The sequence below is a fragment of the Callospermophilus lateralis genome, unplaced genomic scaffold (assembly GCF_048772815.1).
Source record: "Callospermophilus lateralis isolate mCalLat2 unplaced genomic scaffold, mCalLat2.hap1 Scaffold_65, whole genome shotgun sequence".
NCBI lineage: Eukaryota > Metazoa > Chordata > Mammalia > Rodentia > Sciuridae > Callospermophilus > Callospermophilus lateralis.
Window position 1 is genome coordinate 2,482,087 of NW_027514826.1, and position 144,179 is coordinate 2,626,265.

A 144,179-nucleotide genomic window follows, 5' to 3' on the forward strand; every position below is an offset into this window, starting at 1 on the left:
TACAAGAGTAATGCTTTCCAAGAGATCTTTCTGTGATGATGGAAATGTTCTACAGTTCTATATGACAACCACTAACTAGATGTGGCTATTGATCACTTGAAATGTATCTAGTTCAAAGAGTAAACTGAATTTTTAATGCTACTTAGTTGTAATGACTTTACATTTCTAAAGCCATGTGGCCAATGGTGACCATATTGGACAGGATGATTGTAGAGGCCAAAAATCATATTGAATCTATAGAGCCAATGAGTGCAAACATCATGTGGGCAGAAAATCCTCTTTTAATTACAACCAAGGCCAAACTACCTGGACATTGTTAAGGGCTAAATTTAGATTGATTTAATGGCAGGACACAACATAAGGTGTCATTGCTCAAGCGGTTTCTTCTCTTCCCTGGGAATGTCCTACCTGTCCTTCTAATCTAGGCTCAAGCCCAGACTCCTTCAGGGAGACCTGCAGCTTACCTTTCTCCCACAAAGCAATGGGAAAGGTTTATTCTGTGGAATTCCCACATTTTTATAATTATCTCCAGATGTATGAAGAGGAAGACGGTTTCTATTTGATGAGACCCTCTGCTAGGCAAGTGGATGAGAGAGGAGATTGGTTTTCTGTGAGAAACCGATGTGCAGAGAGGTGGGGATACAGTGGCTGAAGAAAAAAAAGAGGTGGTAATTAGAGGAGAAGGGTATTAAGTTATTTAACCTTCTTCTGTATCTCCCCTACAAAACCTTCAATTAAAGGGGGACTGTTCAATCTATGGTGAGACATGGGTAAACCTCAATATGTTGAGAGAAAAAAATGAATTACATGCTATCCAGTAAAAACACTTAACATACTAGGAATTGATGGGAACTTTCCCAACCAGATAAGGGACATCTAAAAGATTAAAGTGCAGAGCTAACACCACGCTCAATGATGAAAGACTGAATTCTTTCCCCCTAACATCAGGAGCAAGAAAATGATGCGTACTCTTGCCCCTTTTATTCTACATTGTACTAGAAAATTCTTGCCAGGAACATTATACAAGAATAAAAAATAAAAAGGCAATAAGTTTGTAAAGGAAGAAGTGAAACTATCTCTATTTGCAGCTTACATCATGGATGACTTACTCATGTAGGCCCTGCAACAATCCTACAACACAGATCTATTTTTACCAGCATGGTATAGATGTAAAACCTGAGGCTCAAGGACCCTCTGTGCACGTCAGCTCAGTTGGGGCTGTGTCCCTGATACTGACTTGTCCCCAGTGTTCTTCTGTGTTAAACAAGTAGACTGCTTCCTGGTGAACACAAAGCTCTAAAAAAGTGTGTGACTGTGAGGGGTGTGGCTCTCAGGTGGCACAAAGGATGCTTATATCCCAGATGATGTGAAGGCTACCCATAGTAGCAGCCTGGTACCAGGCTTACTTGGCTGAATGTGGGCTCTGCAGAAGAATCAAGTTCTTTTTGTCCCTGCTCAGAGACGGGTAGAAAAAGCCCTGGCATAAGACCAGAATACAGTAAGTACAAATTAGCTGTGTGACTTTGGATAAATCATTTCATTTTTCTGACACCCTCTTGAGAGTGGAGACCTCAGCCAAGGCTTGCTCACCCACCTTTTGGTTGGAGCATCCTATGTAAAGTGATTTAAAAAATAAGAAGAGGGGATGCAGGAAGGGATGATGTCACTTGAATTTCCAGATATGAATTGGCAGGTGTGGACAAATGGGAGACAATGACCCACACCTCCTCCTCCCTGCCCACGGCTGGGATGAGGAAGGCCAAGTGGTGAACTGAAAAGAACATTTCTGTTCCCATAGCAGAGAGAGATAAGAACTGTGAAGCCAAGAAGCAAGTGCCAGGTACAGAACTTGGAAGTTTATTTTTACCCTGTTATTTCTATACTAAACTTTTAGGCTTGGAGGTGGCTCTTTCCTGCTTTATTCCTGCTCCCCACATTGTGGTGATGTAGCCAGGAAACAGGCTTCCTCTCCTCCTCTGCTTCCTTTGCCTTTCCATGAGAGTAACAGTGGTATTATGATGGAAGACTGGAAACATTGAAAGAGAGAATTGGGGGAAGAGAACTTTTATTTGTTTGGGTGGGGGGTTGGTTTACTTCCTCCAAGGGATCAAGGATGCACAGAGGCTCTCTGAACTGTTGGGCACCTACTGTAAGATTTGTCACATGGGCTTTTTATGTTGCAAGACATGAATACCCAACTAAAACTGGTTTTTATAACAAAGAACATTGAACTGGCCAAAGCTACTAAAATATCCAGGATTTCTCAGGCTGCAGGTAAGGTTTGATCCTGGGCCTCAGTACAGTGACAAGAACTTTGAATTCTCTGTCTTTCACCCTGCCTTCTGTGTGACTGGTTTTATCCTCAGGAGTCACACTGTGCTTCTCTACACCCCCTAACACTTCTGGAATCTTCCCCTTGGTCACAAATAGCTGCAGTGATTCTAAATTTCACATCTTTTTTCTGAATGCTTCCAGGGAAAGACAGAAAGTGTGTTTTGCCAGAAGGCTGTTGGCAATATCTTCTAGGGTTTCATTGTCTCTGATTGAGTTCAGTGCCATCCCTGAGCCAGTCACTTTGATATGGGGGTAGGAGGTGAAAAACACTTCTGAGTAGGAAGAGCCAAACCATATTCCCCCAAACAGGGAAGCAATAATTTCATGGAGGAAATGTGGGGTATTGAATACAGAAGATAGAAAACAGATACCAAGCTACAAGCATGAGCCTGTCCTGTGGTTGATTCACATTTTACATTCATCCTCTCAAGTCCACAAAATCCTCCTAGAAAGGAGGCACTGTTATTTCTTACCCTGAAATAGGCTAACATTGACATCTTTCCTTTCCAAATGTCTGTTTATTTAGGGTTCTGAGTACTACGAATCCCAAGTCTGTCCCTTTCAATATTTTACTGGTCTACAGAATCTCCCCCCAGATTGACAGGTAGGTGCTGACTGAAGTGAAACATGTTTGAATATGGAAAGTTTCCTGCATTCAAAATAAAATCCACACTGCAACTGCTGGCCAACTGACCACTTTCCTCTTTGCTCATATTTAGCTACACTTGCTGCTTCTTATTCCTTAAAAGAGCCAATTGCTGTGGAGTCTCAGAACCCTCCAAGTCTCTTTCTGTCCAGAATGCTCTGGACACATTCATGACTCTGTTTAAATGGCATGTCCTGCAATAGGTCTTAGATTATCCAAGCAGGTAAAACACTTGAAATTGCCATGTGCATCAATTGTTTGAGTCTCCCTTTCCCTCCTCTAGATTATGAGCACTGTGAAGCCAGGATTGTGCTTAGCTGCAACTATGATCATGGCCTCCAAATTTGCTGCTATGTGTGGTGCATTGTAGGTTCTCATTACTTGTTGAATAAATGAGTGAAAATTCATTTTGAATAGTCTCATGAACTTTTTAGGGTGGGGCCATTTCTGATGCTTCTTTTGCTTTTAATTGGGTGCCTGTGAAAATGCTGGGCATAAAAGAGATAAAATATCCAAATTTTTCAAATGAAGTTGTGGAAGCTCTCTGCTGTAGGGATTTTCTCTAGATTGTACCATATTGGCAGGTCCTGAGTGCTTCTTTGAGGAATTCTATTAACAAAGCCATTGCTTGTGAGTATCTGAAGGCATAAAACTGCATAAGGGAACATGAGACCATCTCTCTCTAGGAAAATTTTTGAGTACAGTGGCAGGCCCACCATACACCAGTAAAAGTCAGAAAATGACATGTGAGCATGACATTGTTTAAACCTTCATTCAATGAGGCAACTGAGATGAATGCACTATTAGAGAAAAAAAAAAATATTTAACCACATCTATTGCAGACCCACAGGTCAAGGCCAAAGCCTCCATATGCCAATCACCTGGTGGAATCCCCAACCTCTATGTGGACACAAACTCTCCCTGAGACTTTATTGCTTGTGATCATCCTCAGGACAATTGGGTGAGGGTATGGGTGTCCCAGTGCTGCTCATAAAAACTCAAAAATATGCCACTACCTACAGCCGTCAGTCATCTCTATGCTCAATAGACAACACATCATCTGATGGGTATGGTCCTTCTCTGTCCCCACATCCAGGCCCACTCATCTCTCTGATCTTTCAGGGCACCTTAACATTTTCTGTACACAACTCTTCACTATTAGTGATAATATCTTTATTTGGGCAATTATTTGATTTATATTTATCTTCCTCTCTGGACTCCAGACTTCTTAAGGGCAGTGACAGCTCTTTTTAGCTGTTATTGGTGCTCCAGCCTGGCACCTAACACAAATGGCATTGCAAATACTTTCAGCTCAGGATCAGAGGCTGAATTTTTTCATACCTGACACCTAGTCACCACCTGGCCCTGGAGTACTCTCTGGCATAGCACCAAGAGATGATGTACTTTGAATGTGGAAAATATTAAAATTTGCATTGTTACTCAGTTAATGTTGAATTAAATATCAGTTTACTGTAAGATTCAACTATGTCTCTCTTTGTTGCTCCCTACAACAAAGGTACATGTGAGACAGACAGGACCAGCCTCTAATCACTGAGGGGCTGAGTGAGAGGGATGGCCCAGTCCCCACCCCAAGATTGGGAAGAAACTACACTGAGCCAGGAGTTGTATCAGCTGTGTAGGCACAGCAGATCTCACTATTATTGTGTCAGGGACAAGGTTATATAATGATAGAAGGAGGGAATAAGAAGACCAGTAGCAAGAACCAATAGGGGGAGTTATGTTACTATCACTAAGGGCCTAGGCAGAATTCAGGTTAAACCATTAGGCAGGGCTAAGGTCAAAAGTCTGTGCGTGGGCTTTCTGCCCACGTGCACCAATCCATCCAGGTCATGTATACGGAAATGCACTAGAAGAGCCCATGAGGCAACCTCAGCCAACACCCAATAATGGTCATGGTCCCAAAGGAGGTAAAATGTTCCAACATCTCTTTAAGGTGTGATTACATCAGAACTTTCCTCATGTTCTATGGTGAAACATGTTCCTAAATAATAGGTTGATCTAGCTAAAGATAAAAATATTCAAAATGGAAATTTGAAAATTCTGTTGATGGAATAGGTTGCTAGTAGATAATACAGTAGATAATTCCTTAGCATCACCTCAATTAATCAATTTTTTTATTTATTATTGACATTTTTCCTACAGAGAGGATGTGTGCCTAATCATTTCTGAATGATTCACAGATAAACAGAAATATGGGTAACTGAAACCAAAATTTTGGTCTTAAGTAGATCAGAGACCAGGCTCATTAACATATTTTTCATAGATATGTTGCTGAAGTATATAAATAGATTCAATTAAACTCTGCTTTTTTTGAATTATCATAAATTTTGTCTCTTTAATATAATTGTAATCACAGTTTATTTTTTGAATAGTGGTTATTGTTTGATTGCTGATCCAAACTTGCAGATAGTCTGACGCAGAAGAAAAGAATCCTTTAATATTATAGTAATGGAAATCTGTGACTTTTTATGAAACATGGGAAAATAATCATTGATTATGTTGAAAGTGAAGTTTTGAGATGAAACAAAATTTCTAACTTTGCCAATTGTATCTGGAAACTTGTCTCAGAAATTTTGAAGAATAAAATTTATTTATTTAAGCAAGAAGAAATAGAACTCCCACCATGTGAAAAGGGGAATGATACTAGAAAAATTCATTTTGGTGTGTCATCTTAGAAGTTTACAGATTGTTTGGGGCTGAATATTAAGCATGATATATTTAAAATAGTCTTTGGAAAAGGCATCCTAACTATCATATGGATTCACTTTCATTCTTTCTGGGATCACCCCAGGAACAAAAGACTTTGTTGGAGGTGTACTCCCAAATGGGTTTCAAGAGTTTTTACATTTGAAACAGGCCTTAATGGTGTTCATTAACATATCTTCCAGTTAGCCTAGAGGTGTGGTACAATGAAGCCCATTATCCTCATGAGGGTCATCTTACTGTCTATTCTATTTTATACTTATTCACTGTGAACAGAGATAAACATTAAAAACAGATATGTGAACTAAATGCTAGAAAACTAGGAGTTTATTCTCAGACCTATGAAAACTTAAGCTGAAGTTCTGGATTTTAAATTTTTGTTTTGGATTTAAGATAAAGCTTCCCTTTCTTTTAAAAAGCTCTGGAGACATGAGGAGCATGAGTTAAAAGCCATCATCAACAATTTAGTAAGGAACTAAAAAAAATCAAAGGGACCCTTTCTGTAAATAAAAATACAAAAAAGGGCTGGGGATGTAAATCAGTGGACATATACTTCTTGGTTGCATTTCTGGTACCAAAAAAGAAAACAAAACACAAATCAAAACAAAACAAAAACTCATGAGAAACAAGTCCTAAAATCCACAGTCTCTCTCATGCATGAATACAACAAATGGAGTTGGGGTTCTCTCCTGATAATTATCCCAGTCTTCACCACCGGGATAATAATCTGAGATCATGCTAGATTTGTGGCACATGGATGCCAACAAAGGGCTTCAGAAAGAAGCTGAAAACTCCATACAATGATAGAACAAAATTATCTGGTTATCAACTTCTTATCTAAGCTTCAGACTAGATTAGTCAGAGGGGGGAGGCTGAGCTGCCAAAGAGAGTCCCTCTGGCCCCAGACACTGGTGAGAACCATGGGGAATCCCTAGCCACAATTTCCAGTTTCTGACATTGCCATTTTCACCAGCTTCAAACAACATTTATACCAAGTCTCAGGATAACAAACAAATTTACCCTTTCATGGTTTTTAGTGTTCTCAGCTTTTGAGCTGTGATTTTTTAAGCTTTTGTGTACCAAAGAAACCTGGGCTCCTGATCCAGGACAGAAAGCCTACAAAAAGATTGAAAAAATGCTGGGCTCCAGACACCAAGTGAACAGAAGATTGTGGGATCCCACCCCCTCATAACTGGCTGTGTGAGGATTGGACAGTTTTCATCTAAGAGACTGGTTGGAAAAGGCTTCAGGCACTTCCCCATTTTCATTGTTGAAAGATTAAGGATCAGATTTGGGGATACAGCTTAGTTAGTAGAGTGCTTGTTTTGGTTATATAAGGCCACGGATACAATTTCCTGCACCACATACACACACACACACAAAAAAAAAGAGTATGTGAAGGACTGTGGGGACTGAGGTTGTGGTTAAGTGGTAAAGTGCTTTCATAGTATGTGTGAGATACTGGGTTGAACACCAAGCACCACATTAAAAAAAACACAAAGAAACAAACTAATAATGATATTGTATCCATCTGCAGCAACAAATAAAAATTCAAGAAATAAAAGGACTGTGTAATAGACTTGTGCACCCTCATTACAAAATCCCATAAACACTATAACACTATATATATATATCTTCAGAGAGGGTATAAATTTTTCCTGTGGTGCCTTTTCAAATAACTTATATTACAGGTGTGCTTCACAAACCTGGAATCCCCCTTCCCTTCTTCTTATTATTATTTTGAGTGGCTGTGAATTGCATTAAGTGTCTTGGTATGGAGTTACTTTGAGGCAGAATTTCCTCCCAATAGTAGGACCTAACCCAGACAGAAGTGCATTTACACTCATCACTGTATTTAAAGTTAAATCAATTTGTGAATAAATATGTATAGATTTTTATTTATGAAAATGATTTCACAGTTACTTTAAATTTATATTTAACTTTTCTGTCCTCTGATATTATGGAAAATAGCTTGAGGTTTAAACTCATTAGCAATTTCCTGAGGCTTCAATGTCCCCATATCTCTCAACCCTAAAAAGAGACTCACAAGTATAATTTTAAAGTTTTTACTATTCACATTAAAAATGAAAAACAAAAGTCAGGCACAGTTACATACACCTGTAATCCAAGTGGCTCAGGAGGTGGAGTGTGAAAAACTATGAGTTCAATGTTACCTTCAGAAAAAAGTAAGTCAATAAGAAACTCAGAAAGACCCTGTCCTTAAGTGAAAAAGAAGGAGGAGATGGAGGAAAGGAGGATAAGAAGAAGAAGAAAAATAAGGGCTTAAACAAATTCTAACTAAAAACAATATATTCAAAATATTATCATGACTTGACATTATAAATTTATTAATACATACATGTACTTTTGGAAATCCATCTTAATATTCACTATTTACCTGAAGTCTCAGGCATATCTCAGTTTACTGCTTTAAACTTTCATGTTTAAGAGCTATGAATTCATTGACATCAGCAAGATGAAAGGCCTGAACCACTCATTTTTATGTCCTAGGTGATGGAATACACTTCCTGGACAAATTCTCAACAGGGCCAAATAACAGGAGAGACAGTGCACATTGAGATCGCTGGCAGCTCCAACCCAGAACTGTAAAAATGTGGGCCTTGTTCTTCACTGGAATCTAAGAACAGATTCATTCCCATTTCAGGTATCACATGGTAAACATAAAGAATTGGTGTCCCAGGAAGTGGATGGTGCCATGTCCTCAGATTTTTCAGTAGCCCAGATTCTACCTTATAAATATATATAAAGAGAAACTTATTTGCAATTTTACCTTGACACTAAGGGCAGGATTGAGATATTTGGTTTTTTTAATTGTACTAATATTCATACCAAATTTATTAGGTACTGGGAGAATATTTGCATGATTAGAGGCATATATATCTATAAATATTTTTCTATAGTTCAATAAAGTTTATTAAGAGAGTCAACAAAATTTTAAGGAAGAAAAAACAAATCACTATCTATAAAATGACTGTTGTGTTGCATACAACCTCTGCACATCATGTGATTGAATCCTGGCATCCAGCCTATAATGAGTAAACTAATTAATTATCTGTCACTAGTTAACTCACTCAAAAACTTATTAGCTTATATTTGGGGTGGAGCGAGCCCTGTCCAGTAATAAAGGTTTTCTATTGGAATTCTGCTGACCTTGTGTAGACTATTTTATTATTGAGGGATTTACTCAGGTGGTGGGAAATAACAGAATAAAATCGATGTCATCATAGCCTGATGATAAAATATCTTTAGGTATATTCAAATATATCTGAATCTCTATGCAAGTGGAGGCCCCCAAAGGTGGCAAAGACTGAGAATAAGGTAGAGGTGCAGGGTGCTGCAAAGAAGAAAAGTAAGGACTCCACACCTCATCTTCATTCATCCAAGGAAAAGGGATTACAGGAAGCTGGAAATTTCAAGGCCTCCCATGTTTAATTAGGGCAAAGAGAAGCAGGGTGCATTTTAGTAAATTAGTAAGAGTCCTAATAGATTTATTTATTGTCAAGTCTATGGAGTATTTTGCAAAATGAGAAAATCTGAAATCAGCTTTTTTGGACTCAAAATGAATGCCTTTTTTTCTTTAAAGAGAGACAGTTGAATCTCTCTGTCTCTCTCTCTCTCTCTCTCTCTCCCTCTCTCTCTTTTAATACACAAATCTTTCTATATATAATTTCTTTTTGTCTTATGTAATAATAGCCAACACTTATTGATTTTTTTTACTATATGGCAAAGACCAGGCCAGTTGTTTTATGTGCACCATTTTTTTAATAATTAAATGGACTACTCTGAAAAAAAAAATTGCAAGTTATTTTGTTAATTGTAAGACTGTGCTCTCCTTCCAGCCTAAAATGTTAACTTTATGAGCTATTTAAAGGTTACCCAACAATATTAGCCCCAAACTCTCCACATGTTAATCAGGTGAATGGATAAATAAACTGGGTATATTCACCCACACAAATAAAAAAGAATTGTTGCTATTTTTATCAATTTGGATACATGACATTGCATTATATTGAGCTAAAGAAGACACCAAAAATGACATCTTATGTTGGACTGAATTTAAATTCAGTCCAACAAAAGATCAACCTATGGCATTAGCAGTCAGAATAGTAGTTAACCTTGGGACAAGGACTATAACCATACAGTGAGGTTTTTTGTTTCTTGACTTGGATACTAATGACCTAAATGTGATAACTTTGTGTTGTATGTAGATTTTTCTGGCTATATGTAATAATTCAAGAACAAATTTGAAGAAATAAAATAAGGAGTACCCACCCTCACAAAGAAGAAGAAGAAGAAGAAGAAGAAGAAGAAGAAGAAGAAGAAGAAGAAGAAGAAGAAGAAGAAGAAGAACAAGAACAAGAAGAACAAGAAGAACAAGAAGAACAAGAACAAGAAGAAGAAATAATCTACTGAAATGATATACCACAAGTGCTGCTACCTGTGGGGAGAAAATTCATTATGTATCATTTAATGTGACTAGAAAGAGAACCACCTAAAAAGCTAACCATTCATCTTCAATTCATGTCTTAAAATCATCTTCTAAAAATCATTCTTCTCTCACATATAACTATGGCTATCAATTAATATAAGGTGTTGTTTTAAATAATTTTTTTAAAAAAACAGGAAAACATCTGAAAATACCTGGAATACTAAGGGTCTAAAAATCATCCTAACTATCACCACATTAATGTGAGGATCTCAGTAATGACCCAATCTCTACCAAGTTTCCTGATGTAGAGATTGAACTCTACTGGTAAGGCCACAGGTGGGGAAAGCCATTCAAGAAAATGCAATAAAACTCAAAGGAATGTCCATAAAAGTGCTGCCTTATCCTTAGGTCTATAGTGGGTTCATCTGGGAATTTGTTTAGAAGATTCTTATCTTGATAAGGTAATAAAAAAATGGTCAGATCAATTAATGCTTTGCCATTCTCAGTATTCTGTAGTCCCTCTTTGATCAATATGATATACTGCATGATAGCTCAAGAAGATTCATATAAAAAGTGAATGTGTAAAAACTTGCATCAGAAATAATTATACACTAAATTACATAAGATAATGAGAAATACAGATAGCTCATTTTTACTCAAAACTTTATAATAACTTCAGCTGTTACTGCTATAGAGTCCCTTTGGTCCCACAGCATAGGAAGGAGACATTGGCAGCTTTCCCAAATGCTGTGTGACTAATTAAATATTTGTATTTATTTCATCATTAACTCTTAGACAAAATATGTTCCTAATATTTGAAACAGAAACTGCCTTTTGGTACAAGTAGGGGACAGAAATAAGCCCCCAGTCTCGGTACATTATTTAACCTCAAAATAGTGATTCAATACAACACTGAGGTGGACTAGGTTTCCAAGGCAAATATCAACCAGAAGACATATTCCATGCTTATAGGCAGGTCAATTCCAATCTTTAGTCCTTTTTCCTCAACTAAAATGATCTCAATCTTTAATTCCCAAATCTAAATTTAAAGTTCTCCCTACCTCAGTCTTGTTTAAATATGTATCCTTCTAAGTTTAAATTTTTCTTGCAATACAATGCCCAGTGTTCTACTTCCTCCTTCATCTCAAATTTTCTCTTTAACTTGATTTTACTTATTTTTATAGACTCCCCCCAAGTCTCTACCCCAGGATAAGTTACAGTTTAAAAAGACTACCCCCTTCATTGAAGGTTAACTACAGAGGCCCACAATAAAATTTTCCTAGCTTAGGTTTAGGAAGAATATATTTCAATTAAAATTTCATTATCATAAATTCCTTCCCTAATTCTCCTATTCCTCCTTCTGTTTTAAACACAATCACAATGTAGCAAACACTCAAAATGTGTAATACAAAACTTTCTAAAAATATAACTGTAAGTATGCCACAAATACAATTTAAAATTCCAATGTTAGGGATAGAGATTAAAAAGTAAACTAAAGTTTTCTTAAAAGTTGGGTTTGTTGTTTGTTTTCAGGAGTAAGAAGACCATAGTGGATTGAGCGCCTTCATAAAAGAATCAATTGCTTCACCCGAAACTACAAACTGTATTGCAGCAGAATTCCATTGAAGATTAAAACTTTTTTTTCTCTAAAAGAAAAAAAGTTGAAATTGCACAAATGAAAAAGAAAGTCTCTATACCTTGCCTATAAAAATACAAAACATTCAATAACTAATTTTCCCACTTGAGAAAGAGGCTTCATGTTCCAAACTAGAGCATTATGAAGTATGTATTAATGAATAATAGAAAAAAATCATCTCCACTTGCTACCTTTTAAAGACTTAAAACCATGGTAAAATGGTTTTAGAGAATGCCCATGAATTTGTTTATCAATTCAGAATACAACATAAGGGATAATTTGTGAGTGCCATCTGGGATCCAGATGGCCTCATCAACAAAAATAAAACTTGTTGAGATCATTCAAATTTAAAATTCACATACACTTTTACATTTGAATTGAATTAATCTTTTCTTGGTACTGGCTTTTATGTAATAAAATAATTGTTAGCAGGTTTTATATTAAAAAAAAAAACAACCAAAAAACCACATCTCTAGAAATTAAAATGTGCAATATTCAAGTTGAAAACCACAAAAAGAATTCCTTTATCAAAAATGTTAGTTGTGAGACAGGATTCATTGGCATTAAACTCTAAAACCGATAGCTCAATCAAAAACAATTCTGTTTAAAACTCTCATTCCAAGTATCTGCCACAAAAGTGTACATAGTCTATTATGTCATAAGTTCTGAAATCTAAAAGCTTCATAAACATAGTTAAAGGTGGAAAACAGGATCCAGAATCTAGAAAAAGCTCTAATTCAGCCCCAATTCAGTTAGCCCAGTCTAATAATAGTTTTTAAGAAACTTGTAGCTAAAAACTGTTACCTGGCACACTGGCATTTGTTTCCAAAAGCAATGTCTGTATCATAGCTCATGTTGTTTTCAGGCATTTTCCTGTAGAACCATTGTTATCTTAGAATTTGAAAGTTTAAATTATATACTTACCCCTGATGCCCACCTAAAGGAGGGATTGGATGCAGAGAAAGATTTCCTTTCCCCTAAAATGTTTTAAGCACTGCAAGAATTTCTGCTTACTGTGTCTTATCAATGTCAAATCTCAGGGATTCTTACAAGCAATTCAAAGAGGCATATGGCAGGGTGAGTTAGTTCATATTACAGCCAGTCTGCTTTCTGAAGAAGATATCCTGCAGATAACCTGATATGAATATCCCCTCAGGGATCTTTTACATCTAATAATCCTACAAAAAGTTCATTTTAATATGAAATATGAATCCAATGTTTACAAATATTTACAAACATACTCAAAAGGCATTCAAATGTCAATTGTCTCATATTGTGAATATTTTCTTTTAAACCTTAACCTTTTATTTCCCAAAACTAAACCCCAAAAAATGATAAATGCTACAATTTTTATACTACACAGGACAAAAGCAAAGGCATCTGTTTTCCTGCCCATTTTCTGGTCTCTCTCCCACTCTCCATCCTGCAGACCATTAGTAAGTCTTGGTTGTTAAAATTTATTTCTAAAGTAGTCTTATAATGCTCTATCTGCTGAAAAACTTCTTATCCTTTAACATTGCTTGGCTTAAATTTAGGCACTGCTCATAGGAAGGAAACCCCAAAGCCTTTTTAATGACAGAAGCATTACGGAAAATATTCCCCACAATGTTCTTATGCTTTGAAATATCAACTCCCTCAAATCACAGAAAAAAAAATGACTTACATTCGTGGAAAATGAAGCCACTAGCAGCCTTTTCTGACAGCATTTTCTAATCTCCAAACTACACCCTGTGGCAACTGGGTGTATTTCATACAAAAACTACATTTAAATAAATGTTTATAAAACAAATAAACAAATATTGCTGGGTCCTTGAGGATAAGGGAAGGAATCACACATGGAAAATACAGCAAGAAATTATTTTCCTCTACATTTAGAAGTGCTAGAGCACAGAATTGAAGTCAAAAGCAACCTGAGAATTGTAAATTTATCTTCCCTCCTGTGGGTAATGCACAGCTCCTGAATGCTGGCAAAACCAATTCTTGCCAAAATAAAATAAAAACAAAAATTAAAAGGGAGTCAATGACCTAATATTTCTGTACAGTCCCAAAATTTTGCAAGCTTTCATTTCAACTTTAAAATATACTAGTTTTGACCATTTTCCATCTCTTCATATCTTTTAAAAAATGCCCCTCTGTTAGGCTGTGCCATCCCAGGACTTGAGGTGTTGTTTTCATCATTTTGGTCTCCTACGGGTGGCCCCAGGTGTCCCTACCTGACAGTGCCTGGCTGGCCACCCAGGAGGATAAATGGGGGTCTTCTCTGCTGTCGCCTGGACTATGGGCCACAAACTCCTCTGGAGACCCACATTCTGCAGGCCGCACCCCAACTCACATGTCCCCTGAGATCCCTTCAGACGCCCAGGAGCTTCATACTGGAGTCAGGTTTCCCCAATGAGGCACTTTCAGGGTCATGGAGCAGACGCTGCTCTTTCTGGAAGCCAGGCTGCCTGGCCTCCAGGGCACACAGCAGGTGGTGCTGCACAGCCCCAGGGAAGCTGGCTCAGAGCCTGGTCCCTTCACAGTGACGGAGAGCAACAGGTAAGAGCCCTAGAATAGAGTGCCAGAGACACCACCAAGCCCTGGAATCTGCAGAGCCCAGCGATTCTGGAGACAAGGCCCAGCACAAGGAGCCTGGAGTGCAGCCCGCAGTCGCCACGGCCTCCCGCCCTCCCGCAGAGGTCGCCCAGGAGCTCTGGCCTCCCCTGCTGCCAGGCTCTGCTGCCCTGAGGCCTGTCCTCCTGCCCCGGCATGGGCAAGCTCCAACTCCCGAGTCGGCTGGCTCGCCTGGTGCCCGACTCCTAGACCCTAGAGAACTAGAAGAAGAAGAAAGACTGAGAGGGGGACACTGCCTTTGCCAGGACTGGTGACCTCCAGAAACCCTCCGGAAACCCATCCAGTCTGGCTAACAGGGGACCCAGCTGGCACTGGGGCCACAGTTTCCAGGGAGGGGGTGGACTAGGAGGCCGGAGGAACTGGGTTCCTTTTCTTCTCTCTAGAAAGTCCTGAGCGCCAGGAGTCAGACCCTCCTCATCTCTGGACTTCTTCCTGCCGGAGCCCCCTCCTTCCTTGAGTCTCTCTTAATGATAAGTCTTCTCTGAATTATGTGACTTTTTCACCACTGAAACTTGGGGAACAAGACAGAACACTTGGCCTCTTTTTCAAAAATAAATTTAAGTTGTGGATGAACACAATACATTTACTTATTTATCTAATATGATGCTGAGGATGGAAACCAGGACCTCACACATGCTAGGAAAGTGCTCTACCACTGAGCCTCAATCCCAGCCCCACTTAGAATAAGCAGGCTGGGGTGAGCAGTCATGACACTGTTTTTATTTATTTATTCACCTTGAAAAGCACAGAGTGTTTACCTACTATTAAGAATGAATACCTGGGTAGTGGCTTTGCAGGTTTTGTAGAAAGGCAGGTGAGTGCCCAATGCCTGGGATCCATGTGACTTACCTGAAAACCCGACATGACAAAGGTTGATCTTTCTTTGTGCAAGGCTGACATCATGAGGCCACTGCAGATATTTCTGACCAGTCAACTACTGAGCCCTAGTGCCCAGCTGGGTTTTACCCATTTCTGAGCTGACTCCACTCTTCTGAAATTGCCGCAGTCTCTGGCTGGGCACAAATCACGAGTCCCCACACAGCTTGTAGATTCAAACAGCAATTCTTTATTCCCGAACTCACACCGGCCGTCTACAAACACGTTCTGGGGGAATCCACGTTCTCTGCCCAAATCCACTTCTCCCAAATCCACTACTCTGCCCAAATCCACTCTGCATGGGCTTCTGTCTCCCAAAATATACTGTCTAACCCTAAGAACCCAAGAGGAACTCTTCAGCAGGATACGCCCTATTCTAAAGGGGGAACACCCTAATCTCCTATTATGCTAAACTGCCCTATTCTAAAGGGGGAACACCCTAATCTCCTATTATGCTAAACCGCCCTATTCTAAAGGGGGAACACCCTAAACACGAATCCTGCCCTGGTCCTTGAGCAAGGTCACCTTTCAGAAGTCGTTCCACTAGACAGCATGGGAGTAAGCTGGCAAGGAATTTGTCATACCTACTTGGCTGATGGCTCCCAGCATGAAATGATTGCTGTTTTTTGCCTCCAGCCAGAAAGTCATCTAAAGATATTGTTTAATTTCAGATGAAGGAAAATTATGTTCTAATGCTTCCAGCCAGGTCCAAGTCTTCTCCAGGGCACCTGCTAGGCCTGCTGTGAGCCTCCATCAAAATGGTCAGGAATTCATTGACAAATTTCAAAGGGGCTGAAATGTCATCACTGTTTGTATAATTTTGGATTGATTAACATTAGCATAAATGACACAAACATGACAAAGCTGGAAGGTATGAAGCAAACCGCTCATTGGCAATCTTTTCTGTATTCAGTATTCAACAGTAGAGTCAAGCAGTGGTTTACCTAGCATGGCTTATTTTGGGGGAAGAAAACGGCTTAAGTAAGGATCTGGGTTACATAAGCTTCTTTCACCATATCAATTTTCTTTCAGAAGCTTACAATATTCTTATCATGGGCTCTCATATCATCTACATCTCCAAATACAATATGTCAAATCTTTCTTTTCTGAAATCTAGATTCGATTTTTTTGATGTTTCATAGTCCTGCCAGTAATTATATTTCTAAACTTGGTCTCCTTTTTCCTCTATGTGCTTTCTATAAAAAAAATATAATAAAATAAACAAAGAAAAAAGAAAAAAAAATCTGCATTCCTATATAGCCCACATTTCTTCCTATTTTGAAAACATAGGACTTGGTGGTACTTTACATCTATCTAGATCAGCCTTTTCTCTAATTAATAAATCTTGATTAAACTTCCAACATATTCAATGTCAACCTATATTTTGTATGTAAAGGGGTGTTGAGATAAATTCTAGCTGTTGTTTGTCCTTGATGTAAACTGTGAAGGGAAGGAAAGTAAGTCCAAGCACATTACTCTAAATCTTTTGTCATTTAAAATTATCGACCTCAGCCAGAGCAAAGGAACATACACATAACTACTTGCACCTGCTTGTTTTCAGACCCCCCCCAACCTAATGGAGCAGCTGACCCCAAAACAATAAGCCCAGGAAATACTCTATTCACACTCCTGTTCCATGTAATGACTCAGCTGGGATCAATGCAGAGAAGTAGCCAAATATCAAAAATGCCAGTTTAGTACAAGATATTATCAGCATATTTTCTCAACTACTATTGCTGGCAGTATTGAATTGTGGGTGTAATAGTGTAGAATAAACTAAGTGAGATTTTAGACCTTACAGAGCCCTGGCCCAACTCTACTGACCACAGTAATAAATCCACAACTACCAATTGCTCCTAAAAGAAATTTGTTTGTGCACTGTTTCAACTTTAACAAATTTTGTTCGAGTTACTATGTTCTGAAATTTCAAGTTTTAGATGCAAAGGTGACTGCATGTGCATGTATCTGTAAACTGAAAACAAATAAATTTGCATTCTTTTTCTAGGACTTTTATGGACTAAGGTTTCCAACAGTCATTCACAAAAGAGGTTAGAAAAAAAAATTCCTGTTTATACCCAAGAAATCTTTACACAACACTCTTACACTGACTACTTCACATAAACTTGCCTCAGGGATTTAATTCATAAATCAAATTAATTTCCTGCAGCCTGTACAGTACTGTTGAAATGGCTATTATAATAATCTAAAATTGTCATGTGTCGTGACATATGCCTGAAATCCTAGAAGTTAAGGAAAATGAGGGAGGAGAGTTATTAGTTTGAAAACAGCCTCATTAACTTAAGAAGGCTCCAAGCAACTTAGTGAGACCCTGTCTCAAAATATAACATAGAAGGCACTGTGGATGTGGCTCAGTGGAAAGCACCCCTGGGTTCAATATTCAGCACCAAACCAAAAATTTTTTAAAAAATTAAAAAAAAAAAGGATTCCAGGGTACAAAAATATGTAAAAATGTTGGCAACAACATAAATTTAATAAATATATTTTGATAAAAGTGTTAAGTTTCTTTAGAAGTCCAAAATAAAAATGCTACATAAACCACTAGTAATAATTTGGGGTACTAGCACAAGGTTATACATTCCTGTACTCCCAGTGCTTACAAGGATGAGACATGAGGATCTCAAGTTAGACATCAGACTTAAAAACTTGGCAAGGTCCTAAGCATATCAGTAAACCATGTCTCAAAAATAAATAAATAAATAAATAAATAAATAAATAAATAAATAAATAAATAAATAAATAAATAAATAAAAGAGGTGGAGACTGGGTATGTAGCACATTGGTAAAGTGCTCATGGCTTAATTCCTGGGTTCAATTCTCAGTACCACAAATAAGTAAATAAATAAAATAAAAGAGAGAAAGAGATAGATTGAACTTGCATGTAATTTAAATTCTAAATAAATAAAAAAATTATGTGTGTATATGTAAAGAAATTGAAATCCTTTTGCCCTTCTATTTTTATTGTATCTTTATTCACAGTATCTAATAAAAGGAAACAAATGAAGTGTCTTTTAGATAAAAGGTATTATCAGAAAATGTCTCCCAGCTGCAGATTATTCAACTAGTCCCTTTAGAAACTACACACTTAAAATTAAAACTGGTCCCTAGAAGGCAAGACTCAGATACTGGTGTGTTCTAAGTATTCCAAGAGATTTGGTATCTGTGGGCACCTTTTGTCAGACTGTTCTAAAACTGAGAATGAGGTACATATGGGAGGTCAGTATGAAACCACAACACACAATAAATTCTTCAATGGGTAATCTTAACTCAGACAATTTGATAGATGAAACCAGTGTTAGAGATAAGCCTAGATTCTCTGTTTCATTGATTTCTGGGTTATGGATTCAATCCAAACAAACATTAGAAAAGACTTAAGGCTACTTGTTAAAATCTATTTAAAATAGGTATTAAAAATATATCAAGGTCTGGGTGTGTTTGTGCAGGCCTGTAATCTCATTTGCTGGAGAAGCTGAGTCAGAAGGTTCAAAAGTTTAAATCCAGCTTTAGCAAAAGTGAGGTACTAAATGACTCAGTGAAACCTCATCACTAAAAGAAGTAAAAAATAACCCTGAGACTGAGACTCAGTAGTTGAGTGTTCCTGAGTTCAATCTTCAGTATCCGCAATATAAAAATATGTACCTGGGGGCTGGGGCTACACCTCAGTGGTAGCTTACTTCTCTGGCACTGAGTTCAATTCTCAGCACTACATATAAGTAAATAAAATAAAGGTCTATCAACAAATAAAAAATAGTTTATTTTAACATAATGTACCTATTTGTTGACATAGTATTTGACTTAATTTGCTGTGTACTTTAGTTTTTGAGATTGAAGTTCGCCATGCATGGTGGTGCATGCCTGTAATCTCAGCTGCTTCAGAGGCTGAGATAGGAGGATCCTGAGTTTTAAGTCAATCTCAGCAATGCTGAGGCACTAAGCAACTCAGTGAAAACCTTTCTATAAGTAAAAATAAAAAATAAGGGTAGGGATGTGGCTCAGTGGTAGAGTGCCCCTGACTTCAATCCCTGGTTTTGCCCCCCAGAATATGAGGCTGGGAATATAGCTCAGCTGGTAGAGTGCTTGCATTCTAAGCATTGGACCCTGGGTATAATTCCCAGTACCACAAAAAACAAAAGCAAAAAACAAAAAAAAAAAAAAGAAAAGAAAGAGATTGATCTTTTATGTAGTTTAAATTCAAGTTAGTCCTACTTTTATTTTTCTTTCACACCAGAGAAAGGTGTTTACTGAAATGTTTGGAATGTTTCTATGGGTCAGGGCCATTTTAATGAAATTGTCTTAAATATGAAAAAAAAATCAATTGAGGAACCATTACAGTTTTGAAAAATCTTTTATTGGGACACATAAACTACACTACCTCATTTAGGGGAGATTAATTCTTTTTAATGTCACCTAATTTTATTCTGCTTTTTTAATACGTGAAAAGCTCAGATTGTTGTTATAGATGGTGCCTGAAGCATTTCTCTTCCAGGAGCTCATGTCCATGACACACTGAATGATGTGGACTTTAAATGGGAAACCTCCAAATCCCCAAAGTGGTGTGAACTCTCAGCCAATAAAGAAATAACAGCTCATTCCCCTTGCTCCTCCTCATTCCTCCTTAAGCCCATAAATATCAACACCCTCTTCTTCTCCCCCTCCCCTTTCCCCTCCCTCTCACTTCCCCCTCCTCCCTTTCCCCTTCCCTCTTTCCCCTTTCCCCCTTCTCTTCTGTGACAGGCCTCTACAGTCCTGCTAATAAAATCTCGGCTTTTTGAGGTTATGGAGGTTTTCCACCATTCCTACACAGATGATAAATCAAATCTTTAAAAAATGCCCTCTGGTTCTTGAAGAAAAATGAAATGAAATATGGGAAAATAATCATTGATAATGTTGAAAGTTGAGTTTTGAGATGAAACAAAGTTTCTCACTTTGCCAATTGTATCTGGGTACTTATCTCACAAATTTTGAAGAATATAATCTATTTATTTAAGCAAGTAGAAATAGAACTCCCACCATGTGGGATTGGTAATGATACCAGATAAACTCATTTTTGTGTGCCATCTTAAAAGTTTACATATTTTTTTCAGCAGACATGGAAAAAATTATTTAAAATAGGTTTTAGAAAAGGTATCCTTACTACCATATGGGTTCACTTTTATCTTTTCCATGACCCATCTTTCCTCTTGCAACTTCAACAAGGGACAAAGGATTTTGTTGAAGGTGTTCTAAAGAGTGGGCATTAAGGGTTTTTCATTTGAAATAGGCCTTAATTGTGTTCATTAACATATCTTCCAGTTAGCCTCCAGCTGGGATAGAATGAGGTTCATTATCCTGATAACACTGTCATTTTAATATCCCTTCTATTTTATACTTATTCACTATGGAAAAAAGAACCCTAGATTTGAAAATGTGAAGAGAGAACTAAAAAACTAGAGGTTTATTCTCAGACCTAGGACGAGCTAAGCTGAAGTTCTGGAATTTATATTGTTGTTCTGAATTTGTGATACTGCTTCACCTACATTTAAAAAGCTCAGGACTCATGAGGAGCATGAGTTAAAATCCAGCATCAGAAAATTAATGAGGCCCTAAGAAACTCAAAGGGACCCTGTCTCCATATATAAATATTAAAAAAGAGCTGGCAATGTGATTCAATGACTTAACACCCCTGGGTTGAATTCCTGGAATCAAAAAGAAAACAAAACACAAAACAAAACAAAACAAAAAACCTCATGAGTAACAAGCCCTAAAATTACAACCTCTGTTGTGCATGAATACAACAAATGGATTTGGGTTCTCTACAGAAATTTATCCCAGTCTTCACCACACAATCTGGAGACATGCTGGACTCATGGCACATGGATGGCCACAAAGGGCTTTAGAGAGAGGCTTAAAACACCATACAATTATGGAACAAAATGCCCAGGTTTCTAACTGCTGATCTAATCTTCACTAGACTAGTAAGAGGGGGGTTAAATGTTAAGCTGCCACAGAGACCCTCAGAGGAGTCCTGTGAATGTGGCCTTAGGCCTGAACCTACACAACTGTATTTTAAAAACTCCAGTTTCAAACCTGCAGTCTCACCCCAGACACACACAAAGAGCTCTCCAGTATACCTCAAACAAGTTATTTCCCCTTACCCTGTTAAATAAAGTGAAGCTTCTGGCAGGCTCTCCTAGCCTGATAAGAGAGAAAGGGAAAAAGATCAGGCTAGAAACCACCAGACCAGATGTTTCTGACCCCAGGGTAAATGATGTCATTGATAAATCTGGTGGTAGTTAAAGAAGTTTACAAGTGGGGTGAAAAAGCCCCAAATTTAATATAAATAATAGAGCTAATGAATAGGGATTCGGCCAGAAAAAACAAGGATGCACTTGAGCTGGAGAGCCTGATAAGGACCTGACATTCCATCACTTGTCTTCATTTTCTCATCCTCTGTGTGATCTTCACCATTCTTAAACTCTACCCCCTTGTATGAATCCTGGTGAGAGCTGCAACTTTTCCCTATAATTCTCTCCTCAACAAGTCATCTGCGCCATACCATGATAGGCCTGCCTTTGTTTTTGACCTGATCACCATGGTCTGAGTGAGTATGCATCTGCTGGACATAAAGCCTAAATCTTGAGACTTTTGAACTTAGCATGCAGAGGGAATGTCTGTAATTAGTGTGTCATGATTAAGTGTGATTTTCAGTGCTTAGAATTAATTTACAATTGTTTCTCTGAATAAATGTTGTCTATTGCAGTACCTAGCATTAAGAATTGTTTTCTTGATTAAGAACATAAACAGTGAAATTTTTATTGAGTAATTGAGTGAATGAAGCATTGAAAGGGGCAGAACTGCATGTAAATTCTTTATTTCTCTCCTGTACTGCATATGTCACAATTGTTGCCTGCTCACAACAAGTCTCTAGCCACAATTTCCAGTTAACACCATTTCCACTCTTTCCAGCATCAAACAAGCTACTTATCCAGTCTCAAAATAACAAGGCACACTTACCACTTTCTTGCTTTTAGGGTTTTCAGCATTCTCCCTGTGATTTATTTTCAGCTTCTTCTTAGCACAGATACTTGGAATCCTGATCCAGGAAAGAAAGCCTACAAATTGACTAAAAGAATGGTGGGCTACAGACAAAGAGGAAACAGAAGATTGTAGAAGCCCTCCCTATCATCACTGGCTGCATGAGGATTGGACAGTTCTCACCTAAGAGACTGATTGGACATGTCTCCAGATATTGCCTTCAAACTAAGCCACGTGGTCCCAGAATTAAGTCCTTAAAAGGCAGGTTGTTCCATTTTCATTATTAAAAGACTAAGGATTAGGGATGGGAATATAGCTTAGTCAGTAGAGTGCTTGTTTTGCTTATGTAAGGCCATGGATTCAGTCTCCTGCACACACCACACACACACACACAAACACACACACACCCACACGCACACACACACACATATATTCACACATACACACACAAAAAATGATTAAGTAAAGGACTGTGGGGACTGAGGTTATGGTTCAGTGGTAGGGCACATTCTTAGCATGTGTGAGGTACTGGGTTAACACCCAGCAACACATTAAAAATCCAACCAACAAACAAACTAATAATGGTATTTTTTCCATCCATTAAAAAAAATGTGCAAATAATGACTGTGTATGTACTTTTTCAGCCTCACTACAGAACCCCATGAACACTTTTCACATATAATATATACATATATGTCTTTAGACAGGTTATAAAATTCTCCTCTGATGGCTTTTCAAGTAACTTATATTACACATATGCCTCACAACCCTGGAATTGCCCTCACCCCACTTACTATTATTATTTGAGTGGCTTTACATTGTCTTAAGTGCTTCAGAATGGGGTTATATTTAAGAAAAGATTTCTCTCATTAGTAGGAACTAACCCAGATAGAAGTGCTCTGATACTTATCACTGTATATAAAATTAAAGCAATATGTGATTATATATATATATATATATATATATATATATATATATATATATATATATATATTCATATTTATGGAAACAATATCACAATTACTTTAAAATTTTATTCAACTTTTCTGTTTTCTGGTCTCATAGTAAACAAAGCTTGAGCTTTAAACTTATTAACAATTTTTTGAGGCAGCAATGTTCCCATATTCTTTCCCCTCAAAAAGTGACTCACAAATATAATTTTAAATTTTCTACTATTTACATTAAAAATGAAAAAAAATTGTTGTGTGAAGTGGCACACACCTGTAGTTCCAGTAGCTGAGTAGGTTGAGGCAGGAGGATTGTGAGTCTAAAATTACCCTCAGTAAAAAGGGAGGCAATAAGAAACTCAGTGAGACCCTGTCTTTAAATGAAAAAGATGAAGAAGGAGGAAGAGGAGGAAGAGAATAAAATAACAGCTTAAACAAATTGTAACAACTAAAAGCACTATATTCAAAAAATTATCATGGCATGACATTATGAATTTACTAAAACATTCATGTACTTTTGATAATTCATTTAATAATCAATATTTTTTTGTAAAGTCTCAGGCACATCTCAGTTTACCGCATCCAAATTTCATGTTTGAAAGCTAAAATTCCTTTAACTCAGTGAGGTAACAGGCCTGAGCCACTCACTTTATGTCCTAGGTGATGGAACACATTTCTTGGACACTTTCTCAACAGGGCCATAGAACAGGAAAGACAGTGAATTGTAAGACAACTGGAATCTCCAACCCAGAAGTGTACAAATGTGGGCATTGTTTCTCACTAGATTCTGGACTCAGATCCATTCTAAGTTCAGATATCACATGGTAAACACAAAAAATTGGTGTCCCAGGAGGTGAATGATGCCAGACCTTTAGATCTGTAAGTAGCCAAGACTCTAGAGTATAAACACATAAAAGGGAAACTTATTTGCAATTTTACCTTGAGACTAGAGGCAGAGTTGAGATACCCCCCCCGCCTTTGGCATGAGGTTCTGGTAGGTTTTTAGAACAATTAAAGGCATATATGTAAACAAATATTTTTCTATGGTTCAATATTGTCCATTAAGAGAGACAATATTTTAATAATGAAAAAATAAATCACTATCTATAAAATGACTTCTATTTTCCATACAACATCTGTACATCATGTGATTGAATCCTGGCATCCAGTCTTTAGTGGGTGGATTAATTAATTATCTGTCACTAGATATCAACTCACTCTAAAACTTATTAGTTCATGTTTGGGATGGTCATCAATTTAGATTGGGTTCATTTGAGATCTTTGCCACATGTGATTATCTGATGGTTTGTAAGTTTACTGAACTTTAGAGTGTGATCTGCCTGTCCAAAAATCACCCTGACTCTCTTCCCTGGAATAACCAATGATCAAAAAATATTGTGGGGCTTGTTTTCATGGAGGTGACAGTGTTCTGAAAGCAAATGCAAAAGGATCCCATGTTTTTTCATACTAGATACCTGACTAATACTCTTTCATAGCCACAGCACTACATAATCCATAAAAAAATCAGAGACCAAATACAAAATTTTGGAAACAAATTCTACATTTAGCTAGAGTAGAAGAAAAACACATCCTCAATTTTATGTATATAGATAAAGCTGAAGAATTGCTGACCTGTTTGCTCTCATTATAATTCTGCCTCTTTTTAATGGATGAGGTTTACATAGGTGTTCAGTGTGAAAGAACATTTGCTAAGTCTCACAACTACTAAGTAACTTAACTGGAATTCAGAATCAACTCTATCTGATCCCAAAGCCAAAACTCAATTCCTCTAGGTTATATGAGTTATCAATGTTTTAATTTTCTCTTGGATGTTAGATAGTAACACTTATTCAAAAGTGCAGATTTTTTTTCCTTTGTACCAGAGATTGTACCCAGGAGCACTTAAGCACAAAGTTACACCTCTGAATCCATTTTGTGTTATTTTATTATAGTTTTGGTACCAGGGATTGAAGGCAGGAACCCTTGACCACTGGGCCACATCCCCAGCCCTATTTTGTATTTTACATAGAGACAGAGTCTCATTGAGTTTCCTAGGGTCTCACTGTGACTGAGGGTGACTTTCAATTTACCATCTTTCCACCTCATTATCCCATCTTTCTGAGATTACACTTATGTGTCATCTTGCCCAACACAGTCATATTTTGTTTTTAGACAGTGTCTCACTATATTGCTTTGAACTTTGTTTCTGAAGCTGGCCTTGATATCTCCTTGATTCAACCTCCAAAGTCTCTGAAATTACAGAAACACATCACCATATAGGTTCTTTTCAGGTTTGTACACAGGTAGAATTGGGATATCAAACAAAGAAAGAGCTGTGATAATCACCTCTTTTTAAATGGTGTCTTATTTCCTAAGATTTACACATTGGACTTGTTTTGACATATAATGAGGAAATATTATCTGTGTTAGTCAGGAGTCTGTTGATTCTCATTTTATCTACACAATATGTAACTGTGTAAAACGTGATTTAATTTGAAAATATACTCCTTATGTTCAATTTCTGTGCTTTCTCTGCACTTTGTTAGAACACTGGTTTCAATACCCATGCAAAATGATGATGAATTTACAGCTAGAGAGAAGTCTATATAATGAATATAATATTAATTATATTAATATTAATAATTATTTTGTTTATTATTTTCCAACTTAGTTAGCAATACTAGGAATTTAACTCATAAGTCCTCTATCACTGAGTTACATTCCCAGCGCTTTTTCTTCTTTGTTTTATGACAGGGTCTTTCTCAGTTGTCAAGGCTAATCGCAAACTTTTGATCCTCATGCCTCAGCAATCTGTATCACTAGTATTGAAATACATGACCCTTCACCTGGCAATTTTGTAACATTCTTAAAAGATGAGTTAAAAACTCACCTAATGATGCATGCCTTTAAGTCTAGTGACTCCCAAAGATAAAGTACTTATTTTTTATTTTCTAAAAATTTGTCCATGGTGACTAAGATGCAGATAATTGCCTTGAAAGAGCACACAGCACAAGCCTTAAATCATAAACTTCAAGGTCTATTTCTATTGAATGAAATATATATATATCAGATATGTAATGTTGTGTTGCAAAATCACATGACATTTGGGTTGTTAACAGCAGTGCAGTAATGAGTATGTAATATATTTACTTGTATTTGTATTCTAGATCACAAAAAGGATATTAGTATGGCTTCAGCACATATGCTTTCTGAAGTTGCAACCACACAGCAACTTACCAATGATCACTTGCAAGAATGTTGAGCTTTTCTAGGTACCATCTGAAAAACAGCTTTTAGTAATTCTAGGCAGGGGTCTTGTGTTCTGGTCCTATGATTTTGCAGCATGCATTGTTTATGCCTGGGGATGCAGGACTATGGCCTTCCTGCTAAGGGGTAATTGCAGAAGACTTCAGATGTTTAGATTTTATGATGAATAATTCTAAAGTGTGGATTTGGGGGGAGGCCCATGATGGTTATAGGTATGCTGACTTTCTGATGCTTCCAGCAGGTTGTATTTTTATTATTTTTTTCAAGGTAATAGATGCCTTGACTCATTGTATATAATTATGGTCATAAACATTTACTTTTTACCATTTATTCAATATGTAAAATGTGTTTTCAATTGTTTAATGTTTTCTACCTGTTTCTTCTGGTATAATCAAGTTTAATTATCTATTATAACTAGAAATAGTGGGAAAGCTATGTAAAATCAACAAGACAAAACAACAGTTTACCTGTCTGAGATTTTATTAGTGGGACCATAGCAGCAGCTCACAGAAGAGAAAGGGGTCCAGAGAGAGAAAGAGAGAGAGAGAGAGAGAGAGAGAGAGAGAGAGAGAGAGAGAGAGAGAGAGAGAGCATGAACAGGGCGATGATATTTATGGGCTGAACACGGGGTGAGGAGGAGCAGGGGTGAGTGGGATGTTACTTCTTTATTGGCCAAGAGTTTTCGCCACTTCAGAGATTGGAGGTGCGACATTCGAATTTTGCACCATTCACAGAGATTGGAGGTGATGGTTCCCATGCCATTCAAAGTGTGTGCCATTCTAAGTGGGTGCAATTCAGTGCATCACAGACCTAAGCTCATAGAAGAGAAGGGCTCTGGGCACCATCATTACCAACAATAACTTTATATCTTAACACACTAAACATGATAGTTATCTGAATATTCACTAAGTGTTTAAAAAATTAATATCTACAAATAAATTATTGGAAGAATACTGAAAATCTAAAAACAAACCTACAACTCTGGTTCATTTTGGGGGGCAGGCATTTGCATATTTTACTCAGGGGCACTCAACAATGAGATTCTATTTTCTATTTTATTGATAGACAAAGTCTCACTAAGTTGCTTAGCACCTCACTTTTGTTGAGGCTGGCTTTTAACTTACAATTATCTTGTTTTACAACCAAAGTAACATTTTCTTATTATCATGATGACATTCATTGTATTTTTTATTTTTTAGTTGTTGAGAGAACTTTATATATATATAAATTGAACTCAGTGCCTCACACATGCCAGGCAATTGCTTCACCACTGAGTGCCGCAGTCTGGTTAGGCACAAAATCACGAGCCACTCACAGCCTTGTAGATTCAAACAGCAATTCTTTATTCCCAAACTGTCACCAGCACTCTACACACATGTACTGGGGAAATCCACACTCTCCACCGGGCTCTGAATCCCAAATACTCTCTGAATCCTGCAAGAACTCAACGGGAACTCAAGGGGCCTGAGGCAGCAGGATTCGCCCTATTCCCAGCAGGAGTAACCTTAAACCTGGAACCACCCTAAACCCGAACGCCCTAAACCCCGATCCACCCTAAACCCTGATCCACCCTAAACCCAGATCTGCCCTGGTCCTTGAGCAAGGTCACCTTTCATGCAAAGTCACTGCAAATGACCTGGGTCCAATATGGAGAGTCCTTCCTTTAAGCAACATGGGGTAGGCTGACAAAGAAATTGCCATGTGTCATTCCTACTTGGCAATGGCTCTCAGCAACTGAGCAATTACCCCCAGCCCTTCATTGTTTTCTTAAGTGAATTAAATTCCACTTGATCGGTTAACTCTTTTACTTCATCTCTCTCCCTCTCTCTCTCTCTTTCCTTCTTTATTTTTGTTTGATTGTTTGCTTTGTTTTTGTTTTTGTTTTTGGTGGTATGAATAAAACCCAAGGACATTTAACCACTGAGACACATCCTCATCCCTATTACTTATTTGTTTGTTTGTTTGTTTATTTTTGTATTTTTATCTAGAGTCTTAAAAAATGCTTAGAACCTCAATAATTTGCTTAGGCTGACTTTGAATTTGCAATCCTCCTGACTCAAGTTTCCATGCTACTAGTATTATAGGCAAGCTCCACCACAGGTGGCTCCTATCCATCTTTTTTATAAAGAACAAACTATCCAAAGTGTCAGTCAGTTGATTGAGAATGGGTCACATAGTATTCACTAATAGACAGAATAAATCCTGAGAATAAAAAACATAAAGAAGTCTACTGAAATCATCTATATGAATATCACACAAATATACCAAAAACAAAGAACAATTTTATAGTCACTTTATTACATAATTGTAATACTAGCAATTTGGGAGGTTGAGTTTAGAGAATTGAAAATAAAAGACCAGCTGGGCAACATTATTTTATTTCAACTCTACTCTCTTAAAATCCAATATCTGCAATTTTGTCAGAATATAGTTGCTAGCACATTGTGGTAATATGGAATTAATGAATTGTTTCACTGAACTTTAAAATGCAAAATCAGCCCCAAAATCTTGTATAAAAACAGAGATACATGCATGCAAACAGTGAAAACACTTAAGAGGAACTAGTGTTGGGACAGAAGCAATAATATTGTTGTAAAATACATTCCAATGTAAGATAGAAAAATGTTTAAATAATCAGTTTATGTTCTATTTTGTTTTTGCAGTACTTAAATTGAACTCAGGGCCTTGCATATGTGAGGCAAGGGCTTTATTTCTGGGCTACATCACCATTTCTAATGATCAGTTTCTAAGTTAACTTTTACATTAATAGAATTTACAAGATATTCTCCTATACATTAAACAGGAAGAAGCTAGATGAAATGCAAATAAATGATGTTTTTAATCTCAGTCTGTTATAGGACATATATTAGAATGTTGAAAAATAACCTAATACTTAAGAGACAATCCTCAAACTTTTATTACACCCTACAAACCAAATAAACTGGAAAAATTAAATTAGTATTTTTTAGCCACACTAACTGAATATGAGTATATTGGCGAAAAAATAAAATTCAGTTTCCAGATAGAGGCCCCATTTTCTTTTACATATTTTGTAAAGAAATACAGAGGAGGGATATGGTTATAGCTCCATGATAGAGCAATTGCCTATCATGTTTGAGGCACTGGGTTTTATTCTAAGAACCACATAAAAATGAATAAATAAAACTAAGGTATTGTGTTCATTTTCAACTAAAATATATTTAAAGAAAAGATATTGGAGTGTCATGAGAAATATTCCTACATGGTGTACCTCTTTGTTTCTCTTTTTTCTGAGGTCCTAGAGACACAAGTTGTATATATAATTTTCAAGAGCAGTTACAAATAAAGAAATATATGCATTAATGTTAAATTTTATAGTATCATATTTACTTTTATTTTGCTCTGGATTTTTAAAATTCTATATTCTTAAACCAGTAATTGTAAGTAGCTGTATTTTTTATTGCAACTGTGTTTGTTAGCAATTATCATCAGTTTTGCTGTGGAGGAGATTGATAGAGCCCTTTATAAAGTTATATATATATATATATATATATATATATATATATATATATATATATATATATAATGAATGAAACTTGGTTTGCTTAAACACTGAGCCACATATCCAGCCATTTATTTATTGGTTTGATGGTGCAGGAAATTTTAGCCAGGAATGCTTAATCATAGAGCCACACGCTCAGACCTACTTTTAATTTAATTTTATTTTACATTATTTTGAGATAGGTTATTTCTAAGTTGCTTAGGGCCATGCTAAATTGCAAAGACCAGATTTAAACTTGTGATCCTCCTGCCTCAGACTCCAGACTCCTGAGTTACTTACATTGCAGGCATTGACCACTATTCCCAGGTGAACTGTCTATGTTTAAATGATCATATGCTCAGTGACATTTGAGGTATGCTTCTAATAGACACAGTGCAGTGACACATTAAATTCTAAGAACAATTAAACTGAACAAACTGAAATTTATTTATGAATAGGTCACACCATTCTTTATGGGTTTTATGGACTTTTTAGATTTGATGGTGACCTGAATTAAAGAAAATAAATTTGGGAGGAGTAAATTCTAGATATTTTTCTTCTGTTTATTATATAATGAAAAAGTTAAGCTGACTAAAACATTGACAAATATGTTAGATAGAACTACATTGGGATAATATAAATATGATCTCATAAATTTTCAATTACAAATTAACCACAAAATGTTGAATGTAAAACTCTGTGAAGAAGATAAAACTATCATAAAGATACATCAGATACAAAATTTACTAAATAATAATAACTTTATAAAAAACATTACACAAAGATTTTCTAAAATATGTATAATAATCTACTCTCTGGAAATATACCTTCTCTTATGTTTTATGTAATTCTATGTGCATAGTTTCCATAACCTCAATTTTTATAATTTTGTTTATTTATTTATTTAGTGGTGCCAGAGATTGAACTCAGGATTTTGTGTATGTGTAGGAGGCACTCTACCAACTAAGTTATACACACAGCCCCTAAATGACCTCAATTTTTAAAAATTGCAAGATCTATAAAACACAATATCAGTTTAAGCGAGACTTAGTATGCATACCTGTAATCTCAGCAGCTGACAAGGCTGAGGCAGAATGCTTGTGAGGTTAAAGCCATGCTTAACCACTTATTGGGGCCTGATACATATTAGTGACACTTTGCCTCTAAATCAAATATAAAAAAAAGCGATATTTTTGTGGCTCAGTGGTTAAGCACATACCAGGGTTCAATATCCGGTACTAAAAAATTAATCAATGAGTACCAGTTATAGCCTCAAAAACATTGAATCAGCAGAAATTATACGCACTTGGACATATCATATTCTTCATTATTTGAAATCAGGGCAAAGAAGTTAAATCTCCAAGGTGTTCATTTATGCCTAGTATAGATTTGCCAGTGGTTTTGCCAACTGCTGTTGCTGGAAAAATTACTTCTCTCTGACTTCAATATTGGGTTTAATAGAGTAAAATTCAGCAAAACATTGCTAGACTCAGTAAGAATTGGGCATTTCCTAATCTCTGACATTCACTTTTTCACCACAGTAGTAATTCCAGGCCTACCAATTGTTTCCAGAAAGTTTGTCCATGCACTGAGTGTCACTTTTTAGCATCTTCTGTTCAAGAATGTATATTCTAAACCTTAAAGTTCTAGAAACAAATTTCTATAGATAGCAAACAAGTGGATTTGCATTATATTTAACTATTTTGAATGTTTAAAATCATCAGCAATAGTGCAAAAGAATGGGTGAGAAATTACAGATCCTGTAGTGGGAATAATACCTCAGCTAGTAGAATGTTTGCCTCACATGCACAATGCTTTGGGTTCAATCCTCAGGACTAATTCTTGAAAACAAATAAGCAAATAAATAAGTAAATCACAGATCTCTGTATTATCTTATAAAAGATTTACAGCACACTCTCTTCTTGCTACTTGACAGCCAGGAATCTAACAAACTTTTATCAGAGATATAATGTATCAGTGTGGTATCAAATTATCTTCAGTGCTATGATAGCAAATTACCTGTGCAGTGCTATCAGAATGCCTATGATAAATATTGGGGTTAGGGTTGTGACTTATTGGTAGAGTGCTTGCCTAGAACACTTGTGACATTGCATGTGATCCTCAGCACCACATAAAAAATAAATAAATTAAATAAAGGTACTGTGTCTATCTACAACTAAAAATTAATTAATAAATAAAAAGAATATTTAGAAGTAAAAAATCTGAAATATAGTGGGTACTAAAAAGTATATTCGCATGAATATAGAGAAACACATGTACAAATGTTGGTGAGAATATAAATTCAATAATGCTGTTTTTGAAAATTGTGTTAAGGTTCTTCAAAAATTTTAAAATAAAAATACTGGAGGATCCAGTATTAGTAATTCTCACTATGTATTTAAAGAAATTGGAATCTTTACATGATAGTAAACACTGCACTCTCTTTTTTATAGTAGTATCATTCACAGAACCTGGTAAAAGAACTGAAGCATTCCAAAGATTAAAAGTAGGCTGAAAACGGTTGCACATTTTTGTATTCCAGCAGCATAAGATGCTGAAGCAGAAGGATTGTGAATTCAAAGCCACCCTCAGTGACTTAGCAAGGCACTAAGCAACTAGGTGAGACCCTGTCTCTAACAAAAATATGTTAAAAAATAGTGCTGGTGAAGGGGATCACATAACAGCTCAGTGGTAGAGTGCTTGTTTAGCATATGTGAGGCACTTGGTTTAACTCTCAGCACTACATAGAAATAAAATAAAGGTATTTTGTCCATCTACAACTAAAATATACTTTTTAAAAAGGCTGCTGATGTAGCTCATTGTTTGAATGGCCCTGGTTTCAATACACTATACCCGTCCCCTCCCCCTCCAAAAATATATATATATATATATGTACCATAAGTAAATAAATAGTATACAAGTGATAGGGGACAGACAAATGTGAGTGGTAGGAACATAAGGCTAAGAGAAAAATTTGTAAAATGGAACCAGCATGCTCACCACATGCTTTCTTTTCCAAGAGAATACTTACCTACAGCTCTGCCTGGCTTAAGTGGACAGACTATGTCACATTTCTCAGCAAATTATTATCTTCAGAAAAATGCAGTTCCAAAATAATGTCCATAAGAGAAACACCAACACTACAAAAGAGACTTTTAGGACTCTGTCACAGACTAGATACTGGAACTCATAAGGGACATAAGAATAGTTCTTAATAATTAATAATCATAATTTTCAAGAATTGGGGAGGCCATAGGATGAATGGAGGAACATTTAATGGGGCAAATGGGAGTGTGGGAGGGGACATAGAATAGTAAAGATGGCAGAAGGAGACAGGCATCATTACCTTAAATACATGTATAATGGCATGAATGGTGTAATTCTATATTATGTACAATCAGAAAAGTATAAAAAAAAAACTTGTTATTCATTTGTTTGTAATGAATCCAAAAAGCCTTCTGCTGTCATATATAACTGATTAGAATTAATAAAGTATGAAAAATTTCAGTAATTTATGCTCAATCAAAATAGAAATGCTAACCCTTGGCCTAATTAACATAAAGGCATCATGGCATTGGGGACTTTACACTATGCTATTATTGAGCTGTCAGGCAAAAATCAAGAAGTAATGCTGGGCAAGGGATTTGGAATTTTTTCTTAGTTCCCCAGTAAAACTAAAGTGCAGAACAACCATGTTATTTTTCTCTCTGAGAGTACTAATCCTCTCTTTCAGAGTATCTCCTTGATTTTTTTTAAATATCACTTATAAAAAACTAATTGTCTGTTACTCTGAGAAATAAGTCTGAAAACTTTATGTCTTTTTTTTCAACATTTTTAACCTTATTTTATTTATTTATTTTTTTATGTGGTGCTGAGTATCAAACCAATTGTCTCACACGTGCTAGTACTCTACCACTGAGCAACAACCCCAGGTCTGAAAACTTTATGTCTTGATTGAAAAAGTCTGCATTTAAAATTAGGGTCTTCTCATTATCTCAGTTTTGCAGAGGACATTATTTCTGTATCACAGAAAGTTTCTTGCCAGATGAATGTCTTCCAGAGACACTCTAGAGAGTGTTCACTCTATACTACAAACTGTTCTGAAGTAGGAAATGACTCATGGAATAATATTCACTAGACACTCATAAAAGACTTTAGAGACTGTGTCAGTTTAGTCTTTTTGTTAGGCAGTTATGAAATCGAAGACTAGGCAAATATGAGATGTTGTGATGAGGACACATCACACAGTAAAATCTTTAAGGAGAAATCTCAAATCACATATATGATAAGGTGACTGTGCCTGGGAAGACAGAGGATGAGAGACACATTTTATTTATTTTTCTATTCATTTATTTATTATTTTTTACATTGTGAAGTTACACTGGTCTGCTCTACTTTCATGTAAAACGTTCATAAAGAGAAAGTAAAATCAGCAAAAACTGCCATCTAGTTCTTGGGAAAACATGGAAACACCACACCAATTTGAATATATAATGAGAAAAAGGATAGTTGATAAGGCAAAGAGGAAATGTAATCACAGTGGCTTGGGACTGAGGCAGGAGGATCACACATTAAAACCAGCCTCAACAAGGATGACATACTAAGCAACTCAGTGAGATCCTGTCTTTCACTCAAATACAAAAAAGGGTTGTGGATGTGGCTCAAAGGTTTAGTGCTCCTGAATTTATTTCTTGGTGCCCCACTCCCATAGAAATAGAAAAATAGGAAATTTAGGAATTAATTCCAAGACTTATGGAAAGCTAGGCTTGGGGACACAGTTCTGGATTTATTGTACTTATTTTCAAACATTTAGAAAGCTCAGGAGGAGGAAAAAAGTTGGGCTCCCAGAGAACTCAGCTACTTTGATGTCAAAATATAGCATATAAAGTTAAGTTTTTCTCCATTATAATTTCAGTATTCACCAAAGTCTGGAGAGATGCTGGGCTAGTGGTACACTGATGTCAGTACAGGGCTTAAGAAAATGGCTGAAGACACAATGCAGTGATGTGACAAGATGAAGAGAGTCCAGCTACTGACATATTCCCCACTAAAATGGGCAGAAGTAACTGAGAGCTGAGCTTCGAAGGAGAAGCCCTCGGGCCACCAGAAACTGGAGAACATCATAAGGAGTCACCATTTGCCATTTTTAGTTTCCTATACCATCAGCCCCATGGGTGCAAACAACCTCCTATCCAATCTCAAGATTCCATTGGCAGGGCTGTGGTTGTAGCTCAGTGGTAGAATGCCTGCTTCACACACATAAGGCACTGGGTTCAATCCTCAGCACCACATAAAAATAAAATAGTATCATCTACAACTTAAAAAATTAAAAAAAAAAAAAAAGATTCCATCGGACACTCACCATTTTATGGCTTTTGAGTTTCCCAGGATTCTCCTTACGGTAATTTAAGCAAGTATGTAGCACAGAAGCATGAGGCTTCTGAGAATAAGAAACTTAGAAACATATCTGAAGAATGTCAGACTTGGAATACTAACCCTGAACCAGCTATCGAAGCCTGCACCCTCTTCACTGGCTGTGTGTGGATTGAACAGTTCTTTTGCAAGTGCCTCAGATTGAACCAGGGTATCAGGTCCTGACCCCAGGCTGAACCTTGTAAACTTTCTGAGTGAAATTTCATTGCATCCAACCAAAGAATGAATCAGACTAGAATGACAGGTCCGTGGTCTTTTTTTTTTTTTAACTAGATACTGAATTAATGGGGGCTTTGCTATCATTGCCTATCACCATTCTTATTTTCAATTTTGAAACAAGCTCTCAGTAATTTGCCCAAGCTAGCTGTGAATCCTTCTACCATGGCCTGTAAACTAGCCTATATTAGTGAAATGCACCAATGCACTGCTGTATTATTTTCCTTTTGTGTAACTGTGAATTGAATGCAGAGCCTTAGTATTAAATCCATTTTAATATACTGGTAAAATCTAGCCCAGCCAGGAGGATATTTGCATTTATATGTGTATATAAGAAAAACTCAATGTATGAGATACATACTTAATTCATGTGAAAATGATGTTGCTGGGTGTAGTGGTTGACTTTTAGAGAGCTGCCATCTCCAACTCAAAGGCTACAATTTGGACACTGTTTCTTACAAGACACTGAGCACAGATTTATTTCTATTTCAGATATCAGAGTGTAAGCAAAAAGAAATGATGTCCCAGAAGGTAGAGGATGCCAGGTCTTCACAGCCAACAACTAGAGTACAAATACATTAAAAAAATATTATTTGGCAATTTTTCCTTGAGCCTAATTGGAGGAGTGTGATGCCTTTTTTTTTTTTTTTGTATAGGGTACTGTGAGAATATTAGCAAAAATCAAAGACATAGATGTCTATACATATTTCTAAATATTTTACTCCTGTATATTGAGTAAATAATAAAAGACAATAAAGGACACTCTGGATGTTACCAGGTGGTTTGGTGAATGTACAAGCAGTCAGAGCCACAGATTGGAAGACCTCAAATGGTTCACATGAGACCTTTTGCTTGCTGCATCTTCATTACCTGGCTCACACAATGGCAGGCTGAGCTTGGATACTGAATGGCAGGTGACATCCCCAGAAAATAGCATCTACACATATTTTCACAAATTTAATCATTCTACTCAGCCATAAACAAAAATGGAATTATATCATTTGTGGGAAATAAATGAACCTGGAGAACATCAAATTAAATAAAATAAATCAGATGCAGAAAGTCAATTGTCAAGTGTTTTCTCTCATATGAGAAAGGTAAAAGAAAAACAGAGTTAAAAAAAAAGTGGATCTCAAAAAAAAAATAGAGGAAGAATAATTGAGTTTAGACTGATGGAAGAGATAATAAGAGAGATGATTCAGGCCCTGAGAAATGAGGTTCAATGATGTTATGCCCATATATGTAGAGGTCACAAATGAACATACTAATAAGGTAATTACACTGTCCTAAATTAAATGACATTTTTGGTACCAGTGACTGAAATTCAACATGCTTCAACATTGAGCAACATCGCTATCACCAGTCCTATTTTTGTATTTTTTTTAAAACCGGGTTTTGCTAAGTTTTTCAAGACTTTGCCAAAAGAGCTAAAGCTGGGTGCCCACAAAGCAAAAGTACAAAGGCCTGTCCTCCCCCTGGCTTATGGAGCACTCACTAGGCACTAAGTGCTAACTATCTATGACTTCATTTAATTCTCACTATAGTCTTGGGAAGCAAGCGGCATTAGCCCCATCTTAAAGATAAATAAATAGGAGAGAAATTAAAGATCTATTCAAGCTAAGTGAGGTGGCACATGTCTGCCATTCCAGCAGATTAGGAGCCTAAGGCAGAAAGATTGTGAGTTCAAAGCCAACCTCAGCAAAATTGAGGTGCTAAGCAACTCAGTGAGACACTGTCTATAAATAAAAATACAAAGTAGGACTGGGGATATGACTCAGTGGTTATGTGCCCCTGAGTTCAATCCCAAGTACCAAAGGAAAAAGAAACTATTCAAGCCTCTATAAATATATTAAAGCCAGAATACAAATGTATGATATGTACTCAAGACCTTGGTCCATTAACATTTATCTTATACTAGTCATAACATCTAGGAATCTCCCTGCAAGCTTAATAAATCCAATGCTTGAGAGTACTCCCCAGATATTTTTGTTTCACTGACTGGAGCTAAAGTCCAGGTATCAGGGTGATTGACTCTACTGCTCACAATTAGAGATGCAATCACTTTTATATTAAAAATCAGGGAAACTTAAGACAAAAAGGATTGGATTCACCTGCTCAATGTTGTGCATCAAGTCCACAGGAAAATCATGGTGTGTGTCTGTGCTTCTGTAGCTCTCCAAAGAGATCTCTGAGGCTCCAAGCAAAAGAAGACTTCACAAACCTGGGGGGACACAAGCCAACCCCTCTGCCACAACTGACCCCACAATACTCCCAGGGAATAAGTGTACAAAGAGGAGAGAATTCCAGGTGGTAACTTGGTGATCAATGGACAATGCCACGCAAGGAAATAGGGAACAACCCAATTCAGCAAAGGTAGAGTAGTGGCTGGGCCAGGATGGGGGCTGGCCTAGAGGATAAACTTTTCCAAGGCACATGAAGCCTGGGGCTTCCTCCTCCCCAAACGAGCCTTGCCTTATCACACATATGCTTGTTCAACTATTTATGCCCTTCTCCTATTTTATATTTCTCTTGCACATGGCTTTGAAGGTCTCAGGATTTGGCATTTCTTATATATTTTTTTTCTGCAGCCTTCAAACTACTCCAAATTAAACCATGTGGAAAATTACCTGTAGGTATTACAGTTTTTATTTTATTTTATTACCATTTAATTCAAGTTTCCAAATCTCTCAAAATGCTTTTTTTTTTTCATTTTCATGATACTTTTATTAACTCTTCACACATTGACAATGGTTGTGATAAAGCAATACCTTCTGACTCCAACAATGGAATTTCAGTGACCTGCTTGAAATGATTGTACTTTCTTTTTTTAAGAGAGAGAGAGAGAGAGAGAGAGAGAGAGAGAGAGAGAGAGAATCTTTAATAATTATTTTTTAGTTTTCACAAGTCTCCATTTTATTTTTTATATAACTATATATAGTACAGACAAGACTAAGCTAATATTACATGGTTTGTCTCAGAGAAAGGGCAGGCCTCCCCTCTACCTCCATTAGTGAATATGAGGGCTCATCACAGGTTCCGTAGGGTTGCCTTTCAGCATGGGTTCTGACTCAGCTCCATGTTCAATCTTCCTGTGATCTCCTCAGCCTTCTTCTTCTTCTTCTTCTTTTTCTTCTTCTTCTTCTTCTTCTTCTTCTTCTTCTTCTTCTTCTTCTTCTTCTTCTTCTTCTTCTTCTTCTTCTTTTGAAATTTCAGATTACTTTTAATATTTTACACAGAGCCTGAATCACAAAAAGCCAGTTTAGAAATGGTGACATGCAGAAACAACACTATCCAGAAACCAGGTGCTTCATGTGAGAAAAAGCTAGGGAAGAGGAGCCTATCACACATGATAGAGAGGACTCTCAGAATCATGGTGTAACCATGGGAGGTGCCAGTAATCCCTCACCCCAAAATGGAGGCATTGTAAATTGTTTAATTGGACTGGACTAATTTAATCTTATGATCAGAGTAACAGCAATTTTGTTTGGACATGATTCCAATTGAGATGCCTTTCCAAATATGTCCAGAAAATAGTTTTGAGACCAGCTCTTCCAGGATTGCTGTTATCCACCAAAGAAGAAGTAAAATTAAGAGACAGATTATGTGTTACACTAGGAAAGCCACAGTTCTGTGTTTTCCAGGGAGATTTTTGTCATATTTATCTAGACAATTATATTATAGGCCTGCAGAGACAGAACTTGAAGATGTCTTTCCTTAAAACGTGCAACTCTTTAGGCTATTACCTGCACCACATCATCCTTTGCCCCATTCATCTGGATAAGTGCCTCTGCATTCTTAGATTTAGAAGTAGTGTGCAGTTGGGTCATAGAAAATCTGTGAAAGAAGGAAATTTTAGCATTCTAGTGAGGTTTCTTGTAGATGCAGAAGAGAGACTTCAGCTCCAAGAGTTTTACTCAATCCAGAGGACTGTGTTCTGTATGGTACATTGAGAATATTTTCTTCTAACAATGTTTGCATCTTTAATTTATATCCTCCTAAAATGAGTCCTTTTTTAATAGGTAATCATGATTAATTTTAGTTTTCCATTTGTTCTAAGTTTATTGAGTTCTAGTGATACAACTTACATATGGAATGTCAACTAGAGACTTTAAAAATTACTTATTTGTATACATATTATAAAAGAAGACATGAGTTTTAACTTGATATTTTATAAACTTTTATTTTATTTTATTTTCATGTGGTACTGAGGATAAAACCCAGGACCTCACACATGCTAGGCAAATGCTCCACCACTGAGCCATATTTCCATCTGTAATTTAGCATTTTTTATTTATAAACTTGCTTCTGTAATATTAAAAAATAAAATAGAACTACTATTGATGTGAATTCTATAATTTGGGTAATTATAAGTTTTTAAATTTTTAGAATGAAATGATATTCTATGTTCAAAACTTCATTTCATAGAGGGCAATATCACAATGCCATAAACTACTTATAATTCTCATAAAGTCTTTGGATCCAATTTAAATCAAAAGATTAAAAATTTCCTGATCCTGTACTCTTTCAGTTAGGAAATGGCAAATGAGAGGATTATGATAAAAGGATTTGGAAGCACACTGAATATTTTTGAAAATCAAATTAACGTACTAGTAATTTCCCATTCCTGGATTAAAAATACACAGGAATATAATTTCCAAGTTTAGAGGAGGAATATTTGTGTTCATTTGTTCTTTATGTATTAGTTTCATGTGTGTATATATATGTGACTATATACATACATATATGCCCTTTCCCATTTCTGTCACAATGGAAATGTCTGAATTTAGTTTTTCTTAAAGGAACATTTAGGTCAGTGGAATCTCATCCTACCCTGATCACTGTACTTAAATTTCTGATGTTTTCACAAACTCAGTTGTTTTTTAGTTTTTTTTTTTTTTTTGCTTGCTTGTTTGTTTGTGTTTTTGTCTTTAGCATGAACAAATAATTGTGAACCTATCTCATTCTCTGGTCACTGAAACACAAAGAACAAGATGACACAGTAAAGCCAAAGTTGTGAGGAAGAAAAGCAGGACTTGAATTTCACATAACTACATCAATCAGAGAGACAGACTGCCCTCTAGGACTCCTTGGGTTTCCCAGTAATGACAGCTTGACATCTGTGAAGAAGCACCTCTCTGGCTTCCTATTTCTTTACTTCAAGATTAAACAGATCTTTACTTTATGATCCATATAAATTTATTGATCATCAACTATGTGAAAAATCTAAGGCTAGACTCTGGAATGAGGAGTTCTTTAAGCCACTGTGCATTTTCTAGCTTGCATGGTAATTGCTCTCTAATTTAGAAACTGTATGTTTACCAAGAGTTTCTTAAAAAAATATTCAATAATTAGAAAGAGGCACATAATTCATATAAGCATATATTACATTAATACATCTGAATAAATGAAGCACATGAGATCACAAAACAAAAACATAGAACTAAAACTCCTCAAACAGATATAAAAAAGTGCTGCAATTACAAAGCAAAATAACTGTCTTTTAGGTCCAAAGCATGCGTTTTCAAAGTCCTATAGCTAATAAATGTCTATACCTTCTTTATACCAAATTTATTGCTGTGCATGTCTTATCATAATTTGTTTGAAGGATCATGTGTTGATATAGTGTTTCACTTCAAAAAACTCTATTAAAAGAACTAAGAATTTTTCTTGTAACATCCATCACTAATTGTATTAGTACCAAAGTTGTATGGTGAATTTTCAGCATATAGGAGAGGTTTACTTAAAATTTAAAAATTCTGTGTCACTGAAAAGGTAGGAGATATATTATATTAAAGCTGACCTTATTGTCTAGGAAATAGAAATCTGTCAAAGGAAATATATCTAGGTATTTCATCATTTTGAGGTACTGATCTGTGTGTAATAAGTAAAATTTAATTGTATTTGCAGATTTATGGAACTGTGCTTCAAAATAAATGTGCCATGAGAAATAATATTAGTGTATTTAACCTCTACATCTATGTCTAGAAAATTTACATAATATCATAAAAATTATATGATTTGTGTAGAAATGCAATTCACTGTATAGTATTTTGAGGAGATTCATGGATTTGGTATTTTTGCTTCAAATATGTTTTGTCAAAAATAAACAGAACTTGGTTATAAAGCTTTTTGTTTTATATTATACCATCAATTTATGGTGATATTATTATTCTCTTTCAAGCACAACTATATATAAAATATAGTAATTCTTTTTCTTGGTATCATGTTATCTTCCAAAATTCTTATCCTTTGTGAAAAAAAAGATAATTTTGTAGTGCAGAATTACATCCTAATAAAGACTATTTTATTTTATTTTTTTTTTAAAGACTATTTTATTTCTTCCAATTTTAATCATGGATCTAAATTCATATTAAATTGTATTGAACATTTTTGACTGTGTATTATAAGCCCTTAAACTAAGCTAACTATTTTACTTAGAGATCTGGATCTTCAAATATACAAGTCTATTTTACCAACAGTGAATTAAAGTAACAGTAAAAGAGAAGCATAAAATGAGATAAACATCCACAATGAAAAGAGGAGGTAATCTCCAGTGGCAAAAAGACTTCAAAGAACTTCTGGAAAACAGAAAGTCTGGAAGTAGATGAAGGATGCATTTGAGTTCTAATTAGGGCTTCCCAGGAGGTAGATTAAATTACTAGGAATCTTGAAAGTCCATAAGTTAGTGTGCTTCAGATCAGCACAATGGAAATAAAGGGAAGGAAGCACATTTGGGCACACAGAATCTGGGGTTGCAGTCTAATCTCAAAGGAGGCTTCTGCTTACTCAAAGTAAAGTTATGGATCTGTCTTGCACTCTCACATTTTTCCTACTTGAGACATGGAGTGTGATTTACATGAGTCTCAAACAGTCTTGAGTTTAGGAAGCTTTAAATGGTAATAGCCAGAAAAACGATCTTCTACTAATTAATATATTTTGAAAAGACCACTTTCAGCAATTGTCTGGGAAATGAATTTGTCAGTCCTAATGGTGCCATAAAGCATAGTTCCCTATATTGACACCACAAAAACTCACTTTTCAGTCTAAGTTCTGTACTTAGTTTACGGTACTTGCAAGACTCAATTCCTGAAGAAAACTTATAAGAATGGAAAACAGTGCAATTAATAATAGTTTTGACAGCTGTGTAGACTGAATGTCAAATTAATAGTAATCTTGTATATCTTCTGCTGTTCAATTTAGAGCCACTAAACATACATTTTTGTTCTCTATACTCATCCCCAAATCATTTTAGGCTCCTCACTATAATTGTCTCAAGACACAACTACTGCACTGATCCTTTTACAATTCCTGTATGGAAAGTGAATACTAAAAAGTAGAGAATTGGATCATCTGTTTTCAAATTGAATCATCTGATTTTTATCTTCAAATATATAATAGACTTTTATATTTGGACATTTATATTTGGATACAGTGGATACCATGGTCATAGACCAATAGTTCCTGGATCTATATAGTGTGTCTCTTTGTAGCACACCCTGATATAATTATGTGAAATTTAAGAAGTGTTAGCAACACCATCAGCTGTTCCAGAATTCTACCAGGCCAGCAGCTTTTTTTTTTTTTTAGATGATAATACAGTGGATACCATGGTCATAGACCAATAGTAATATCTTTATTTTTGTTATGTGTGATCTGATTCAATTTTAGGCATGATGTATTGACACTTTATTAGTGGTACTTGCTTAGCATTTATTGTCTGTAAAAGCAAAATTAAAAAAAAAATGTTTGGATTTTTCTGGTTAAAATTATTTCTGGGTTAAAAGACGTTAACTTATTAATTTATTATGAGAAAAGATGAAAAGAACATTGCTGTAACAAGAACCTAGAGACAGATCTCTCCTCTTAGCTGGCTAGATATTTGGAAGAAGCATTTGATACATAAAATACGGTGACTGGATACCACTATGGTACTCAGTCCTCATTCATCCTGTGCAGCATCAGAGGCAGGATTAAAAACAACTAGCCAAGTCCAGTTGTCAACTTGGTTGTCTTGTACAATGTCCATGATGTATGTGCTTTGGTATGCGATAGCATGAAATCCCATAATATTTACACTGCATTGTCTCTCTCAGAGATGCATCCTTATTACTGGACCCCCCAAATTTTATAGTCTTCAAAAGTTTCTTCTAAATCCTTGACCAAGTCTTGGTTTCTTCCTATTATTTTATGTACCTTCTCATGTACCTTCTTACCTGAGTAACTTCTTTTTTCCACGTGAAATTAAGGATGAAGTGTGCTGCCAAGTATTCTGCTCTTTAGAAAGAGTTTTTTTCATTTTTTATTTTTCAAGGGTAATCCTGAAAGATACTGTACAATGGTGTTATTTTATTTCACTTTACTTCTAAATGAAGAATACTCGTATTTATTTCTAGTAATATTTTGATAGATGTTGGCCAATTATCTCTTCTATGGGATTCGCCAAAGGGACCTTTTCCTAAAGAAGGAAATGAATAGGTGTTGTATCACACCTTTGCTCTGAAATTGATTGGGGTTTTCTGAGAAAGAGTGTAACTTCAGTGATTATCTTCTTGGTTAGTTCTTTGCTTAGTTATTGGTCACACTCTACAAGTGTGACCTCAGGTGAAATGCCAAGGAAGACAGAGAGTAAAATAAGTAGAAGTTATCAATTGATTATACTTTTGTAACTGAAGTAAGGTTTGTGAAGTACTATATGACTTGCAAATTTCTCTGCCTTACATTTAAAATCAAAATATAAAATTCATATTTATTTTTTATGTACCACCAATAAACTTCTAAAAATCAAATTTTCATCTATTATTTTTCTAATTCTGTTGATGATTTCTCTATTTTCTTGATTATATGAAGTTTTTATAACTGATACTAACTTGATAATTTGTGTCATTTCCTAGTTTACACTTATTGATTTTTGTCTCTTTTTAGTTATAATTGGCCTCCAGTGACTAAGGGAAGTCTGCTCCTTAGTCAGACTTCCGATCTGCTCCTCTCAGCCCTGCTTCAGCCTCTCAGCTTACCAGACTCTCATGCAGTTTGTTGTAATTTCTTCCAGAAGCTGTTTTGCTGTCTACTTCTCAGGACTAAAAATAAATGTCAAAACTTAAAAAAAGATACTTTAGGGCTGGGGATATGGCTCAAGTAGTAGTGTGCTTGCCTAGCATGCATGAAGCACTGGGTTCAATTTTCAGCACCATGTAAAAATAAAAAAATAAAATAAAGTTACTGTGTCCACCTAAAACTAAAAATGAATATTTTTTTAAAAAAAAGATATTTTAAAAAGCAAAATGTAGAGGGAGAAAGTAGCAACATTTTTGTTTTGGTAATTAGGCTTTTTAAAAATTTTTTAACATTTGTCTGTTTTCAATGTGGGTCACAAAATAACAGTTTCTTTTCTGAGTTCAGGTGACCAAGGAATAGCCACATCCTTGGAACAAAACAAACACACACACACACACAAAAAAAAAAAAAAAAAAAACAAAAAAAAAACAAAAAAAAAAAAACAAAAAACAGAATTATCTTTAACCTAACATTTTATATGAAGTCTCAGAACCCCTTAAATTTGCACATTAGCTTCTTTGTTCAGTTGAATTGAAACTGCTTTTTGTAGTTGAAAAGAGTGTGACTATTGAACTTGAAACCTTTTATTCTGGGCATCTTGGTGGTTTCTGGTGAGGTTAAGTGGGTGAGAGGGTGAAGGGAAAGTGGGGGATTCTTTCCTACCATAACATGAAGTTTTCCCTACAGTCTGCTCTCAGGTGCCAGACCTCAAGTTTTTTTTACAGTGGTATACTTTGATTATTTGTACTTCCCCTTTACCCATTAGTTTTAACAGCATTTTGTCAAACTGCACTTATTAAGAACCATTTTTAAAATAAAGTTATAGTTCGCCTAACCAGTCTGTACTTATTGCATGTGGTTTCATTCACCTGCTATGCCTGTTTTTGGTGTCTGAAAAACAGATATATTATTTTCCATATTTTATCCATTTTCCTACACGTATATACTTAAAAGAAAATTAGGTCTGGAAATATTCGATTTTGATTGAATGCTATAATCAAGAAAATAAAATTTAAATATGCTAAATATATGTCCAGATTTTCTCAAGTAGATATGTTTAAAACAAAGAAAATATCCTAAAATGGAAAACCATGGTCAGCTTCAAAAAAAGCAAGAATAAAACCCAAGTATTTTTCCTTAATGATGGATTATAGATGATAAATACATAATAACCTCACGATTTAAAGGAAAAATAGTATTCAACCTGGTATTCTAAAATAAAGCAGATTGTTCATAAATCATAAATAAAAATAGATTTTCATAAATAATAAAAATCTAAAAAGCAATTTTCCATACTTCATTTCAAAGAGAGTTACTCAATATAGAAGAAAAACTTAACAAAAAAAAAAAGGGAGCAGAGTTTGTGGACAGAAACAGTGGCTCTAACTGCAGAGCTCAAGAAAGTTATGCTAATTCTGCAGTAGACCTTGAAAATAGTTTTGTTAGTATACCTCAGTCCTACCTTTAAAATGATGGCTTAATAGAAATATTAGCTATTGACTAGTCAAGTGATTGAATGTAGCAAAAGTTAGAAGATTCTAGTGATCTATTTTCTCATCACAAAAAAAATTGAATATTAGAAAATACAGGAAAAAGAAAGATGATGAAAAAAGAAAGTAAAAACGCACTAAACACAAATAATGGAAAGCCAAGTTCTGTATATGAAATACAGTAAAATGTGCACTTTTTGTAAAATTTAATGGGATAGAAGAAAGTTACCTTTTAAAACTTTACATAGTGGCAGATAGAGTGTAGACTGCTGATCTGGGTGTAAATTTTGGAAACTACTGTTTTATATGGCACTGGGGATTGAACTCAGGTTGCTCTATCACTCATATATATATATATACAAAATTCTTTGATATTTTGAGACCTGGTCTCACTTAGTTTCCAAGGCTGGCCTTGAAGTTGTGATCCTTCTGCCTCAGCCTCTATGATATTTGAGATTACAGGTATGTACCACCACATCAGTCCTGGACACTAATTTTTTTACATACATCTAATAATCAAAACTATTTTAAATATTTTGCCTTTTCTTTGATATAAAATATTCAATACTATCTTACCAAATTGGTTTTGACCCTAATATTCTTTTCTTGAAAAGGTCAATATTCATGTTAAGTAGTTGTACTTTTTTTTTCTTACCATAACAAGATTTACCCATTAGATTCTATCCTGAGTTAGCAAGCCAATTTTATCCATGTTTTATAAAAACAAATTGCTATAAATTGTTCTGGTCATGGTTTTAAGAGAAGTACCTTCCTCTTAGTCATAATCAAAAAAAAAAAAAAAATAGGAGAAAATTTAGTAAAGTCAAAAGCTAAGATCCAACATTTGGCCAGTTCTTGTTTCAAACAGATGTTTATGATTTGATTGTTTCTCTTTTAAATTTCTTCTTCTGATTACTCTGATGGCCTTTTATATGATATTTAATAGTCAGCTTCATTTAAAAGCACTAGTTTATATGAAAAGTGGATACTAAGGGAAATAAATATTTGGAACAAATAGTAGTCAATATGTTTTTCATGATTATATACAATTTCCTCCCACCATTCTGGGATTGCAATTTATAGAGCTTTAAATGATTTCCATTTCTCACTATATTTCACTATCAGCACATGCAGAAATAATTTCTGAACAAATTTATATTAAATAAGCAGCAATTTAGAGAAAACCAGATACAATTTACACCTGTGAAATTAAAACAATATATGTAGAAGTTTGCCAAAGAATACTTGGCATATTCAAAGAATAAAATGAAGAAATTTACCAGAATTTTTGCTTTCCTTTATGTGATAGGGCACAGTTTATTGACATGTTGTTTCAAAAAGACATTAACATTTTCTTTATGAAAAAAATAGTTGTTATTCCTTAACATAAATTTTGCTTGATTGTTTAAATTTTTACCCATTTATCTTACACACTGAGAAGTTATTTGCTGGGGTAAAACGCAGGGAGATACTGATCAATCAATTGTATTTTCAACTAGTGTTGTAAAATGTATCTCTGACACATTTGTTTGTTTTCATTTTATATAATAGCATCATGCACTATCAGCATGAGAAGAATGTGGTCATTAATTTAGGTATCAATGGTGGGTTAGGTACATTGAAAAGATGTTGAGAAAACTACATCTATAATGGAGGAATCTCCCAATTCTTTGTTTTCATATTTCCTGTGGTGCTTCTGCTCTTCATATTAGTATGTTAACTTTAATTTGCATTGTCTGTACAGTTTCTTAAAACATAAGACACTTATAATTGAGGAAATCATATATAGTAAGTTTATTTCATAAACTGATATAAGACTCAATGAAAGACTTCAGCATTATTCATGTACATTTTACCAAAATTGCATTATATCACAATGGTACATACAGTATTAAAATTTTATATACCTAAGGGATTTTTAACAATGAATGATAGGCACCCTAAGCAAGTATGTAGTTCCAATTATTCATTTACTGAGCTTCATTCATTGATAATATAATTGTTGTCAAAAACCACACTTCAGAGTGTGTGTTTTGAAAAAATTGTTTGGTGAATTACTAACAATGCAGCATGAAGTTTTTATTTATTATTGGTTCATCATACTCACATCTTACTCACATAGTAAGATTGTTATAATATTCAATAAGTTGTAGCTAAAATCATGAAATACCTCATAACATATTGTACAGATTATATAAATGCTCTTATTATTTCTTCATCCTTTTCACAAATATTTATCAGCTACTTACTATATGCTAATTAGAAATAAGTTTATTATAATCATCTCAGATTTTTTTAAAAAAACTGCAAGACCTCATTTGAAAAGAGCAATATAGATTTCTGAAGTAACTACAGTTTCTCTAGTGAATAATGTGTATAGAAATCTGCTAAGGTCTTGGGGTATGCAAATATATTTGAGATGCATCAGAGAGTACATATGAAAAAAATACTACTTATTATGTAATTTAAATAAAGTAAAATATCATACCAAAGGTTACAAAAACTAACTTTTGGGAAAAAAAGCAAAAGGGTGCACTAGTATTTGAAATATGGTAATAATAATTTTTACTATAATTAGTTGTTTCTGAGTCTCATTTCACTCTTTAATTATCTATCCATTGTGTTAAGAACCCCTATAGGTGTTAAACTATATAAGGTATATATATATATTGTGGTGTGAGGTCTTATTGGAAAATATTAGCATTTGGTGAATAATGCCATCAATTTTCTGTTTTGCAATATTAAAGAACTATTTCAGATTTATTGCAATGGATAGTTTTGTTTAAAGTAATAGTAGTTTTTCAATGTAGAAATTACTAAGAAAATTTAAGGTGTTCTCCAAAAGTCTGTAACAACCATATTTGATGAACTCTGTCTCATAATGTATAAGAAAAGTTGCTTCCCTACCCCAAACCAGATATCACTGGAATAACCTTGTGTAGTATCAGCACATACAAGTTTAGATGAGGACTTTTGCTTCTTTTCTCCTTTTACTTCCAACCTACAACGTGGCTTATTTTTAATAAGCAGACTTCTATGATTGTTCAACCTCTCACACATCTCAGAATTCACTAGGAGGGATCACTCACAAAATAGAAACAAACATATCTGAGATAGTGTATAGATTAATATATGAAGAAGTTCAAGAAAATATTGATCTGGCCATGAGATGGTGTGTTAACTATATAGAAAGCTAAAAATTTAAATTGAAAGAAGAATAATACTCATGAGAATTATTATGAATCATGCAGTCTTTGGAAGCAGATATTTTAAGTACGAAGCTCTTGAGACTGATGTCCACTACATCTTTTATAGGAATATTTGCTCTGGTTTTGAGGGCCACCAGATTTTAGGCAGTAAACATTTGGCTTGATATAGCATAATCAGAAAGCCCAGCATTCTCTTTTTATACATAGGCATTGTTTACTAAACATTCATTGAGTTTTTGCACAGACTTTTCCGTTATTTTAATATACCTAGCCCATTAGTCTTGTCACATTCAAATTCATTCATTCTTCAAAAAGTAATTAAATTAAATTTCTTATTGTTTTTAAAATAAAATATCAACCTAAAGTAATTTCTATACTCTAAAGCATTTTATTGTAGTATCTAGAATCTTTAGAACTACTAAGAAATGACATTTTTCCATTGTCTCTCTCATATTACTTTCATTATAATTTGAGTATGTCCCCCAAATGCTCATGTGTTTGGAACTTAGTTTCAAAGGGAGAGAGTTGAAAAATAGTGGAATGTTTAAGAAATGAGATCTACTAAATTGTGGTTAGATCATTGGGAGAGATGTTCTTGGAGAGGATTAATGTAACTTTCATGGGGCACAACATAGTTCTTATTAAAGCCAGTTGTTACAAAAGAGCAAGTCTTTTTTCTGAATTTCTCTGACTTTCTGTCTCATTATGTTCTCTCTACCTCTTAAATGAACCCTCCCTCACCATAATGCCACCTCATGTGTAATGCAGGTGAAGGAGCTGTCACAGAAGCTGAAGTGATTCTGGTACAGTGCACTTAAATCTTCAGAACTATGTACTCAAAAATATTTTTATTTATTTATAAGTTGTAGTTGGACACAATATCTTTATTTTATTTATTTATTCATTTTCATGTGGTGCTGAGAATTGAACCCAGCTTCTTGCATGTGACAGGTGAGCACTCTACCACTGAGCCACAACCCCAGCCTCTCAGAAAATTTTTTTTTGCATTTATATCTCTTTTTATACATTCGCCTGTTTCTGGTATTTTTCTATAACAAATTAAAACAGACAAAAACAACCTCTGTCTTATTTCTAAAGAAGAGAGGTGAGACTTTGCAATGAATTATCAAAAAATTCTGTAAAAGCTTTAGAATAAGAACTGTTATGCATTCACTGAGTGACCTTTAGTGAGTGAATAAATATCTTTGAGTCTAAGGCATCTTACTATGAGAGTGAGTAGAATATCTAAGATTACATTTTAAAAGCCCTGGTATAGTTTAGATGGTAATGGCTTAGCATTTCTGGTTCTTATTTGTTTTTATATTTCAAAGGTGATATCTTGTATTTCTTATATTCCTCATGGTCCTTAAGTTAATGTTTTGCCATTTACTTTTGGACTCAAATATGTGGAATTTATTTTGTTTAGTAAAACAAAAGCAAGAGTGGTTTCTTTGTATATAGCAAAGACTCTATGAGAATATTTTTATTTTTAATGGGAAGAATTGTCTCATTGCTAATGATTATAGAGGGAATTTACATCTTGATGACACCCATTAATCAGAAATGGTCTGAATTGTCTACATCAAAACCATTATAAAACCATGAATAAAGAGGCAAATTAAAAAATATGTTTTTATAGCACCATTTTGAGTCTTCTATTAGAGTACAAATTATAGTATTTTTTACCAGTGAAATGACTCAAACACATGCAGTTGCATTTTAAGCCTCCTGTAATCACACAAGTCACCATCAATCATAATACCATTGTAGGAAGAGAAACGTAGATCTTCACAGGCAGAAAAATCAAATACAAAAAGTACAATTTGCCTTATGCAAAAAAAGAACTCATTATTTATGTCATACTTCTTTTAGCTCCCAGGTTCCATATCTTTGAGCTCAAGATATTCAACCAGGGGGCTGGGAATGTGGCTGAAGTGGTATCGCGCTCGCCTGGCATGTGTGCGGCCTGGGTTCGATCCTCATCACCACAAACAAAGATGTTGTGTCCATCGATAACCAAAAAATAAACATTAAAACTCTCTCTCTCTCTCTAAAAAAAAGATATTCAACCAGAAGAAAGTGGATTCGTTTATGCTAGATGAGTTAAGAACTGATATAATTAGAATGTAAACATATTTTGGTTTGGGGTTCTGTTGTTTCAAGTATGATGGCTTTCCCAGGAAAGCAATGCAGGAGATTTTGTCCTCCACTTCACCCAAATTCTATGGAAATATTATTATTTGTTTAAATTAAAAGTGAAAGCCACAGGCAATATACAGCAGGTATTGAAATGTCATGATGAGACATCAAACTGCAGTTGTTTTTCTCATGTTTTTGTATAATTGATTGCTGTGGGATTTGAATATTTGAAATATAAAAACTATATTTAAAAATAAACATTAATATTCTTTTGTTTTTTAAGGTAATTTTAAGGCTCATAGCCTAAGGTCATAATACACAGTATAATTACCTCATACTTATCTAATGTAATCCCAAGACAAAGGAATTGGGATATAATTTTCATGAAAAAAAAATATTTTTACTAAGTAAAATTATGTTGTTCCATGTATCATACTTTTCTATGCAGTATATGTTTGGCCTTAAAATTAATAGAAGTGAATGCTTGATGGGACTGCCAGAAGGTTTATATTATCTTGTCCTCGTGAATATTGTGGCAGAATATATGGAGGATGAAACAGAAGATTCCTGAAATTGTGTATTTTTTGGCTGCTAACTGTTGAAAGGTACATCATTGTTATTAATGAAAAAGACTGACTAAAAACAGCAATGTTCTCTAAGCCTATATATGTGATCAAATTCTTTGTTAAGCAAAAATGCCCTGTGCAGCCAGGGATGGCTGAAACATTATACTTAGACTCTGGTAATCTCAGTTCTTTTTTTAACTCTAAATAGTAAATTTTTGTAGCTCAATAAAGCTCTCTCTATTTCTTTTCTTGCTTTTAAAACCAGAGAACAATACTTGTCTTTTTTAACTTTCTGGATTATTTCCCAATTTGACTGCAATAAAATATGCAGAAAACTTTTGGAAAATATTGCAAAGCATACAAATGGAAGTGAATAATCTTTGCTTACTTTGTGACACTTTTTTTCTTTCAAATGCTGTTGTAGCTCAAAGTGGGTAACTTATCTTTCTTCAATTACCTTTAACTGATTATATGTCCATTTTCCCTCTAGCATTTGGAAACCACACTTCAACACTATTGGTCTCTTACTTAAGTCTTTACAATTTTTTATTTCTATATTATTGTGTGTTGATACAATAGATTTTTCTTCTCATTTAGTGTAGTTTCATGTATAATTAAATTGGTTTAAATATGTCTATATTGGAGAGTGTACAATGTCCCCAGACCTTGTTCTTAGGCATATGTTGCTCTAAACTCAATTCTTCATGAATTATACGTAATGTTAATAAAATTGTAAATGATATTCAATATGATTTTTGTATAGATTCTGTGTATAAGAAGCTCTTACCCTATTGTACCTGAAAAGCCAACATCTTATGATAAGAAAATTAATCTTTACATACAACCTTCTCAGTTCACCTCTTACTACTTGGTCCTCAGAAAATGAGACTATAAACCATAGCTCATTGATTATTTTGTCATAAGTATAAGACCTCACTCAACCTTAACTCCACATCCATTTCTCTAATTCCTGCCCTGAAATAACACTACCTATAGAATACCAAGGATGTCAGAATTTACTAACGTATATGAAAATACTGATCATTGACCTCATTCACAGAAAAATGAAATGTCTCCAATGAGGATGAAGTCTAGAAAGCCATTGTGCACACAAGAAACATAAAACTCTTCTCTCCTGTAAGTGTTACCTTTAAGTTTGTGGAAATTCAGTCTATTAAAATCACTAGGAAATGTTAAAATGTTAAAAAGTAAAAATTTTAACATTTATAAATTTTGATATAAAAATCTGGGGCTTATTTTCCTATATCTATATCCTTCTTAAAACTCTTAATTTCACCATAAATACAAACAGAAAAAAGTAATGATCTGACTTATGCAAATTCTAGTTCACATTGAGGTTCACTAAAATGTGTAAAAGTATTAACAGATGCTAGAGTATTATTCACTCAACAGTATGTTTTACTGTTACATAGAACAGTTACTTAAGTGGAACACTATGATGTCTGTCATTTAACAACAGAATGCAATACATGAGGGTTAACATATAAACAAATATTCAGTTATAAAGACTTTGCATACATAAGGTAAATTTAGGTAAAAAAAAAATGCACAGTAAACCTGGCATGATGGTCCATGCTTGTAATCCAAGCAAATTGGGAAGCTGAGAAATTTCAGAAATTTAAATTCAGCCTCAGCATCTTAGTGTGGTTTCAAGCAACTTAGCAAGACAGTCTAAAAATTTGAAAAAGTGGAGAGTAGGCTTAGGAATATGGCTAAGTGTATACAAATACCTAAACTTAAACTGAAATACAAAAAAAAAAAAAAATAAAGTTTAAAATATTACACTTCCGTGTTAAACATCAAAAATAGATTTCATATAATTCTTTTCTCAGTATTAAACAGTGAAAATAGTAATTTTTGATTTAGAAAAACAATTATAGAGTTTCTGGGCACAATGAATTCTCCAAAAATAAGCAGTGTTTAAGAAACATGTGGCTACAATTTTTTTTTCATTTGTATTTTCTCTAACCAGTATGTATCCACAGGTGCTGAGTATTAGTGAATAAATTTTGGAGGCATTGTCACATTGTCAATTTTCACATTTCAAAATTTTCTCTGCACTATGATTATTGTGTTGATGATTAAATGTTGTCCCTTTCTTAGAGTAATGGTACAATGGTCTCATTTGTAGAGCTTCTCTACAGTGTGTTTTCTCTGTTGTCTAGTAATATATGATATAATTTAAAATGTTTCTACATTCTGTACATTTAGATGTCTTTTTTCCAGAATAAGTATCCTAGTGGTGAAAAGAATTAATTTCTTATTAAAAGCTTTGCTGCATTCTTTCAATTTGTAGGGGTTCTTTTCTGTATAAATTCGGTTGTTAATAAGGTTTAGTCTTTCTTTTTTTTTAATGTTTATTTTTTAGTTGTAGTTGAACACAATACCTTTATTTCACTTATTTATTTTTATGTGGTGCTGAGAATCAAACCCAGGATTTCACACATGCAAGGCTAGCACTCTACCACTGAACCACAACCCCAGCCCCAAGGTTTAGTCTTTCTTTAAAGGTATTATCACTTTATCCACATTTCACATTCACCAGAATGTCTTCTGCTGTGGTGAATAAAGTTTTATATTTATTAAAAGCTTTTCCACATTATTCACATTTGTAGGGCTATTCTCCACTGTGAGTTCTGTTGTGGTGAATAAGGCCTGTTTTATTGCTAAAAGCTTTGCCACATTCCTTATATTTGTAAGGCTTCTCTCCAGTGTAAATGCTTCTGTGGCAAATAAGGTGTAATATTTGAGTAAAAACATTGTCACACACTTTGCATTTGTGAGGCTTCTCTCCAGTGTGAGTTCTGTTGTGGCAAATAAGGTATCATTTTTGACTGAACGCTTTGACACATTCTTTACATTTGTAAGGCTTCTCTCTAGTGTGAGTTCTGCTGTGGCAAATAAAGCCTGTTTTTTGAGTAAAAGCTTTGCCACATTCTTTACATTTGCAGGGCTTCTCTCCAGTGAGTTCTGCTGTGGTGAATAAGGTGTATTTTTTGACCAAAAGCTTTGGCACATTCTTTACATTTGTAAGGCTTCTCTCCACTGTGAGTTCTGCTATGGCGAATAAGGTTTGATTTGTCACCAAAAGCTTTGCCACATTCTGTACATTTGCAGGGCTTCTCTCCACTGTGAGTTTTGCTGTGACAAATAAGGTATGATTTGTGACCAAAAGCTTTGCCACATTCTGTACATTTGTAGGGCTTCTCTCCAGTGTGAGTTCTTCTGTGGCAAAAAAGGTCTGATTTTCGACCAAAAGTTTTGCCACAATCTTTACATTTGTAGGGCTTCTCTCCAGTGTGAGTTCTGCTGTGGTTAAAAAGGTCTGATTTTCGACCAAAAGCTTTGCCACAATCTTTACATTTGTAGGGCCTCTCTCCAGTGTGAGTTCTGCTGTGGCGAATAAGGTGTGATTTATAACCAAAAGCTTTGCCACATTCTGTACATTTGTAGGGCTTCTCTCCAGTGTGAGTTCTGCTGTGGCAAATAAGATATGATTTTCGACCAAAGGCTTTGCCACAATCTTTACATTTGTAGGGCTTCTCTCCAGTGTGAGTTCTTCTGTGGCAAATAAGATGTGATTTTTGACCAAAAGCTTTGCCACATTCTGTACATGTGTAGGGCTTCTCTCCAGTGTGAGTTCTCCTGTGGCAAATAAGGTCTGATTTTTGACCAAAGGCTTTGCCACAATCTTTACATTTGTAGGTCTTCTCTCCAGTGTGAGTTTTGCTGTGGCAAATAAGGACTGATTTTTTACCAAAAGCTGTGGCACATTCTTTACATTTGTAGGGCTTCTCTCCAGTGTGAGTGCTGTTGTGGTAAATAAGGTCTGATTTTTGACCAAAAGCTTTGCCACAATCTTTACATTTGTAGGGCTTGTCTCCAGTGTGAGTTCTTCTGTGGCGAATAAGGTCTGATTTTCTACCAAAATCTTTGGCACATTCTGTACATTTGTAGGGCTTCTCTCCAGTGTGAGTTCTGATGTGGCAAATAAGGTGTGATTTTCTACCAAAAGCTTTGGCACATTCTTTACATTTGTAGGGCTTCTCTCCATTGTGGCTTCCTCTGTGGTAAATAAGACCTTTTTGTTTACTAAAAGCTTTGTAACATTCTTTATATTTGTAGGGCTTCTCTTCAGTATATATTCTCTGGTGGTGAACAAGGCCTGATTTTTTATATGATATCTGGTGTTCACTCTCACTTGTAGTTTTCCATATTTTCTTTTGTGGTAAATAGTTAGGATCACAACTTCCATATTTTGCACTTATCACTTCATGAATATGTTTTAGGCCCTTTTCTGGTGAATATTTTTGGGTATAATTAGGAGTCATGACTGAAGTAAAAAAAAAATTTAAAAAAATACCTATTAGACTGGGATAAATATATTTTGCATACATAACATGAAATTAAGGTAAAATAAATACATCAGGAGTTAGCAGATTAGTAAATCCAAAGTCACCATAAATCCAAAAAATATATTAGTTCAATAAAAATGTACAGAAAAATTACCTTGAGAATATTATCCAATTTTTTTTGTAGAGACCACAGTATCCAAGAGGAGAACATCATTAAAAAGAGTAATATAATTAAGTGTATAAAACTATTATTAATAGCCTTTTGTCCTTCATAAGATAGTATTGTGTATTTAGGAAATATCTACCATCTACCTCACTGTCAGTAGAATAAAAGAAATGTAAAACTTATACAAACATTTCTGGCTTTTACAAAGAGTGTCCAAAATATGTCTTCCATGACGTAGAGACTTGAAAATATCTAGTATATTTTGAGTGATAATACCATAAATATTCAACAAGGGTAAAGAGGCAATGGACTCTTAAAAAGAAATATGAACAAATAATTTACTAAGAAATATACACATATATATCTATAATTTTTTTATAAAAACATTTTAAAAGACTATAAAAATCTTGCATAGCCTATGGCCATAATATTTGGATGAATTCAACACATGACAATCAAGTATAATAAATTGATTTTTATATTTTTACATTCGTGTGATATGAGAATTTCCTTTATTGACAAATACAACTTTGTTTATTTATAAATATATCATGGTATTTTATACTATATATACAAGGTAAAATGATTAAATAGAATGAATTAACAAAATCATTATTTCATATAATTATCAATTTTTTCTTACAAGGTATTGTATTCCTTCTACTAGTATTTATGAAGAACATAATACACTCACTAAGTGGTAAAATAAAACTCTTGACCTTATTATGCTCAATAAAATAAAAATATGGAGACTTTGACTATAATATCAACCCTACACAAAACACAGTACCTGGTGAGCAAAATTTTGCTCACTAAATTTCTGACTTCCACATGTGAATCAAAAGCTCCTACAACTTAATAATTGCCTAAAACCTTTCACTTAATTCAAAGTCCTGCATATATTTCTTATAACACTTTAAGAGACAAAATGTTTTATAACTAAATAATAATAGTACATAAGTACATATTTTTAAACATTTGACATTGATGGGCACACACATTGAGTCCCTAGCTTTAATACTGAGAAAAATGTTGGCACAAAACACAGAAGCAGAGGTGTCTCTTCAATTTTATGATTTAATTGTTCATGGATACTTATTTAGTACTGGCAATTCTGGATCTTCAGGGAATCCAACTTTTAATGTTTCATGTGCAATGCTTGAGATTACCCCAAAAATTCTATATCACGAACTTACAACACAAGTCTTTTTTAAATTGTTTGAGCCATGCTGTTTCTAAATTTCTGTGACTTCTCTCAATCCTGAAGTACTTTTGCATGGCCTCCCAATTAGCAAATATTACAAGGATGCAGCATTGTTCTTGCCTATTTTTATTTATTTAAAATTTACTATACTCTTTTCTTAAAAATTGACTATATAATCTACTCATGGCTTCTTTAATGAACAAATAAAAAATATTACAGCAAATATAAACAAAGAGAAGCATGGCTCAATCCAAGTGAGAAAAAAAGAAAAATAAAACATGAAGAATTTAACATTAGGATACTAACAGTTATGAATTACTCAAAGAACTCTAAATAACTATTTAAAAAAGTTTAGAGAGTGAAATTGAAAAATATTAACATCAATGAGCACAATGTTTATTTGAATAATTCTTTAAGAAAAAATGAGAGGGGCATTACTAGTGTGCAAATTTGAAATTCTACAAATATGGGAGAGGCTTATCAAGCAGTACCAAGTTTAAGACAAGTCTAAGCAACTTGTAAAATACTGTAAAAGTTAAAAATCTATAGGATATACAAAGAGAAGTGGGAAATATATATATATATATATATATATATATATATATATATATATATATATATATATATATATAATATATATATAAACACACACACTGTGTTTTATGTAGGGTAGATATTATAGTCAAAGACACACTCTCTCTCTCTATATATATATATATATATATACATATAGTGTGAAAAGAATCCAAGCATGCCACAATAAAAAAATCCAGAAATTAAATCACTAATTAAAATTAAAAAATAAAAAATGTAAAAAAATTACAAAGTAGAAGTATAATGATTTATTCACTTCAAAATATTTATGATTTCTAGTGCATAATTGCAAAACACAAAACAAAAGAAAAAAATTACTAAAAGAATTGAATCTAAAAAGAAAATGTCAAGTCAGTTCCAGCAGAGAGCATGGAAAGAAACCAAGCATGATCTGCTCCTAGAGGCCCTATTTGTTTAAAGATGGATAATGCTCCTGCTTTTTCATCTCATCCTTTTGAACAATTTTTAGTCAATGAGATATAGTTTTAAATCATGAAATTTCTCATAATTCTTTTGGACAAGCTTTTGTTGAGTGAGCAAATTGCATCCTAATACTTGCCTTTTAATAGAAAAATATACAAAGATCTAGCCTCTCTTATATTAATATGCATTAAATATTGTTTTATTTACAGTTAATGTGCTCAATGTACAACACAAAGTTAATACTCAAAATTGGTCATCTGCATTGAATAGACATTTTATTCTCAAACAGCCATTACCAATAAAATTATGTAATATATGAAGTTCCACCTGACCAGCATGACAAGATCCTATGCCTTTGATCATGTGGGGAAAAGCATAGACTGCTACACTTATGCCAACATGTCCTGTTTGGACTCTAGCTTCATGCTTGAAAAATAACAATTATAAATGTACAAGGAACTTCACAAAGTGATTTCTAAGTTTCATTTAACCCTGGAAGATAAGAGTTCATCCAAACAAGAGAATAATCATTCTCCTCAAAAGAGGAGAAACATTAAAAGAGGACCCCAGGATATTTGAATTTTGGTTACTTGGGGAGATATAAAACCATTAACAGCCTCAGCTCAACAGGTGTTGGCTAAAATGGGGTTAGAATGTAATCTAGATAACTGTGTTACTGCTTTGATTGCTAAACTCACACAAAACTCTGTAAATGCTTTGGTCTGAATAACAATTTTGCTCTGTTTTTGTACACCAGCTCTGGGAAATTGAGTATTGTCAGATCCTGGACTTCTAGAACCCATTACAATATCTTGAATCACTTGCATAAAATTGTGATATACCTGCAAAAATGTCTCATGGTATTCATTGTTGTCTTAGCAGAATGTGTCCTTACCATCCACATAATATTTGATAGGTCACCATCCTGTGCAATTTATTCGTAAAAGTTCTATTCCTCTTGATAAAACCTGTGATGATTCAGTGAAGCTTCTCTCTAAGGCAGAATTTAAGGCTTTGACATTCTCTTTGGTGGGTTTACCTGGAATAGCTCTACCGGCTTATACAACTACTATGAAACTCACCTATGCTATCATAAACAGTATTATTCATGCCTCCATGGATGTAAATATGCTTAACGAAGAACAAAAACAACATTTTCAAGCAATCCTTGACAATTATGCTGAAATTGATTGTCTGTTATTGTTACATCATAAAGTATATCAGAAGTTTAATACCATGTGTTTCTTCAATTTAAGTTATAATAGTAATTTTATTTCAAAAGACTTAGATTACCTTAAAGATATCATTAATAAGGTTCAAAAAGATGATGGATTTTGGACTTGTTGGATTGGTTAACTTTATGTTTACTCAATTTCATCTGGGCCAAAAATATTCATAGGTGGATGTTTACTGATGTTGGAACTTGCAGTTGTCTATGCCTGCTGTATTTTTTGCCCCCACCAGCATTAAGGAGATAAGTAATATTATTTATTCAAAAGACCTTAAAAAGGAGTGGAGGTATTAGGTATTCTGGCCTGGGAATAGACAGGAAAGTTTGGGGGTGATTGTAACTGGCACCCTGAGTCCCACAATTGTAATGCCCAGCAGTGTCTCCCTGAAGCCATTAAGACAACTTTACAGGTTCACTATCTACTTTCTGTGGTAATTTTATTAGGGAGAAGGGGCTCTATATTTGTATTAACTGTACCTAATCTTGGTTAGCTAGCACTTGGGGTTAAAGAAACACTGGGTTATAATGTAGTCATGGTATCAGAAGCTATGAAATTGAGGGTATTATATGTGCAGCTGTTAAAAGGGATGGCTAGTTTTTTTTTCTTTTTTACTTTTCACTGTGTGTGTGTCTCTCTCTTCTGTTTGCTTTTTTAAAGGTTTCCTCACAAGAAGATTTGAAACAGATCATGCTGGTCCTCACAACAAAAGGTAAGTTTTGATAGTTAATCTGAATAAACTGGGACATCACTAAAGAAGAAAAGAGAGAACAATGGATTTGAAAATGTGATAAATATAGGGCAGTATGTGTTCAATGATTACAATCAAAATAAATAAACCTAAGCTTCTGAAAATTTCTTCTGCTGGATAACTACTCTTTCAATATTTTTCAGTTTAGTTTTCTCCTTGACAGTTGAATGACACAACTTTGTCCCCTGCTATGTGTAGTCTACATTAGTTTACATCACTAAATTTCACTAGGTACTTCTTATCTAAAGTGAAGGATGTGTAACACACAAAGAAAGAGACAGGTTAAAGAGTAAAATATATATATACAGAGAGAGAGAGAAAGAGAGAGAAAGAGAGAGAGAGAGAGAGAGAGAGAGTAAAATATCTGTACTAAAAATGCCCTTTTTATTTGAAACAAAAATCTAAAACTCATTTTTATAGAGAAGTTCCCAGAAGATACTCTGCAACAGAAGTAAATTAAATAATAATTAGTAATTAATAATTTTAAAGGAAAATTAAACTTACCCAGGAAGGCAAAGTTTCTATAGTTCTCTAGCATCACATCCCTATATAAATTTTTCTGAGCAGGCTGAAGGCATTCCCACTCCTCTTCAGTAAAATCAATGGCTATATCCATAAATGTTAACAGTTCCTAAAATAAGAATAGGTAAATAAATAACACATTGACCACAGGAATATTTGCACATTCTATAATGTAATTAGAGTTGAAATTAGAGTTAGTAGACTATCATGTAGGTAGTGTTTTGGAAAACAATGATACTATTATCTACTTCTGCATAAAAAGTGAATTAAGTTCAAAAAAGTATACATACTCCACATTTATGAAACAAAATATAAAACTCAGGAATTATCACAAAAATATATATTTTGTAATTTTTTATATCTTGATCTAAGTTACACATATTATTCAGATGAGAAAATCATGGTAATTAAGAAAGAGAATCCTCAAATTTTAATTGTACATCCACTAATCAGAGATTTACTGATGTGTAGAATCTTATTTGTTATTTCTCTGATAGAGCTGACTATTCTGAATGTGTAGTGAGATTTCTAGTAATTCCAATATCAATGGTATAAGAGAAATTTTGAAATGTAACAAGGTAGACAGACCACTTAATGGAAATATTTAATAGTTTATTTAAGTTCAAATATTTTATACATTTTAGGTATGTTATTAATATAAAAAATAGCAACAACAATACTGTTTGAATTTTCCTTTTTATAATTTTAACATTTTTTCAACATACAAAATTATATATATATATATATATACACACACACACAAACTTTGATCGATGTTTATATTGTATGATATTTATAATAAAATATACAAATAGCTCTACAAATATAATTTTTTTTATTTTATTCCTTCTTTCTAGTTCTACCTGACAGTAAAATTGATTTTTATGGTATTATGCAAGCATGGGATATATCTTATCCTAATTAAAATCCTGTTTTTGTTGGTGGCTACAATGGTAGGATTCACTTACAGATATATATCTTTTATATTTCTATCCTTGTCTTATTTATTTATTTATTTATTTATTTATTTATTTATTTATTTATTTATTGTTTACCATTGTACAATCTACTGATCTTCTTTTCTTACCCTTCCCCACTTTATGAGCTTTAGATTTCACATATCAGCAATAACTTTCAACTTTTCATTTTAAAGAAATGGTTTGTTTTACTTAGCATAAAATCTCCAGTTTCATCCATTTCCTGGCAAATATCATAAAGTCATTCTTCTTTATGGTGGATTCATATTTTATTGTTTACATAAGCAACAGTTTTTTATCCTGTCATCATTGAATGGACCCATTCACCATTGCATGGTTGGGTTTATAGCTTAGCTATTGTGAATTGTGCTGCTATAAACATTAATGTGGCTGTGTCAATGTAGTATGCTGATTTTATTTCCTTTGGGCATATACAGTGCAGTCAAAAAACTGGGTAAAATTGTGGTTCCATTTCTTTAACAATATCCATACATATTATTATGTTTCACTTAGACATCCATACAGCTGGAAAAATTGGAATTCATCTATACCTGAGGTGAAAATAAAACATACAAAAAATTAGTAAGCCTTAAAATGACTAGAATTTATTATCAAATCATCCATCCCAATAAAAAGTAAAATTTAAAAACTAAAAGTAAAGAAACTCTTAAGCAAAAGAGCAAAATTAGAAGCTATTAAAGATAAACATAACATAGGGTTACAGTATCAATGTTGGTGCTTCTAAAAAGCAAATGAGCCCAGTCTAGTGATGGACAAGTATAGTTCCAGTGACTGAGAAGGATAAGAAAAAAGGATCATAAATTCTAAGACAATATTATATATAATATTATATATAATATATATATATATATATATATAATATATATATAATATTGTCTTATATATTGTATTGAGCAACTTAGTGAGGCACTTAGCAACTCAGCAGTACTCTGTCTCTAAATAAAATATTAAAAAAGACTGAGGATGGGGCTTTATTGTTAAGCACCCCTGGTTTCAATCTTCAGTAGAAATTTTAAAAAAGCAGATACAATTAAAAAACCACTAGCAAATTTGAAAATTCAACAAATAAAAATTATATCAATTATACAGTATATTATTGCAAATATAGGCATATGTAAAGATTTCTCATTTAATGAAAATATACTCTGGAAAATTTATCCTAAGAATCTTCTGCAATGTTCCAAATCTCTGAGTGCAATGACAGAATATAGATGGTACAGACTAGTACATGGCTAAGATATTTGCTAGATCCATGGTTGTACATAAAGTCTACTGTTGACCAAAATACCATGATGCCACATGATTGATGTTATGAAGTAAAATCAATCAGGGTAAACCTCATAATAAAATAAATGGTGGAACTACAGAAAACACCAACAACAAAACTCTTAAAACATTCTAGGATATTGGAAAAAGAGTGTGATAATAAAATGCTATTTTATCCCTTCACTCATAAAACAAAACAAAATATTTTGACACCTTAAATGCTGAATATAAGTTATTAATAATTCATACTGAAATATATAAGAAAGTACAAATCTCAAAAGTTTACATACAAAAGATAGAGTTCATAAGGTGGTGCACACCTGAAATATCTACTATTCTGAAGTCTAAGGCATGAAGATCAAAATTTAAGGCCAACTGAAGAAATTGACCAAACCCCATCTGGAAATAAAATTTAAAACACAGCTGAGAATATGCTCAGCATTAAGACACTTTGGTTTAATCCCTAATATCACAAATGAAAAAAAAAAAGTAGTTTTTATGCTTTCAAAATTATACAATATTATAGACTTAAACTTATGAATTACAAAATATCAATACAAAAAAATCTATTCATCAAATGATTACATTAAAAGCTGCAAAACTGACAAGGTAAAAAAAAAAACCCTAATTTCCTCACATATAATCAAACACTTATAAAAGAAGAAATACAACAGAATGCAAAAAGAAAAAAAAAATTCTTGAAGAGTCACTTTAAAAAGGATAAATCTAAGTGTTCAATAACCATGAAAACTCAAAATCTTTAGAAATTAGGTAGCATTGAATAAAATCACATCACATAGATGAATTGAATAATATTGATGAATATGTGGATTAAATGCAATAAAAAATTAAAATAATAATTTAATCTTTTATTATCCATTTGTAGAAACTGTTTTGTAATCATATGTATATGATACACCCACACAGGAAACAGAGACTAAAATTACAGCAACTGTACATGAGAATACAGCCACATTCTTCAAGAGTTGAAACCAAGGGGTATGGCTAAAGAGGAAGAAATAATTATTAAATTTTGCAAAATGTAAATTTTAGGAGCTAGAATTTTTGTTGATGTATTATATGCAGTTTGACAAATACTATAAAATACCATGTATGTTTTATGCTGATGTCACATGAATGTTGAATTTCATATGCATGTATGTTTACAAAAGGAATATGCAGTATTTGAGAAAATAAAAATACAGAAAAGTAAATTTAAAAACTCAAATATTCAACATATTTACAAAGGATAAAACTATTATGAAAATTATCATTTTTCCCAAGGTACTCTTTAATAATAACTGGTGATAATTTTACCATTCTTTACTTTTTGTTAAAGAAGAAATCAAAGCAAAAACTTCTGAAATTTTTCTGGAAAGATGAATGTATATAAAATTAGACAAGTACTGACTCATATATAAGAGTAAATGTACTAGTGATCATTACCTGACACTAATGCACATTATAATATTACAACAGTGTAGTAATTTTAAGATAAAAAATCACAATACAGAACATTACATAGGGCAGTTCATATGTATGCAAATATCTTTTTATTGTTAATTATTATAAGTATATAAATAAAACATATCAATAAAATATTTAATGTGAATGAATGCTACAATCCAACCTCAAGGTAGATGTTAGAATAAAAGGTGTAGATTACAAAAGTGACTTGTGTGCAGAATGAGTGTGACACTGGAATTATACACAAGCATCCACCAAAGAGCAAATATAAAGAGAGATAATTTTAAAAAAATAAAATAAAAATAAATAAAACCAGAATATAAGCCTCCGTCCATTTATGGATATACCAAATAAATATGTACTCCTGTTTTGAGTCCTTCTAAAAACTGTAAAGGAATTAGAGGCACACAAATTGGAAAACTGAAAAAAAAAATCAACCAAGAGATAAGTAGAATGCACTTGAAGATTTTTCTGATTTGAGCAATATGCAAAATTACTGGAACAAAATGCCCAAATCCAGTGTTAATATAAATAAAGAAGATTGATTTGAGTTTGAAATATATTATTTAACTCTAAATTGCCTGTAGTTTAAATGCTAATTTATCTGTACACACAGAGGAAGGAATAAGATATACATGAGTATTTACTCCAGGGGGGAAAAATAAGTGGTTTTCTATGGCCATGCAAGATCCATGGGGTTTATTCCATTAGACCAGAGTGGAAGAGGTATTAAATCTTAAGGTAACCCCTTAATCCCTTAGAGGGATTTGCCAACATTCTCTAAAAATGCAAATAGCTGTTGCTGACAGTTCAACTTTTATCTAGACAGTACCAAAAAATTAACAGGGAAATACAAACCACCACTTAAAGCCAAAGTGGTAGTTTAGCACTTCCTGAGTTCTCTCACCCAGCTCATTTTACTAATAACACCAGACCTAACCAATTCTTTCTGTAAGTAATTTGTCCTGATATTAACATTTTCCATTCAATGGACTACATCTGAAACCTCAAAGCATTGAAAGCACTGGTAACTGTGCAGGTGCAAATCTCCCTAGATAAAAAAAAGAGTGTTTTCACATTGGTGTGCAAACGTTGTAATGGGCTAAAATCTTGAATATTAGTGAAGAAAAATGGTTACAATCAGAGATCCCTCTTTATTTCTGAAATAAGTGCACATCAATATTTTTCCAGTGAGCATAAAGCACCCTGGAATCTAAAAAGCTTGAATCAAAATTTTAGTGCACCATCCAACTATAAGATCTTCTGCATGAGCATAGCTGTTAGCATGGCTACTCTCAAAAAGTGGAATAGTAATTAGTACTCCAATTATATGAATATGGAAGAAAGAAACACTGTGATAGACTATAAAATTAGTGAAGACATTTAAAAAAATGGAAGTTGAGAGTTCTCTCAGTTATTTCTTTGAGAAACTAAGCTCTCTACATTTATACTGCTCTTGAAAAAGAAAAGCCACAAGTACTGGTATGAACTTATGAGAGGCATTAGATGTGCCAGCTGTGGAATCCTCATATTACATAGTTCTGAAACACAGTTCCAGGAAAATACCAGAGTATGGAATGAGAATGCTCTCATATGCATTCCACAAAAGAAAATCTGAGCAAAAAGACACTCTGAGAGGTTGTCTGCCTTTGGAGACACAAAAGAAGAATAGAAACACATGATTTTTCCAAGATCAAGTGATTCTTCTTTACTTTTCAATCATGTAAAATGCTCATAAACAACAAAAAAAAATTGCTTTTGATTTTTTTCTATGGTACTGGGGATTTAAAACAGCAGCATGTTAATTCTGGGCTACATACCCAGCCATGTTTTAAAATTTTGAGACAGGTTTTTCTACTTGTCTAATTAGTCTATCTAAGTTCCTGATGTTTACTTTGAAATTTCAATCTTACTGACTTAACCACTTGACACTCTGGAATTAATAAGCATGTACCATTGCACCCAGAGAGAAAAAAAATGCTTTAAAGTCTCATCCAGTTTTTGGTATAACAATTGAAAATACCATGTTCATTTGAAATATAATATGGGTAAAGTAACTGATAATACTGCAAAAATGTAACTGATAATACTGGGAAAGGGGGAAGTTGTCATTGAACAGGAAAATAAAATTTTATATATAAATACAACTAACAATACTGGGGCATAAATTTAAAATGACAGCAACTGTTTGAAGATTAAAAAAAATTAAAAAGTACCAGTGTACTAAGTGGTACAGCACCTCTGGCTCAATCCACAATACCACAATCTCCAAAACGAAGGAGAATGAATTCAGAAGGAAAGACAAACTGAGATACCTATAGAGTATCTCACCCAACTCCTGAAGGAAAAAATACATTGGGTTGTGATAGGGATGATCTCCTTACTCCAGAATCCACAACACAATCTGAGAAGATTTGGAAATATTGCCACAAATGTTCTCACATAGAATTTAAGGTAAGGGCTGAAGATATTTTATAGGATACTATAGGACTTCCAGTGTCTACTGTTAATATATGGTCCAGTTGACTGGCCAGTGGAAATTCATGGCTGACCTTTCTCAGCAAAAGACACAGGACTGCAGAAACCAAAGATTACACCAGGGATTCTAGCCAACCATTTCCAGTTCCCACCATAGTCAGTGCAGCCAGTTTCAACCAGACTCACCATCCAGGATTTCACTGCACACTCATCATTTACTGTAATTTTAGGAACCACGTGTCCTCTCTATAAATCACAAAGTGCCTATACAGAAGAAAAAATCAGGTTCACTGAACATAAGTGAGGAAGCCTAGAAATGGATACCCACTCTGGCAGGCTTCACACCAGATGGTCAAAACTTGCTTCTCTTTACTGAACATGTGTAGATTGAACAATGCTTATATAAGGGGTCCTAATTATACACAACTTATTTCTTCATATACTCAATCTGAGCCTACTGAGTTTTTTAAGAGTCAGGAGATAACCTCAAATACAGAAATAACTGATGTCACAATTGTAGGGTCTTGCCTGTACATTTATTTATTTTTCATTTGAGGCTCTGGGAATTGAAATCCAGATCCTCAGGCTGCAGAAAATTTAAGGCAAGGTATCCTTAGAGAAGTAAAATCCAGCCGACCCAGAAAAGCATTTGCATTTAAACTTGCATATGAGGCCTTTTGAATTTGTAGACTGTATATGTAAATATATTATTTATTGATGGAAATAATACAGAGACAATCTTGTAAAATTTCAGTTAACTTTTCTTGTATGGAAACATATTGAACATTAAAATTATATGAGGTGGAAAGATAATTATTTTTTAGAATTCATATAAAAATAGTAAAAATTTAATTTTATACTGTAACCCATCATTTCCACTATGTGAAAATTACCATTATGTATTTAAAATATTACTAATAAAGTATATGTATTTTTGGAACAGCACCCTCAAAACTATGTCAAGACTTCAGAAAATCTCAGTTCATAGAACCATATTTGAGAGTTATGCTTGTCCTGAGTTCAGGAAGATGAAGGACATGATCACTTCTTTTTATGCTACAGGTGAAAGATACATTTATTTTTTTTTTACCAATATTTCTCCTGAGTTTAAAACAAAAACTAGAGATAAACTGCCCTGAGTGAGGGCACAGATTTAACCAGAAAGTGTGTGGTGTGTGTGTGTGTATGTGTGTGTGTGTGTGTGTGTGTGTGTGTGTGTGTGTGTGTTTATAATATATACAGACATATATGTTTTTCCCTAGGTCCAAAGATTTGAGTCTATTATTTAATTTGATTAATGGTATATTCCTTATTTTATGAACTGGCCTTAGACCCAATGGCCTGTCTATAATATTTTCTTTTTCTTCTTAGGATGAAAGCATCTTAAGAAAGTGGGCTTGAAATGAAGATGAATTGTGTTGCTATCATGATCTCATACACCTGTAATCCCAGGTAGGGGATTTGAAATTTTTCTTCTTTAAGAATACTACTAAAGCACAAGAAATAGAAACAAGATGCACTAGATGGGATGAATTCAAACTGAAAAGATTCTTCTCAGCAAATAAAACAATCAGTGAGGCGAAAAGTGATACCAGAGAATAGGAGCAAATTTTTACCACATGCACATCAAATAGAAACCTAATATCCAAAACATATAAAGAACTTAAAAAACTTAATAACACAAAACAAATTTCCCAATCATTAAATGAAATGGGCAAAGGAACTGAAGAGAAACACTTCTTAGAAGATAAACAATCAATCAACCAATAAAAAAGTTCAGTATCTCTAGCAATTAAAGAATTGCAAATCAAAAGTACTCCAAAATTTAATCTTACTCCAATCACAATGGCAGTTATTAAAAAAACAATCAAAATATATGTTGGTGAGGATGTGAGGAAAAAGGCCCACCGTTACACTGTTGGTAGGACTCTAAATTGGTGACACCAATCTGGAAAAGAATAAGGAGATTCCTTAGAAAACTTGGAAAGAAACCAAAATTTACCCAGCTATCCCACTCCTCAGTTTAGACAAACAAGAGCTAAAACCAGCATAATACAGAGGCATATCCACATCAATGTTCCTAGCAAAACAATTCACAATAGATAAACTGTAGAACCAATCTATGTGCTCTTCAATACATGAATGGATAAAAAAATATGATCTATTTACACAGTGGAATATTACTGAGCATTAAAAGAGAATAAAATTATGGAATTTGGAAGTAAATGGATGGAGTTGGAGAATATCATGTTAAGGCAAGTAAGCCAAACCTCCTAAACCAAAGACCCAATATTTCCTCTGCTAAGTGGATGGTGATCCAAAACGAGGGAAGTAGGAAGTAGCATGGAAGAAATGAAGAAACTTTGAATAAGACAAAGGGTAGAGAGGTGATGGGAGATGGTATAGAGGTAGGTAAGATGGTGGAATGAGATAAAAATCTTGTTGTACACAAAGTAGAGTTACATGGGTTTTGTGACTATACTTTCTTGACAACAAGAGAAATAAAATTTTGTGTTCCATTTGTGTGCTATGAAGTGAAATGCATTCTGCTCTATTAGCAAGTTAGAGCAAATTAATAAATTAATTGTTTTTTAAAAATTCAGAAAAGAGACTTGACTTTCTCTAGATCTATATATAAACAAAAATGTATGTATATACATATGTATATATATATATATATATATATATATATATATATATATATATTCTATATATAACATGCACAAATTTAATGTATATAATTTATGAACTTTTTTATATTTCTATTGATTTTTTAAAGAAATGACAACAGAAGCATTACAATTCTTTTTTTAAATATTTTTTTAATATTTATTTTTTAGTTCTCGGTGGATACAACATCTTTGTTTGTATGTGGTGCTGAGGATCGAACTCGGGCCACACGCATGCCAGGCGAGCGCGCTACCGCTTGAGCCACATCCCCAGCCCACATTACAATTCTTATTTCATCTATAGAACACAATTTTTCATATCTCCGGTTGTATATAAAGTATGGTGATACAAATTTGTGTCATCATACATGTACTTTTGATGATGGTCTCTATCACATTCCACAATTCTTGCTAATCCCCTGCCCCCTTTCTTTTCCTCCTACACCTCTTTTTATTGATAATCCATGTACTTCTCTCATGCTCCCCCTCCCTACCCCATTATGAGTCAGCCTCCTTATATTTGGCATTTTTTTTTTGGAATTGGCTAACATCACTTAGCATTATCTTCTCCAATGCTATTCATTTAGGTGCAAATTCCAGATTTGATTATATACCTAGAAGACTCAAAAAGCTCCCCCAGAAAATCTTCTAGAACTAGTAAATAAATTTAGCAAAGTAGCAGAAAATAAAATCAACACCCATAAATTAAAGGCATTTCTGTATATCAGTAAAAAATCTTCTGAGAAAGAAATGAAGATAACTACCCCATTTACAATAACTTCAAAAAAAAAATAAGATACTTGGGAAGCAACCTAATGAAATAGGTGAAAGGTTTTAACAAGAAAAACTACATAACCCTAAAGAAAAGAAAAAGACCTTAGAAGATGGAAATATCTACCTTGATAATGAGTAGGCAGAATTAATATTATCAAAATGACAATGCTACCAAAGCACTATACAGATTTACTGCAATTCTGATCAAAATCCTAATGGCATTCCTCCTAGTATAATTTAAAAATTTCTAGTATTCATAATAAAAATTAAGAAGGGCAGCTTAAATCAATTTAATAACTTAAACCACTATATCCAAAATATTATTATTTTGAAAATATAAATTGACTAATAAATAAATGCATTTTTTAAGTTTCATCCTAAAATTCACTCTTGACCTCTCAGGAATATGTATGTACACCACAGCTATATTCCATGTTTGAGATCTATAAATACCCTGACCTCAGCAAGGTGAAAAAAAAATGAACAACTCAGTTCTGTGTCATAGGTAATGGAATAAACATACCAAACAACATTGTCTCAGGGCCAAAGAACAGGAGAGACTCTGCACTTTGAGAGAGCAGCCATCTACATCTCAGAAGTGTACAAAACTGGACACTGTTTCAAACAGGATTCTGGGCACAGATCTATTTTCATTTTAGATATCATACTTTAACCAAAAGAGATTGGTATCACTGGAGAGAAGACTCTAGGTCATCAGATCATCAGTAACCCAGAAACTAGAGTCTAAACATTTTTTTTTAAAAAATTTAGCCTAATGCAGGGTTGTGATTTCAATTTTCTTCTTTAGTATGGGGTACTCTGAGAATATCATCAAACATTAAAGGCATAGAAGTCTACACATATTTCCATATAATTCAATAAAACCTGTCAAGAGATTAATGTTTAAATTTGAATTAATAAAAATTTAACCAGTATCTATAAGGCACAATATGTTTTTCACATAACTTCTGTTCCATATGTGATTGAATCCTGACTTTCAGCCTATTTAGTGAATTAGATATCTACCACTGAATTAGAAGGAACTATATAAAAATTGTTTCAAGTGTGGGCTTATCTTCAATTAAGGCTGGGTTCATATGGGATCTTTTTACTGCATAAGGTGATAGTTCATAAGGTTACTGAACTTCAGAGGGAGATATGGTTGCCAAAAAAAAGCACCCTTCTTCTCAGAATCAAATAAATTAAGGTGGGCTCATTCTCATGGAGGTGACAGTGTTATGAAACCAAAAACAAAGTATCAGAATGTTTCCTGACTAATACACTTTCATAGTCACAGATTTACATAAGTCACAAACATAAATAAGAGCTCAGATCCAAAGTTTGGAAAATATTCTCTGCACTTTGGCTACAAGAGGAGTAAAAACACATTGTAAACTTTATGTTTACAGATAGGGCTAAATAATTGCTAATATGTTGACACTCAGTATCATTCTGCTTTTTATAATGAATGAGGTTTACATAGCTGTTCACTGTGAAAGAATATTTGAAATGTCTCATGAATATTAAGCAACTTTACTGGAATTCAGGATCAATTCTATGTGATCCCAAAGCCACAACTCACATCCTCTAGACTACATGAATTACCAATCTTTCATTATTGTCTTAGAAGTTAGATAGTGGCACAAAAAAGAAGAATACTTCTTTTTGTACCAAGGACTGGACTCAGAACACTTTATCACAAATCACATCTCAAGCCCATTTGTTTTTAAAGACAAGCCAAGTTCTCACTAAGATGCTTAAGGCCCCACTGATTTGCTCAGTCTAGCCTTGAGCTTAAAATCCTTCTTCTTCATCCTCTTGAGTCCCTGAAATTATAGACATGCATTACAATATTGGCTCTTGTTTCCTGGTTTATGAACAGGCAAAATTGAAATGCTAAGCAGAGAAACAGCTGTTATAATAAGCCCTTTGTTAATTCTGGCTTATTTCCAAAGGTTTAAATATTGAAACCAATATTTCAATGTATATTGAAGGTAACATTATCTATTATAGTCAACAGTCTGATTCTATCCAGACATTTTTTTACTGCCTAAATTTTTATTTAATTTGAAAAGGTTACTCAATATATTTGAACTTCTGGTTTTTCTTCTGGCATTATTAGGATACTAGGTTCAAACCATACAGCCTATGGAAAATTAAGGTGTGGTTATAGCTAAACAGATGACTATATGATAAATAACATTTTAAACTCAAAAGGATGAGGTATTTTCTTTGTTTTGTTTTTTTTTTTTAATGTATCCTTGGTAAATAAGATAGAGTACACAGTCAAATCTTAAATCATACAAATCAGACTCTATCTCTAGTTAATAAAGAAAAATATCAAATACAAAAAGTTGTGTTGCAAAATCACATGGCACTTGGTTTGTTAATAGCAGCACAGGAATGGATTTCTGCCATATTCAGTTGTATGTATATTCTGGATCATCAAAATAATATCAGTATTACTTTAAAACATATTACATCTTTAGTTTTAGCCACACAGCAGTTGATCAATGATAAGTTGAAAGAATGATGAGCTTGTCAGGATACCATCTGGAGATCACTTTTAGTAATCCTAGGCAGGGGGATTGTATTCTAGTCATATCACAATACAGTGTATTTTTTTTTTTTTTTTTGTGGCCTGTGGATGCAGAGCTCTTACTTCATTGCTAATAGATCATTGCAGAGGACTTCAGGTGTGTAGATTTTTTGATGATGAATCCTAAAAGGGTGGATCATTGGAAAGGCCAAACATGGCTATAGCTACTCTGTTGTTGATGCTTCCAATAGGTTGTTGTTGTTGTTGTTATTATTATTATTATTATTATTATTATTATTATTGTTGTTGTTCATTGAAATAATAAATACCCTGATTTAGTGTATTCATTCATTGTTATAAACATTTTCTTTTGAGCATGTGTTCATTATGTAAAATATTGACCACTCACTTTGTTTTCTGTCCTATATATAAAAAGACCTACGAAATGAGGCAGGAATCTAAGGGCTGAAGGATCTGGACTGTCTGGAAGCTATTGTGCTTTTTTGCATAAGCATGACTACACTGCCAACTCTGCCTCACATCTCTCAATTGATAAAGACCCGAGTTTTACATCCTGGGTCTCAACATCTACACAGCAACTGGCAAAGTCTTTAGGATATTTGCAGGTGAGAGATATCTCAGTCCTGATAGATTAATAGAGGTTGTTAGGGGAGTGGTGGCACCTATGGACAACAAGAAGCATACAATACTTACTTCCCTCAGTCCTATTATAGTGGACTCCTATGAAGAGTTGTGATATAATGGCATTAGTTCCTTGTAAGAAGAAATAAGGATTCTAACTGCACTGTGGGCAAACATGAACCCTGCAAGTTGAAGTGTCAATGAAGTGTTGAAGCCTAGGCCCCAGCCCCTGGCCAGAGAAAAAAGTGGCAGCAGTGGCATATATGATTTGGAGAAGTAGTCAAAGGAGTCATGTGCAGCTGCTCTGGCCATGGTATGAATGGTTTCTATAGATCTGACAGCAAAAACTGATGCAAGTATATGAGAGACTACCAGAATGAGAAATTGCAAGATAATCAAGAGGTCTAGGAATCCAAAATACATCCAGAAGAGTAAGATCTCTGTATTTTGAAAATACCTATCAACCTTTCCCATTGTGATGTTGAGTCTGTAGAGAAGAAGAAGGATAAAGGCCTTCAAGTCCAGTCATTGGATGATGCATAAAATGAAACACCAGCAGTCAATGGCTCCAGTGAACAACTGGCATGGCCAGCCCAGATATCCAAGTTTAAACTATTTTACCTATTAAGCAGAACTGATTGACTTAAAAAATAATTTACACAGGTGTTAAGAGAGCAAGATTATTATTTTTCGTCTGTAAGAATTAGAGATAAACAGCATTCTGTGTTGCACCCTAAAATGGTGAGGTTAGCATTGCTCCTTACAGTAGAAGTTGTAAAATGCTAAATTCCATGAGGCATTTAAGGCCAAAAAAAGTTCAAAAGGACCAAGTGTGCTAGTATAGCTTATAGAGGGCTATGTTTTTAGCAAGTAGCCAAGGTCATAAACACTCAGATTCATTGTATGCACTCAAGGTCAAAAACATTTGTTTGTGAACATGTCCTTACATCAGTCAAATGATGTTGATGTGGCTTCTTTGTCTGATCTGCATAAAAAAGTTTCTATTTAATAACTTTGCAGGCTGAGAGATAGAAGCATGAGGCTGGTTATGGGCTATTGCTGCCTTCAGAAGTAGCAAGCCTACCATCTCAAAGGTTTCTCACATCTGGTGAATAGGGAGCCTACACCCTGGAAACAAATTTTTACCCCTCAAACATCAGATAAAGCTCTAATCTCTAGAGTATACAAAGAACCCAACAAGTTAAACAACAGAAAAGCAAATAACCCAATCAACAAATGGGTCAAGGACTTGAAAAGAAACTTCTCAGAAGAGGATATACAATCCATCAACAAATACATAAAAAAACGCTCACCATCTCTAGCAATCAGAGAAATGCAAATTAAAACTACTCATTTTGAACAACCAACAATAAAACTTAAAAAAAAAAAACAGATTAAAACTACTATAAGATACCATCTCACTCCAATAAGAATGGCAGCCATTATGAAGTCGAACAACAATAACTGCTGGCGAGGATTGGGGGGAGGGTGAAGGTACACTCATACATTGTTCGTGGGACTGCAAATTTGTGCAGCCAATTTGGAAAGCAGTATGGAGATTTCTTGGAAGGCTGGAAATGGAACCACCATTTAACCAAGCTATTCCCCTTCTCAGACTATACACAAAAGACTTTAAAAGCGCATACTTCAGGGACACAGCCACATCAATGTTTATAGTAGCAAAATTCACAATAACTAGAATGTGTAATCAAACTAGATGCCCTTTAATAAATGAATGGACTAAAAAAATGTGGCTCATTCTTCAAGTCTGGGAAGTTTTCTAGTATTATTTCATTGAATAGATTGCACATTCCTTTGGTTTGGACCTCTATACCTTACTGTATCCCAATGACTCTTAAGTTTGGTCCTTTATGTTATCCCATATTTCTTGAATGTTCTGCTCATGGTTTCATAACAGTTTTGCTGAGCTGTCTATGTTCTTCTCCAATTGAAATACTTTGTCTTCATTGTCTGATGTTCTATCTTCTAAGTGTTCTACTCTGCTGGTAGTATTCTCAATTGAGTTTTTTAAGTTGGTTTATTGCTTCCTGCATTTCTAAGATTTCTGTTTGTTTCTTTTTTATAACCTCTATCTCCCTGTATAATTGAACTTTTGCTTCTTGGATTTGTTTATGTAATTCATTGTCGAAGTGGTCGAAGTGGTCTTTCATTGTCTGATTTTGCTGTCTAATGTCTTCCTTGAGACTCCAGATTATCTGAAGCATGTATATCCTGAATTCTTTATCTGACATTCCATCTGCTGCAGATATTACCTCTTCTAAAGTTGAGTTCACCTGAATTGCTTGTGGTCCTTTCTTTCCTTGTCTTTTCACACTGATCACGTTTCTTTCTGCTTGGTGAAACAGTTGTGTTATTGATATCCCCGCCTTCAGACAATGAAGACAAAGTATTTCAACTGGAGAAGAACACACACAGCTCAGCAAAACTGTTAAGAAATCATGAGCAGAACATTCAAGAAATATGGGATAACGTAAAGAGCCCAAACTTAAGAGTCATTGCGATACAGGAAGGTATAGAGGTCCAAACCAAAGGAATGAGCAATGTATTCAATGAAATAATACGAGAAAACTTCCCAGACTTGAAGAATGAGACAGAATCCCCAATCCTAGAAGCATACATGACTACATGACGCCAAATGTGCAAAATCATAAGAGATCCACACCTAGACACATTATAATGAAGATGCCCAACATACAGAATAAGGAGAGAATTTTAAAAGCTACAAGAGAAAGGAAGCAGATTACATTTAGGGGTAAACCAATCAGGATAACAGCTGATCTTTCAACACAGACTCTGAAAGCTAGAAGATCCTGGAATAACATATTTCAAACACTGAAAGAAAATGGGTTCCAACCAAGAATTGTGTATCCAGCGAAATTAAGCTTCAGGATGGAAGATGAAATTAAAACCTTCTATGAAAAACAAAAGTTAAAAGAATTTGCAGCTAGAAAACCATCTCCTCAAAACATCCTCAGCAAAATATTACAGGAAGAGGAAATGGAAAATATCAATGAAAACCAGCAGCGGAAGGTAGTACAGTAAAGGGGGGGGGATAATCAAAGAGGAAAACAAACCATGTTTAGTAACATAAATAAACAAATATGGCTGGAAGAACAACCCATATCTCAATAATAACCTTAAATGTTAATGGCTTAAACTCACCAATTAAGAGACACAGGCTAGTCGAATGGATCACAAAACAAGACCCAACAATATGCTGCCTTCAGGAGACGCATTTGATAGGAAAAGACATACATAGTCTGAAGGTGAAAGGCTGGGAAAAATCATATCACTCATATGGACTTCAGAAACAAACAGGAGTGTCCATACTCATATCAAATAAAATAGATTTCAAGCCAAAGTGAATCAAAAGGGATAAAGAGGGACACTACATACTGCTCAAGTGAACCATACACCAACAAGACATAACAATCATAAATATATATGCCCCAAACAATGGTGCAGCTATGTTCATCAAACAAACTCTTCTTAAGTTCAAGAGTCTAATAGACACCATACAATAATCATGGGAGACTTCAACACACCTCTCTCACCACTGGACAGATCTTCCAAACAAAAGTTGAATAAGGAAACTATAGAACTTAATAACATAATTAATAACCTAGACTTAATTGACATATATAGAATATACCACCCAACATCAAGCAGTTACACTTTTTTCTCAGCAGCACATGGATCCTTCTCAAAAATAGATCATATATTATGTCACAGGGCAACTCTTAGACAATATAAAGGAGTAGAGATAATACCATGCATCTTATCTGATCAAAATGGAATGAAATTGAAAATCAACGATAAAAGAAGTAAGGAAAAAGCATGCATCACTTGGAGAATGAACAATAGGTTACTGAATGATCAATGGGTTACCGAAGACATCAAGGAGGAAATTAAAAAATTCTTAGAGATAAATGAAAACACAGACACAACATATCAGAATCTATGGGACACATTGAAAGCAGCTCTAAGAGGAAAATTCATTGCTTGGAGTTCATTTCTTAAAAAAAGAAAAAAACCAACAAATAAATGATCTAATACTTCATCTCAAAATCCTAGAAAAAGAAGAGCAAAACAACAGCAAAAGAAGTAGAAGGCAAGGAATAATTAAAATCAGAGCTGAAATTAATGAAATCGAAACAAAAGACACAATTGAAAAAATTGACAAAACTAAAAGTTGGTTCTTTGAAAAAATAAATAAATATGACAGACTCTTAGCCACGCTAACAAAGAGAAGAAGAGAGAGAACTCAAATTACTAGCATACAGGATGAAAAAGGCAATATCACAGCAGACACTTCAGAAATACAGAAGATTATCAGAAATTATTTTGAATCCTTATACTCCAATAAAATAGAAGATAGTGAAGGCATCGATAAATTTCTTAAGTCATATGATCTGCCCAGATTGAGTCAGGAGGATATTGACAACCTAAACCGACCAATATCAATTGAGGAAATAGAAGAAACCATAAAAAGACTATCAATTAAGAAAAGCCCAGGACCTGATGGGTATACAGCAGAGTTTTACAAAACCTTTAAAGAGGAACTAATACCAATACTTTTCAAGCTATTTCAGGAAATAGAAAAAGAGGGAGAACTTCCAAATTCATTCTACGAGGCCAACATCACCCGGATTCCTAAACCAGACAAAGACACTTCAAAGAAAGAAAACTACAGACCAATATCTCTAATGAACCTACATGCAAAAATCCTCAATAAAATTCTGGCGAATCGGATACAAAAACATATCAAAAAAATTGTGCACCATGATCAAGTAGGATTTATTCCTGGGATGCAAGGTTGGTTCAATACACAGAAATCAATAAATGTTATTCACCACATCAATAGGCTTAAAAATAAGAACCATATGGTCATCTCGATAGATGCAGAAAAAGCATTCGACAAAGTACAGCATCCCTTTATGTTCAAAACTCTAGAAAAACTAGGGATAACAGGAACATACCTCAATATTGTAAAAGCAATATATGCTAAGCCTCAGGCTAGCATCATTCTGAATGGAGAAAAACTGAAGGCATTCCGTCTAAAATCTGGAACAAGACAGGGATGCCCTCTCTCCCCACTTCTGTTCAACATAGTTCTCGAATCACTGGCCAGAGCAATTAGACAGACGAAAGAAATTAAAGGCATAAAAATAGGAAAAGAACAATTCAAATTATCACTATTTGCAGATGACATGATTCTATACCTAGCAGACCCAAAAGGGTGTACAAAGAAACTATTAGAGCTAATAAATGAATTCAGCAAAGTGGCAGGATATAAAATCAACACACATAAATCAAAGGCATTCCTGTATATCAGCGACAAATCCTCTGAAATGGAAATGAGGACAACTACTCCATTCACAATATCCTCAAAAAAAATAAAATACTTGGGAATCAACCTAACGAAAGAGGTGAAAGACTTATACAATGAGAACTACAGAACCCTAAAGAAAGAAATAGAAGAAGATCTTAGAAGATGGAAAAAAATACCCTGTTCATGGAAAGGTAGAACTAACATCACCAAAATGGCGATATTACCAAAAGTTCTCTATAGGTTTAATGCAATGCCAATCAAAATCCCAACGGCATTTCTTGTAGAAATAGAGAAAGCAATCATGAAATTCATATGGAAAAATAAAAGACCCAGAATAGCAAAAACAATGCTAAGCAGGAAGTGTGAATCAGGCGGTATAGCTATACCAGACTTCAAACTATACTACAGAGCAATAGTAACAAAAACAGCATGGTACTGGTACCAAAACAGGCGGGTGGACCAATGGTACAGAATAGAGGACACAGAAACAAAAATACAAAATTATAACTATCTTATATTTGATAAAGGGGCTTAAAGCATGCAATGGAGGAAAGATAGCATCTTCAACAAATGGTGCTGGGAAAACTGGAAATCCATATGCAACAAAATAAAACTGAATCCCTTTCTCTCACCATGCACAAAAGTTAACTCAAAGTGGATCAAGGAACTTGATATCAAATCAGAGACATGGCATCTGATAGAAGAAAAAGTTGGCTATGATCTACATACTGTGGGGTCGGGCTCCAAATTCCTCAATAGGACACCCATAGCACAAGAGTTAATAACTAGAATCAACAAATGGGACTTACTCAAACTAAAAAGTTTTTTCTCAGCAAAAGAAACAATAAGAGAGCTAAATAGGGAGCCTATGTCCTGGGAACAAATCTTTACTCCTCACACTTCAGACAGAGCCCTAATATCCATAATATACAAAGAACTAAAAAAATTAGACAATAAGATAACAAATAACCCAACCAACAAATGGGCCAAGGACCTGAACATACATTTCTCAGATGAGGACATACAATCAATCAACAAGTACATGAAAAAATGCTCACCATCTCTAGCAGTCAGAGAAATGCAAATCAAAACCACCCTAAGATGCCATCTTACTCCACTAACATTGGCAGCCATTAGGAAGTCAAACAACAACAAGTGCTGGTGAGGATGTGGGGGAAAGGGTTCACTTGTACATTGCTGGTGGGACTGCAAATTGGTGCGGCCAATTTGGAAAGCAGTATGGAGATTTCTTGGAAAGCTCGGAATGGAACTACCATTTGACCCAGCTATTCCCCTACTTGGTCTATTCCCTAAAGACCTAAAAAGAGCACACTATAGGGACACTGCTACATCGATGTTCATAGCAGCACAATTCACAATAGCAAGACTGTGGAACCAACCTAGATTCCCTTCAATAGACGAATGGATTTAAAAAAAATGTGGCATTTATACAAAATGGAGTATTATTCTGCATTGAAAAATGACAAAATCATAGAATTTGCAGGGAAATGGATGGCATTAGAGCAGATTATGCTAAGTGAAGCTAGCCAATCTCTTAAAAACAAATGCCAAATGTCTGCTTTGTTATAAGGAGAATAACTAAGAACAGAGTAGGGACGAAGAGCATGAGAAGAAGATTAACATTTAACAGGGATGAGAGGTGGGAGGGAAAGGGAGAGAGAAGGGAAATTGTATGGAAATGGAAGGAGACCCTCAGGGTTATACAAAATTACATACAAGAGGAAGTGAGGGGAAAGGAGAAAAAATATAAGGGGGAGAAATTAATAACAGTAGAGGGGGTAGAGAGAGAAGAGAGGAGGGGGGAGGGGGGGTAGTAGAGAATAGGAAAGGCAGCAGAATACAACAGACACTAGTATGGCAATATGTAGATCAATGGAAGTGTAACTGATGTGATTCTGCAATCTGTATATAGGGTAAAAATGGGAGTTCATAACCCACTTGAATCAAAGTGTGAAATATAATATATCAAGAACTATGTAATGTTTTGAATAACCAACAATAAAAATTAATTAAAAAATAAAAATAAAAAATAAAAAATAAAAAAAATGTGGCTTTTATACACAATGGAATATTACTCCGCACTAAAAAATAACAAGAATTTGCAGGCAACTGGATGGCATTAGAGCAGATTATGCTAAGGGAAATTAGCCAATCCTAAAAAACAAATGCCGAATGTCTTCTCTGATATAAGGGGGGGTGACTCAAAATGGGATAGGGGGGAAGAGCATGAGAAGAAGACTACCACTAAATAGGGAAGACAGGTGGGAGGGGAAAAGAGGGAGAAGGGGAGTTGCACGGAAGATGGAAGGAGGACCTCATTGTTGTACAGAATACATTTATGATATTGTGATGAGGAAAAAAAAAGTGTGTTCTTGTGAGCCAATGCAGAATGTATTCTCAAAACTTTGGGTCAGGAATCTTCTTATTTTTTATGGCTTATATAAATGTGTGGCTACAAATAGTACTTGTCAGGTACCTAGTCAGGAAATGTTTTTTAATGATTCTGCTTTTCCTTTTAGAATACTGACTCCTTGATGACAACAAGTTCACCATAATTTATTTGATTCTGAGATATCATGTGAAGAAGATTCACAGTAATCAGGTCCAGAACCAAGGCAGGTTTTTCCTGGCATGGAGTGGATGACCTTTTGAGGAGAGGGACATAGAAAGAAGTTGAGGCTCTCACTGTCCAGATGAGGTTATAGAGTTGGAGAGTGATGAGGATTTCATCAGGAGAATTGGTGGAGGCGATCCCCCACTCACTGTCTTGACAGGGTCACAGTGAGAAAAAGTGTTGGCAAAGCCGCTCTCCCACTGTCTTGACAGGGTCACAGTGAGGATGAATGCTGGCAAAGCCACACTGGTTGGTGGGTAACCGAAACCATGAGACCCTTTTTTATGTAATTGGGACTTTGCATTTTCATGCTTATGTTTCTCACAGGAGGCATGAGTATGTTAAATGCCAAACAAATTAAATTTCAGATGGCTAGAACAGAACAGGTAGTTCATGCCTTGGAGGCCGTTCTACCTACCCCTCAGCATATCAAGGACAAAGTAAAAGGCTATTCTTCTATCTCAGTACATTGTGGACAAACCTAATAATGGACAACAATCATCCTCTGAAAAACAAATTCTTTGAGAACTAGTGCACCTTGACTGAGAAACAAACTCTTTGAGAACTAGTGTACCTTGACTGAGAAACAAAGAAACTCTTCGAGAAAGCAGCTCAACCAGTTTTATGAGAATAAATTTAGGAATTAATTAAAATAGTTTTATAAGACACAGTTTTAAAATAATGTTAGAAATATTATTTTATTTAGATTCTTAAGTTTAGAAATTCTTAAGTCTTTAAGTTGTATAGGTTTCTGATATGTTTTAAGGATGATTCATAAACTTTAGGATATTTTAAATATAAGATTTAAAGGGACTTTTTTAGATGGGAATTTTGAATTAGAAATAAAGTACAAGTGTACTTTAGGTTAATGATTGGCTAGGAGACTTAGAGTCTGGTTACATAGTTTGGCATCAGTTAATAAGGAAATAACATATCTTGGGAAAAATAGTAAATCTTGGGAAAATCTGAAGGATGTAAATTGGTGACATGTTTTATTGATGATTTTGTACTTTGATGATTGTATGGCTGGGGGTCATATCCTGGAAGAATGTAGATTGGTGTGCTCTCAATCATGGTTAAGGAAATGTCATGTCTTGGCAAAGTTTTAAATTATATAATCAATGACGTATTGTGAATCTATAATGATGAGAAAAATTGTAATAAAAGGGGACCCAGAGAAAGCTGCTTTAGCTCTCTCTCTGGAGATTGCTCAAACGGAACGACTCCTGTCTCATCATTTCGCCGACGCCACTCCTCCTTCAGGACTCCCTGGACCCCGCCGGGGCTGGACCCCGGCAATTGGCGCCCGAGCCAGGGACCTGAAGGTAATCCCCTCGGCACCTGAAGGTAAGCCCCCTCGGCATTTGCCCCCTTGTTTTCGGAGTGGATAGGCCATTACCCGTGGGTTTCGCGAGCCCCCTGTTGGCAGAACAGGTGAGAGTGGGTAATTAGGTAAAAGAAAAATGGGAAATACAGAATCCAAGGAACGAGGATTATTCATTGATATTGTTAAACATTTGCTTAGAAAAAAAGGAGTTCAGGTTCCCACTTCACAATTACAGAGGTTTTTTCATTTTATTCAGGAATGTTGTCCTTGGTTCCCAGAAGAGGGAACCTTAGATCTAAAAACATGGGTAAAAATAGGAGAAGCTTTAAGAGCATATTACTCTAATTATGGACCAGAAAATATGCCTGTAGATGCTATAGCATTATGGAATCTTTTAAAAGATATGTTAGATCCAGCTCAAGAAGCTGAAATCTTAAATAAGATTAACTTAACTGTCCCTACTGAAGAAACTCCCCTAAGGAAGGACTCTAGAAGTGAAACTTATGTCCTAAAAAAAGATGAGGAGAAGGATCAGTCTTGTTTAAAAAATAAAGATAATTTAGAAGAAGCAGCTACTAAATATTATAATGAAGAATTCTTTGCCCCCATAAGTACACATTCTTGCGGATCTTTTACCAAAAATAAATTGGGTTCCAAAATGAAAAATACTTTACCACCTCCTCCATGGAATGTAAGATTTAAAGGAGCTATGAAAGAGGCTCTACAATCTGGAGATTTAAGTTTTACTCTCCCTATCACTTTTGATTCAAATGATTAAGTTAATTTTAGATAGACAACATCCTTATTTTATAGGACATATTCGAGGACATTCTAACTTACCAGGAAAATTGTCACAAGGCAATACATTGGCAAATTCATTAACCAGACCCCAAATTCTTACTGTTCAGGAAGCTACAGCTAGTCATGCTTTACATCATCAAAATGCTTCTGCCCTTCGACAGCAATTTCATATCCCGAGGGAATCAGCTAGAACTATTGTCAAAAATTGTCAAACCTGTCCATCATTATTGCCAACTTTAACCATGGGAGTTAATCCTCGTGGTTTAAGACCTAATGATTTATGGCAAATGGATGTTACTCATATTCCTTCATTTGGAAAATTAAGTTATGTTCATGTTGTTGTTGATACTTTTTCTCATGTGATTATTGCCTCAGCAAGAACTGGGGAAGCATATAAAGACGTAGTGCAACACTTGTTTATTTGTTTCTCATATTTGGGAATGCCTAAAGCATTAAAAACAGATAATGCACCAGCTTACACTTCAAATGCTTTTAAAAAATTTTGTGATATGTTTAAAATTTCTCATTCTACAGGAATTCCTTATAATCCTCAAGGACAAGCTATAGTTGAGAGAGCTCATCAAACATTGAAAGCTCAAATTACTAAACTTCAAGAAGGAGAATATAAATATAGTTCTCCTTATCATGTTTTACAACATGCTTTGTTTGTGATCAATCATCTTAATTGTGATTATAAAGGAGTGACTCCCATGTTAAGACATTGGGAAAGTGAAAAAATATCAGCAAAACCCTTGGTAAAATGGAAAGATCTTTTGACAGGTAAATGGAAAGGACCTGATGTATTACTAACTTGTGGGCGAGGATATGCTTGTGTCTTCCCACAGGACGCAGATTCCCCCATTTGGATTCCTGACAGACTGATTCGACCCTATGTCCAGCCTCCGGACCAAAAAACAGAACAGATCGTGCCCTCCGAGTCTCCGACATGCCTCACCATTGACCACGGTGCCTGAGAAAGATTTGATGACTACCTTGATTCCATCTTTCTCTCGAATGAGCTTTGATGACCCTCAATCCTTATTCAGACGATCATCTTCTACAAGATTTACAGAATTACCAACTTGGGGACAATTAAAACAATTGACTCATCAAGCTCGAGAACTTATTTCTACTCAGTCAAACCTCTGCACTCCTGAGAAAATGTTTGTTGCTATGCTAGCTATTCTTGCCTGTCAGGTAACCAATGTGTCTTCTGAATATTATTGGGCATATTATCCTGATCCACCTTTATTTCATCTCACTACTTGGGGAAAAGGAGATATTAAGGTATTTACCAATAATACTAATCTCCTAGGGGGTAAATCTAATTCTTTTATTACTCCTATATCAACTCATAATTTTAGTTTTAAGGGTCATAGTCATTTACCTCCTCTGTGTTTTAGTTATAATATTATTCCAATTGTGGGCTGCATACCACTTAATTATAGAACTTTTATGACAAATTCTCCAAATGAGGAAAATGATATAAAGGATCTTTGGATGCTTTCTATTTTAGCTTTAGATTTTCCTGATTTTAAAGAAAATTTGCCTTCAGAAAAGCCTCCTTCTATGTTTCAAGATTGTAAAAAAGCTGAGTCCCATCTTGATCATTCATGGGTAAGAATAGATAGACAATTTGGATTTCCAATGTGGCATACATGTATGTTTATTGAAAGAGGATTTAAAATCTTTCCAAAAAATTCTTCTTTTCCAATATATGATTTTTCTATTTCTGAATCTAAATATGAGGCTCCTAAAATTTTATCGTCACCTTCATGGAATACTCCTCGAATACGAATTATTAGGAGCATTCCACTTAAACCCATAAATAAATGGTTCTCAGCTAGATGGGTTGCCCCTTTATATTTTACTAAAATTAAACAACATTATCAGGTTTATACAGAACTTTACAGATTATTGGCTTCTTTAGACATAATACATATGATTAGGCCTTCTTTAGTACATGAAAGTCATTTTGTTACAGCTTGTGTAGGATCCCCTTATACAATATTACTTAAAAATCAAGGAACACTAAAGATTTCAAAATTAGAGGATGAAACTTATGATGTTGTTTGTGAAGTTTGTACATTAACAAATTGTATTGATCCTAGCATATCAGCATCTAATCATATTTTAATTGTACATAAACCTTCTTATGTTATGTTGCCTGTTAAATTAGATTCTGTTTGGTATGATGATCCTGGGTTACAAGCATTAGATTCAGTTAATCAAGCCTTAATTAGACCTAAACGTTTTGTAGCTACCTTAATTTTAGGAATTTCAGCATTAATTGGTATAATAGGGTCCATAGTTGCTTCCACCACTGCATTAGTTAAAGAAGTTCATACTGCTCATCATGTAAATCAGTTGTCAAAAAATATTTCTACTGCACTTATGATTCAGGAACATATAGATACAAAGTTAGAAGCTAGAGTTAATGCTTTAGAAGAGGCTGTCCTTTACATTGGAAATCAAATTCAAAACATAAAAACTCGAATGACAACTAGATGTCATTCTCAATATAAATGGATTTGTGTTACTCCTCACACATATAACTATTCTGAAAAAACATGGTCTCAGATACAATGTCATTTACGAGGATTATGGAAAAACACTAACTTAACTCTAGATATAGATAAATTACAGAAAAAAATTAAAGACATTAGCCAGGCACATATTTCAGAAACAACCATTCCAGAATTAGCTGACACTTTTGTTTCCAAATTAAACTCTTTAGTCTCCAGCAAAACTTTATTTTCTATTTTAATTAATAGTGGTTTAAGTATTTTAATTATTCTTGTCCTTATTTTTGTCCTTCCAGTCCTGTTCAGATTGCTGATTCGTGAAATTCGTTCAGCCCATCTGGAACTAAAGTTACTTCATTTAAAAAATAAAAAAGGGGGAATTGGTGGAGGCGATCCCCCACTCACTGTCTTGACAGGGTCACAGTGAGAAAAAGTGTTGGCAAAGCCGCTCTCCCACTGTCTTGACAGGGTCACAGTGAGGATGAATGCTGGCAAAGCCACACTGGTTGGTGGGTAACCGAAACCATGAGACCCTTTTTTATGTAATTGGGACTTTGCATTTTCATGCTTATGTTTCTCACAGGAGGCATGAGTATGTTAAATGCCAAACAAATTAAATTTCAGATGGCTAGAACAGAACAGGTAGTTCATGCCTTGGAGGCCGTTCTACCTACCCCTCAGCATATCAAGGACAAAGTAAAAGGCTATTCTTCTATCTCAGTACATTGTGGACAAACCTAATAATGGACAACAATCATCCTCTGAAAAACAAATTCTTTGAGAACTAGTGCACCTTGACTGAGAAACAAACTCTTTGAGAACTAGTGTACCTTGACTGAGAAACAAAGAAACTCTTCGAGAAAGCAGCTCAACCAGTTTTATGAGAATAAATTTAGGAATTAATTAAAATAGTTTTATAAGACACAGTTTTAAAATAATGTTAGAAATATTATTTTATTTAGATTCTTAAGTTTAGAAATTCTTAAGTCTTTAAGTTGTATAGGTTTCTGATATGTTTTAAGGATGATTCATAAACTTTAGGATATTTTAAATATAAGATTTAAAGGGACTTTTTTAGATGGGAATTTTGAATTAGAAATAAAGTACAAGTGTACTTTAGGTTAATGATTGGCTAGGAGACTTAGAGTCTGGTTACATAGTTTGGCATCAGTTAATAAGGAAATAACATATCTTGGGAAAAATAGTAAATCTTGGGAAAATCTGAAGGATGTAAATTGGTGACATGTTTTATTGATGATTTTGTACTTTGATGATTGTATGGCTGGGGGTCATATCCTGGAAGAATGTAGATTGGTGTGCTCTCAATCATGGTTAAGGAAATGTCATGTCTTGGCAAAGTTTTAAATTATATAATCAATGACGTATTGTGAATCTATAATGATGAGAAAAATTGTAATAAAAGGGGACCCAGAGAAAGCTGCTTTAGCTCTCTCTCTGGAGATTGCTCAAACGGAACGACTCCTGTCTCATCATTTCGCCGACGCCACTCCTCCTTCAGGACTCCCTGGACCCCGCCGGGGCTGGACCCCGGCAGAGAATGATGATAAGTAATGAAATGTCAGTCCAGTTCCTCACCAGGCTTTCCAGCCTGAGTGCATCCTTGTTTCAGTTGGCTGAATCCCTGTTCATTAGCTCTAATTTTACAATAAATTTTGGGGCTTTATGAGCCCCCTTGCAATCCTTCGCAACTACCACCAGATTTCTCCAGGATATCATTTACCCAGGGATCAGAAACATCTGGTCTGGTGGTCTCCACCCTTATCTTCTCACTTTATCTTCTTATCAGGAGAGGACAGCCTGCCAGAGTCTTCACTCTGTTTATCAGAGTAAGGGGAAGTAATTGTCTGAGGTCATACTTGAGGGATCTGTGGGTTTTCCTGGTGAGACTGCAGGTTTCAAACTGGAGTTTTTAAAATGGAGTTGCTTAGGCTCAGGCCTAAGGCCATGCTCAGCATTCACCCACTTGATTCACATTGTACATCCTGGGGAAGGGGTGCCTAAGCTTGGCACTGTGAATCATCCATTCCATTGGCCAAAGTCTGGACTTCACATATGCCCAAAAGTCACTTCTCATTGTGGTTTGTTGCATTGTTCCATAACCACCAACAGTGACCATAGTTGAATTACATCTGGTTAAGGCCAAATTGTTTGCAAGGTACCCAGGGATTGAAATGATAATATAATCAAAATCAAGTGGTATGATAGTGTTGAGACATTTATAAATTTGTCTTGCATGTAAGTCCCAATGAACTAATTCTGTTACATTGTCCCAGTTGTTTGTAATAGTCACTGTAGGCTTTCAAATGCTCTGAGATATATTGAATCTAAATATTGACTAAAATGCAAGAATGAAGGTGGTTCCTCTAATTATATATACATATGCATTGCAATTCCAACTTCCATCATTCTGTGTTTATTAAAAGTGGGACTCTGCACTCAAATCACCTCCTGGGAAAGATATGGGCAGAAAAAGAAAAGATGGAGTTCTCACTGTTTCATTATAAGCTCAGGATTTAGATCTCCAATGGCTATTTTTGCTGAAAAAATAATGTGACTTTCCAGTGTTTTGTACCCTGTGAGTGACTCTTGCAGGCTTTCAGAAACACTGAGAACATGGGTCTGTTTTCCATTCCAGCCACATACACACCCCACAGCCTTGGCTAATTGTTCCAGCAACCCCCCTGCTCATTCCACATCTGCAAAGTGGGACTTATGCAGTTCTGGATCCTATGGTGGTTTTGGGGATCAAAGAACAGGTTGTGGGGATGAATGGGAGACTCCACATAACTGGAAGCCTTGTAAAACCAAGGTATGCCTAGGAGCCATGGGGCTGCATTTTGGGCCGGAGAGACATTAGTTTGCAATGCCTGGCCCAACTGGCTTCTGGGGGAATTTAGCAGGAAACCGACTTTGCATTTAACATGCTTGTTTTGGTGCCAATAAACTCATAGAGAGACAAAAGGGCAAGAAAAATGATAAGGCCGTGGTATACACCCAGACCACATGTACTTAGCAAGGTTAACTTCTTTATGCTGATTCCTTATTAATAAATGGGAAGAATAGGACCCACCTCATGGAATTTTCAGGAAGACTGAGAGATACGGGTGGACAAAGGATTGAGCCCCATGTCTGGCATACAGTAAGCTCTGTAAATTTTATCTGTATTTTAGAATACAATTTAAAATTTTTCTTCCTCCATAGACAGTAACATCCTGATATCTTCTCTTTCTACTTTTAGAAGAGTGGACTCACCCTGACCATCCCTAACCCAGCTGTAAAAGGAGCCATGGAGGTTCCTGAATAAGAGTAAATGCAAAATGAACCTGGGAAAGGTAGAAAAGGAGAGGAGGCCATGGGTAGGAGGCTCAGGACAGACAGTATATTAATCACCCCGAGGGCAGGCATGTAAAGGGCCACTGAGAGATCACAGTGATGGAGTGCAGGCTCAGGCAAGGCCAGAAGGACCAGGACCAAGACCACAGAACTTGTTGTTATATATCCACTGTCCACTATGCTTGGTGCTTTACCCTGGGCCAAGGAGGGCAGCATGACCAAGTCATTGCAGTCTTTTCCACTGAGTGAGCACTGTAAGGGTCACTGCCTTTGACTTACACTTGGCACCACCCATGTGCTCTCTCTAGTGGAGATAGGTTCCAGAAGGGAAGACCATGGGTTTTCCAGTAGTGGGAGATAAAAAAGAGCAAGAATGGAGTGAGAATTCTCAAGATGGAAAGGCCAGATACTATTAATTTCCTGTTCATAAAAAAAAACCTGGCCACTGACCTAAGCACACACGATAGAATAAGCAATATTTAATCACAAGACACATTTGAGTGAAGAAATTAGGCAAATAAGAAAAAATTTCCTGACTTCCTGAAGGCCCCAGAGCCTTCTCCCACCTCCCACCCCCTCTTTTATTCAGCAAGACAATGAGGTGACATGAAAAGTTTCCCAGAGGCAGGACACATGTCAAGGCAAATGTGTAAATGAGGGGAGTGCAGATTCCAAAATTCAAACAGCCCCTTAGGGCCCAGCCCACCCACCCTATTTTTTGCATTTCTCATTGGCAAGGAAATGGGAGGGAGAGTTGCTGGGGTCCTAACAGGCAATCCTGTCCGCTCCTGACCCTGCAGCTGGCATGCTGGGAGGGGGAACCCCTACTGTGCTGGGGGTGATGTTCATTCGAGGGCACAGTCAGGCTGGAGTCAGGTCGTTGAACCCCAGGACTAGGACTCAGAATGGGGGGGGGGTGCCTCCAGCTGGGATGTCTGGGGACTTAGCTTCCCACAGTCTGTTATGTGGCAGGGCGGCAGGCCACCTGAGCAGGACAGAATGAATGGCCCCCCAAATAGAAGCCCTCATCTAAAGTCCTCAAAGGAACCTCTCCTTGTCCCTGAAGAGTTAATAGCCCCAGTGCCAGGGTCAATTAGAGAATGGCAGAGTGAATACAAGTCACCCATCAGGCTGCTTGGGACCCCACATATGAGTGACCTCAAAAGTATGTTCCTTCCCCTTCCTGTGCCTCAGTTGCCTCACGTTCCGAATCGAAAAGTGTGCTCACGGCATTCCCACGGGACCATCAGGTCATCAATGTACAGCAGTTAGCTGAGTCCCTGGAACACAGTGAGGCTTGGTAAACGTCAGTGATCTGCTCCATTCCCTAAATGCACAGATGAGCCCGAGAGAGGGCTGGTGAGGCTCCCCTAGTCACACAGATTAACAGCAGATACAGGACTTGACTGGAGCTTCAGGCTGTCCAGCAGAGACTTAGGGGAAGGATGTGTGGAGTCCAGGACCTGGCCCTGCCCCCCCTCCCCTCTGGGAATGGTGCTTGGCAAGAAGGTAGGAGGAACCTGTGAAGCCACTGCTCCCTGGGGCTGGGGGGAACTGGAGCTGGGTCCTGGCAGGGCCTCCCCAGGGCCTGGGCAGGGGCAGCTGTCCAGAACTGTCTGTCCATGGAGGGGGTAGGGAGGCTGCCACTAAGAGCACGCAGTATGCCAGTCCCTGGGGCCAGGCCGGCTCAGCCTGCTGGCTCCATCCAGAGCCCGCCCCAAGGGATGCTGGGGGAGGCAGTCAGGATCACAGCCACCAGTTGTGTGTTCCCCTCCCCCAGCAACAGGGGACTAAAGTGGGTCAAGGAGGAAAGAGGGGGCCCAGGAGGCCTGGGTGAGGGGCCCAAGGTGCTCAAGAAGGAACCCAGGGGGAGGGGAGCAGGAGAGGATGCCTGGAAAGGCAAACCCATGTGTGGGGTGGGCCTGGGGGGCGGGGAGAGCAGCGAGGTGCTGTGGCTTTGGAGGTCCTCAAAACCGCCTCAGAATTAAGTCCAGAGAGGCCTCGGTCCTGGCTCCTACCCCAAAAGGCCAGTGCTTGCCTCTCCTCATTCCCAACCCTTAAGCCTCTTCCGGAGCCCACAGGCATGACTGGCCCCAGCCCAGGGGTCTCTGAGGAGCATCTCAGACTGTGGCTCTCTGGCTCAGATCTGGAGGGGTCCCAGCTGGGACCCTGCTGCACAGCCAGAAGGTTGGTGCGAAGAAATGTAGGGAGATGAGGTCCAGCCAAACCCCAGGCTCAGTGGGACAACAGCCATGCCAGGCCAAGTCAGGTCCTGTCACCAGGGAGAAAGGTTAGAGTAGGCTCTTGTCCCCCCTCCCCCCCGAGAGGAACCCCTGGGAAGCCTGGGTGAAAAATGAAAGGGAGGCAGACAGGAAATACCAAAGAGGGCTGCTCCCCAGCTGGCAGGGAAGCCAGGCCTGACACCCAGAGGAAAGGACTGGGGATCACAGTTTGATTCTTGAACACACGGGCTGGTGGTCAGCCTCCACCCCTGGCTGGCCGTGACCAAGTCATCGGCCTTTCTCCCAGCTCCCAGCTCCTCCACCCAGCATGGCCCCCCAAAAAAGAAACAACACCCAGGCAACTCAATATCGTCCAGAAACCTCCAGGTTCTCTGGGTTCCAGGAGCCAGCAAAGGAGCGGAAAGAGGGCAGAGAATGCAGAGGGTTGATTCAGTGGCCGATTAGCTAGACTTCAGGAGGGAGAAGGGCTGCAGCTCAGAGCCCCCCAGCCAGCACGGGTGCCCCCAAAAGGGCAGACTGAGAAAACAGCCTCGGGTGGGGGCACACACCCACCAGTTCTGCAGAGATGTCATAGTGAAGATGATGCAGACTTACAGGCCAGGCCCAGGGCCAGAGGGCAGTTTGGGTGGAGGCAGAAAGAGGTCCAGAGGTCAGGGACCCAATTTGAGTCCCTCAGCAAGGCCACACACTCCCAACAAGCACATCCAAGTTTCCAAGTTGAGCCAGTGGAGCTCTGAGGACTGGGGGATGGGATAGAAAGGGACAGAATAAAAGAGAGGACTCCCAAGTCCCTAAAAGAGGTAAGCACCTCCCACATGGCAGGACAGAGTTGCTGGCCCAGCTGGGCCCAGCGATGGACACTGCTATGTTGTAGTAGCCAAGAAACCAAGAAGCAGGTAAAGCTCAGCCCAGTACCCACTCAAATGTTCCAGGACCTGGCCTCGTCTTCCCACCCCTGACCAGTCCAAGCTGCTTCTCCCCCACTTGAACTTCAGCAGCTTGCCAGGCTCAGGGTAGGGGGTAGGGTGGGGCTGGCCACAGCTGGGTCCTCAGGGGGAACACAGTGTGTTAGGGTCTGTAAACAAGTTAGGATGGTGCCTGGCATTTTGCCATAGGGAGTGGTTTATGAAGTAACGCCAGCGAGCCATTAAGTGTAGAGATTCCTTATTGGTTGACTGCTGTATCTAGTTTATGTTAATTAAGATAAGCTTTGTGGAATGTATATATGCCCCTTCTGTCCTACAATAAACGGCTCCCACTCCTGCTGTATCAGTGTACACAAATTGCTCGTCACCCCCCGGTTATTTTGCTGCAGCAGGACTGTGGCAACAGTGTCTCCAGCCTCAGAGTTCATAACTGTTTGCCCATCTTTCCCCGAGACAAGCTCCTGGGGGAGGGGGACCACGATGTCAGTGGTTCACTAGGTATATAGAAGCTGTCCTGGGAGTGACTCAGGCAGTCATGCTGGGTAGCATCATGCCACCTATATGACGTTGGATCCCTGGCTGTCCCTCAAAGCTGCCTCAACTGCTGACAGCTGAGCATAATTGTGCCAACTTCACAGAGCTGTTGATAGGGCTCATGAGAAATGGCTCATCAAGCACTCAAAAATGCAGCTGGCCCAGAGTACACCTTAGTAAGCACTAGATAAATATCCTGTCCCCTTCATCTCAAGTCAAACCTCTCTCCTCGGAAGCAGACTTGGGACACTCCTAAGAAAAATAAAGCAAAACAAGAGGCACAGAGAAGTTCTGGGACTCGCCCAGAAAATCCAAGTGGGAAAACAAACTCAGTCCTGGGAATCCACAGCAATCTCCATTCCCCTAGAAGAGCCTGAGCAATGGGTATTTGGAGCCAGATAGGAAATTCAGAATAAAGCCCGTTTGGAGACCCAGTGAAAGTAGACTTGGGGATACAATGGGCACATGGGGGCAGCTGTTTTCTAATTGAACTAGCTATATCCTGGTTGGACGGGGGTAGCTCAGTCTAGAACAGGCTCAGGGACTCAGGTGGTAGTAACCGGGCACCCACCAGCATCTCCTTTCCACCTCCAACCCTAACATCGCGGTGAGGGGGAGGCAGGCCTTGGTAAACTCCCCTGAATGGGATCTGGAGACCCAGGAAACAAACATCCCAACTGACAGATGGTCACAAGCCCTGCTGCAGGTGCAGCAGGACAAGGCTACTGGCCTCTGTGGCCCTCCTTTCCTCATTACACAAACAAGAAAGGATCCTACAACCTACTCCCTGGTACTCAGAGGTACCAATGAGAACCTCTGGGAACCTTGAGGTTCAAAGCTCGAGGTCCAGGTGGCCTGCCCTGGGGACTCTTCAGACAGACCCTATGTGCATGCACTGATGGACACCCCACAATGCCACCCATGCCAGGCAGTCTCTACCACTGTCCTGCCCTGGCTCTTCTTCATCTGGGCTCCAATCATCTCAGGAGAGCCAGTCAGCACTTGTCCCTGCCCTTCCAGACATACGTGCCCAAGATTACCCAGATTTCATCCTTTCAGGTCCTTACAGGCAGGGGCCACAGCCTCCTCTTCTCCTTCCTCATTTGCAACCCTGGGGAAGGCACTCAGAGCCAGAAGGGACTACACATCTTCCTCAGCAGCCACCTCTCTTCATCCTGCACCAGCTGTCATGTCACCTCCTCTGCAATGTCCTCCCCAAGGACCCTGTCTAAGTCAGATAAGCAGAGCAGTCTCTCATCAAGAAATTGCCTCTTGGTGGAACTATTTACACTTTACTGAGGTCTCACTGCCACATACCCCACCCCACCGACTGTCTCCTCCCCCAAGTTAGAGAGACCCCCACAACAGCAAAAGGCCTGGCCCAGACTCAGAATATCCCTCAGAGGAAGGAGCCTGTGCATGAATTTGAAATGGAAAACCCAGAATGATGACTATGATCTGCCTGCTAACCTATCTTTAATATCTTGGACATGTGCAAATGCACTCAGAACGGCCCCCATGCCCAGATGCCCAGCCCATCCATGCACACCTGGAAACCCTACAGGGATGACAATGTTCTGGAGTCAGAGAGGCCTATATTCAGATCCTATCTGGTCCTAGCTGTGCCTCAGTTTCCTCATCTGAAAAACAGGGATAATCATGGCCTTACTCATAGATACTGTGAAGCGCATGTTAAGGAATGAATGAAGTGAGTGCGCAGAACAGTCCCTAGGACCTGGAAAGTGCATTTATTTTTATTGCCATACATTCCGACGGGTCCAGGCTACACTCCCTGCCTCCTTTAACCCCTCCCTAAATCTGAGGGCCAATCAGTGCTCAGGGACTCCAGGGCTCCCCCAACGCGCACATTTGGCCGGGGGGGCGTCAGCCCACCCACGGCGGCCGCCCAGCTGAGGGTGACATGCCGCTTTAGCCGGAGCCCCTCAGCCCAGTGCCTTGGACTTCGCAGTCCTGGGGGTGCCAGACTCTGAGGAGCAGGCAGCCCACAGCTCGGAACAAGCCATCCCCACCAGGGCAGCGCAAGCGAGCAAGCAAGCGAGACCCCTGCCGGGCCACTTTGTGCCTGGCCCTGAGTTATTGTGCCTCAGCCTTGGAGCCCTTGCGTGGGAAGCGGGGGTGGCCTGATGCGTTCCCAGGACAGCGACCTCAAAGTGGTCACGGGCTGCCCCCACCCCAGATCCTGGCAGACAAGGGCCCAGGAGGGGCTGCTTTTCCAAGCATGGGCCAGGCTCGCCCAGGTCGAGGGGTGGGAAGAGGCCCCAGGGCCCCTCCCCTGCCTTACCCACCTCTGTCCCAACTCTGAGGCACACCCCCTACACACCACCACCCTCGGGTCAGAGCTTGGCTTGGAAAAAGGTTGGATTCTGGGCCAGGCCTCTGCAGGAATATGCTGGGGAGTCTCCTGGCCTCTTTTCCCCATCTGTCAGATGGGGGATGGGGGAATGTGAGTCCAGTGCCAGGCGCTGGGGACATTGCATGCGCGCACAAGCAAGGTGCTTGGCCGGGTGGTGTGCACAGCAGGCAGACCCAGAACTGACTTCCAGAGGGGGCCTCACCAGATCTTTCGAACTGCCAGAGGGGCTCAGCTCTTCACCTCTAGCTCTTTGCTGACTCCCCTTATTGAAAATGATTGTTGGGGGGGGGCAGGGTGAGCTGCCACAGGAATTGGACCCCCACAATACGGTTTTCAATTAAATGCGAGGTCATTTCCCAGTTTACCTGAATCAAAGGTGAACTAAAGACTTACATAGCTGAGATCCCCAAGGAGGAGTCATTCTCCTCCTTTCATGGTGAGAGTTATATCGAGATAGGTCTGGGACAGAGAAAGGGTCCAAGCCACTGAGGTTCCTAGGACAAGATTGGAACCCTGAAACACCTGTGCCTGCAACAATCCCATTTAACTAACTCAACACCAGGGGAAGCCTCTCTCTGGTTTCTGGACTGCACCAGGGAAACCAAAAGAGTACTGAGTTGGTAGCAGGTGCTCCCAGAAGTTGAGGGCAAGATTCAGAGAGCCCTCTCTCCAGACTTTCCCAAAAACTCCCAGCCCCTCCCAGCCCCTCCGAATCATCAAATGCAAAGACTTTCAGGTCCCCAAATCCCCTCATGAATCCCCCTGTCATCTGAGCTCAAGTGTCACCTCCAGGATGGTCCTAACCAGAAAACCTCCCACACCATTCCCTGTCTATTCCAGGATTGCCTTTCCAGGGTGAATGGACCCATATACTTGTAGATGGGCAACTCAATCTTACTAGAATATACGTTTGTCTTCTCACCTGTGGAGTTTCAGCACCTTTAGCATACCTGGCATATAATAGCTGCTCAGTAAACACTTGGGCTGAATGAATGAACAAATGAAGAGCCAGTAAATAATGTCAACCCTAAAAGCCTTGAAACCCAAACTGTGTCCAAGATAAGACGATTCCACAAAGAGTAATCTAATAAGTTTGGAAATCACAAACTATTAAAAATATCTGAGTCCTACATTAGCATTTTAAAGGCTCAGAGAAGCCCTAAAGGTCTCAAAAACTTTTTAACTGTTTATTCCAGCATTTGCCAAATGCATTTGGCCATAGAAAATACTTTTTAACCACCCTCATGACCACAGCTTTATAAATGGTCAACTGATTCTTAGAAGAAAGAACTTGCTTATTTGTTTTTTTAGGACTGAGTCTAGCACAGTGCTCCACACATGGAAGATGCTCCAATTATTTGAATGAATGCATATAAAGTAAATTTACCCATGTGCATTCTCTCTGGGTGCACACCTATGAACCTAGGAGTTCCAAACTTTGGGTAAAAATGGTACCGAAAGTAACACAGCCCCTGTACTGAGATTCTGAACCAGGCAAGCAATGACAAAAGTCCTTTCCTCCAGCTGCAGACATACAAGGCCATTCACATACATTCATTCACATTGACTCATGCACACATGTACAGATGCATGTGTGAGCACACATGAGCACACCAGCACAAACACACTCACATACAAGTACACATACCCACAAGCACATGGACTCGTGCACACACAGACACATGGGCAACCCATTCTGGGGCATACCCCTGCCCTCCCACACAGCCAGCTTCACTGTGTCTGACTCAGGATGCTCCTGAGATGGGCAGCATTTCTCTGGTGGGGTGAGAGGATTGACATAAGGAGGGATGCACAATCTGGCATCACCAAGAGGGCTAGGTGTCACCCAGCAGGTGACAGATTAAAAGTTTGTTGTTGTTTCCTGCCCATTATCTCCAGCGCTGCATTTTGAGCATAGATATAGATGAGAGGGAAGGGAGAGTCTGCAGTGGGATTCCACCAGAAGAAATAACTAACTCTCCTCTGTATGGCTACTCAACTTACAGTTCTCTCTCCCTTAAGATTTCTTTATATCTTTTGAACTATGGGTTGAGCCCAGGGATGCTTAAACACTGAGCCACATCCCTAGCCCTTTTATTTTTTCATTTCGACACAGGGTCTTTTTGAGTTGCTTAGGACCTCAATAAGTTGCTGAGGCTGGCATTGATCTTGTGATCCTCCTGCTTCAGCCTCCTGAATCACTGGGATTACAGGTCTGCACCACCGCATGCCAGGGAGCCGTCCTCACACTTCCCCTGGTAGGGAGAAAATAAACTAAGACTAGCAGTAACCCAGCAAGGGTGCATGGGAGCAGGGTTGGAAACCCATACCCAACTGCTCAGCATTTTCCCACACTCCAGAAGCTTAGGGGTCTCCAGGCTGTCTCCAAAGTGGGTCCTAGCCTGGGTCAGTGGCTGCAGCAAGATCCCCCAGCAGATCTTGCCCTTCCCTAGGCACAGTTCTGCCACAAGGTCACTGTATAACCTTGAACACATGACTTGCATCTCTCTGGGCAAGTCTGACCATCCATATGAGAAGAATGCTCAGCTGAAGATTCTCCAAGATCCATTGTTGCTCATGAAAAAGAAAGCTTGAGGCCCCCACCTAAGCATCAATTAGTGCCAATATTAAATGAGACCCTGCCTGTAAAGAACACAGGCCAGCACCTGTACCCAAGGGGGCTCTTCTGATGTTAGCTGCTCCTGGTGGTCTGATTTCACCCTTCAGGGTCCAAACAAAATGTCATTCCCTATGCTTTGCCTGATTTCCACTATCAAAAAGAATCTCCCCCAACCCCCCCACCCCCCCAGCCCTAAGTCTGGACCTCAATGCTGGACTGTCCTGTCTGGTCTGGGGATTGAGGGCTCATACCCTTCCAGTCTACAGGCTCCCTGAACACATGGCTTCCTCTTGGTTCTCAAGCATCTTCCTCGGAGTCCAGGCTAAGCTTAGCTGGTAAGATGCTCTGGATTTAGATGGAAGAATGGATATATGGAAGGGAGGTGGGGGAAGGACTTAAGGACTCATTGAAGGAAAGAGATGCCTACTGGGTGCATCCTGCCCTGCACCCAGTGCAGCCAAGCTGCCCGGAGAAGAAATGAAACCAAAGTGGTCAACTTTGCTAATAATAATAAAAGAAGTACAAACAAAAACAATGTGCAATGTCTTGCTTGCCTAATGGGCAAAAAGAAAAAAGGGCGGGGGGGGGAGATGATAGAAACAAAGGGAAGAAAAAAACCTCCTAGGTGGGCAAGGGTTCAGAGGAACGTGAAATGCACCTGGGCCCTGTCGTTGAAGAGTTCCCCAGCACAGCCTTTGCACAAGATGACTCAGAAAGATCTACCAAATTGCTGGGTGCAGTGGCGCAAGCCTGTAATCCCGGAAGCTCAGAAGACTAAGACAGGAGGATCACAAGTTCAAAGCCAGTCTCAGAAACTCGAGGCACTTAGCAACTCAATGAGACCCTGTCTCCAAACACAATACAAAATAGGGTTGGGGATATGGCTCAGTAGCCAAGTACCCCCTGAGGTCAATCCATAGTACAAAAAAAAAAGTATCAAATTTTTGAGTGATACCCTTAGACTCAACAATTCCACTTCTAGGAGTCCAGCCTAAGAAATACTCAAACAAGAACACAAAAATGGATACCTGAGGATGCTCACTGCAGCACTGTCAATAACAGCAAAACACTAGAAAGCAACTGTATGTCTACCACTAGAGGACTGTTCTAGAGGGCTGAGAACGTAGCTCAGTGGTCCAGTTCTTGCCTAGGGTACTGAAGGTCCTGGGTCTGATCCCCAACTCCATGAAAACAATCAATAACTCTGGTGCATCCTCTCCATAGAGCCCCTCTGGCTGTAACATGGATATGTGTGATGCAAAGGTGGTGCTAACTTCTTCACCAAAAATCCTTAACCCTGGCTGCACATTCAAGTTTCCAAGGAAGTTTTCAAAGAAACACTGACCTGGAACCCCTCCTCAAAGACTCCAGACACTGGGCCCAGGTCAAGTTATTTTTTTTTTTGAGTGCCTACAATGATGTTAATTGTCCAACCAAAACTGAAATGTCTGCAATGTTAAAAAATGGAATGAGAGTCAGTGTAGCCAGGGAGTAGCAGGCACAATCTGTGTTTAAACTGACACATACAGGTGTACACACCCAGATCTAGTGTAAAGGCACCACTGAAAAGGCCCTGGTGAAGGGGGCACCCAGGATGTTGGGAAAGGAGTGGGACTGCTTTTTAAGATCTCATCCCCCCCCACAGATTGGAACATGGAAAGCCCTAAAGGCAGAACTCCACGGATGGACAGATGGGTGAGAAGGAGGGCTCCCCCTGGGTGTCGTTATTCATCGCTGTCTCACCCAGACCAGAGGTGGCCTCTGCTGTCCTTCATAGCTGCAGAGGTAGTTATAAATAAAGGTGGTGGTGACTGACTCAGGCTCTGGACCTAGATAAGGCCTGGCTTCAAATCCTATCTCTGCTACTTCCAGCAGTATGACCTTTGGCAAGGGACTTCTGTCCCTCAGTCTGCACACCTGTGAAATGGAGATAAGTAAATCAGAAAGCTGCTATGAGAATCTCATGGAGGAATGGGGGATGAGAGGAAGACAGAGCCCCATAGTGCCCAAAGAGCCAGGTCCTGACTGTCCCTTCATGTATCTTCCCCACGGATCAGGGCTGGTGACTTTGGATGGATATGTGTCTGGCCTGGTCACCACTGGATTACAGCATCACCCAGATGACCAGCAATGCTTTGCAGAACACCTGGACCCAAAGAGCCTGGGACACCCCCAGCTGGGACGAAAGATGCCAATCACCGTTAGGCCTCAAGCCTCTCCCAATCTGTTGCTTACCCTAAACCTTATAAAGGTCTAGAAAGGACCCAGCTGCCCTGCAGCAGATTCCCCAGAGCAGTCAACTCAGATGTATCCACTGTGGCCCCAGCACTTGGAAAAGAAACTTTTTTTGGCACTGGGGATTAAACTCAAGGGCACTCAACATCTGAGTCACATCCCCAGCCACATTTTATATTTTATTTAGAGACAGGGCCTCACTTAGTTGTTTAGTGCCTCGCCATTGTTGAGGCTGGCTTTGAACTTGAGATCCTCCCACCTCAGCCTCCTGAGTCGCTGAGATTACAGGCCTGCACCACCGCACCCAGCTTAGCCTGCATTATTTTAAAACCAAAGTTTTGTATTTGCCTCTTCTTGTGTTCCAGAAATTAAAATCCTATACCACCTAAGACATGCAGCTGATCAAACTGGTCCCATTCCATTTCATAGATAGGGTAACTAAGACTGAAAGAGGACACTATCTTCCCCCAGATCATGGAACACATTGCCTCCAACCCACACCCATTCCCCACAAGAAAAGTAAAGCATTTTGAGCCTCACCTTGGAGATAAGGTTGTTTGTTTGTTTTTACAGAACTGAGGATTATTGAATGCAGAGGTGCTTTTCCACCTAGCTACATCCCCAGCCCTTTTTATTTTTTGTATTTTTAGATAGGATCTGACTAAATTGTTAAGGGCATCACTAAAATGCCAAGGCTGGCCTCAAATTGGCAAACTCCTGCCTCAGACTCTTGAGATCATTTGCTGGGATCACACACATGCAACACTCTGCCAGCTCAGAGTGGGCCTTGGTTTTCTACTCTGGGCAGCAGGTTTCCCTGTGAGCACTGCCAATTTCCTCCCTCCTGCTTCCTTCTCCCGACCCTAACCCTCACTCTTAGTGCTAATCCTGGTGCAAACCCTCCCTGAAAGGTGAGGAGGGTCCTGAAGGCCACTCAATGGTAGCTGAACTGCCCAGCACTGGCCAGCACCAAGCCAGTTAAGGATGTCCTGTCTGACCCCTGAATCTCTGTGGCAGGATGACCATAAGCAGCAGGATGGGAATTTATTGAGTCAAACATTCTGTTTTATTTCAAATTAATATAAAAATCTCATATTGCTTTTATCATTTTTAAAAGACGATTTTTCAAACCTAGGACCATACAGGGCACAGGCCCTCTGTGAGCAGCAATTACCATCTCACCGCATGGAGCACCTGAGAAGGAAGAGGTTGGCAAAAGCCACCCCCAGCTCCAGGGCAAAAGGGCTGCAGTCTCACCTCCTGAGCAGGAAAAAAAGGCAGAGGGAGACCAGGAGGGCAGAAGAGATCAGAGAGAGTAACACCCACGGGAGCCCAAGTCCTGCCTGGGAGCTCACCCACTAGCTGTTTCCCTTAGGAATTCATTAGCCATGACCTGGCCATTCATTCACATATTCACTTGCTCACAGGTTCATTCCCTCAACAGTTTACAACTTCACTCATTCAGTTCAGAAGTCCTTTTATTTTTAAACACAGCAGTCCAGAATCCCAGCTTGGGTCCTCATCTGCGATGGAGCATGAGGTCCTGGAGGCCCCCTCGGGCTGCCCCGTGCCAGGCAAGGTGCTCTCCCTTGAGGAAGGCAGGACCAGCCCGATCATCTCTCCACAGGGTTGCTCTAAGGACTGGGAATCTGAGTGGTTTTCTTTGGCCCCAACAGGTGCAACGAGTACCCACGTTCCTAAATTGTGGGAGCCAGATTGCAGATGGATGTGTGAAATTAAAGATGCACAGATGTGGCACAGAGAGAGAGAGCTCCCTGAGAACAGCAGTGTGCAGGTCCAGGCACACACACACACACACACACACACACACACACACACACACACAGAGACATCTGAATGAAGGAACTCCAGGGTCCCTTTTCTGTGGTTTTCAGGATTCTGAGATATTCAAAGGCAACAACAGTAAAGGTCTGAATCTTCCCAATGTACATTCCCAGGGACCTGGCTAACCACTGTCCCTCTCGGGGGCACAGGGCATCTGCAGACACTCTCTTGGGACAGCAAGAACAGGTGTACTGCTTGCGGATCCCCAGCGCTCTCTGCAATCTCCATCTCAGGTGACGGGAAACTGTCCCTTTTTTCCATCTTCCCACCACCAGGCTCCCAGCCTGCTCTCCTCCCTTGTCCTCTCCCTGGAGAGTCCTTGGAGCTGGTGATTGTCTAATGTCTCCCCAGATTTAAACCTACAGCCCCATGGGGGCTAAGGACAAAACCAAACCTCTTGTTCAAAAAGCAGAAACACACTGTATGCTGCTGGTGCTCCATAGACCCACCGCACCCAAGCCAAGGGGCACAGCTCCTTGCCTGCAATCCCCCCAGACAAACCCACCCCCTGCTATCTCTAGGAATGACCTGCTCCCTGACCAGGCTCATATGGCCATCACTCTGCCTTCAGGCAGGTAAAATTTGGTGCAACAGGAGTTAGGTGAACAGTATGTTTTATTTAATTAGGATAAACAGAAGAGATAAACCTCACAGCAGGACAGGGAATGACAATGCTGCACAAAATAATTCATGCCCAGGTAATGAAAAGGAAAATCTCAATTACAGGGAAATCAGGGGAGGAAAAAGTTTCCCAGCACTTTGGAGGAGGCAGAAGAGGAGAAGACCACACGCTGAGGCAAAGCCCAGACCTACAGGCCCAACATGGGGCTTCAAGTACACCACAAATCAAGGCAGCCAGGTGGCCATCCTGTAACAGCTGCTACTCCCTTCTCCCCATCACAGACAAACCTGCCCCAAGTGCACTGGACTGGGTAAGCTGATGCTGCCTTGGCCCTGGCAGGCAAGTCCGGGAGCCACTCAAGATCTGGCCTATGGGGGCAACTAGGGGAGCTCATACCCAGCCAGGCTTAGTCTCCAGGAGAATGGCACCCCGCAAAGAGAGGGCAAATGTTCTACTCCTGGGAATGGTCACCAGATCACTAGAAAGTTCCTGTCCTTGTCCCTGGCACCCCAGTCCCACTGGCCGTGATGGGGCTAGGCTCCTGCTCTCCCTTAGCAGCAGGCAGACCTGACTCACCTCTCACTTTGGAGTAAGAAAAAGAACCATGAGCTTTTGAGACCCCACATCATCTTCTGAGCCAGTTTTTTCACATCTGCCCTGGAAGACTGAAGTTTGAACTGATGGCCTTCCCCCAACCATCACTACTTGGAGGTGGTGCCAGCTGCAGTGTTGGGTATTTAAATACTACTTAAAAATGGTTAAGATGTAAACTTTATATTATGTGTATTTTACCCCCATTTTTAAAAAGGAGAGACAGAGTTCTGAGCCCCTGCTCAGGTCAGCCAGGTGAGCAGAGGTCTCTGGGATCCAGGCCTAGGAATGTGTGACTTTAAGCAACTTCACCATGCAACAGTGAAAGGACATGACAGTTGGGGACCCACACATCTGTAGGAAGCAACTCTCCCCCTGCCAGGGCTCCCCTTACCTATCCTAGCACAATGTTTTGAATTATCTCAGCAAATATGTCTCCAGCGACTGAACATCTTCAACAATGAACTCTCCACGTTCCAGAGCTCAAACAAAAAGATTTTTATTGGCTCAGTCTCCCTCCCAAACAAACCCCCAAGGAGCACAAGGAGTGCCACCCAGGCCCCCTTTTCTCAGCTCCCAATCCCTGGACTTAGGTGACATAGGCCAAGCAACCCCCATTATGAAGGAGAGGGAAATTGCTGTTAGATTAGTGAGCACATCCACAGAGCCTCATTTTATATCCCAATTCAGAAGATGACATGAACATCTGCTTTCACTTCAAGACATTAATTTTCAATTACTGGAGAAAAACAAAATTAGTCCTGACAAATTGTTGGCAAACACAGGCTCTTGTCTGGTGGTTCATAATAATAACTTCGGGTGCCCACAATTAGTGTCCTTGGATGGAGTTTCCTGATGGAGCCCATCATCTGCAGTCTGTGGTGGTGGTGGGCAGCACCAGCGTATCTCCTATACCCTGTTCTGTGGGGCGAGAGAGACGGTTCTGTGAGTCCCTGCTCCAGGAGACCGCCTCTTCCGTGACCAGGTTAGGGAACTCAGGACTTTCAGATTTTTCTGGAGAAGGGAGGGATGGTTCCACCCTCTGGAGCCATTTTCAGCTTTAGACATGTCGAGGCTTCCTTCCATTCAGTAGCAAGATTTCACACAGGGATGTAAATCCTTCCCAAGCCCAAGTGTGCCCAACAAGGCAGTAAACAACTCCTTATAACCCGATTTGTCATCTGCAGTGGGAGAATGGACTGCATGCTTCTCCTATGAGACCCTTTCCACCCATGAAAAAAGGCCATCCAGGATCCTAAATCCCAAACTCAACAGCTCTAGCTGAATGCTACATCTGTAATAATAATAATAATAATAATAATAACAACAACAACAACAATAAACTGTTTGCCAGGGTCCCATCTACCAAGGAACCTAGTTCAGCTCGAATTGCAAACTCTAGGAAGTGGGAAGAGGAAAAAAATTAAAAAGCAAGCTCTGAATTTGCCATTCTTAGTGACCTCCAATACAGAGAACAACCTACTTGATAAGAGATTATCAACACTATAATCTCATTGGATGGGTTTTTTATGAATCTTGGCTGCTGTAGTCACTATATCAATAAAAAGCCACTGAGATGTGAATGAGCAGAAGAATTCAGAGATAATGATGTATCAGTCTTTAAATTTGGATGGTCACAATTGAAACCAGAGTGTTTGCTTTGCTCACAAGTTCAGACTATGGTGGGGCGTGGGAGGGGGCGGTTAGCACAAGGAAGGGGAGGTAACCAGGGAGGGAGGTAGGTTCAAAAGTTAAAGGAGAAAACAAAGCAACAATAACAATATGAAATTATATCTTTAAGAAGACAATGAAAGACACTGCTACTTTCAAAGTCAACTGGGTAACTGAGCTGCGGCATTGTGTAATTGACTTTGCAAGTAGAACAACAGCAACATAACAAAGAAAATATCAGTGTTTTCATAGCACTAATCTATAATGCTGGGAGGCCCTCCTGCTGTCAGGCAGGTCTGACAATACAATAGCTTTCAAAGGGATATTACCATCATGCTTTTATTCCTGACATCAATGACGACAAAGAGAATCCTTTTCACAAGACATTAAAAATCAAACCTTTGTACAAGAAGATGGGTAAAACAGCACTCTCCTTAAAGACAGCCATGTGGAGAAATCAGATAATTGGTGATCCTTGAAAGCAGTAAAGTATTTTTATTTACTGAGTGTACAACCCCAGTCACTGGCTGCCACCCCATCCTGGCAGGTAAGCTATGAATCAAAAGTTTCCATCTTTAACTCCCCCACTCACTTCACCCTGCCTGATGCTCACAGAAGGCTAAGGGAACTGACAGCCAGCGCTGAAAACTTCAAGTGGGATATATAACCAATCCAGGCTTCACTAGTCCATTTTGGGTGCAAAACTACACTGATTGCAGACTAATATATCTACAAACAAAACGCCCTTGTAAGCCAATGGAAATTTGCAGAAATTGACAAATTGGCCCAACCACACCTATTGAGTTTACCTATTATAACCAGGCACTAAGAGTTTCCAAGGTACTCTTCTGTTTTAATTACTCTAGACACTCAGATAGGAAGAAACCCTGATATTTATACAAATATTTTCAAGAAATAAAGATGATACTCTTCGCAAACATCAGTGTACCATGCATAGACAAGTCTGGACTTTACTTCAGCCAGGTTTCAGGACAAGCAAGCACCTAAAGCAACCCACCCACCTTGCAAAATAGATGGGGCCATCAGGAAACCTAGCCATCCATCACTAGATTACCTTGAAACAGTTAGGATACCTGCATGCCATAAGTTAGTGACACTTAAGGAAAACTGAAGGTCCTGGAGCACGAAGTAAGGGGGAACTAATGTTCAAGAGAGTTTATAATCTACACACTTTCTGAACCATTTATGTATCCAGCCACTAGCCTTCCAAAAGGTCCAAGATGATGGCCTTAACACCCAAAGGAGGTCACCCCCACTCAGGGCTTGACAGAGCTCCTGGTACAGGTAGCTCCATGTCCTAGAATGTTGTGAAGGAGTTGAGAAAGAAAGACACTCTGCTGAAGAGCCCAGACAAAGTGTTTTGTCCCTCTGATATCCAACAGACCATTTGCCAAAAGTATGCAACCAAGTCAAGTCACCCTGAGACAAAGATGTTACTCTTGAAGCACCAGAGGCAGCAATGGTTGCTTTTATTTTTTCAGACAGAAGTAGACACTGTTGTGTCTTTTTAAACAGTGTTTGAACAACAGGATCCTTTCATTTCATTGCTAAAATGGGTAGAAATGTTGAAAGAAGAGGAAGCTGGTCCTAATGCTGCCTCGAAAACATACTCTCCCACCACTGCCACCTAAATAAGTCTTTTCCAGAGCCAGGCAGCAAGTCTGCACGCTGGACTCAGTGGTGAGTTCCTTTTGTTTACACATTCAAATGAACAGTTAAGAGAAATCAATGCATCTAATTGCCAGACTATTAAATCCTACATCAGGGGAAGAATTCCACAGCCACCAGCTTAAGAGTTGGCTACCAATATGGCAATTATTAAAACTTTGTATTAGATTGACCAGATCCCCAGTCTTCCAAATCCAGCCAGGAGAGCTATACTCCAAGATGCCTAGCTCCAGTTTCCTCCTTGCATGGTTCCCCCTCCTCCTCCTCTGTGAACACGCTGCGCTATAGCAGGCCACAACATTTGCCAGGGCTGGCGGGTTCTGTGGAATTACTTTATGACTGTTAAGTCATCAGCATTTTGCACCTTCCATTATTAATGCACACTCGACACCTTATGGTTAAACGTTTAGCAGGATTCTCCTGTCAGAGGAACATAGTTATCTTATTTTATTGCTTATTAAGTTTTTGCAAAGAAACAGGTGTAAGAATCTAAACAGCAATTACTAGACATAAAGAATGTTTTCTAGAATAAAACAGGCCCTTCCAAAGCTAAGAATAGGTAATTTAATTGGGGGGATTAAATATTAGGATTAAATATCAGTTACCCCAATCCACATAGAAAGCTATGGAATGTACAAAGGATTTGTTTTGCCCTTCCTGCAAGATCATGTACATTTAGCCAAACAAATGTTGACCGTTTACACTTGTATGTGGTCTCAGATGAATCAAGAAACCTGTAACCTCAAAATGCCTCTGTTTATTACATCTCAGTTATTTCCATGAAACACTAGCAATGGTGAGATACACTGTTCCCAGGTCCCTAGACTGCCAAATTTATCAAATGGACTTTGGAGGAGCTCGGGGCTGGCAGAAGAAGACAAAGAAGGGGAGGGAAGGAGAGAAAAGTCACTGTGGGTAGTTTTGGATGTTGGGGTTGGGGTATGTGGATATAGCCTGAGTGCTAATTAATATTAAGAACTGTAATTAACAGGCAGTTGCTAGATGGAGGAAAACTGATAGTAGTACAAATTATTCAAAAGTTTAAACTGAGGCTGGGAAAAAAGAGAAGCTGTTGCGTGGATCTGAGAAAGCCAGCAGCAGCCAGCCGTAGGGTAAAGGGAGACAGGGCTCCTTAATGTTGAGTGACAGAGGGAACTGCTTGGTAATCATTACCAAACCATCTGATATCATCAGCCGAAATAACATCAGTGAGCGAGATGGGAACAGCCTGGAGAATGAACCCAAAATTATCAAAGGGAACAAATCATTTGAACTACCACTCCGCACCACCAGGACTCAAAAAAGAGGAAAGGGGTGTAGGAAAATCAGTTAGAAAATGTGACTTTTGTAACATTCATGGATTTTTTTTTAACAAAATCACAAGCCTTTAGAAAACCAATGAGGCTGCTTACTCCCTGCCCTACCACCCCAGCCCCCTGCTCTATTTGTTGGGTATCCTCCCTCTGGTAAATCTGGGTTTTCCAAAGAAGGACAAACATCCTAGGGGGAAATGACCCCCCACTCCAGAGGGAGGCTGTGTCCCTGAAATAGGAAGTGAGCCCCCCTCTGAGGCCTGTTTGATTTTTAAAGCAGCAATGCCTATGCTTTCAAACCACACTCTCTGAGTATCCATTCAAAATTGTTACATTTCTGTCTTTCCTTCCTGCTATGGGCTTTCATATTTCCAAAATCAATTACGAATTATGGTCAAGAGACTTGCACTGCAGAAGACATGGAGCTGGGGAAGTCCACAATGCCTCCACATTAGCCCTGACACACACAGCAGTGGAGGCAAAATAAAATAAAATAAAATGTAAAAGGCACCACTGTTCCTTAAGAAACACCTTCAAGCATCTTTAAAGGTGAAGACCTTGCCATTTCAAACACTTGGTACGGAGCTGTCCAAACTTAAGCACACACTTTTCAATATTGCTTGGGTGAAGGGGGGCAGTTCTTGAAAAGTAATTAATCCCTCACCTGTGGTAACTTTTATCTATTCAAATTATCTACTCTATTAATTCCTCCCTTGATAAGTGGCCACATCTCCACCCTATGCACTCTAGTAAACTGAATAAAAGGCAAAATGGTGAGAGACAAAGGTTGTGGCTGCTTTTAGACAATGTAAACCTCCATGGAAAAAATCAGGGGCCTTCCAATGCCAAGGTTCTGCAGAAAGATTGTGTGGCTGGTATATACAACACTTCTCAAAATGCCTTCACTAGTCTTCTCCCACCTAGCTATCTTCCTTCCTCAATTTGCTTGAATTTTCAGCTACATATACACACATGTACATGTATATTCATTTAAAATCATTTCAAGGCTCATTTCGTAAAAGGCTAAAGACCAATTCCTGAGTCTTTCTCTGAGATCCACAGAGTGGTTTTACAATTCGGCTCAAGCAACTCTGAAACACCCACCCATCTGTTCCCTTCAAACTGTTCTACCTTTCCTTTCTGTGGCTTGCCTTCTAAAATAAGGAGATCTGAAGACATATTACCATATTATAGGTAAGCAAGCTTTGCATCTTTACCAAAAAAAAAAAAAAAAAAATCTGCAAATTTAACCCAAAATCAACTGCCTGATTTAAAGAAAACTCTTTTTGCATCCAGTAGTTCCAATTCCAATATCTTCTTCTTAAGTGGCTCTAGAAGGAGTGAGCAATGAGCCAGGAAAAGAGAAAAGAAATCAAATATTACTTAAAGCTGTAGGTGCCCTTCTATTCAGCAAAAGGACAAACATCAACCCTTCTTCCCTCTTCTGTTCTGGGAGTCTCTCTTCTGGTTTCCTTCTCTTGATCAGAACACCCTTGTTACCCCCACCTCTGTTGGACAGACAGCCTATTCTGAATTGGGATATAGAACAAGGAGCAGAAGTAAGACTAACTTCTCCCAAAGCGTAATAGAGGTGCAGTCCCACTGCTGAAAGTTGAACTGAGTTGGTTTTCTTCTAATATGACAGGGAGTGTCTCTTCAGGCCAGCCGCCACTAGCTTCCCTGGGACTTTAGGAGGCGGGAGGTGGCTAGTGTATCAGTTGCCAGATTCAGTCTCAACCACTCCAGCCAAGAGCAAGGCTGGCAGGAAGAGAGCTGGAACCCCAGCGCCTTCCTGTGCAGGCCTTCAGGAAATGAACTTTTCAGAGCAGAACTGGGCTGCTGCCAGAGGTCATCAAGGGAGTTGGGAGAGGACAAGGGCCTCAGGACATTAAGGCTCCAGAGGCATATAGCCACTCTCATCCTGTTCCTCAGTCATCCCTCGGTGTGTCTAGGTGGCTAAGCACTCATCAGAGGGGCTGGAATTGGGACAAAGCAGCAGGCCAGGCCAGGAGAAGGCAGCCTGTTAGGGGAAAGGGGCAGGAGAGTGGCTCAGCCCCAGCATTGCCTCTCCCCAGGGCCTCTGCTCTCCAGGGGCCCCTAGAGCTGGGGATCCTTGTGTAAATAGAAAGGAAAGCAAGGAGGGGTGCGTGTGTGTGTGTGTGTGTGTGTGTGTGTGTGTGTGTGTACCTATACATCCATATCTCATCACAAAAATGCACACCCTGGGGACTCAGTGCAGAAAGCTGGCCAGGGTGCTGAAGGTGAGTGTTCCGGGGGTGGGGTACCCGGCACATTGCGTGGAGGGGCGCTCCTGATGGCCCCACTGCTCCCAGGGGGTCCTGTGTCCCGCCGGCCCAGCGCAGACAATGAACTCCTGGTGGCCTCTGCGGAGCAGGCAGGAAGTGAGGGGGCTGAGCCTGAGCGTGGCCTGTGCAGGGGGTGGGGAGGGGTCGCTGGGTGGCCGGGCCCAGATGCTGCTCCGGAAGTGCACAGGCAGCTCCTCCGCTCTCCACATCCTAGGCGACAAGGAGGGGGCTGGAGAAGGCCAGGGGCCAGCAAGGGCGGCCTCCAAGCTGCCAGCCCCCCAGCGCCCGTCCTTCCCGCCTCTTCCTTCCTCTCTCCACCACAGAGATTCGCAATTCCCGCCAAGCCAGGCCTGCACTCCTTGATTGGCCGGCCACGTGGCAGGGGCCGCAAGGAGGGAGCGAGGAGGGCCCCTTGTAGGCTCAGGTCCCTGGCGAGCGGTGGCTCTGGCCGGGACAGGGTCCAGGCGGGTAGGGTGTCCATGGCGTGCCCCCTCCACCACCTCCACCTCCTGCTCCTGGCTTCCTCCTCCCCCGCCTCTTCAGCCTCTTCCTCCTCCTCTCTGCTGGTTCCCACAGGTCCTGGCGCCCGCCCTCTCACGGGTCCCTCATCCCTCTCTCCCTCCCTCCTCTCTCGATGGCGCCTCCACCGGGCCTCACTAGCTCGCTCACCTTTCACCTAGCGCGGCTTCGCCTGCTTCCAACTGGACATATCAGGGCTTCTGGTGCTCTGTGGCTATCCGCGGCTGGCTCCTCCGCAGCTTGGGGTAGCCCTTCTCCCCCTTCTCCACCAACCTCTTGGAAACTTTTTTTTTTTTTTTGCAGCTGGGTCGGCGGCTTCCGGGAGCCTACCACAGGTCCAGGATGGCCTCCCTGGGAGGGAGCAGCCCAGGCCGGCTGAGGCCGCTTGGGGGGAGGCCCGGGAGGCACGCTGGGGCCCTGCCTGTTGCAATGGAGCAACCAGAGGTGTGGGAAGTCCTGAGGCCATTGGGACTAGAAGAGTTATGCAAAAAAAAAAAAAAAGAAAGCCGCCCCTCTCCTCCTCCCCACCCCCTGCGGCCCCGACCCTCCAGCCCCTCTCTCTCTCCTCCACGGCACCGCCACCCTCACCCTCCACCTCCTTCTCCTCCTCTTCGGCCCCTTGCCAGATTTTTGTGCAAAGTTTGCAGGCATTCGGCCACGCAGCCCATTTGGGAGCTCACAATGAACCCATCTGAAAAGGGGGAACTGGGCTGGAGTCAAGACGGTCTCAGAAGGGGAGGAGACCGGGAGGCAGTCAGGAGCGTGGAAGCTCAGTACACCCTGGGAAAAAAAAAAGAAAAAAGGCTTCAAATGTCCCCTGCTGCACAAAGAAAAATAAATAAATAAATATTAATGGCTCAAAAAATGCCCAAAGGCCCAATTTGGAGATTATGATGGATGGCGAGGGGGTACCTCAACTCAGCCTACTTGGGCGTGGGGGGTCAAAATGGTCTTAGTGACTTGGAAACCGCAGCTTGGGGCCCCTGGCTCACTGCCCCCTTCTCCGGCTCTAGGCGGGGTCAGGCTTCGGCCCCCCAGAGGAGGAAGGGGAGCTCAGGCAGCGGCAGGCAGGCGCGCCTGTGCCCCAGGCATTGCTCAGCTGGTGTGCCAGGCCGATGCTGTCTGCTTGTGTTCTGCAATGCACAGCTCATGGCGTGCAGCCGATTCCCAGGCCGGCGTCAAGTTGCCGCCCAGCTAGCTGCCTCCATGGGCCAGGGACTCGGAGAGGTGGGAGGCGGTGGCTGCAGTGGCGGAGGAAGAGGAGCAGGCGGTGGCGGCTGGGCTCCCTTCCTCCCGGGCAGCGGCAGAGGCGGCGTCCTCCCGGCTCCTCGATGCTCCAGCCTGCGCTGTCCTGCCCGCCAGCCTCCCTCATGCTCCTGTCTTCTTTGTGGTAGCTGGCTCTCCTCCTGATCCGGCTGCTAGGGCTGCGTTGCGGAGACACATAATAAAGCCAGGCTTGGCTGGAAATGTAGCCGGGTCCCCAGCAGGAGGATGTAAGGAGCAGAGGCCCCGCAGTGGAGCGCTCTGATCCCATGGGGCGCCCTGCACTGCTCCAACTCGGATCAGATGGAGAGAGGGCCAACAGCACTGAGCGATGGACAGCGCTGGCTCCGCAGCCAGCAAAACTGGACTGTGGCGCGGCTACAGCAGGCACCGCGGGATCGTGGGCACTGAACTGGCTTGCGGACCGGGCTCTGGCTGCATGGGGGCGGGAGGAGGAAATAGAAGGCCCACTAGGGCTGTCAAGCTCACCCAGATGCATTAGCTTTACAAACTGCAAAAATTAAAAGAATGGGGGAGCAAACAGGTTAGCTACCCTAGCATTGCTTCTTGTGCCCCACGCACTAGAATTATCCTCAGACCTAGCTGTTCCCTCTCCATTGACTTTTGAGGATGGGTTGGTGTTCCAAGACCACTCTTACCCCACATCCAACAAACGCTTACACCACTCGGCTGCCCTATACCCTCATTTGTAGGGTTCTTGAGCCTGGTGCGCACTTCCAGGCTGTGACTCTAACACCTTATCTCCAGAAAACTGCAGTAGCACCCCTTCCCTCCGAGGTTGGCAAAAATAAACAAGTTGCTACTTTCCAGAGAGTTTTGCCAGGGGGCGCCTCATGTCCTTGTAGTTCTTGAACTAGTTGAGGCTCAGATCTCCTAGCAGTTCCTGGGGGCCTGGAAGGGCACATGCTTAAGGAAAGTCTTCCCTGGGCGGCTCCCCTAAACTGTTACTTTGAAGCGTTCCCCTTTCCCACCAGCTGCAGTCCCGGGTAGGAGAGAGGCCCCCACATCTCCCCCTTCCAGACAAGTGAAGCCACCTTGGGCCTCGAGAGCGGAGCGGGTGCCCAGCGGGCGCTGGGGTTTATCAATCTCAGGAACTGATAAGTTGCCACTTGAAGAGAGGAGGGCTGTGTCCCCTCGGAGACACAGGCACAAGACAACCATTCACGGAAAAACCCGCTGCCTTCTGAGAGCAGTGCTGGGCCAGCCCAGCAGTGGCACCAGGCCGCAGTTCACCCCCCCTTCCCGCCTGCCCGCCAGCCTGGTCCCACCCACCTCAACTAGTTTAGCATTCCCGCTGGGCCCTGCTTGCCAACCCCATAATGAGCTGATTGCCGAGGTAGAAGCCACCCCCACACCCCTGCTGCTAGGGAGAGCAGGCCAGGGATGCGGATAAAGGCCTTAGGCAGGGGGGCCATGCACGGGGCCCAAGGCCATCTCTGAGGTACAGTCAGGTGACTGGAGAAATGCAATGCCCAGGCAAACACGCCAACAACAGAGACCGAGCGCGTGAGGATGAAGCCAAATTTAAAGTTAGGTAGTCAATGCAGTTAGGTAAATCGGGTCTAATATCAAGTAAGATCTAAAATGGCGGCCATGTTGAAGGAATTCAGGGAAACCCAGGACAACTCATGGAATGTTAATGAAGTCCCGAAAAAGCCCTAGGCCCAAAGGCCATCCCAAAGAAATGTTAATGAACAGCCCCAGCAGATTTAAAGATAGCCCATCCCAAAGGAATGTTAATGAAGTCCTTCCTGCCCAGATTACTTCTTTGGCCCACCTGTGTCCCACCCCTCAGGCCTTCCAACCTACATTCCATCACTGAAAGAACTACAAAAAGGGGAAACAACCGCACTTCCAGGGATTCCACCTCTTGGGTTCCCTTCTTCCTCCGGGAGAAGTCTTTTCTGTTGTCCTTTAATAAACTTCTAATTTCTACTCTGACCTTGCCTTGGCGTGCTTCTCTGGTGTTATTCTTCAACATTGGGGAAGCAAGGAATGGTCACCAGTCAACAGCAGTAACAAGGATACCTGGACAGGCTAAGGCCAGATCATCCACTAAGTAAGACCTAGGCCCTGAGGTCCTCCCCTTCTTCGGAATAGGGTTGCCACCTTCAGCCACCACCCTCCCCAGTTCGTGAGTCCAAGAATGTCCAACATCCCCAAGGAGCCACCTCCTGCAGCCATGCAAGGGCAGAGTCCGCTAGGCCCTCATTCACGCTCTGCACAATACATTGCCTCTTCTTGGAAATTCAGAGCAGCAGCCTCACTTGCTCCGTGTTCAGAGACACATTCTCAAGATGCATCATTTGGGAGAATAACAGCTCTTTGGCTTCCCCTCCTCCAGCCACATGATGACTGAGGGAAAATGCCTATTTATGTGATCAAGTCTTCTTTGTTTTCAAAAATCATCAACTTGTAATCTTTCTTGCATTTATAATGTTGGTTTCTTACAGTTTACTCTGGGTTTCCCAACAACTTCTCTGAGCAGGGCAGAAGAAATTGCCTCCTCTAAATCTTGGTCCACCTAAAGCAGATGAAATTGAGGTCAGAAAATGCTTTTAAAGTGTTATAATTGCCATGTGCGGTGGCACAAACTTGAATCCTAGCAGACCAGTAATCCTAGCACCTCAGGAGGCTGAGGCAGGAGGATCACAGGTTCAAAGAGCCTCAGTAAAAGCGAGGCACTAATCAACTCAGTGAGACCCTGTCTCTAAAGAAAATATAAAATAGGGCTGGGGATGTGACTCAGTGGTAGAGTGCCCCTGGGTTCAATTTCCAGTACAAAAATAGTTATTGTTTCTATTATTATTATTACTATTATTAGCATTGTGGTTTGAAGGCAGGAGCACTCTACCACCAAGCTACATACATAGTCTTTTTCATTTTTTATTTTTGAGATAGGGCCCTAATAGATTGCACAGGCTGGCTCAAACTTGAGATCTTCTTGCCTCAGCCTCCTCAGTTGTTGGAATAACAGGCATGCACCTTGGGCCAAAGGACCTTTTTTTTTTTTTTTTTTTTTTTAACAAGGGAGGGACCCTAAACCCTGGATTCCCTGCTGGAGGTAGGCAGATGGTGTAAAATACATCACCTGAAAATGACTTTCTGGTACAGAGTCAGCAGATTGGTGAGAAGCAAGGCCCAGGCTTCAACAAATGTCCCTTGAGACCATTCTGATGTGAATCCGAGCTCAACAGGGCTAGGGTAGTAAGGGGGACAGTACAGGTTTTTGGCAGCTCTGAGATTTCCCTTATAACAACATTTTTCTGGAAGGAGTTTAAAATGAAACAAGCTTTAGAGGAAACAGGAGAAACAAGGCCTGAGGAGGTCAAACTCCCTCCGCACCCTGACGCACCCTGACTGTAGCTGACAGGGACACAGCAGTCAGGTCTGGAGTGGGGGCGGGGTGAGGGTTTAGTCGCAAACATGCTTCACAGCTGTGCACGCAACTCATCCCAAAAATAAACTTTGTGTGCTCCAGGACCCTCATCCTTGAGGATTAGTTCCAAAAGGTCTTTGGTCATCCCTGCCACCTCCCCACCCTCCGCAATTCCCCCCTCCTCCTGCCCAGTCAATTCTGTTACCTCCACCTCCGGCCTCTGAGCCTCCTGCAGTTCCTTTAGGACAGAGAAAGGGCAGAGGCACTGGTGCCCCTTCCCTCCAGATGACCCCCTCCTTTCCTCCAACACAACCCATCCCCACCTCGCTCCTTTTGTTTGGCCCCCTGTCTCCTGGATGGGTGTGATCCGCAGTTTCCACCCCCACCCCACCCCCGCCCCCAGAGCCCTGGCGGGAGAGCTGGGGTTTGTTTTCCTCCGTCCCCAGGAGAGGCAGCCCGCGACAGGGCACCGCAGAGCTGAGGCCAATCGCTGCCTCCCACAGTGTGTGCCATCTGCCGCCTGTCAGCCTCTCTACGGGGGGCCTCAATGCCAGGCGCCGCAGGTGGGGGTGTGGGGGGAGGCTAATTGGATCCCTCCTTCCTGGCTCTTTCCCAGGCTAACTTTTAATAGAAGATTATGAGAATAATGATTTAAACAGTTTTGAACAAATCCTGAGAAGAAAACAACTCAAAGAGGCCAGCAGCAGACCCAGACATCTGCCTCCCTGGGGCTGCAGGCGTCTGGTGCCAAAAAGGATAAGTCGGGTGTGGGATCCTCCTTGTCTTCTCCAGTTTCTGTTCAGCTGGGAGAGCCATCTCTATTTTATCATCATTATTATAATTATTTAGTTCTTCAAGCATCAGCAGTCTTTGCAGGGAACACCCACAAGGCAGCAAGAAAACTCCTTGGGAGGGTCCCTGGTGTATTGACACCCTCAGAAAGCTTGAAACTCCTGTCCTGGTGCCAGGAGCCTCCCCCCAGACCACCTCCAGCTGCCCTTGGTGTGCTTCTGCACACTGGAGCCTTCGGGTGCTGGACTCTGGTTCACTTGTGGCTTTGTTCTCTGTTACAATGTTGGTGACTGGCTTTCATTTTTTCCCCCAGTTCTAGGGATCAGACCCCGGGGCACGCTACACTCAGCTACATTCCCCCATCCTTTTTATCTTTTATTCTAAAACAGCATCTCCCTAATTGCCCTCACTGGCCTCAAACTTACAATCCTCCTGCCTCAGCCTCCCAAGTATGTACCCATGCACCTGGCAGTATTTTCTTTAATTTTAAAACATTTTTTTAAAAAAATTCAATATAATAAATGTGATATAAGGCCTGGTTTTATAAGCTTTGACTCAGAATGCACAGGTAGACAGCCCCAGCAGGCAGTGGGCACATTCCAGGACTAGTAACACATCCTTTGGTCTTGAGTAGATCAGGCAGCCACCAATAAATTTAATTATCACATTAGAAAACAAACAAAAACGTGGTAGATTTAAAAATGTGCTCTCATTGGTGACATCCAAGGCCTTTGAGGTATGGTTTAACAAACAGAGTTTAGAATGCTCTATACCTTGCATGCAGGTGAGGCTGGGGTAACTACCCACCCCCTACACACACAGCTCCACCCCAAGGCCATCCTGTGTCCAGCCATGAGTGGAAATTCTGAGGACACCAAAGCCTGCCTAGGATTGTGATGGGCTCCTCATTTTGGGGAGTGGGCAGATAGTCTGAAAGATGGAGCTGGGACTTCATTGAGCTGTTGAAACTACTTTATAGGGCCTGTTTTGTCTTTAAAATGACCCCACTTTTGCCAGGCACAGAGGCACATGCCTGTAATTCCAGCAGCTCAAAAGGCTGAGGCAAAAGGATTGTGAGTTCAAAAAGCCAGCCTCAGCAATGTCGAGGCACTAAGCAACTCAGTGAGACCCTCTCTGTAAGTAAAATACAAAATAGGGCTGGGGATGTGGCTCAGTGGTTAAGAGCCCCTGAGTTCAAATCCCAACACACACACACACACACACACACACACACACCAAAAATAAAAAATAAAAAACCCACTTTGCTGCTGAATGTCTATGTGATGACTGTCAATTTGTGTAGCAAATTTGGTGTAACATTTGCCTTCACTAACAACTGCTAGAGAGGTTGTAGGGCAGCAGGAGACCACAGCTGACTCTAACCTCTCTTATGACACTGTTATCTGAATCTACCAAAAAGCAACAAACTGGCTCAAATCATTTTGAAAAAAATTAAAATGTTTGTTTGTTTCCTTTTATTCTGAAGTAGTGTCTCCCTAAATTACCTAGACTGGCCTCAATCTTGCAGTCTTCCTGCCTCAACCTCCCATGTAGCTGTGATTACTGGTGTGTACCCCTACACCCAGCATGGGTACTTTTTTTTCCCCTGTGTACGTAGCCCTTTTCTGCACCTCCACTCCTACTGTCATAGAAAGAATCTCCTAGGTACACAGGCCCAGAAGAAATATTAGGGAAGTGTTAACATTTGTGGTCCCTGCCTCAGCTGAACACATGGAATGCTTTTGAGGACCCAATACCCACCGGCAGAAATGAGGGAAACTCTGTCATCCACTCTGGGTCTACTGCTCCCTTTACATCCCCTGTGTCCTATGGATACTCAGAACGCTGTGATTTCATCAAGAGAAAGACCAGCATCCTGGCTGGCATATAGAGGAGGGATACATATACAGTACACTCAACTACTGTCACCTAAAGGCTCTCTAGTGGACAAGAGGACCAGGGGTAGAAATCTTGGCCCACCCAAGTAAACCAAAAGCTCTTTCAGGGACAGAGGCCTAGATTTTGATATATACTCCCATCTCATCATGGTGCCTACTTTCTGCCCAGTGAATGAAGTGTAACTGGAGTAGCTGTCAGGGCAATGCCCAGAGATCAGAGGTGGGCACTGGACAGAGAGGGCCACCACGTAGCACAGAGGCTCATATCGCATAAAGAACCAGGCAGGGATGAATTTGAATCCCAGCCGTGCTGTTTACCATCTTTTGTGCTTTGTACCTGAAACCTTTCCCAGAGGCTACTATCTTGAAGGCTTGGTCCCCAGAGCAGCAATGTTCAGAGGCAGGGCTTGGGGGAGTGATTGGATCATGAGAGTTCTGTCTTCATCAGTGAATCAATCTACATATTGGAACAAACCATCAGGAGGTAGTGGACACTATAGGAGTTAGGGCCTAGTTGCCTTGTTGGAGCAAGTAGGTCGGAGGGGGGGTGTCCTGGAAGGGTAGCACCACAGTGACGGGGCTCATTGCTGTGTGGAGAGCAGAGAGGGGGTTAAAGCTGGAACATGTCTAGTCTAGCACACGACACTTTGCACCTAGTAGGTTTTTGCTGCTATTTTTTTTTTCTTGCAGTACTGGTAATTATAATGCTTTACCAGTGAGCTACATCTCCAGCCCTTTTAATTTTGTGGTACCTAGGGGCACTCTGTCACTGAGCCACATCTCCAGCCCTTTTTTTTTGAAACAGGATCTCAACTAAGATGCTGAAACTGGGCTTGAACTTGCAATCCTCCTACCTCAGCCTCCCAATTAATTGGGTAGGTGTGCACCACCATGCCCAGCAATTAGATATATTTTGATAGTGCTCCTTTATCGGTAATAGATGTAGCTGAGACCCTAGCAAGGGGTGGCCACACAGAGAAGAGGCTCATTTGCAAGAACTGGAACTAAATAAGAAAAGAAGAGAGCTAGTCAGGCAGTGTCCTTGAGAGACAGGTCGCTGGGTTTCTTCTGCCAGGTGAATTCCTGGATTCATCAACTGCATCCTTCCATATTTTATGTGTTTAAGAAATGGTAGCTGTTGTTCACATTTACAGGACAATGACAACTCAGAATGTTTACATTTCCTGAATGGCCTGGGGTAAGCCCTCTCTGCCTTAGTCTACCTGTTTGCAAAATCTTTCTGGTTCTCTGAATGAAGAAGCAGTCCATTCCCACCCTCTGGCCCAAATGGCACCCAGCCAGTATTTAAAGCCAGAGGGAGCAGAGGAAATTCAGGCAAGTGCCCACTAAAGGGAGGTTATGGGGCTTGGGCAACACTGGGAGAGGAGCAGAGTGGGTGGGGACCAAAGCCCCAATGGACCCAGCCTGGTGCTAAATTTCCCAGGACCTACTGCTGCCTTCTCTGAGTGGCCTGGCCCCATCCTAGTCATGCATATTGGGACATGCCAGGGCCTGGCTTCCCAGGGGCCAGAGGGAGCTCCTGCAGGGGACTTCAAAAGCCCAAATGCCTTTCAGAAAAGAACTAAAACTTTCTCCTTAACCAAAGCCTCCACAAGAGAACAGGCCTAGCCCTTTTCTTTTTAAGTCTCTTTATTTTCCAAATGGCTGGCCTGGCGATTCTCTTTTTTTTTCTAGTATAAAGGGTCCCAGCTACAACACAAAGGGGAAAAAAAACATTTCCCGGGCCTGGGCAGGGGCTGGCTGGCCTCCTGGGACAGAAAAAGGCAGCTCTGGCCTCTGGCACCCACTGGGAGAGGCCCTGGAGCCCCCGCCCAGAACCAAAGCCACAGCAGGAGTGAGGGGAGGATTAAGAAAGTCTCTGTTTCCACCCCAAACCTTCTCCTGCCCCTGGGAGCAGAGCTGCCATCCAGCCAAGTAAAAGATTCCTAAAAAGCTTGTGGGCAGAGAAGGAAAAATCAGGCACCCCCTCACCAGGGCCCATGGGGAAACTGATGTCTGGGGAAGTGTTGCAGAAGGTCACAGTATCAACAAATGGCAGAGCTGATCTTTGAAGACTACATTCTCAAGTCCAATATGAGGTACCAAGTAAATGTCGGAAGAGGGGTCCAAGGAGGAGCCCTGGCATCCTGAGTTTGCTGAATGAGACTGGATGTCATTCCTTTCTCAGCTTCTCTGCCTTCCAGTAAGTTAAGTTTATTTTTCTGTGACTCAGTTCCCTTATCTTTGAAAATGAGGACATGCTTGTACCCACCTTGTAGGGCAGCTGTGAGGAGCATAGGATCCAATAGGTAAAGGACATAGAACAGTGATTTAAAAAAAAAATCACCTTTTACCCTCTGTAAATGTAAAGTTTGTGTTCTTCACCTAAGGAATGTTTACTGACCTCTTCTAGGACAGGCCCTGGGCCAGGTGCTGGGGGATGCAGCTGGGCAAAGCAAAAAGGTCTCCTGCCTGGTGGAACTTCCAGTGGGGGAGGGGGCAAGCTAAGGGACACAGTGGATTCACTAGATACACTGCTTCAGGGCACATTCTAGATCTCTCTTCTCCTGGATTAAGGTGGTGGGGGTCAGAAACTTTCTGGACTCAGCGCCAAACTGATCAGATGGGAGAAGGCAAGGGCGCTTCTTCCCTTGCAAAAGGAGACAGAAAATTATTCAAACCAGTTTTTGCACTTTAATTGTTTTTAAGTGAAAGAGGGCCCCAGGCCGACAACTTGCCACCTCCCCATCCTGGTGGGCTGGTTCATCTGGTTCAGCCTCAGAGCTCTCAGCGCTTGGGTCCTTGTTTCTATGCCTGAGATGCAGGCTGGTCCTGAGGAAATGGAAGCCTTTGTCCATCGCATCCATCAAGGGGTTCTAAGCCCCCCACCTTTTCGCTCACAGGATTCCTTACTGCCCAAGGTGCAACCAGCGACCTCCCAGAACTGGAGCCCAGCCAGGGCTGTGACCTGAGGGGCGGGGGTAGGGGTGAGGCCTGTGAACATGGGGTGGGGCCAGAGCCACAGCCCCACCCTGTACTCGAAGGCCAAGGCCAATGCGCTCTCCCTACCCAGTGCGCCTCCCAGCTCAGGCTCCCCACAGTGGCCCAAGGGGACACTGACTACTTGTGAAGCACCAAGCCTTTCTCAAAAAGCCAACAGAACTCCCCCACCCCTTGCTTCACAGAAACCTCGCCTGGGTCTGAAGTGGGTAAATTGTTAGGCAGCATCCCCTGGGCTAGGGAAAGACAACCTCTTCCTCTCCATACTTTTCTCCCGGTGCCCCACCTGATGCCCTAGAGAGAGCTCTCCCTACACAACAAAGCTGATGTCCATGTGCTGTTATAAATTCCGTTTTACATGTAATAAAACTGAGTCTCAGAAAGGCTGATTATGTCCCTAATCCAAAGTCACACAGCCCTTAAAGGATAAAGACAGAATTGAAATCCAAATGAATCTCCCTCCAAAATTGGAAAATTTCCCCTCTCCAGCTTGTTAATTCCAGCTTCTACACTTTGCCTGAAGCATAGCATTGATGTATTGATTTAGATGGATGGATACATAAACCGCTAGATAGATGTGGAGGTTAAGCTAGAGATGGAGATAAAGATGGTATCTTAGAACCACTGACAATTGTATCAGGTGTCAATGGGATAGGGGCAGATACCCTTTTCTCAAATCTCCATCAATCCCCAAAACCTTTTGTTCAAGTAAAAAAAAAAAAATTAAAAAAAAATTAAATGTAGATAGACACAATACCTTTATTTAATTTATTTAATTTTATCTGGTGCTGAGGATTGAAACCCAGTGCTTCACATGTGCTAGGCAAGTGCTTTACCATTGAGCTACACCCACAGCCCCTAGTGGAAAAATTTTGAGAGGGTGTACCAAGCATTGAACTTAGGGGCACTGGACCACTGAGACACATCCCCAGCCCTATTTTGCATTTCATTTAGAGACCCAATCTCACTGAGGTGCTTAGTGCCTCGCCATCCATCCTCAGCCTCTGAGATTACAGATCTGTGCTTGGCTCTGCCTTCCTTTTATGCACTGCTTTTCTTGGAATAGTGGTTGTCAGAAGGAAGTGGCCCCTTGGTAGGAAGGAGGTCAAAGCTCTTGGCAAGAGTGAAGAGACCAGGAGGATATGCTGAGCCTCCAGGAGAGAAGGCTGCAGGCCCTGCTGATCTGCGGCTCCATCTGATCCTCAGGGGTGCTGGGGTTCTGTTGGCCCCCTTCAAGACATCTGAGAGTTGAGAAGTGGATGATGCTCAGAGGTGTCATCAGGAACAAAAGACACTCGAAATGTCAGGCAGGTTTGTGGCTCACTCTCCCACCTCCATCCCTTTATAAGCAAGTGCTCTATCTCTGAGCTGCACCCCAGTCCAGATTTCCAACTCTGAATGGTGGGCTTTCTACTGGGGCAGAAGGCCGTTCAAGGGATGGTGGTGGGTGAGAGTCTCAATCTTGCAGAGACAGAGTTTCAAGTCAAATGTCTTAGGTACCTTCTACCCTCTCCAACTAGACCTAATTAAGAATGACAGTATGGCTGCCAGCAGGTATGGCTGTCCTGGCAGTCTCAAAGTCAGAGAGAAAAAGCTACCTCCTTCCCCAAATCTTTATATTGACCAGCGACCAGTGTGAGTGGGCCAGCCAACATGGGGCACCTACCACTTCCTAAATGCTAGGCATTGTCTTCATTGTCTGCCTGATCTCATGTTTATTTGGGGTTTGAGGAGAGGGTTTTGTTTTGCAACACTGGGGATTGAACTCAGGGTCACTCTACCACTGAGCTGCACACCAGCTTGCCTCACATGGGGAGAAACTGTTTTTTCCCTAGCCATGTTCACAAGAACCTTTCACTAGGATCCTTGTAAAGCCACTTGACAGGGCACAGAGGAATCTCATCATGGCTAATGATCTTATTATGCTCGAATTTGGGACCCCCAAAACACCACCAGAGACCAAGATAGATGTAGACAGCAAAGAGGTATTTATTGTGAGCTAGCTCGGTCCTCCGCACGCACACATAGCAACTGGTGATGCTGAGAGGCCCCGAGCCCAGGGTTTTCAGCAGTTTTATACATTCTTTGGAGAAGGCAGGGACCCCCACATACATCATAGCATCTCTTAGCATATCATCACACAACATGGGAAAATCAAACAACAACTCTAAAACATGATTAGCACTTTTACTGGCGGGATCAAGTTGGGTAGGGATGATTGGTTATTACAAAAGGGATATTCATTTGAACTGATTGGTTTAAGACAAGAGGGGGTGGTCATTCTGAATTACATGGTTTCCCAACATGTTATCAACCACCATAAACTACTGGGAGGGTCATCTGTCATCCCAGGTATTTTCCTGTCTCATGCTGATTGGTGGCTGCTAGGAGGTTGCTATGGATCCCCACCTAGCCTGACTGAGTCAGGGACACCTGGCCCAGCAGATGTCTCCTGTTATTTGTATATAAACAACTTAGAAGGGTGGGAATGTGCCTAGGAGTGCTCTGTGGGTCTTTCCAAGGACAAAGATCATGTCCCTTCCTTGGACAGGCTTTGCTCTGAGATAGAGGCTGGTTTTTCATTTCCCCCTTTGTCTGGAAACTTGGGAAACAATCATGGTTCCCTAAGTCGAAGGCCTATTTGGCCAAGCTCTTCATCTTGGTAAACAGTAATCTCAGGAGATCGTCTTCAACTTCCCAGACTCACTAAAAATGGGCCTCCTATATCCATGCAACCTGACTCGATTTACCTATCTAAACTGTCTATCCATTTCTGGCTTCATTCCCCCTAATTTTAGGAACTCTTTATTGCTGTAAGAATAATGGGTGATGGCTCGTTCTGGCTGCTTCAGAGCTGAAAAGGGGTGTCAAACATTAAATGGCTTGAAGACATGGGGGGCAATGTGGGGGATGTGAGTTCCATTATAGAAGTCAGTTCCATTTGCAGTCTGGTTGGGGAAAAACAGGTTGTCATCTGGGGATAGGTGCTTCTATGAGAGAATATATTTTGCATACATAACATGAAATTAAGTTAAAATAAGCACATAAAAAGTGTAGCAGATTAGTAAGTCCAAAGACATCATAAGTCCAAAAATATATCAGTTGAATGAAAATGTATAGACAAAATTACCTTGAGAATATTACTCAAATTTTGTAGGGATCACAGTATCAAAGAGGAGTAAATCATTAAGAAGAGTAATTTAATAAAGAGAAGGAAAGTGTATCACTTTTATCATCAACAGCCTTTTGTCCTCCATAAGATATCATTGTGTATTTAGGAAATATCTATCAGCTACCTTCACTGTCAGTAAAATAAAAGAAATTTAAAACATCTACAAATATTTGTGGCTTTTTCAAAGGGCATCCAAAAACTGGTTTTTGTCTACCATGACAAAGTGAGAGAAAAATATCTAGTAGATTTTGAGTGATAATATCACAAATATTCAACAAGGGTAAAGAGGCTATGGACTCTTAAAAAGAAATATGAACAAAATGTTTACTAAGAAATATACACATATGTCTATAAAATTTTCCATAAAAACATTTTAAAAGACTATAAAAACCTTGCATAGCCTATAGCCATAATACTTGGATAAAGTCAACACATGACAATCAAGTATAATAAATTGATTTTTATATTTTTAAATTGGTGTGATATGATGATTTCTTTCATTGACAAATACCACTTTTTTTATTTACTAAATATATCATGGTATTTCATACTGTACATACAAGGTAAAATGAGTAAATAGAATGAATTAACACAATCATTATTTCATATAATTATCAGTTTTTTTTCTTACAAGTATTGTATTCCTTCTACTAATATTTATGAAGAACATAATACAGGGCTGGGGATGTGGCTCAAGCGGTAGTGCGCTCACCTGGCATGCGTGCGGCCCGGGTTCGATCCTCAGCACCACATACAAACAAAGATGTTGTATCCGCCGATAACTAAAAAAATAAATATTAAGAATTCTCTCTCTCTCTCTCTCTCTCTCTCTCTCTCTCTCTCTCTCTCTCTCCTCTCTCACTCTCTTTAAAAAAAAGAACATAATACACTCACTATGTAGTAAAACAAAAATCTTGACCCTCTAATGCTCAATAAAATAAAAATATGGAGACTTTGACTATATAATATAAACCCTACACAAAACACAGTACCCGTTGAGCAGAATTTTACTCACTAAATGTCTGACTGTCACATGTGAATCAAATGCTCCTGCAACTTAATCTCTGCCTGCCACATTTCACTTAATGCAAAGTCCTGCATATATTTCTTATAACACTTTAAGAGACAAAATATTTTATAACTAATTAATAATAGTATATAAGTACAATATTTTTAAACATTTGACCATTGATAGGCACATATATTGAGTCCCTAGCTTTAAAACTGAGAACTATGTTGAAATAAAAAAAAAAAAGCAGAGGTATCTCTTCAGTTTTCAGATTCAATTGTTTATAGAATCATATTTAGTACTGGCATTTCTGAATCTTTAGGTAATCCAACTTTTAATTTTTCATGTGTGGTGCTTGAGATTAGCTGTAAAAATTCTACATCAATTAATAACAACACAAGTCTTTTTAGAATTGTTTGAGTCATGCTGTTTCTAAATATCTTTGACTTCCCTAAACATGAAGTACTTTTGCATGGCTTCCCAATTAGCAAATATTACAAGGATGAAGCACTGTTCTTGCCTATTTTTATTTATTTAAAATATTTTATACATTTTTCCCCAAAATGGACTACATAATCAACTGTTGGCTCCTTTAATGAACAAATAAAAAATAGAACAGCAAACACAAACAAAGAGAAGCATGGCTTAATCCAAGTGACAAAAAAAGAAAAAAAAAACATTAAGAATTAAACATCAGGATACTGACAGTTATAAATTACTTAAAGAACACAAAATAACAATTTAAAAAATGTTTGAAGAGTGAAATTGAGATGAAAAATATAAATATAAATATAAATATAAATATAAATAAGCACATATTGTGTATGTGAACAATTCTTTAAGAAAAAAAAATGAGAGGGGCATTCCTAGTGTGCAAAGCTAAATTCTACCAATATGGGAGAGGCTTATCAAGAAGGACCAAGTTTAAGACAAGTCTAAGCAACTTGTGAAACATTGTTTAAATTAAAAACCTATAGGATATACAAAGATAAGTGAGATATATATACATACACAAACACATATATTACACTTGGGGTAATATAATATAGATAGATAGATAGATAGATAGATAGATAGATAGATAGATAGATAGATAGATATAGATATATATTATATGTATATATTTGTAAAAAATCCAAGCATGTCACAATAAAAAGCAATGATCTAGAAATTAAATCATTAATCAAAATAGAAAAAATAAGAAATATGTAAAATAGCTTAAAAAGCAGAAGGACAATGAGTTATTCACTTCAAAATATTTATGATTATTAATGCATTATTACAAAACACAATTAAAAAGTTTACTAACAGAATTGAATCTAAAAAAAAAAACTTCCAAGTCAGTACCAGCAGAGAACATGAAAAGAAACCAAGTATGATCTGCTCCTAGAGGGCCTATTTGTTTAAAGATGGATAATGCCTCTGCCTTTACATCTCATCCTTTTGCACAATTTTTAATCAATGAGATATAGTTTTAAATTATGAAATTTCTCATAATCATTTTGGACAAGCTTTTGTTGAGTGAGTAAATTATATCCTGATCCTTACCTTTTTAAACATAAACAAAGAAACAAAGATCTAGCCTCTCTCATATTAATGTACATTAAATAATGTTTTATTAAACTTGATGTGCTCAATATGCAACATAAAGTTAATACTCAAAATTGGCCATCTGCATTGAATAGACATTTTATTCTCAAACAGGCATTATATATAATATAATATAATATAATATAATATTCCATCTTATCAGCATGGCAAGATACTATGCTTTTGATCACATGGGGAAAAGCATAGACTGTTAAACTTATGCTAACATGTTCTTTTTGACTCTAGCTTGATGCATGAAATATAGCACTTATAAATGTACATCAGGGACTTGACAAGCTGATTCATAAAATTCATTAACCCTGGAAAAGAAGAGTCCCTCCAAACAAGAGAATAATCATTCTTCTCAAAAGAGGAGAAACATTAAAAGAGGAACCCAAGATAGTATAATTCCAGATACTTGGGGGGATATAAAACCATTAATAACCTGAGCTCAAAAGGTGTTTGCTCAAATAGATTAGAATGTACTATGGATAACTTAGTTACTGCTTTGGTTGCTAAACTCACACAAAACTCTGTTAATGCTTTGGTCTTAATAACAATGTTGCTCTTTTTTTGTACACCACTTGTGGGAAATTCAGTACTGTCAGATCCTGGACTTCTACAACCCATTACAATATCTTGACTCACTTGGATTATATACCTGAAAAAAAAATCTCATGGTATTCACTGTTGTGTTAGCAGAATAATTGTGTCCTTATCATCTACATTTTAATTTAATATGTCACAATCCTGCACAATTTATTCATAAAAGGTCTATTCCTCTTTATAAAAAATGTGATAATTCAGTGAACCTTCTCTCTAAGGCAGAATTTGATGCTCTGATGTTTTCCTTAGTGGGTTTCCCTGACTAGCTCTGGGCTTACAAAACTACAATGAAACTCACCTATGCTATCATAAAAAGTATTAGTCATGCCTCCATGGCTGTTAATATGCTTAATGAAGAACAAAAACAACATTGTCAAGCAATACTTAAAATTCATGATTGCAATTGATTGTCTGGTATTGTTATATCATAATGAATATCAGAAGTTTAATAACATGTGTTCCTTCAATTTAAGTGATAATAGTAATTTTATTTTAAAAGAGTTAGATTACTGGAGTGAGATGGTATCTTAGGGTGGTTTTGATTTGCATTTCTCTGACTGCTAGAGATGGTGAGCATTTTTTCATGTACTTATTGATTGATTGTATGTCCTCCTCTGAGAAATGTATGTTCAGGTCCTTGGCCCATTTGTTGATTGGGTTATTTGTTATCTTATTGTCTAATTTTTTGAGTTCTTTGTATATTCTGGTTATTAGGGCTCTATCTGAAGTGTGAGGAGTAAAAATTTGTTCCCAGGATGTAGGTTTCCTATTTACCTCTCTTATTGTTTCTCTTGCTGAGAAAAAAAACTTTTTAGTTTAAGTAAGTCCCATTTGTTTATTCTTGTATTTAACTCTTGGGCTATGGGCGTCCTATTAAGGAATTTGGAGCCTGACCCCACAATATGTAGATCAGAGCCAACTTTTTCTTCTATCAGGTGCAGAGTCTCTTATTTGATGTCAAGCTCTTTGATCCATTTTGAATTAACTTTTGTGCATGGCGAGAGAAAGGGGTTCAGCTTCATTTTGTTGCATATGGATTTCCAGTTTTCCCAGCACCATTTGTTGAAGATGCTATCCTTTCTCCATTGCAGGCTTTTAGCACCTTTATCAAATGTAAGAAAGTTGTAATTTTGTGGATTTGGCAACCATTATGAAGTCAAACAACAATAAGTGCTGGCGAGGATGTGGGGAAAAGGGTACACTTGTACATTGCTGGTGGGACTGCAAATTGGTGCGGCCAATATGGAAAGCAGTATGGAGATTCCTGGGAAAGCTGGGAATGGAACCACCATTTGACCCAGCTATCACCCTTCTTGGTCTATTTCCTGAGGACCTTAAAAGAGCATACTATAGGGATACTGCCACATCAATGATCATAGCCACACAATTCACAATAGCTAGACTCTGTTATAAACCTAGATGCCCTTCAATAGATGAATGAATAAAAAAATGTGGCATTTATACACAATGGAGTAGTACACAGCACTAAAAAATGAAAAAATCATGGATTTTACAGGGAAATGGATGGCTTTGGAGCAGATTATGCTAAGTGAAGCTAGCCAGTCCTTAAAAAAACAAATGCCAAATGTCTTCTTTGATATAAAGAGAGCAACTAAGAACAGAACAGAGAAGAAGAGCATGAGTAAAAGACTAACATTAAACAGAAACGAGTGGGGGGAGAGAAAGGGAGAGAGAAGGGATACTGTATAGAAATGGAAGGAGACCCTCATTGTTACACAAAATTACATATAAGAGTTTGTGAGGGGAAAGGGGAAAAAACAAGGGAGAGAATTAAGCAACAGCAGATGGGGTAGAGAGGGAAGATGAGAGGGAAGGGGAGGGGGATAGTAGGGGTTAGGAAAGGTACCAGAATACAACAGTCATTAATATGGTAATATGTAAAAATGTGGATGTGTAACCGATGTGATTCTGCAACTTGTATTTGGGGTAATAATGGGAGTTCTTAACCCACTTGAATCAAATGTATGAAAGATGATATGTCATGAGCTTTGTAATGTTTTGAACAACCAATTTAAAAAAAGAGTTAGATTACCTAAAAGATATAATTAATTAGGTACAACAAGATGATTGATGATTGACTTGTTGGATTGGTAACTTAAAGTTTACTCAATTTTATCTGCGTCAAAAAATATTCATAGGTGGATTTTTACTGATGTTGGCACTTCCTGAGGTCTATGGCTGCCCTATTTTTGCCCCCACCAGCATTAAGGAGATAAATAATATTATTTATTCAAAAGGCCTTAAAAAAAGTGTGGGGGGGTTTAGGTATTCTGACCTTGGAAATAGAAAGTGTGGAGGTGATGGAAAATGCCACCCTGAGTCCCACAAGTGTAATTCCCAGCAGATTCTCTCTGAAGCTATTAAGACAACTCTACAGGTGCACTATCTAGTTTCTGTGGTAATGCCCTTTGGGAGAAGAGACTCTGTGTTTGTATTAACTGTACATTATCTTGATTAGCTAGCACTTGGGGTTAAAATAATACTATGTAAGAATGTAGTCATGGCAACAGAAGCTATGTAATTTTGGGGTATATTATGTACAGCCATGAAGAGGAGTGGCCAGTTTTTTTTTTTTTCCTTTTCACTGAGATTGAGTCTCTCTCTTCTGTTTGCTTCTTTACAGGTTTCCTCACAAGATGATTTGTAACACATCATGCTAGCCCTCACAATAAAACGTAAGTTTTTATAGTTAACCTGAATAAACTGGGACATCACTAAAGAAAAAATTGGAGGATCACAAAGAATGTGAAAATGTGATAATTGTTGGGCAGTATATGTTCAATGATTAAAATCAAAGAAATAAACCTAAGCTTCTGAAATGTTTTTTTTTTCTGCTAAATAACTACTCTACCAACATTTTTTAGATTGTTTTTCTGCATTTGAATGTCTCGCTGTGTCCCCTGCTCTGTGTAGGCTACAAGAGTTTACATCACTAAAGTATGCTAGGAACTACTTATCTAAAGTGGAGAATGTATAACATACCAAGAAAGAGAGAGATTAATGAGTAACATAATATATATTAAAGAGTAAATTATCTTTACTAAAAATGCCCTTTTCCTTTGAAACAAAAATCTGAAACTCATTCTTACAGAGAAGTTCCCAGAAGATACAACAGAAGTACATTAAATAATAACTACTAATTATAAATTTTAAAAGGAAATTAAACTTACCAAGGATGGCAAAGTTTCTATAGTTCTCTAACATCATATCTTTATATAAGTTTTTCTGAGCAGACTGAAGGCATTCACACTCCTCTTCAGTAAAATCAATGGCAATATCCCTGAATGAAAACAGTATCTGTAATGAATAACACATTGACCACATGAACATTTGCACAGTCTGTAAGGTAATTGAAGTTAAAATGAGAGTTAGTATACTATCATGTAGGTGGAGTTTTGGAACAAAATAATACTATTATCTACTTCTGCAGAAAAAGTGATCTAAGTTCAAAAAAGTATATATATTCCACATTCTTGAAACACAATATAAAACTCAGGCATTACCACAAAAATATATATTTTGTAATTTTTTATATCATGATCTAAATTACGTATATTTTGCTCAGATGAGAAAATTATTGTAATTTAAAAAGGGAATCCTCAAATTTTAATTGTACAACCACTAATCAGAGATTTACTAAAGTGTAAAATCTTATTTGTTATTTCTTTGATAGAGCTGGCTTTTTGAATATGTAGTGAGATTTCTAGTAATCCCAATACCAATGGTATAAGAGAAATTTTGAAATGTAACAAAGTAGACAGACCACTTAATGGAAATATTTAATATTGAATTTAAGTTCAAACATTTTGTGGTGTTTATGTATGTTATTAATATAAAAAATAGCAAGAACAATCCTGTTTGCATTTTCTGTTTAATTATTTTAACAATTGTTTACATACAAAATAAAATATGCATATATTTATATATATATATATATATATATATATATATATATATATATATATATATATAATTTGATTGATGCATATATTGTATGATGTTCATAATAGAATATACATATAGCTTTTCAAAAAATATAATTTGTTTCTTTATATTTTATTGGTTCTTTTTAGTTCTACCTGATAGTAGAATCAATTTTTATGGTATTATGCAAGCATGGGATATATCTTATCCTAATTAGAATCCTGTTCTTGTTGGTGACTATGATGGTAGGATTTATATATATATCTTTAATATATATATATATATATATATATATATATATATATATATATATATATATATATTCCCTTTTATTTATTTATTTATTATTAGCACTGTGCAATCTACTGTTCTTTTTTCTTACCCTTCCCCACTTTATGAACTTAAGATTTCACATATCATCAAAAAATTTCAACATTCAGTTTTAAATAAATGGTTTGTTTTACTAAGCATAACATCTCCAGATCCATCCATTTACTGGCAAATGTCTTAAAGTTATTCTTCTTTATGGCTGATAAATAGTTTATTGTGTAAATATACAACAATTTTTTATCTTGTCATCATTGAATGGATCCATTCCTCATTGAATGTTTGGTTTTGTGTCTTAGCTATTGTAAATTGTGCTGCTATAAACATTAATGTGGCTTAGTCAATGTAATATTCTGATTTTATGTCCTTCAGGTATATACAGTACAGTAAAAAAACCTAGGTTAAATTGTCTTTCCATTTCTTTTAAAAATATCCATACAGGTTATTATGTTTCACTTAGACCTCTATACAGCTGCAAAAATTAAAATTCAACTAAACCTGAGGTTGAAAATAAAACATACAGAAAATAGTTAGTAATCCATAAAATGACTAAGAATTTATTACCAAATTCTAGATCCCAATAATAAGTAAATTTTATAAACTAAAATTAAAGAATATGCCATTATGTAAAAAGGTGAGTGTGTAACCGATGTGATTCTGCAATATGTATTTTGGGTAAAAATGGGAGTTCATAACCCAATTGAGTCAAATGTATGAAAGATGATATATCATGGGCTTTTTAATGTTTTGAACAACCAATAAAAAAAAGATACCCAAAAAAAAAAAGAAAATCTTAAGCAAAAGAACAAAATTAGAAGCTATTAAAGATGAACATAACACAGAGAGAGTTATTAATATCAATGTTGGTGCTTCTAAAAAGCAAATGAGAAAGGTCTAGTGATGGACAACTGTAGTTCCACTGACTGAGGAGGATGAGGAAAAAGGATCATAAATTTGAAGACAATATTATATATAATATTTCCTTATATATATTGTATTGAGCAACTGAGTGAGGCATTTAGCAACTCAGCAAGACTGATAAAATAAAATATAGAAAGGATTGAGGATGTGGCTTCATGGATAAGCACCCCTGGGTTCAATTTACAGTACAAATAAAAAAAAAAAAGCAGATACAATTAAAAAAGCAGTAGCAAATTTGAAAATTCAACAAATAATAATTGTTTTAATTATATAGTATATAATTGATAATATATGCATATATAATGATTTCTCACTTGATGGAATTACACTCTGATGAAAATTTTATCCTAAGAATATTCTGCAATTTTTCATTTCTCTGAGTATAAGGACAAGAATATAGATGGTATAGACAAGTTCATGGCTAAGATATTTGCTATATTCACTGTTGTTCATAAAGTCTACTGCTGATTAAAATATCATGATGCCACATGATTGATGCTATAAAGTTAAATCAATCAGGATAAACGTCATAATAAAAAAAATGGTGGAACTACAGAAAACAACAAGAAAAATAAAACTCTTAATAAGCCTCTTGTTATTTAGGCAGTGATACATAATGAAAATTACAGTGCAGGGAAGAGGAAAAATGGCATTCATTCCAAAGAAAGATGATAGGATATTGGGAAAACAGTGTGATAATAAAATGCTATTTTATCCCTTTTCTTATAAAACATAACAATATATTGACACATTAATTGTTGAATATAAGTTATTAATAAATAATACTGAAATATATAAAAAGTACAAAGCTTAAAAATTTAAATACAAAAGATAGGGTACATATGATGGTGAAGAAAACTACTCCATTTACAATAACTTCAAAAAAAAAAATAAGATACTTGGGAATCAACCTAATGAAAGAGGTGAAAGATCTATACAAGAAGAACTACAGAACCCTAAAGAAAAAAATCAGAAAAGACCTTAGAAGGTGGAAAGATCTACCTTGCTCATGAATAGGCAGAATTAATATTATCAAAATGACTATGCTATCAAAAGCACTATACTGATTTACTGCAATTCTGTTCAAAATCCCAATGGCATTCCTCATAGAAATAGAAAAAGCAACCATGAAATTTATCTGGAAAAATAAGAGACCAAGAATACCTAAAGCAATCCTTAGCAGGAAGAGTGAAGCAGGTGGCATCACTATACCAGACCTTAAACTAGATTATAGAGCAATGGTAAGAAAAACAGCATGGCATTGGCAAAAAAAAAAAAAGAAAAGAAAAAAAAAACAGACTGGAAGATGAATGGTACAGAATAGAGGACAGAGAGACTAACCTACAAAATTACAAGATCATATATTAGACAAAGGTGCCAAAAACATGCACTGGAGAAAATATAGCCTCTTCAACAAGCCCTATCTCTCACCATGCACAAAACTCAACACAAAGTGTATCAAGAACCTAGGAATTAAACCAGAGACTCTACATCTAATAGAATAAAATGCAGGCTCTAATCTTCATCATGTAGGCCCCAATTTCCTTTACAAGACACCTATAGCACAGGAATTAAAACAAATAATCAATAAATGGGATGAAATCAAACTAAAAGTTTATTCTCAGCAAAAAAAAAAAAAAAAAAAAAACAATCTGTGAGGTTAAGAGAGAGCCTACATCCTAGGAGGAATTTTTTACTCCTCACACATCAGAAAATGTACTAATCTCTAGGGTACATAAAGAACTCAAAAAGCTAAGCAAATAATAATAATAATAATAATAATAATAATAATAATAATAATAATAACAAGAACAACAACAACCCAGTCAACAAATGGACCAAGGATCTGAACAGACAATTCTTAGAAGAGAATATACAATCAATCAACAATTTTTATATATATATCTGATAGGTTATGCTGCTCCCTTTTTAGGACCAAGCATAGTTCTGGTTCAGTTTCTAAGGAAGGAAAACATGAACTAGAGGTATTCTCAGCTCTCCTTTATAAATTATCAAATACAATTTTCTGTGTCATTTTCTAAACATAGGTGGGCATGGGAAATAAAGACTTGGAGCAGAAAACATTTTTATTAGAAACATGGTGTAAAAGAAAGATAAAAGAAAAATCATAATTATTTGCACCACTTTGAAGCACAAGAGAAATGGAACCTGGAATACAGAAAAGAAAGATTCATACTTTTATACTCAGGAATGTGGATGACATGGATGCCTAAAGTGAAAAGGTTATTACAAGCTTTTGAAATAAATTTAATGTGAGCAGCAGATAATTATTAACCAATTAGTATCTGCACAGTGTCTTCCAGGGGCTTTGTCAGCTGTGCACTACAGAACATACAGGTATTCATAGCCTCCATGAAGAGCATTATTCATTTGTGTCCTCTAAAATTATTCCCACAGTACAGATAAAAAAAAAAATTGGGTATTTGTATAGTAAATGGCAACTCAGCAGCCCATATCAAACTACCCAGAGACAGAACTGTATGAAATTTCTTCAAAGACCATCAATGTATTGTTAGCTCCTGACACAGGGATGTAAGCCTGGGGAAATATTATTTTCTCTCCATTTTGAACAGAGTGCATTGAGAATACATTTCAGGGGCAACACAAACACTTTTTTTTTCATGTTAAGAAACTCGTCAGAAACAGAGCTCCCAAGACAGATTTCTTAGAAGGGCAAATGCCTGGAGATTACAAAATAAAAAAAAAATCAGTAGCCCAGAGTGACTCAGTAAGGAAATAAATCTAAAACACTTATTAGAAACTGAAATGCAAAAAAGTAACTATTTCTAAAAATAAATATGCTCATTAGTTGCTATCTCCACAGCATGTCATTAAGTAAACAACAAATTATGTATGAATATTTCTAGGATTGGCCAAATTTTATTCTATATGATTTAATATTAAACACCAAAATCCAGATAATAGAATTCATGATTCTCTGCCAAAAAATATTTAAGAAAAAAATTCTTTAAGGAGTGAATGTTTAGTAAATATGTCGTTTAGCAATTTAATTACCATATGATTTTGAGGAAATTTACTCATTTTTCTGCAGCCATAGTGTTGAGATATTTCTTATTTATTTACCTGTAGTAACTTTCAAAGATAAGCCCTAGAATTCACTTTAAATAACCTACACTTACAACCACACAAAAAACCTATAATAAATGATGAGGATAAAAAAAGGCAATTTAAAAAAATAATTTAAACCTTTTTCTTTTTGTTGAAATCAAACTCTAGCTTCATTTTTGGAGCCATTTTCTCATCTTTTAAGTCAGAAATCATAAAAGATATAAAGGCCAGAAATATAACTGCAAATTTATACATGAGTTATTTTTATTAGATTTAAAAATTCAAAATTTTTAGAAATTAAAGAAATTTAAAATAAAAACCCATTTTGGGAAAAATTAATAATATTGATGAACGTTTAAAACAAATGAATAATATTTAACTCAAAAGGAGTTTAAATTAGTATCTATTTGTGGAAAATATTTTGCTATTGAATATACATGATACTCCCCATCATAGAGACTTAGTGAACTTAGAGCATATGTGACCATGATAACATATAACTACGCAATGGTACTCATCCAAATACTTGAAGTCCAAGGGCATGGCTCAATACAATACACATCTTGGAAGAGATAAATAATAATTTGTAGGAAAAATGGTCACTAGGCCAGTCACACTTCATAAGCTATCCAGGTTAAAAAAAAACAAAACATAAAACACTATGTATAAATTTTACATAGGTGACTTATGAAAGTGGTATTTTACCTATGTAAATTTTTAGAAACAAAATATGAAGAACTTATAAGAAAATAAAAATTATGAGAAGCACATAAAAGACTGAATTATATATACATCCCATGTATAGATGATAAAACATCATTATAAAGGTGATAATTTCCCCCCAAATTAATCCCCAATAAATCTCACCAAAATTGCTATGTACAAACATAAATATATCACAGTGAAGTCTACTTTTATGTGTATTCTATAATGCAAAATTTAAAAAAAAACTATAAAAAAATATACAATAGAAGAAAGTAGAATAGGGAAAGGGGAACTACTGGATACTGACAGGTAGCAATTATATTCCATGTTTTATGGTTATGCCAAAATAATCCTGACTCTTAAATACAGCAATAATGCAATAATAAAAAAAAATCAAAAAGATTTACTTTAAATGAAATAAGAAACCGAATTATAAATTTTAAAATTTATCTACAAAATTATATGTAACTTTAGCCAAAAACATTTTCAATTAGAAGACCAAAAAAATAAATACTTATCATGGCCTACTATTCATATATTTTGATAAATCATAATATTACAATAATCATCAAAGTATCACAATATAAATAAAATCCCCATATGAATACATTTGTATGTAAAAGCTGTATGCTTTATTGTGATAGCAAAGTCTAGATAAATCAATCATAATAAAAATAATCTCAGCAATTTAGCTATGACCTTTCTCAAAATAAATTTAAATCTACTATTAGGGTTTTTTACCAGTGACAAGTCCTTGTCTCCGCAATGCTGAAGTATAATATCAGAGAAGCATGCCAAGGCAAGTTTAGAGTGGAACGTTGAAGCTTTATTAAAGGATAGTAGAAAAGACTTCTCTCCAGAGGAAGAAGGGGACCCAAGAGGAGGAATCCATGAAAGGGCAAGATCTTTTCTTTTTTATAACTAAGTTTTTCCTTCAGCTTTCCCGCATTCCTATCGCATTTCTGTCCTTTGATGATGATGATAATAATAATAATAATAATAATAATAATAATAATAATAATAATAAAAGTCAAAATAAAAGAAAGTCAAAATAAAAATTAGCTGGCTCAAGAGGAAATTAGATGCCCCAAAACAACAGCTCCTTTCCTTCAAGAAAATGGCCTGTGGAGATTTGATTTTGATAATCATTTCACCGGTCAATCTCCCAGCATCTGGTAAGACACTGGGCTCCAGGAACACACCTGCCACATAGTATTTTAGGCAGACACTGAGCATAAGAAAGGCAGCAAAGAGTCTCTTCTACTTATATGTTCCCCACCCAGTTGGCCAGTAGGACTGAGAACATAATGCAGTTTTATACTGCAGAGACTGCCCAGTGTACCAATCTGCTAGCTCCTGTTTTCACCACAGCCAGTCTTGTGGTTCCAATAAATAGTATTTCTCCCCCTGCCTCCCTCACTAGGCCAATGCACACTCACCATTTCCTGGTTCTCTGGAGTTGGGCCTGGTTGGGATCCTCAGTTTCTGCAAAGCAGAAACTGGAAAATATACCCCAGAAACTGGAAAATATACCTCAGGCTGCTGTTACTTTAAGGCAAGTTTTTTTTTTTTTTTTCCCAGAAGTGAGATCCTAGCTCAACCAACAGGTCATTTTAATTTAAACTTACATATAAAGTTATTTCAGTTTGTGAATTATATATGTTTGTATATTATTCAGGAATTAATATAAAATAGTGAAAATCACTATCAAATTATATTTAAATTTATTTGATCTCTGTTCTTTTTAGGTGACAGATTGAATTTTGAACTGCAAAGAAACCCCCTAAAGTAAAAATGCCAGAAAAAAAAAAACAACACATAAGATGCTGGGGTTTTGGCTCAGGGGTAGAGCACTCACCTCGCATGTGCAAGACCCTCAGCATCACAAATAAAAATAAATAAGTGAAATAAAAGTATTGTTTCCAGCTCTAGCTAAAAAAAATACATAAAAAACATAAGATACAAGGTGAGAAACCAGCCTCTATCTCAGAGGAAAGCCTGCCCAAGGAAGGGGGCATGACCCTTGTCCTTGGAAAGACACACAGAGCACTCCTAGGCATATACCCACCCTGCTGAGTTGTTTATCTACAAATAACAGGAGAGATCTGCTGAGCCAGGTGTCCCTGACTCAGTCAGGCTGGGTGGGGACCAATAGCAACCCCCTAGCAACCACCAATCAGCATGAGATAGGGAAAGTATCTGGAATGCCAGATGACTTTCCCAGTAGTTTAAGGTTGTTGAAAACATGTTAGAAGACCACATAGTCCAGCAGGTACATCCCTCATTGCCTAAACAATGAGTTCAAATGAATACCCCTTTTGTACTAACCAATCACCCTTACCCAACTTGTTCCCGCCAGTGAATGTGCTAATCATGTTTTAGACTCATGATTTTCCCGTGGTGTGTGATGATTTGTTAAGAGATGCTATGATGTATGTGGGGTCCATGGCTTCCCCAGAGAGTGTATAAAACTACTGCAAACCCTGTGCTCAGGGCCTCTCAGTGTCACCAGTTGATGTGTGTGTGGAGGACTGAGCTAGCTCACAATGAAAAACCAGCCTCTATCTCAGAGCACACCCTGTCAAAGGAAGGGACATGACCTTTGTCCTTGGAAAGACCCATGGAGCACTCCTAGGTACATTCCCACCCTGCTAAACGGTTTATCTACAAATAACAGCAGAGATTTGCTGTGCCAGGTGTCCCTGACTCAGTCAGGCTAGGTGAGGATCCATAAAAACACCCTAGCAGCCACCAATCAGCATGAGATAGGGAAATACCTAAGATACCAGATGACCCTTTCAGTAGTTTATGGTGTTGAGAAACCATGTAGTTCAGCAGGAACACCCCTCTTGGCTTAAGCCAATCAGTTCAAATGAATACCCCTTTTGTACTGACCAATCACCCTTACCCAACTTGTTCCTTCCAGTGAATGTGCTAATCATGTTTTAGATTTGTTATTTGATTTTCCCGAGGTGTGTGATGATTTACTAAGAGATGCTATGATGTATGTGGGGGTCCCTGCCTTCTCCAAAGAATGTAAAAAAGTGCTGCAAACCCTGGGTTTGGGGCCTCTCAGTGTCACCAGTTGCTCTGTGTGCGTGTGAAGGACCGAGCTAGCTCACAATAAACACCTCTTTGCTCTCTGGTGGTCTTTTGGGGGTCCCGAATTTGAGCATAACATCAATAAATACATCTTTGCTGCTCACATCGATCTTGGTCTCTGATGGTCTTTTGGGGGTCCCAAATTTGAGGATAACAGTCCCTCCTGAAACCCATGGGAATAGAAGACAGCACTCCAACTCTTTCTTTAGGACTGCAGTTTTATACCACAAAAAGTTGCAAAAGGGGGGTGTCTTGAGAACTTAAATGGATTACAGGATTTTGACAAACAATACAAAGGCAGACAGTAGGTTAATGGTCTAAATGGTTCAGCACTTAGGAAGTAATTTTAGATCACAACATCAGAATTTATGAGACACCACTAGGTTTCAGAGAGGGTTGTTATTGGTCAGGAAAAGCCAGCCAACTGGCAAAATTGGAGAACTTTGGAGAAAAGAAGTAACAGTGTAATCCCACCCTCCTCCTCCCTGATGACACACAGGATTAGACAGTTCCCACAAAATGCTCTTGATTGGAAGGGGCTTCAGATCATGTATATTGAATCTGAGACAAAAGAGCCCTTGGTGAGTCATCACTCAAGTTTCAGGGAGGGTTGTTATCAGGGAAAACAACCGTGATTTTGACAAGCATAATACAAAGACTGATACAAGGTTAATGGTTTAAAATTGTTCATCACTTAGGGAGTAAGTTTAGATCACAACATCAGAATTTATGAGGCACTACTAAGGTTTCAGAGAGGGTTGTCATTTGGTCAGGGAAAGCCAGAATTTATGAGTCATCACTAAAGTTTCAGGGAGGGTTGTTATCTCATCAGGGAAAACCAGACATGGGCGAGTTCAAGGCACTGGCAGGCATTTCAAGCAAGTTTAGAAATCACAGTAATTTATAATGAAGCAGAAATTAACTTTTCATGCATTTATGATGAGATGGCTCCCAATCTTAAGAGGAATTTAGGCTGGATTTTTCACTTCATATAACCATAGCTTTTAAAGTATATATTTCATACTTTAACAAGTATGAACATTTAATTATTAATATGAATTACTACTAATTTTTTCTTAAAAAATTAAAATACAAAACTAAGATATTTGTTATTAAGTGGGTAAAAATTTTGATTAATATATTGATGATATAAACAAGGAAAATTGTAACAATGATAAGAAGACATTTAATATAATGGTTTCAATATTATAAGTCCCTATGATTAATGTTCAGTGGGTAAGTTCTTTAATTTATATATTTTTTTATTTTTTAGGTCATTATGAATTACAATTTTGTAAATGTTTGTGAAGTATACAATTTTCAGATTTTGTAATTCGTAAAGTAGAAAAATGGCACATTTGAGCCCCTGTGAAGATTTTAAAGCTTATAAGCCATGTGGGGCACCTCAGCACATTTTATTTCATATTTGCACACAGTACAATTCTAGAGAGGAATGAGTTGGAGATATAGTCTACTGTCCTGAGCAAAAGAAAAAATTGCTTAGATTATTTCTAAAGCTTTTAACTTTTTTAACTTTTCAGAATTTTTGGTAATTTGAAAAAACAATATTTTAAAAAGGAATTGTTTGAAATTAATTATTTATCTTTCCTGCATTCTTTTTCACTTTCATTGAATTTTTTTTAGAAAAACTAACATAACAGAATTCCAAAAATATTCCATGTGAATATAAAGGTATGTTTCTAATGATCAAGATAGAAAGCAGAAGCAAAACATCACAAATAAGACATAGATCCTACATTGCTACACAGAGTAATTAAGGCACATACTAAGAGCTTCGTATAAAACTTGGCATAGAGATATAAAAAACTAGAGAACACCATAAAAAATTATACCTACATGCTAAGCAGCAAATTCATAGTCTATAATTACATGAAGAGACAAGTAATCATAGTATATCTTATGACTTTGTTGCTGCTAATATAGAGAGATAGAGATATTTATTAAGAGATGTTTTATGTATATTTTTGGTTTAAAAAGGGAAAGATCAAATAATGTAGGTGATTTAAACATGAGCAATTAATATTTTTCTTCGCTCAGTACCTTTTTTTGCCAGATTATAAATTGTAATTATTTCCAACCAGTAAAATGGAGAAATGGTATAAAGATTATTCTCTGTGAGTAAAACTACTTAAAAATAGTACCAAAACTTCCATTCGTGTCCAAATGTTTATTTCTGACAAAAAACTGCTTATTTTGAACCATTTCTGTTGATATGATTTTTTATAATAAATATTTTGTGATTTTTTTGCACATTACTTGATATGCTTCACATTTTCTCTTCTGTGTAAAATATAGAACTGAGAAAGACTCAAATCTCTGCTGCCTCCTCTGCAAAGACTTTTGATTTCTCCCAGCACATGTTCCATCTACCTATTTTACCACCTATATTCTGAAAGAATAAATTTCTAACTTCTAAACTTTGTTGATATTTTAGCTATTTTTTAATTTTTAAGCTTATATCATTTCTATAATAAATACAGTGCTTTCAGTAAAGAATGGCTATTATTAGGAACCTGGTTCATTTACAGGAGTTTTGTTTTGTTCTTTGGTTTTATTTACAGTGAAGTTAAAAAACGTTAGTGTTGAAACAAAACACAAAGAAAAGACCATCAACTCCAATTTGAAATCAAATTAAATCAAGATTGTATTGTGTACATAAAAGCTGGCCAGAACTGTCTCTAACAAAACTCCATGCTAGAGATCACCCCCTGATCTTCAGGAAGAAGTTTTTACAGCACAAAATGTTACAAAGAAGGTGGGTGTCTTGGGTACTATACAGCTAATAAGATTTTGACAAGCATAAAACAAAGGCAGATAGCAGGTTAAGGATCTACATGTCTCAACATTTCAAAGTAGGTAATAAATTCAACTCCAGACATTAGAATATAGGAGCTGCCACTGAGATTTAGAGAGAGTTGTTATTTGATCAGTCAGGGCCAGGATTTATGAGTCACCAGTAAGGTTTTAGAGACGGTTGTTATCTGGTCAGGGATAGCCAGGCATAGGTGAATTCAAATCACAGGTAGAAATTCCAAACAAGTTTAAAACACCAAAATATTGTCATACCAAAGAGAAATTTTAGTTTTCTTACAGAAAATAAACATAAACTTTTTATAGCTTTTTGACAAGTTGTCTCCCAATCTTATACTGGAATTAGGCTGGGTTCATGATTAATACCGTTCAGAGTCAAAAGATTGGTTTAAAATCCCAGGCCTTTTAAATATTTTTTATATTATGTCATTGAAATATTCATACCAATGGTGACCACACCAGGTGAAAAGGTTAATAATTGAAAAATAATTTCCTATACAATAGTAAATATAAAATTGGTTTCATTTTCTCTTTAAAAGTTCTTTAGCACAGTTCATGTTACCAACATTTATTGTATATTTTCTATCTAATTTTAATATTAAGGCTTTCATTTACTTTTGTTTGATAGGGAAACTATGTTAAATTTGATTTCTTTAAAGGGTCAGTTTCAAGATTCGATTAGATGTTCCAACAGAGGTTGGCATGAAGCACTTGTGATATGTTTAAGGCAGACCTCTCTAAGACTACAGCTGCTTGTTCATGTAATTGCTTTTGTTTTCCTAAAATAAGTAAAA

General features: G+C 38.0%; 1 protein-coding gene across 1 annotated transcript; it reads right to left on the reverse strand.

Moving 5' to 3' along the window:
* Positions 1 to 55,112: 55,112 nt before the first annotated feature.
* LOC143640819 (uncharacterized) lies at positions 55,113 to 56,504 on the reverse strand. Its single transcript, XM_077108392.1, has one exon. The coding sequence runs from the start codon at positions 56,502 to 56,504 to the stop codon at positions 55,113 to 55,115; it is 1,392 nt and encodes a 463-aa protein (XP_076964507.1).
* Between the last annotated feature and the right edge of the window lie 87,675 nt (positions 56,505 to 144,179).

Coding starts and splice junctions, on each gene's coding strand:
- LOC143640819 (XM_077108392.1), bottom strand. CDS start 56,504: ATGACTCCTAATTATACCCAAAAATATTCACCAGAAAAGGGCCTAAAA.